The 121,069-nt window shown below is 39.9% G+C and overlaps 3 protein-coding genes across 5 annotated transcripts; all 3 read left to right on the forward strand.

The window, feature by feature from the left end:
* The first annotated feature begins 3,865 nt into the window (after nucleotides 1-3,865).
* Nucleotides 3,866-49,637, forward strand: DOP1B (DOP1 leucine zipper like protein B). 3 transcript variants are annotated; one of them, XM_048071409.2, is made up of 37 exons: nucleotides 3,866-3,965; nucleotides 6,130-6,304; nucleotides 12,436-12,617; nucleotides 12,694-12,864; nucleotides 14,852-15,041; nucleotides 15,867-15,965; nucleotides 16,702-16,825; nucleotides 17,323-17,423; nucleotides 17,882-17,996; nucleotides 20,437-20,557; nucleotides 20,993-21,112; nucleotides 21,742-21,847; nucleotides 22,336-22,527; nucleotides 23,366-24,056; nucleotides 25,530-25,801; nucleotides 26,597-26,749; nucleotides 27,777-27,877; nucleotides 28,527-28,717; nucleotides 30,408-32,022; nucleotides 32,638-32,749; nucleotides 33,353-33,538; nucleotides 34,269-34,394; nucleotides 35,821-35,955; nucleotides 36,551-36,606; nucleotides 37,439-37,543; nucleotides 37,630-37,696; nucleotides 39,032-39,173; nucleotides 39,573-39,655; nucleotides 39,881-39,990; nucleotides 41,743-41,889; nucleotides 42,306-42,367; nucleotides 43,326-43,454; nucleotides 43,927-44,063; nucleotides 44,406-44,461; nucleotides 44,953-45,102; nucleotides 45,573-45,702; nucleotides 46,384-49,637. In XM_048071409.2, the coding sequence occupies exons 2-37, from the start codon at nucleotides 6,167-6,169 to the stop codon at nucleotides 46,642-46,644; spliced, it is 6,876 nt and encodes a 2,291-aa protein (XP_047927366.2). In that variant the 5' UTR covers nucleotides 3,866-3,965; nucleotides 6,130-6,166; the 3' UTR covers nucleotides 46,645-49,637. The 3 variants fall into 3 exon arrangements, with proteins under 3 accessions (XP_047927366.2, XP_047927368.2, XP_047927367.2); XM_048071411.2 differs by having other exon boundaries at nucleotides 25,533-25,801; XM_048071410.2 differs by lacking the exon at nucleotides 3,866-3,965 and adding an exon at nucleotides 4,061-4,204.
* Nucleotides 49,638-52,443: 2,806 nt separating this feature from the next.
* Nucleotides 52,444-81,703, forward strand: MORC3 (MORC family CW-type zinc finger 3). Its single transcript, XM_066978611.1, has 17 exons — nucleotides 52,444-52,594; nucleotides 56,862-56,934; nucleotides 60,603-60,735; nucleotides 61,864-62,076; nucleotides 62,357-62,506; nucleotides 63,545-63,692; nucleotides 64,761-64,892; nucleotides 66,034-66,153; nucleotides 66,563-66,660; nucleotides 71,105-71,209; nucleotides 71,320-71,442; nucleotides 71,555-71,629; nucleotides 72,474-72,516; nucleotides 73,988-74,175; nucleotides 74,737-75,562; nucleotides 75,973-76,136; nucleotides 79,300-81,703. Exons 1-17 carry the CDS (start codon nucleotides 52,556-52,558, stop codon nucleotides 79,451-79,453), a joined length of 2,784 nt encoding a protein of 927 aa, XP_066834712.1. The 5' UTR covers nucleotides 52,444-52,555; the 3' UTR covers nucleotides 79,454-81,703.
* A 350-nt stretch (nucleotides 81,704-82,053) lies between these two features.
* Nucleotides 82,054-97,964, forward strand: CHAF1B (chromatin assembly factor 1 subunit B). Its single transcript, XM_013181394.3, has 13 exons — nucleotides 82,054-82,333; nucleotides 83,688-83,820; nucleotides 84,543-84,660; nucleotides 86,167-86,270; nucleotides 88,489-88,585; nucleotides 89,904-89,988; nucleotides 91,012-91,105; nucleotides 91,728-91,797; nucleotides 91,880-91,971; nucleotides 93,617-93,779; nucleotides 94,935-95,339; nucleotides 96,355-96,446; nucleotides 96,941-97,964. Exons 1-13 carry the CDS (start codon nucleotides 82,208-82,210, stop codon nucleotides 97,060-97,062), a joined length of 1,701 nt encoding a protein of 566 aa, XP_013036848.2. The 5' UTR covers nucleotides 82,054-82,207; the 3' UTR covers nucleotides 97,063-97,964.
* The last annotated feature ends 23,105 nt before the right edge of the window (nucleotides 97,965-121,069 follow it).

Raw genomic sequence — 121,069 nt, forward strand, 5'->3', positions numbered from 1 at the left:
TAGATGTTTCAAATTCTTACACTAAGCCCTTTCACAGTGCTTTTTCTTTGTTAGATCTACTTACCCTGTTTCTGGGTAAGGAAGAAAAGTGGAAGATGATGTAGTAGTCAATTTCAGAAATGCCATATTTTTCTGGTGAAATTGATAATAATACGGCTTCTCCCAAGGTGGACTGAAAGAAGTAACAGAGGACAGACCTTTCCACAACCTTTGGGTTGAGTGGTGCAGTACTCGAGGAAGGAGAAGCAGCTGTGCGGACTCAACCTCAGCGGTGGGAGGTGGAAACAGGTGTGTCATGGAAGTAATGAGGCAGAAAATACTGCTTGTTCACAGGAGTGAAGAGCAGCAGGAAGGCAGGAGACGCACAGCCCCCTGTGGTAATGGTGCGAGGGCCGTGTCCTGAGAACAGAGCTGGGACTGTGCAGGGCAGGCTTCCAGGGGAGGGCTGTTTGCCAAGAGCAGAAGGAGAGGACAGGCTGTACAACGTGCATGGCAGGCTGGGCCTTTGGACAGGGCTTGCATTGTTCAACCATCATTTCGTTTTTTTATTTCTTTTTTAGGCTGCTTCCCTGCTTCTCTCCCACGTCCATTATGTGTGAACTGTTTTGTTGCTTTCGGATTCTGGCACGCTTATTGAGTGTTTAAGGGTTAGGAAAAGGATAAAATAATGACCTGTTCTACTATATAAACCCTTTACATGTGATTTACTGTTTTTATTTTTACAGCACATCACTACCATTTTTACTCTGGAATTTACTAGCCGAAGAAAATGCCTGGCAATGCAGTAACTGGAGTGACATGGGACAATAGAGGAATTGGTTTCACAATTGTGAGAGCTCAGTGGGGGCATTTACTTGGCAATGCCATGGCTTGTGTAAGATGCAGTCAGGCAGCAGTAGCAAAATTGGGAATGGAAGCTCTACTTGCTTCCGTATCAACTGGATATAGACAGTGTGCAGGGCCCCTGGGACTGTCTGAAGGAGAAGTTACAGACATACAAGTATGCTGGTTAATAACGCAGCCGTCACTTTCAAAGGTTTGCTGTTCGGCAGAGCTTTGCTTTGGAAAGCCAGTGACCCTAAAGGTATGGGGGCAACCAGTTAGGGGTCTGGTCTGCTCTAAACCTTTATGACTCTGAAGTGGATTACAGCCAGATAATTTCTTTCTGGATCTTCTGTGACACTGATGACTGTAGTATGGGCCAGACTTCTGTATTCATTATGGTTCCAGTGCAGTGTGTTTGGTTTTTTAAAACTGCACTGCACACATGGCCAGAGAGTTTGACATCAGTTTACATAAAAATATAAAGAAATATACCTAGCTTAACAAGTTGTTTCCTTAAAATTCCAATTAAGTGTTTTCCTATATAAAAAATGAAGATGAAAAGAACTCTAAAATTTATGTCCACAGGTAATTTTAATTGAACCCAACACTTAGAGTAGTATGAATCAACATATAGGCAGCATCCTGACTTTGAATGCTGCAGAGTTCCTTTCAGACTGAAAACATGGGAAGAAAATTTAGATTGTATATGCCCTTCAGTATTACTTAAAACCTTTAAATGCAGAATATACTTGAAATGCCAGTCTAACATTAGTACAAAATGTTTGTGGCTTTTTGCCTCAAATAATGAAAAAAGCAAAGGGACAATAATGATGTATGAACCAAAGAGATTTATGTCAAGATCACATGAAGTTTAAAGTGAATGTTCATTAGATTGAAAGGCATCCCGGCCATCTCCAGAGATGATTACATCAGTAAATCTACTGCTTGATCCAGTTCCAAGGGTTAAGAGTTATTATGGTCATTTCTGCAATGGTGTATATAACAAATTGATTTATGGCCTTTCCCGATAAAAAGTCCCGAATAGTTAGTAAGATAGGCATACTTTGAATTTGCATAACCTCTGATAAAAAAAAAAAAAAGGCATTCAGAGTTATTTTTTAAATGATTTAAGCAACCAGCAGGTTTGTAAGCACCAGAGCTAAGGAGGTGGGATGGTCTAGAGTCTGGTTGGTTTTGGTGCATGCTCTGATCAGAACTCGCCACCAGGCTGAGCACTTCTGTGGCCTTATCAGGAGACTCGTGCCTGCCTGTAGCTTATCTGACACAGCCGCTATTCCCACAGCAGGAGCCTTGAAGGATCTCTCTCCTCTGCCTGCCCATTTCTTTTACATTCCAGAAGACCTCTGTCTTGTGGCAGAAATGGCAAATGGGTTCAAAAGTTGGGTGGAAATCTTAATGAAATTAATGTAGTTGCCTAGCCACACACAACTGGTACAGCCAAGTAAGACAAATTTGCAGGGGAAAAAAAACTTCTAAAATGATAGCAAACTTTCAGAAGCCGATTTTAAAATATCCTAAGTGACACGCTGTATTTTGGGACAGAAATGTCATGTGTTAAGAACATCATCAAAAATATGAGTTCTTTGCTCAGTCAGGCACATATTCAGAAGCACTGAATGTCATTTCTAAGAACTAAGCTACACTAAATTTGAAAGGTACAAAAACCTAAAATTGTGAGATTGAAGCTTAAATTGACGGCGTTGTCATTTAGAAAGACAAGCTATGTTGATGCCCACGGTACTGAATGTATCTACTGCCATCTATATCCAAGGAAAACCGTTGTATTCAAATGACCAACAAGTTAGTTTATTGTACTAGGAGGGAGCCTCAAATGAGTTTAGAACTTGCTTTTGCATACGCTCTACTACCACCCCATTTCTGATAATGTCCTTTGAAACTATGACAGATCCGTAATAATGCTGTAGATCACTGCAAAATGTTTTAGTGTTTTGTCAAGTCACACCTTTATCTGCATGACTTCATGCATACATACCAACTGTGGCACTGTCAGCAGATGCTGAAATGGATGGAATGTGCAATTGCCACATGAGCTGTATCAAAGCTTGCAAATAATTGCCAAGTTTTTACAGTGAAATAATGCATGGCCAGTAGTGCTTTTTGAAACCTGTTTTAGCTTTGGAGAGATGGCGATGTACACAACCGAGGATTAAAAGCACGCATGGAAGCTTTCCTGCCACTGCATCTTGCTTCCATTCTTCTAGCATGTGCACGAAGCAGTCTCATGAACTGCCCTTAGATGTTGCTTTTAATTGCTAGATGAACATGTCAAATTATACTACTAAAATCTAGGAAGGGGAAAGATAGGTGGTCTGAAGAAAACTTTAGTGTATTAACATAAAACTTACAGGAGATTATTGCTGAAACAATATCCATAATAATCTTAAAAGCCACAAATGCTATTCTATCTGGAATAACTGAGCAGGTGGGTGGATGTTCCTTGAATTTTTCAGCTACTTTAACTACCAGGATTACATTCTACCTAGACACACATACGCACGGAGGTTGAATAGCATATGCACACACATGTAAAACAGAGTATATAAATCCTTGTCTGGCAGGATCACGTGTTTTATTTTCCATGGATATTTTGGTAGTTTATTTTTTCACCGTGAGTACTAGAAGCCGAGCATATAGACTCTCTTGCGAGCCTTTTGAAAAGGCGGCGGGCAGAGGAACCAGATCTCTTCTCCCTCCCTCACACCACCAGCGGCCGCCATTTTGGGAGCGTCTGCCCCCCAGAGCGCTGGAAGAAGGGGATCCGCTGGGATGTACCATTCCCCTCACCGGGGGGGGGAAGGGGAGGAGATAACCCGCTGTAGCGCTCACCGACCCATGAAGCAGGCAGCCTTCCCTGGCGAATTAAAGGCAAGTAGCGACAAGCGCGGCCGCCGTTGGGCGAGGGCCACCCGGAGCCCTCCCACACCCATCTACCACCACATCCCCCCCGCGCTCTATTCAATGGTATCTCCCGCGCTGCCGAGGCGGGCGGGGCTGGGTGGTTCCCCCCGCGTTGCCATAGGGACTGCGTGGCCCCGCCCCCCGGCCGGCCGGGACACGTCGCGCCGGGACTGCGCCGCGGCCGGACCGCGGGACCCCAGGTAGCGGCGTGGCGGGAGCGGCTGGGGGGGGGACGGGGGGCACCTGGGGCGTCGCCCGGCGGCGGCCATTACGCGACGGGGGCCGTTGGCGGCCCGGCCTCGCGCGGTGTCGTTTTGCCAGCGGTGTCTGGGGAGACGCCACCTGTCACCGACCTGCTGCTTTAAAAAATAAATCTTCCATAAACGTCATCTGTTGGGCATTGAAATGGCTGGCTTTTCAAAGCTTGCTGGCGGCATAGGTGCGTGAGCATCGGCGTGTGTTCAGTCACTGAGCCCATCGCTGCTGCTGGGGATGGCAACCTGCCGCCGTGCAGCCCTTTTTTCAGAGCAAAGTGTCCAAATACACTCTTTTCCCCCCAGTTGAAGTCTTACTGTTACTATTTTTTTCTGTCTTGAGCAGTACCTTCTGTTTTACCCTCAGACTCTGTCTAGGCTTTTCTCAGTAGACCAGGTTTTAATGGTCTGAGAATGCTTAAGACACGACTATCACAGAATATTTAGAACATCTTTAAGTGCTGTTGATAACGGGATTGATTCCTCTTCAGTTAGTCGATCTGTGCCTTTATTTACCATTAAGAAATGGAGAAACTGGATGTGTTTTGTCAGCAAAGTGGCTGTGCGATTCTGAATGATCTCGACAAATACGTTATTTATGAAGGTGGAGGTACTCTTGGCTTGCACAGAGCTTCTGCAATGCTTCCTAGCTCCTGCTTGCTTTTAGGCAGTATGAACGCAGTCCAGTGGTTAAGGTACTTACAGGAGCAGAGGGAAATAGGTTTTGTTTGTTTTTGTAATCTCCCTGCTGCGAGAAGTACTGCATACATCCTGGTGAAAACAGAAGCTTTAAAAATCTACCGTGGTGGGGAAAGAAAAAAAAAGCAGCACATGGTCTTCATGGCATTGCCATAACTCACTCTCTCTATATTTTTTTTTTGTAGAGGTGATTTTAGGCTGCACAACATGAAGTGGTTGTATTAGCAATAACTGAACCCTACTATCAGGGGACTATCAAAGGCAAAACCTGCCTTTAAAATCATTTTCCGTTTTGGGGTGCATCAGCTGGCATTTTTCTGTTTCTGAGAGTTTGCTACCAAAATGTTATCTCAACGCAGTTATTGTCGTTTATTAAAGTTTAAGGACAATACAAAGTTGCTTGTTTTTTTTTGTGTTGTTGTTTTTTATGTTTGTTTGTTGTTTTTTTTAAGGATGTAGATTTACCTAGAGTTATTTTTGTGACCTAACAGTAGGAAAATGAATGAAGATATCTTTCAGAAACATAAAATGTTTTTACAGGACTTCATTTACTTTTCTGTCAGTGATATATCACGGGTGGACCAAGCCTGGCATTCTTAAACCTAAGCATTTGTTTAAGAGATTATTGTGATATTATCTGGCAGGAGAGCTGCTGTCATAGCTAACATAGGAGTACAGATATGATTTATAGTATGTAAAATGCAACCAGGCCCGTTTTCTTTTGTTGTAAACCAGGTTTTGTTTGCTTTATTTTTTTTTTACCTAAATGTATTTCAGAATATGAAGAAATCAGGCCTGTAAAACTCGTTTTTCACTCTGTAAAAGCATGTGAATACATTTCGGGGAACTATAGGAAGACCTGAACATATGGCTTGACAGTTCTGCACAACACCTTCAATTTTACATCGGCATCGGCTGCTGACAAGTAGAGATGCTGAGTTCTGAGGGATCCTTCTGCTATGAGCCAGGAGGCCCTTTAACAGGATTCCCCTGAAAATTCAATTCAGATATGAAATGTTTCACGTTCCACTGCTACAGTTAACCTTTCAAAATACCGCCTAAATAAATTCTGAAAGCTGTGTATGTCTCCCTAACCGCTTGTCAGCCTGTTTACAATGAGACTTTATACTTTTCTTTCCTTTGTTATTGTGTGACAGATCCACGTGCATGGAAGGAAAAAAAATATGTTTCATAAATAGAAAAATGTGACTGCAAAACCACAAAAACAGGCAGTGGAGAGTTGAAGTCATGCTTGTAAAATGACTTTCAGCTTCATGTTGCAACTTGATCAGATGACCGGTTCATTGCAATCTGTCAGTGTTTCTATTTATCTATTGTTATCTTATGATTGTTTTAGGTTTGACAGAACTTAAGTTTCCTTTTCCTCTTTGTAACTGTGTACATATTTTAGTTTACCAGGAAATTTCACCTTGATATGAGAACCGAAGATGGATCCAGAAGAGCAGGAGTTACTTGGCGATTATAGATACAGAAATTATTCTTCAGCAATTGAGAAAGCTTTGAGAAACTTCGAATCATCAAGTGAATGGGCAGATCTTATATCTTCCCTTGGCAAACTCAATAAGGTACAGTGTTACAGGAATCTTTTTTCGTTGGTTTATTGTCTTTGTATTGTTATTAAATTTTCTGTAACTTACAATACTTAGCAAAATTGAAAAGTCAGACAAGAAATACTTGTTCATAAAGGAAGGGGAAATGAAAGCCGCTAAATCAGAATCTTTTTTGTGAATATGAGAAATTCTGGTAAAACCAGCAGAGGTTTCTTTCAAATGGTGTTTGTTTCCTTTACACTGTTTAAGTCTAATTTAGATTTTGCATTAAAAAAAATCCTCAGGATGCTGGTTAAATTAGAGCGGTCTAGAGCAGCTAAGTAATACTTTATGTAGGACAAGAGCTTAAAGATTTTAGCGTAGCTTCTGGGTCAAAATTCATATTTAAAGATCACACTTAGTTGACCACATCCTTGTATTTGGGGAAATAACTGATTTGCTGGTGGTGGTGCATTTTGTATGACCATGGAAAATATGTCTGGATACAGGGAGAAAGAAAAAGACTTGTACAGGAAAACACCTAGGAAGTGTGTCTTCTCTTGCCTAAGAAATGAGGTGTTTGTGTCCCATTTGGTCTATTTTAACATAATGCTTGTCACTAGTGTACCTGGAGCAAGAGTAGTTGCATCATCAAGTAAACAGGGATGGGAGGAGACAACTTGCAGAATTCGTAAGGCAACATCTGTTGTTAGAATAGATGTCCCACATGATTTTGTTGTTGTTGCTAAACCTTAATTTTACAGTTTTCAAAGGGGAGGAGAGTCCAAATTGAAGGTTTTTTAAAGGGCAGCCAAGTTCTTTCCTCTTTGTGGAGAGAAGCTGGATTTGCTGTCAATAGGAGTAACACATTTCTGCCTTCACTGTTTCTCTCTGATTCCTGCTGAGGGCAATAAGGAGAGATAAAGGCCTTCAGAATGCTTCTCTGGAAAGGGAAAATCAGACTTCGAGTGAGAGACTACATACCTATGTCAAGAATTAGGCTTTGATCTTTTATCATGACTTAGGTAAATACACTGCAACTGATTAACGCTGATCTGAAACTCTTAGGCAGGTACAGAATTGCCAAAACACATAGCAGCACAGCAGAAACCAAGCAAAAAGGCTTTTAGCTGTTACATCAGTCCATCTGTTGTGGTATTTTGTGGACTTAATCGTCGTAGGAGCGTAAGAGTTGGGAGAGCGATCATCCCCAGTGTTCATCTGCTTCTGCCTGTTATCTGAAAATAGGGATGACAACAGATAAGTCAGGGGAATGTGCCACCAGAAGGAAGACTGTGAAATAAGATGTCAATAGCTATTCTCTTAAATTCTATGATTGCTTGATCTATTATACTCTAAAACATAAATGTTGTTGTTGAGTTCTGTTTGTGGCAGGGTTCTAACATAAAGAGCCTAATTTCATCTCCAGTCAGTTTCTTATAACACAAAGATGAATGAGCAGTGAGAGAGTGGGGAGTAGGAAGGAGACTATCATCATTTTAGTGATAAAAGTGTCTTTAAAAACATTTTTTAACGTTGCGCATGAACCTGGGTCTCAGTAACTGGAGAGCAGTGATGCCTATTGCTAAGCAAACATGAAAATGCTAAGAAAGGGGGAGAGAGTGAAGAGGAGTAAGTCGAGGAGTTCTGGAAAGACTTTCCATGCTTTTATAAGCATAAGCTTTATAAGGATCTTTGTATTGCTGACTTTAATTGTGGGTGTTTTTTGCTTATGTACTTGTAATATTTTCTGAAGCTTTTTCTCCTATAGGTAGGCTTCAACAGTACTTTGTACTATTGAGTCTCACAAGCTGACACCCACATCCCCACACTTATTGCCACAGAAGTTCAGTAGAATTACTCTTTCAATGCAAGGGCTGGAGGAATCAATGCGGTCTCTTCCTACTTAAAGATGAGGGTAAAGAACGGAGGGAGCAGATCCAGACGCTTTTGGCCATGACTAAAAAAGTGATCTTGGAGCTCCTGATGCTGTTACTTTCGGTGAACAGAGACAGCTGTGGTACTTCTTTCTATTACCTATTTAGCCTTGTCTACTAAGGTTAAACTAAAGGTTCTTTTTCGCAGCTTCTCTGTTGCTTCTCTTGACCAAAATTCTGTTTCATGGTGACTTTTAGAACCACAGAAGCAGAAGACAAACTGGTCAGCTTCAGTCTGAATGATCAGCCAGACCGGTCTGTTTAGAGCTCTCAAAAGACTGTGTTTTGCCATTTGAGAAAGATGAACCTTATCTAACTTTGTCTCCGCTATGGACAGCTTTACTCTGAATCACTGTCAGGCAGGGAGAGAAAGAAAGGTTTTTAGTTAGTTGTGACTCACCTCTTGCTCTTTAAAGTAGGCCAGATGAGTCCTGTCCTAAAACTGCCTGTGTTCCTCACTGACTCTATAGGGAGCCCGAGGTGAGTTACTACAGTTTTGCCCGTGTTTTTTAGCTGACCTAGACTTCTAAGGTTATATCAGGTGAATCTCCCCTGCAGCGTTTGAACAGAACTGCAGGTACCAAGTGTGAGCATGAATGAAGGTTGGAGAGAAACTACTTCTTTTAACAAAAGCTAGCATTGGTGAAAGTTGCTAGCTTACTTATGCTACGCTCCGAGTCTGTAGGGGAGAGGTTTTTGGTTTTAAATTTGTATAGCGTGTGTTATCCCACATCATGGTGATGAGTCCTATCTGTAGTTACACAAACGACTCCTTTAGTAGCTGCAGCCTAAGCTACTTCATGCTTCAAGAGTAGGGTTATCCTCTTCTCATTACTGTTCATGGATACAGCTTCAAACTATTTTTTTATTATTTTTGCAAATTTGCATATGTTCTGTGTTTGGAAAACACTGTTTTGTGGTTAAGGTTTTCAAATCTTCAGCACAGATTGCTGCATCCAGAATTGTCTTCGTGCTAAATGGGATTGTGCTGTTGTGGATTTTGCTGGCTTGTTCCAACGTTGTAACAGGCTACAACTGTATACAACTCTGCAAAGTCTCTTTGATAAAAGAAATTTCTAGTGTGGTTTTTTTTTTTTTTTTTTCCCCTAACCTAGAAATAGGTAGTGGTTCAACATATGCAGGCCTGCCTGTGAAATAGGCGCTTTTAATGTTTGGTTTTTTATATCCAAAATGCTTGTAGCTCTATTCCGAATCCAAACAGATTAGAGGGAAAGGGGGAAGAAACTACAAAAATCATTGCTGCTACCCAAGTGTTATTTCAGTAGTAACATTTAATGCTACAATATGTCTGTTCTTGAGGGGAGGGAAGAAAAGGATTCTTCTGAAAGGCAGAGCCTATGAGCACAGCCATTAATTACGCCATTTACTTCATATGAGAAGTGTGACTGCCGTGCCTTTATGACAGCCCTTGGCTGAGTTACAAACACGAGCACCACTTGCCTTCTGTTGAAGACAAGCCTTATGTCTTCAAGAAAGGAAGCTTTGCCTTGTAATAGCTTTATGAAACTTCACACCCAGTGCACAAACACAGTGTACAGGACTGGGGATACATCTTTTTTTTTTCTTCTTTTTGATATAATCCAGCTCCCAGTTTACAGTTTCCTCACTACAGTCTTTGAACTTCACACTGCTATTTTAATAGAAGCTGGAGCTCTGTTTAGATTTTGTTTTTCATACTTATTTGGAAAATGGATCAGTGGAAAATGGAGTCAGGCTCCCCTTTATCCCCTCCCAACCAATGTTGACTTAAACAAGAGTATCTCCTGGTTGAAGATAATCTTACAAATTGATGTACATGCTGCATTTTTCTGGAATTCTAGTGATGTTAATAAAAATATTTCCTTGATTTGCTTATTTATTTTATGTCTAGCTGAATTGATCAAACAGATCTCTAGTGGTTCTATAAAGCAGTTCAGGTTTTCTTAAAACAGTAAATGTGGAAATAAAAATACTCCTGTTTGTGTATGTGTGCCTGTGTTTGTTTAGTGCTTTAGGCCATGTGTATACGCTGTTATAAAGAGTAGATAGTCCTTTCTTTCTACCCTGTATATCTCATGTTCAAAGAAACTATAAGCATGCTTATGCATTAGAAAATCTTGTGTGTGCCTAATATATTCTCTGGTCAGCCATAAAGAAAAAGAACCTTGAAAAAGTTGCAATCTGGATATGCATGTGGACACAAGTCATTGTTTTGTATGTCTCATTTTAATCAGTAAGCCAGGAAAAAATCCTTATTTTAAAAGCCAGTGGGAGGTCAAATATTTCTTGGTTTTCTGGGATAGTTGGTTTCTCACTGATCTGTGAATACCAAGCCCTGTGATGATCTTACTATGTGTGGAGTGCTTGCTGGCAGTCCAGGCTTCTCCAGCCAACTCTTACTAGGAGTGCCAGTGACATTTAACGCTTCTGCTATCATAACTGCTAATGTGGAAGGCAGTTGGAGAAAAGGAGAAAAAGTGGGTGGGCTTCAGCCCATATGTAACTGAACACCGTCAAATTAAGCTCATGAGAAAGAATCAAAAGACTGGGTGAATGATACATGTCAGTTCCCAAGCCCATGCAGAGAGTTGTCCATCTGCTGTTTTCTGCCTAGATAATATTAAAATTTTACCTGATAGAATATTAAGATGGTATTTGTTCGATCTTAAGATTGAGGAGAAAATATTTACTGCTAGCATATTTTTTTGTAATGATCTTCTTCTATATATACAGAGGGTGTGGGCAAATATATACCAACCAATATAAACAGAATGTTTCAAAGTCCAGCTTTCAACCTGGTTTTGAAGTTGCTACAAGGCATATTAAAGATTTTCTTCTCTCTCTCAAATATGAGGATAATTCCACAAATATAACCTGTTCTAATTTCATGTGTGAAATTTTGCTGTATTTTTCAATTCTAGCTTTTAATACCTATTAAAATGCAGATCTCCTTGTGGGGAAGAAAGGAAATTAATTGACTCTGAATGGCATTTGTACTGTATGTATTTCAGAGTGATGTGACATTTCTTTCTGTTGTACTGTAGTTACAAACTCACAGCCTTTTTCTTCTTGAATGAAGTGTAGTTACTAGAAACTCTTCCCTAACAACTGGTTTCTCAGCATAGGCAGGGCAGCAAATGGGAGACAAAATGCAATGGTAGTGTAGTGGTTTCTAACTTTTCATGGCCATCTACTGCAAAGTCTTAAATGATACATTGCACACACTTTTAAATGTGATGGGTTCTGTCTCTTACTGCTGATATGAGTATTCAGGATTGAGCATTCAAATGAATGCTGTGGTCATTGCTGAACTAATTTTTTTTTGTAATTGAGCGAGCATGGTTTAGCTTATTTGTCTGTTGCTTTTTCAAAACCTTTTTTCAGGTATGGTAGATGAACATCGAGTGTAAAGCAGTTTCACAGAATAAAACTGTGGCTTACCCTTTGGGAGGGTTAAGAATTTGCCTAATCCTGAAAACATCCCAAATGTCAACCTGCAGTAAAACACTTGTTTGCGTTAGCAGATGGTGATCAAAGGCTGAAGTGGTATTTACTTGCAACCTCTTTATTTAATCATCTTTTTCTTAATTGCAGAAACATATTTAATTGCCCTGTTGAAATGCATGCATGGTTCAAGGAAAAGTGTAATCTTTCCAAAGAAAAGTGATACAGCTTGTTTTTCCAGAGACCTGGCCTGTCTGCAATACTTAGTTATTTCCTATCCTGAAGGTTTTTTTACTTATACATCCGTACAGAGGCTATAGTTACTGAAGCTTACCGAATATAGCCACACAGGATTATAAGTAACATCAAAGATGCTATTGTCCCATGTAATCATGCCTGCATTGGTGGGAGGGTTGTTTATTTCAGCTGTAAGTGGAATGTTAATTTATGAGGAAAGATGGTTATTTAATACTTATGTTATTGCCAGACTCCTCTTGTCACTTCCCCACTTCCACAGGAGATAGGATAAGGGAACACTGTCCCTGTCCCCTCATTTGACTTCCATTTCCAGTTTCTAGGGACAGCAAGACCAGACTTTTCTGGATTACTCATGACTAATTTCTATGAAAACTCAATTGCTGGTTAAGTGTAACAAACTGCATTTATGGGAGAAAACTCTTGAATATGTTATTTAGTTCTCAGTTTGCTAGTAGAAAACCTTTGAAATACAGTTATATATCATCTTTTATGTTAAAGCTATTAATTCTAATCTCCTCTCTTCCACAGGCTCTTCAGAGTAACCTGAAGTATTCTCTATTGCCAAGGCGTCTGATCATCAGTAAAAGATTATCTCAGTGTTTGCATCCAGCACTACCTAGTGGAGTACATTTAAAGGCACTAGAAACCTATGAAATAATCTTTAAAATAATTGGGACAAAATGGCTTGCCAAGGACTTATTCTTGTACAGGTAAGTTTCTCTTTAAAGGCTTATGCATTTCACAGCCTCTTTTAATTGACTAAATTTTTTTTTTTTTTTTAAATAGCTCTGGTTTGTTTCCTCTTCTGGCAAATGCAGCAATGTCAGTGAGGCCTGTTCTTCTTGGTTTATATGAGAAATATTTTCTTCCTCTCCAAAAGTCCCTTCTGCCTGGTCTTCAAGCCTTTGTAATTGGACTGCTGCCTGGACTGGAAGAAGGATCAGAAATTTATGACAGGTGAGAACTAACATTAATTTAAAAGTAATACACAGTGTTTTGCTTTCTTTGGAAATTCTCAAGAAATTTCTGTTGGCTATCTATGTAAAGAGGTTTGATAAAGGGCTTCTAAGTGTCAAAGAATGAGGAGTCCTTGAAAGATGCAATGAATAGCGTTAAAGTAGAAAACCCTTTCCCCTTCAATTTTCATCTCAGGAGGAGAAAAGGACAGAAGAGGAAAAGGAGGGTTAAAAATAGATATGTTGGGAGAAGAGAATGAAAAAGCATTTTTAAAACCTCTTCCAAACTGCTAAATAATTAACCTGACTCCCCAAACCACTGATTTGTGGGAAATTCTATTTGAATATTGTAACATGAGAGAGCAGCTGACTTGTATCTTCTTTTCAGTCTTTCTATACCAGATACTTACCTTCAGGTTCTGAAAACATAAGCAAGAGGCAACCCTTCCAGCATCTATTGAGTTAAAACGAATCTCATTCCCAGGTGCCCCTGGCAGTAATGACAATGACGTTTGGTATGATAAAGTCAGGATCAGGAAGTGTGCTGAGAAGAGCACCCATTTGTGTAATGGTTTTATTTCAGTCACAGGAACTGTTTTGTAAGATCTTATAAGAGCTCAGCCACTGTAGGTTTCATTCAAATGTTTCTTTGCTTACATAGTCACTAAACGTTGCATTTGTAATGTACTTCTTTCTGTGTTTCCAATCTGGATGTGTTGGCTGCTCTCTGCCCTTTTTGAATGGTAAACTACATACATTACGGTTGATAAAACAGTTCTACATCTAATGCCTCCTCTTAAAAACAATTGTTAAACTGAAGACTTGTATCAGTCACTGGAGCAGCTAAGAATAGATTGCATGTGTTCTCAGCTTGGTGAATAGCATTCAGTTGCCAACTCCAGATCTGTGGACATGTGTATACCTCTTATGCATCTGCTGTAGAAAGATAAATTTTAGTATGTGCTTTTTGTCAGGCAAGCTTATGAGACACAGTGATGATACATAGTTTTCCTCGTTCCAATAGCACTGGTTGTTGGGGACTTGGGAAGAAAGGGAATCTGCTGGAACTAAATTTTCTATTCATCTTGAGCCTTTAAAGGAGTTTCAGCTTATTTTGAAACTGACATTATGGACTAATACTAATACATCTCCCGCTGTTCCTAAAAGTGGCAGAAGTACTAGCTCAGGTTGTGCTTCAGCCTAGACACTTTCCTTCTAATGCTTAAACAGGCATGGAAAAGAAAAAATGGCTCCAAGGCTACATTTTAAGGAAATGGGTAAAGGTTTGAGATGTCTTTTTTTTTTTTTTCTTCTTTTTCTCTTCTGTGCCGGACTTCTCCCTTTTCACTTCTACATTGCTCATGTGAGATTTCGACACCAGAGTGCTGACACAGTTGCCAAAGCAGAGAATGTGCCTTTTAGTCATAGGACCTCCGACATGATTGCCATTAAACTAATTTCAGTGTACCAGTTCTGTGTGCAATAACTGACAGTGTGTCACTTTATCTAATGTTTTTATTCATTCAAGACTTAAAGGTTGAGCCCATTGATTTGTAAGTATGAATATATGGGATATCTTCCAATTTCCAGGCTGATAAAATTGGCTTTTTAAGTCTATCGTTAGCTTAAAGTATTTCAAATTCAGCATTACATATGTTAAATATTTTGCAATCAGAGCTACTGCTGTAATTTCTTCAGAGCTTAGTGTTTGCAGATGATCACTGTAGAAGTTTCCAAAGTACGCAGAGAAACTTTGTTTCAGTGAGTAGCACAGTGACAAAGTATGGAGGCTAGCATTTTCATTTGTTTTTCGTTCCTTCAATCAGATGCTGGACATCTTCATGGCAAAAGGGCAATATTGATAATACAAAGAGGATGAAAATAAAATGTTGTGACCTAGAATACTAGCTTTGTGTAGAATTGCCTTTTTATGGTATAAAACTGTACTAACAAATCTGTTACTCCATGTCAAATATATTTCTGTACAGAACAGATGCTTTGCTTGTGAAGCTCTCCTTATTAATGGGCAAAGAAGTTTTCTATGGAGCACTCTGGGGCAGTGTTCTGGTCAGCCCGTCCATCAGGCTTCCTGCTTCTCTTTTTGTTGTCAGTCATATCAACAGAGAGCTGTCTGGAAAACAGCAGAAGTACATGCTTGGCACCGATTATAAGCTTACAGTAAGTTCATCACGCTCCTTGTGGAACAGCCTTATCTACCATAATGCCAGCATGCTAGCATGTTGTTCCCTCTCTGTGTTATGTTAGAATGACACACTCTTAAGAGTCAGAGAAAAAAAGGCTGAAAGGTCTACACTTCAGAATTGCCTGATAAGATTTCTTCATGTGAACATTGTATCTGAAATGTACCAGAGAATCTCCAATACAGATTTTGTTTACCCTGCAGAATGCGAATCTTCTGAAGTTTCTGCACTTTTTGATAATCAGTACTATATAAGGCCTTAAAAGACTGATTCTGTTTCAAATCAGAAGTTAAACATGACAACATCTACTTGTTCTGAATTATACCTTAGGTATAATTCTGAATACTTATATGCAATTTATAAGCTGGATTTCACAAGTGTTTACAATCTAGAAGACAATTCTGAAATTTAGTATCTTTTTATTCAGTAAAATAGAAAACTTCAATAGGTAGTAATTTATATTAGTGATAGAATTACTGTAATGATACCTTAAGTAATTAATATCTGCATTTTGGAAGACTGGTAGCTAGTGATATCATATCGTGATATTCTGTATTGTTACAAAAACAAGTATTCTTTAAGTCTTAACAATATTTTGACAGCATTCCACAAAACATTTTTGGTTCTTTTTGGGGAATGGGAGATAAATGTGTAATTATCCTCTTATTTAAAATAATATTGTTCACATATTTAAAAAAAAAAAGTTTTTGCTTTCTTTTTCTTCTTGTGATTATTTGCAGTGATCGTGGGTTAAATATTATCATGAAGTAAAACACCGTTGTGCTTTCTTTTCCTTTTACAGATAAAGTCCTTGTGTGTATCAGTACTGGATTCAAATGTTCTTGTGCAAAGAAACACTCTGGAAGTGATTCTCTTCTTCTTCCCATTTTATACAGCTTTGGTAAGAAGACTATTTTAGTATTGAAATGTATGTATTTTGTGCAGGAAAGTATCTTGTTTGGAACCAATCCAGCCTCCACCTCTGTTATTACCAAATGTCTGAATTTTGTCTGACTTTCAAAACCAGTAAACAGATTTTGCAGTTTTTTCTTCCTCTGTCAATTTTAATAGGAGCAGAGAGACCTGTGTTACTCAGACCCCTTACAGCTAACTCAGTTTTACATCATCAGAATGCTTCAAATGAAGCTGTGCTTTGATGGTGAATGTTGTGATAACTGGAAGGTACTTGAAATATTCAGGCCTGAGAAGCTGCACAGAGAAAATATGAAGAGCATTTGGATTTGTCTGTACTAAACCAAGATACTTCTGTGAAAGGCTAGAAAAACAAATACTGCTTAAAACATTAGCTGTTCCCCATCATTTCCTAACTTACCTGGTACTATAGTCAGTATTTTGAAGGTACCAAGTAATTTTAAGTCTTAAGACATAACATAATGAAGTCTTCAGTATTTTTAGCTTAACTATGGCTCTGTGCTATAAATACAAAAATGATCACATGACTGTCAGATTCCCTTTCCTGAAATTTTTAGTATACAAAATACTGTGGTGTTGATGTTTTTTTCCAAAAACACTAGTATTACTAATTTAAAAAGCACCAACAACAACGACACCTCATTACAACTTTGACTTGTTTCAGTATTCATAAACAGCTAAGCTATCTTTGTTTTTCATCCTAGGACTGTGATGAAAGCGCTATTCTGCTGCGCAGGTCTGATTTAGTCCATATTCTGTCAGCAGCTACACAGACATTGCTGAGGAGAGACATGTCACTCAATAGAAGATTATACGCATGGTTGCTAGGTACTGCACAATATACTGCAATATTTAGTGTTCTGAATACCTAAGAAAACTGTTTGGGTGGTTAAAATGTAACATGCATTTTCAGCAGTTAATGAGCGATGATAAAATAAGATGTTGTTTAGCTTCCATTTATGAAGTACCTGTTTGCCAAATGAATGCTTGGTTTTATTGAACAGATTTTCTCTGGGACAAGAGTTGTAGCTGTGTAGTTGCTTGAAGGCTGCCCTTGATGACTCCATGTCTGGACCTGACTTTGGTTTTGATTTGAAGTTCAAAGTTCAGTATAGTACATCTGGATGCCCCAAACTCTGTTATGGGGGCTGTCCTTGGGCAGCACGTGAATTGCTTTCAAGCACAATGTTAAAATTACAAATGTTTTAAATGCAGTGTAGTTTCAGTACTTGTATAGACAATGTGGGTGTAGTGTTCTGTGGTGTGTGTAGTTCACTGTAATGCAGTGTTTCTCTGTACTTGTGATTCCTCTGTTTATCTTATAGGCTCTGATATTAAAGGGGGTACTTTTGCTCCAGACTCAACATCTTCTGAAGACCAGGCTATTTATTTTTTTGGAAAATACTCTAAAGATCTTTTAGTTGAGGTTGGTGGTCAGTCTATACAGATATTTTTCTGAGCTTTTTAAATTTCAGCACAAACTGTGTTTACAATTGTTAGCTGTGCCACTTGGTTTGTCCTTCAAAGCTTTCTATCTCTAAATATAGCATCCTCTTGGTGGTTACATTTTCATCTATCTGAATGCTTGCTGTGCTTTATTTGTCCCAATATTATATGTCCTTACAAATACAAATGGAATGTAATGAAACCAAAGGGTAGCATCTTTGATGAACTACCTGAATTATTTAAAAATGCTTCCCTGAGTAAGATCAGCTCTTGAGTGTTCATGATTAGAAGATGTCACTGGTTTGTCTACCCTATATGGAAAATTGAAAATCGATAGTAGTTGGTACTGTACAAAATCAAACTAAGGAAGACTTCAGCTCTTAATAAAATGGCAGTCTCTTTTCTACATATAACATTGTGATGTTTTCTTTTTCCTAGAGTTTGGCTGAAATTTTACATCAGAAATTCTCAGAGTCTGATGTAGAGGAACAGCATCAAGCCTATTTGAAACCTTTCCGCATTCTAATCAGTCTCCTTGATAAACCTGAAATAGGTAATGTTACTTGTCACGTCTGTCCTGACTGCTAAAAACTGTTATGACTTGGTGTTCATCAGCTTTGGAAGTAGGACTCTGGACAACACCCTGCAGAGTTCTTCCGAATTCTGAGTGTGTGCGCATTGTGCATTACTGTGCAGGGGGACTGTCTTCCTTGCCTTAGAACTGGTCCAGAACAGTGCTCTGGAGCAAGCACCCTTCAGGTTATCTCTGGCGTTTCTGCAGAGCGCTGCACTGTGTAGCCTGGATGTATCTTAACGAGAACTTTCTCCTGTGCCCACAACTGCAATCTGACGGTCCAGTCTAAAAGAACCCCTTCTGCCCTTATCTCAACATTCTGCTCCATTCATTCCTTGGAGCTTAATCTTTCAAGTTTGATCCATCAGGCATCTTTTATTTTTTTCCCCGTCTTATAAGGAGGCTTCTACTTGGAAAACTACCAGTACTGCTTTTTCCTGGACTTGTTTCCAGTGCTTGGCTGTGCTTGTGGGCCTTGCTGTAGACTTGCATCACTCTAGTGATGATGTTGTTTTTCCAGACACTGTAGGCTGCTACTTCATGGTGCTACTGCTGCCAAAATGGGCAGTGCCGTTTACCTGCAGCTGCTCCACCTGGAAATAACCTGTTATGGGTGTGGGAGGTGGGGGTGTCTTTGCTGTGGGAGGTACGGTCTGAGACATCGTGACTGAGCTGTGAAGCATTTCCTCCTCTTCCCTGACTGTCACGTGTCGGTGCTGTTGTGTACAAGAAGCTCCCTAAGGGTGAGGCCCTGCTAGCCTGCCCTTTAAAGGGCAACTTCTCTTTTCTGTGTCAAAAAATAAAATCTTAAAAGGACTGGACAGATTTTAGGGTTTCATAGGATTTTGTAAGAACCTTATACAGATAAATCTTTGCAATTACATTATGTGAATCTGATACGTACAAGCGGATAGTTTTTAGAAGCCAACAGTCTTAATGCCTGACAGTATCCCTCAGTATTGTAGGTGTTATCCTACTGGGGATAGATGTTACCATTCACTACGCCTGTAGTCTGTATCATGAATAAAACTCATGTACTGAGCCTAAACTCTTGAGTGGCAGTTGGTTTTACAGGCTTCTGTGTCTGGAAGATTAATCTTTTTCATGGGTCGGGAAAGCACATTTCATAGTAAAGTGTTATCAGAGCATTGCCAGGGAAAATCAGAATTCTGTGTTACTTACCTAACAAATGAACACTACCTTAATAGAAGCAATTGTTAGTTTGTTTATAAGACAGTGGTACCAATATCTCCTTCAGCTGTTACATTTTTTAAAGAACATCTAAAAAGCAGTTGTGATTAAAACATGTTATAGAAAGCATTTTTATTTCCTGAGAAAAATATTGAAGGAAGGACAGTTGCCTAAGGTTGTTAGATTAGTCGAGTAATTTGTATCCTAATTTAGAAAGTAAACGACAGACAGTATCCTATTATATGTTTTACTTTGCTGACAGTGTTAAACTGAACCACAAATATGGATTATTTTGCTGAACTACATTATACAGCATTATTCTTTCTGTTTTGATCAGCACACAAATGATAACTTCCTGAACCTTAAGCCAGTGTGACTTTCACTTCCTTTTGAAATCGGTTTAGCAACAGAACTTTATTTTTTAAAGGTAGCAATAGAAAATATAACAAGAATCTTCAACCTTTTCTGCTACTCTTAGTGTTGTAACTTTTTTTTTGCTGTAGAAACACTCATTGGAATGGTTTAGATATATATACATTTTTTTTTTAATTCTGTTTTTTGGGGTTTTGTACGTTTATTGTTTATATACAATTTCAGATAAAACAAAGAAGTACTGACCATGAAAATCAGGTGTGGTTGACAGTACACATCTAACTTGAACTTCCTCAATTACATAACTTTTTTTTTTCAGATTTTGTTCCTCAAAATTTAATCAAGGCTACTAGGATAAATGTGTATTGGGAAATCTGCTATTTTCTCATAGATACAGGCATGGTGATTATTCTTGGTATGTGAATTGCAGGTTTATAGTGTGATTATGCCCACTTACAAATGACTGCAGTGTAGGTGTCTTACTGAACTGTTTCAAGTGTAATGCGGCATCAGCACTATTTCTTCCCAGATATTACTTTAAAAGTTCCTAAAAATGAAACAGAGTAGTATTAACTGAAGTTTAGAAACAAAAACCCCTACCAACAATAAAAAACTAAGTAGTTAAGTTCATTTTAACTGAGATGTTTCAAAAACTCTGACATTTTAAAAAGCCACATAAACATTTTCCTCATACTTCAGAAATCTTGTTGTTTTTTGTTGTTAATGTTTTGGTTTGGTTTGTTTTTTTTTTTTTTTGATCTAGTAACCTCTAATTTAAGTTTAAATAAACTTTTAACTAAACTGCCTGGCAATCACTTTGGTACAATTACAGGATACTTTTTTCCTTCAATTGTAGGGCCACAGGTTGTTGGGGATCTGTTCCTTGAAGTTATTAGAGCATTTTATTCCTACTGCAAAGATGCACTTGGTTCTGATCTCAAACTCAGCTACAATCAAAGTGGCAACATACTTGCAAGGTACAACTACAAGTTTGCAATTATGAACTGAAATCATATCATATATACTAAGCCAACTTTCTTTAAATAAGTTAATATTAGTAATATTAAGTTAATATTTTTGTATAAAAGACCAGATTTCCTATGACTTTCCAAGCGTTTTACACACACGCATGATTCCTCTTTGATTAGCACAGAAAAAAATGAAGTACACTGCATGTCATTGGTGTTGATGAAATAAGGTTTAATTTCTTTCATCTTGGAGAAAGATACTCAAAATTTAGCCATTCCAGTATGATATAGTTCTTGATTTAAAGCAATCACTTTTTTGTAGCTTGCAGAGGAAGGAGGAAAAAAGTTTTTAGAATGCATCAGCTACTATATAACATGCATGCTCTTAAAATCCTCACTGACATCTTTTCTTTTTCTTTTTTTACATTTTCTTCTTTTACACAGTGCAATCAAAGAGAACAAAAATGCTTCGGAGATTGTCAAAACAGTCAATTTACTGATCACATCCTTAAGCACGGATTTCCTTTGGGATTACATGACCAAATGTTTTGAAGATTGTTTCAGGTGTTTGTTATCAAACAATAGTGCTCCCTCTCCATCCCCCAAAAATGCTGCTTAACAGATATCTATATAAGATCATAAAGAAAGTTTATCAAAACATTTAAAATTTTGGTAGGGCCTTAATATATGTTAGCATGCAAAATAAATATCTGTCTCATTCTAAAAGAATTCAGAAGTTCAATCAAGTAATCAATTGCATGAAAAAATAACCTGGAAGAAAATAACAACAAAAGAAATGATGTTTAAAAATGGCAGCTGAGGGTGGGAAAGGCTTAAGAGGGGAGGTGGACAGGGAAGATAGTTTCTTTGTCTTCATTGGAAGAACAAGTGTTTTTGAGGAAAAATATTGTTTTGTTGCTTTTTAATTGTAAGACAGGAAGTTATACTTAAATTAGTAAGATAGTCTATAGAGATTTGATCTGAAAATTAGAAGCACTTTAGCATCTCACATAAAAGCTGCAGTTTAGGTGGTTTTAACAGAATGTTTTACGCTGCTGTATTAGAAGTCCCGTCTTACTTTGCCTTAGAAGGCCTAGCTCAGTATTTTGTACTTATTTTGCTGAAGCTATTTTACTCTAACAAGAATTTTGACATGAAAAGAGTTTACAAAATGAAGTTTCTCTCCATGCCAGAAACAAATCTGCAAAGATGAGATATCCTCTTGAAAATGTTAGCACTCCTCCTACAATTTCAGAGCTCTGTACACTACTGGTGTTTCTTCTTGACGTGATTCCTTTGGTAAGGCAACCTTGCAGTTAACTACTTAAACATCTTTAGATGCTTAAAAACAAATAATTTGTATTATGACTACATAAAATGGAAATAAGCAAATGAGCAGGCATGTGTGTATGTATGACACATCCTGCAAAGTATAGTTGCACGTGCTTTTATATGGCTATCCTTGCTATTGCCTAGCAAAAGCAAAGTTTTCCTTTTCAAATATGGTGATTCTACGAAAGGAATGAAAATGTGTATTTTTTTTTTTTTGTTCTTGGGTAAATCATTTGCTAGGACTTTATTGTCTCTTAGTAGCTTACTGACTATCCTAAAACATTTGGGGAATGATTTGGTTTTTATCATATAGAATAAAAGAAGAAAGAATAGAACTGAATCAAATTTTTAGTTTAACTATTCATGAACTGATGTTATTAATGATTAACTAGTGCTGCTATACAGCTGAATAATAATATTTGGTAACTGTTTTAAATAATTCTTATTTATTTTAGGAACTCTACTCTGAAGTGCAGACTCAATATCTTCCCCAGATGCTCAGTTATATGGTGCAATCTCTCTTGGAAAACGTGGAAGTATTAGGTTTACCTGAACTCACTCATGCCTTAAGGACCTGTTTTAAGGTGCTTAGCAAAGTACAAATGCCCCCTTCCTATTTGGACATTGAGACAGGCAGTGGAAATGGGGTAGGTATTTCTCCAGTACTTACAGATATTTACAGTTAATAGTGACAAACCTTATTTTTAAATGTTAATTCTCTAAACTTAAATGTCAGTGATAAATGCAGCAATAAAGATTTTCAAAACTTACCTCCTTTTGCCCCTTTAAGAGCTATTCAGTGTCCTATATTGGGCATCCATTTCTGACTTGTTTGAATTATTTGTGAGGATGAAGGAGTCTTGTCTGAAACTAGGGCTATAATCCTACCTCTTGAGAAGAATGTGATCTTAACAGTTTGAAAAGGCACACAGCGTCATGCAGTTCTTAAAGATAAGAGTTGCCAGGTCAAGCCCAGCATTACAGCTGGTTGGGTCCGTAAGGCTTTAAATTGATAATTTGGTTTAACACAATGTGGTATTATTAGGGTGCAGGAGACCATGACAGTGAACGAGGAATAGATGGCATGAAGCAGTCACACAAGCGCAGCCTGGCAAAGTTTTGCAGTAGAACAAATAAATGCATCTGGCTGGAAATAATCAGATACAAGTAATACTGTTCCAGTGATTAATTGTTTTTAAGGAAACATTTCCATTTGCCAAGTATCTGTAGACACGGATCTGTTGATGTTTAATGAGTCAAGGATTGTGAGGACTACATAAACATTTGTTATGTTTTAAATGCTATTGAATTGGACTGCTTATCAATAACTGATTTTATGAAAGTAATCTGCATCAAGAAATTGCAGTTGCTGTTTTTTTTCTCTTCCATTGGTGTTTCCCAATGTCCCACTGCTTACCACAGTTCCACATACTTCAAAATGATCTATGTAGTGCCACATTAACCACGTTACTGTTTCTATTTTAGAGCCCAGTGAAGAAGGACAGTGGGGATGTAAACTTGGAGACCAAGTCTGTGCTTCAGGAGGAGGATGAGACTCCATTCCCTCCCCTGAAGTCAGAAGACAGTGGCATTGGTCTAAGCACGTCTTCCCCAGAGCTCTCTCAGCACTTAGGGGTGCCAACTGTGACCCTTGAGAGAGATGATGTCTGGAAAAAAGGGGGGAGCATGCAGAAGACTTTGCACTGCATCCAAGAGCTGGTTGCCAAGTTTGCCAGTAAATACATTTTTGGGGTGCAGTTTCAAGAAGCAAGTAATGAAAGCATCTCAGCAATGAGTCTGGAGGGAAAAGAGAAAAAAGAAAATGGCTACAGATTACCTGAAAGTGCTAGCAAGAAGAAGAGTGCATGGGAAGCAAAGCAAATGACTGTACCTCAGTTTAAACAAATACTTTCAGACTTGTTCTCAGTTCGAGGATCACCGTTCAAGAACAAGAGTTCCCATCTTCTTTCTTCTGAACGCAACTCTGGTAATAAAAAAGAAAAGGAAGAAGAGTGGGACTTAGAACAAGTGATGCTTGTCTTGGGACCCCTTAGAGGTGACTGCAAGGAAGCTTTCGCTGCAGCTTGTCACCTGTTGTTGGATTGTACCACATTCCCAGTCTACCTTTCAGAGGAGGAGATGGAACAGCTGTATCTCTCTTTGTTTCAGATTCCTGGTAAGAAAAGATTCCTTTGCTGGATGACTTGTGCATTTGAGAACACAAATAACAGTGTGAGCTCACTTACTTGCAAAAGTTGTGACCAGTAGTAATGCCTTCTGACCGGGCTGAATGCAAGTTGCTTGTGAATTTGAGAGTTACCACATCAGTGTGTGTTTTGTGTCTTGGAGCTGAGGGGACAGTTTTTCTCAAGCTTTTTAAATGCATATTCTTTGGAAAGCTTTCACTACCAAACTTGCAGCTGAAGGGCTGAAAAGGTCTTGTGGCCTGGAGAGTTTGTGGCAGGGTTCAGGAGTTTCAACACCCGCGCCTCCCCCCCCCCCCCCCCCCCCCAAAAAAAAAAAAAAAAAAAAAACACAAAAAGAAGTGTAAGAAGTGTTAAAAGCAGGCAGAGTAGATGGAAAACTGGAGCTCCAAACCATAACAGAAGCAGAACAGCCCTTTCCCTTACTCTCAAAGTTCAAAGGAATTTGATTCAAGCTAATGTATAAGAATAGTCTTGTATAATTGGAGGGCCTGTTTGTGCTGGGAGTTTTCATTAGTTTTAGCAGCAGCAGTTACTGGCCTGAAGGCTTGTTGACAAGATGGGCTTGTAGTGAATGGAGAGATAGGAAACTGGAACTTTGGATTCTCTACCTCACTACAAATTTCTGCTGTCTTCCTTGTCAAAGTAGTGATATGCTAATCATCTGCATGGGTGAGCTGCCTGCTTGACATGGACACTTCTGCATATTTTCAGTGCCTTCCACGTGGTCAGCAATGTACTTAGAAGATTTGCTTTCATAATTATGTTTCTTTGGAATATTGTAGTAGGATTATCAATTATTTTCGAAGTAATTTTCAGCTGCACAGCCTGGAGAATAGAGTAAGATTTAAAGGCAAAAGGAGAGAACCTGTAATAACGAAGGTCTGGGTTGAATGCAATACAGGACAGGTGTCCATTTTTTGTGGTGGTAAAACAGTTAAAGTATTTGGCTTTGTATCCAGAGGTAGGAGTTCATACTTGAGACTGTCTCCAGTCAAGTCCTAATAAAACTTTATCTGATTATTCACTTAGGAGAGGCAAAAGTGGCTTGACTTGCTGTTAGCCGTATCAGTTCCTTGTGTGCTTTATGGTTGCTGAAATGTTAAGCCTCAATGCTACTCCAAAGAGCATCCTTGGATCAGCAGGCTTCTGTTGTTAGTTTTGAAAATGACAGCTGAAAAAACAGAAGCTGTAAAACTGTTTGGGAGTAAACAAATTAGAAAGCAGAAATCCATTGGTTAGTGGGTCACAGAGGTCCTGTAAGAGCTTTCTGCTGGAAGAAGCAGGGGAAAAAGTATAGTTTGCTTTGAAGCGAGCTCTTTGCAGTCGGATTTGAGCGGTCGTCTTTGTCTCTGGGTCCTGTGAGCTTGATTGAAGAATTCTTGGAAATATGACCATGAGCTTTAGAGTATTCAAACTTTTTTTTTTCTTGCTTATCTTCTGAGGAGGTTGTGATGCCAGCTTCCCTCTGTGGCTGAAGTCCTTAATGACAGTATGCTGCTGTGTGAATGACTGCTATGTCCAGAATGTGTCCATCTTCACGCTGCTGGAGGTGATCAACCATTCCCAGTCACTGGCACTTGTGATAGAAGACAGAATGAAGCGATACAAAGTCTCTGGGCACAACCCCTTCCTTGGAAAGCTGCAGATGGTCACACTTCCTCCCATTGCTCCTGGAGTTCTGAAGATCATCTCAGAGAAAACAGATTTCTACCAGGTATCAATATTCTTTTTCTTTTTCCCTGCCCATACGCACTCTACATCCAGGGATGGGGTGGGGAAGGAAACATGAATAGGAATGTTTGGGGCACTATATTCATGTTACAATGACACTGCTGGTTTTTTGTTTTGTTTTGTTTTTGCTTCCATAAGCATTTTAAAGCAACTTTATTCTTATTCATTTACTTCACAATAGGTTGTTCAAAAGTGACAGGTTATTTTTGAATTGCTTTTTGGTTTCTGTGCCCAGATTCTGTGGGGTGGAGGCAGCTGATTTCTGACTTGAAGTGCTAGGTTTTCTTAGCCTAAACACTATGCTCTGGAGAGCTTTGATACCACTCAGAGAAGTTTTCAGATAAGAGGCAATATTAGTAGGTAAATGATAAGAAGAATATGTCCCCCTCCTTGTTTTTAGTATATCAAAGATGCTCTCCTTATCCTGACCTTTTATTGATATGAGGGTTGGTTCCAGGCTCTTACTGTTAATTACTGTGCTTACAGCTGCTGTGTCTGACACATGTATAATCTGTAATGTTTTGACCCAGAAAATAGAAGCAGAAGTGCTTTCCTCAACTTGTGGTGCATGTCCCTTTTGAATTACCTATCCTGTAATACCAGGTTAGGAATGTTGCATTCCTTTAGGTTCGAGTGTGTGACCTGAATTCTTGCTCTTTGCCAAACTAAGATTTGGAAATCCCTTTCAGTAATGGAGTACTTTTATGCAATAGAAAGCTTTTAAGTCAGTGAAGAAATGTTGTTGTTAATATTATTTATTATTGTTACTATACTCTAGAGAGTAGCCTGTGTGCTCTGGAATCAGCTGAACAAAGAGACCCGGGAACATCATATTGCCTGTGTGGAACTGTTCTACAGGCTGCATTGCTTGGCACCATCAGCAAATATCTGCGAAGACATTATATGCCATGCGCTTTTGGATCATGATAAGGTAGGTTCTGTACTCACTGTGAAGATATCATCATCACTTGAGATAGAGTTGTTCCAATGCTTCCTAGACTATATCTGGTCCCTTCCATCCCAGCTCTTCGCTTCCATGGTCCCTCTGTCTCTCAGGAGTCCAACAGACTCCCTGTCCACTCCACTGCGATTCCCTGGGGCTGATTCATCATGAGACTACTGCTAAATTTAAACCCCAGATGCAAGCTGTATCAGTCAATGCTGGAGCATTTTTTGTTTTGGCCCAAATAACGTAGCATCTAAAAGCTTGCATTTTTTGTCATTATTTCCAAAATGCCCCAGCCCCATGACTAAGTCTCAAATCGTTTTTTCTTGTGTTGATTTTTTCTAAACTTCATATTTGAACCAAACATTATTTTTAACGTGTAGGTGTATGCCAGCATAATGTTGACCCTTTAGTATTTAGTTCTTATATTAAGTAAGCTGTGTTTAAACTAAGCCAGTTCTTAATTACTTTACTCATCTAGTTTAACGACAAAACAGTTCTTTAATAACCTAGAGTTCATTTGTGAGCAGTGTCTTGCACAACAAAACTTACAACAACGTTCTTCAGTGTTGTTTTCATACTTTCTCACTTGCAATTTTGAAACTTAAGTTTGGACATCTTTTTAAAACCTTTTAAACAAAATTGCCAGTTCTAAACACTAACTGATATAGCAATGCATTCTTATTTGTCATCTAACTTTCAAACCTCCCTAACACCAAACATAGTCTAAATGTTTACACAATAGAGTCCTGAAATACATTTTTGGTGTATTGGCATATGTTTTTTTTCTTCTGCAAGCACTGTGGCTGTTAAGTTTTGGTTGTGCATTTGTGGGTATATGGCATTTTATTTAAGCCTATTGCAAAATGAACAAGTGCTCTCAAACTACCTGAGAAGGATTAGTGTTTGTCTACACAACATATTGTTTTGCTAGAAGTTGAAAAATCACTAAAACTTTACTCGGAGATAAATGCTGTGAAAAGTAACATATCTGTTTTATTTCCTTGCAAAGGGGACAAGGCTGGAAGCACTGTTCAGATTTTCTGTCATGTGGCATCTGACCAGAGAGATCCAAGGCAGCAGAGTAACTTCTCACAATCGGTCCTTCGATAGGTATTTTCCACTTTCACTGGTTTGGACTTATGCTTTGTTCTGTTCTTTTTTCTGGGCTGGAAAAAACGTTTGCTATAGAGACATGCAAGCAAAAGGAAGATCTTCACTTGCACTATTACTTGTGCTCAATATGCATGGTGCACTGAAGACTGCTTTTACATTCTTGTATGAAGGAAGTTTTTGTAAAAATAGAAAGAGCTTCATATATGAAGAGTAACTTCAGGCAGACAAGTTCCTGCTTGGCAGACACTTTTCTTTTGGAGTGGGTTAGACTTTTTCCAAACAAAATAGAACCAACGCAAAGAAAAAAGTCTTATTTTGGTTTTGAGTGACTTCATATTTATGAGATCATAACTTTTATACAAAAATGGAGACAAAAGTACTAAAAGTCTTTCTCAATATATATGTGAAAGAACTTTAAAGCATGCTTTTCTTCTACAGTGTGAAAATATGTATGGCCTTGCTTCTACAATTGCATGTGAAGTAGCAGAAAAAATGTGCATGATCAAGCTGTTGGTAGCAGAGATGAGCTATTGGCTGATGCTTGCTTGAACATGCGCTAAGTCCATTCCCTGCCACTACTTTGTTGTTTGCGTTAATTTTTTTAGGGATTTCAATTGTTCTTATTCGTTCTGGTTTCTCTGTTCAGGTCTCTGTTTGTGGTACTGGACAGTCTCAATTGTTCAGATGGCGCAATTGGTGCTGCAGCACAGGGCTGGCTGATCCGTGCTCTCTCACTTAATGATGTTGCACGGATTCTTGAACCAGTCCTGCTGCTGCTGCTTCATCCAAAGACACAACGCACGTCCATCCACTACATCAAACAGAAAAATTCAGCAGGTAACACTGTTCTTGGGCTGAAACTGTAAGTGTTGGCGTAGCATTACATACTCCTGAACACCTACTGAAGGGGGTCTCTGAACTGCGATGGCATCCTATTTACAGTGGGTTGTCTGGCCTCAGTTCTGTAGATTCCTCCTCATCCAAGTACCTTTGGGGATGCCTAACGCAGAGTTCATGAGTAAGTCATGCTAGTTCAAGGCCTAATGACAATTTCTGTTACAGTGGCCGCACCTCCACTGTTGGTTTGGATTGCTTCTTGCTTTGCTCTGGGATCTTGTCCCACACTTCTCGTTGCCATTCCCAGATGACCCACACTGCATGTGTATTCACTGTTCACAGGATCCCTTCTCAAGCAAAACTAAGTCTGCAACCAAATGGAATTCAGGAGCAATTTGGTGACTGTGTCAGTCCAGGAACTGTTCCAGTAGGCAGGATGGACAGGCAAATCTTACTTTCTGCCCAGTCTTACCCTAGCAGACCGTGCACCCTCATACCAACTTTCTTTATTCAGAATATGTCTCTTGTTAGTGATTCCCCTAGCATCATGCTAAAATAATCAGACAGGTTGTGAAGCACACCTTGCTGTTTTGGGTGCACACACACAACCCTAATTCTGCCAACTTCTGAAGATTAAACTGTCTTTGCCCAAAGATCATCCATGTTGATTCAAGAGGAGAGCTCACCCCTTGTGGCATACAGCTTGAGGTATCCCATAGCTAGAATGCAGAGAGAGGGATTTGCAGTTGAGGATCACCTCCAGCCACCCAAATTTAGGGATATGGCAGGGAGTCTTTACCTTGAGTAACAAAATTTGACGGTTAGGAAATGTTCATCTTAAGATCTATGATGAGAACTGTTATGAACCACATATGATCACGTGGCAAATGTGGAACAGACAACTAGCATTACAGAAACCTCTGGGGAGTAGCTGGGGAACACTGAGATGTAAGTACAGACTCAGGGATTGCTCCAAGCATGGAGTCCTATGAAGGCTGGCAGTCTATTCAACTGTGGGATTGCTGGGAGCAGTATGGGTATGAGATGTCCTGCATTATATGGCCCAAGAAGTCAAGGTTCTTTCCTGGAGCAGATCAGGAAGATAGCATAGAAGTGTCCAGTATTTTCTTTGAAATGAAACTTCTGTGTCATCTGTCTCTTTCATTACTGTTAACCTAGCTGTCTGCTTGCATAATTGTTTTTCTGTCTTGATTGGTAAGTAATTAGATGGCAGACACTTATAGCATCCAAAAGGACCTGTTTAACAGATGCTATACAAACACAGAGCTAATATATTCCTTCCTTGTTCCACAGCATGTAAACAAGGAAAATATTAGCTCTTAAAAAAAATAATAACAATAACTTCAGTTCTTAACCTTCTAATTTCCTTAATCTCAACAAACATTATATGCTCAGAAAGCATGAAGATTATCGCATCTAGAGAATCATAGCATAAGAGAAACAATACATGCTTAGGGTTTTGATCCTCTTCTCTTGCACTTAGAGTAGGTTAGTACTGCTCTACCACTTTAAAAAAAACATTACCTCAAAAAAATATATTTATTTTTTCTCATTTTTGCAATTAATAGACTATTTTTAATCTTTTTTTTTCTTACAATGATTTATTCCATATAGGGGATGTTTGTATAATGCCCATTGTATACTCTTCTTGATTTTTTTTTTTTCCCAGAGGATATACATCTTTGGCTTCACAAGAAAAAGGCCTCGTTGAAAGAATCTGGTGTCTCTGAGAGCAATTCTGAGGAAAACCTTCCATTGAGCCAGTTTACCACCGTGGATAGAGAAGCAATTTGGGCAGAAGTGGAAAAAGATCCAGAGAAGCCAGAGTTAAAAACTGAACAGTTTGAAAGTGATGCCTCTTGCAATCCAGTAACTTCACATGAGGTAGACGGTGACCAAGATAATAGTGAGCACACAGAATCAGCAGACACCAGCACAGGCCATGACAGTGAAAATACATCTTCTTTTTCTCCTTCTCTGGAGCTGCAGGAAGTGAGCAATGAGGACAATGACAGTGCTGCAGCTGATGGCAAAGAGACCACAAACCATGCAGGTTCCTTCCATGCATCCCTTCCTGAAAGCTCCAAGTCTAGTGTAGCGCTAAATCTTGTGCGTGCTGACTCCGAGAGGACTCAAGCATCTGAATCTCTGTCAAGTGATGAAGAGCTGGACTTGGAGCTCCAGGAAATTACCAGCTCTAAGTTGCTCAAGCAGCAGAAGGAAAAACAAGAGATGATTGAGGCTCTGTTCAAACATATGCTGTTATATTTGCAACCTTATGATTCCAAGAGGGTATTATATGCTTTTTCTGTTCTGGAGGCAGTGCTTAAAACAAACCCTAAAGAATTTATTGAAGCTGTAGCTAGTACTAGCATGGATACCAGTTCCACCGCACATTTGAATCTTATTTACAATCTCTTAGCTCGCCATCAGGAGGCTCTTGTAGGACAGAGTTTTTATGGCAAACTTCAAACTCAGTCCCCAACCATGTGTCCCCATTCTCTTCTAATAGAATTGCTCACTTACCTCTGTCTCAGTTTTCTGCGCTCATATTATCCGTGCTACTTGAAGGTTACACACAGAGATCTGCTTGGCAACAGAGACGTTCAGGTAAAAAGCGTGGAAGTCTTGATTAGAATGATGACCCAGCTGGCTACCATGGCAAAGGCAGCAGAGAGTAAGAATGTAGAGTTCATACGCAACTTGCTTGGAAGATGCAAAATTCAGGAGTTTGTTCTTCTTTCTTTGTCTGCATCTATGTACACAAGTCAGAAGCGGTACGAACTGCTTATGGCAGATGGAGTTCATAATGTTCCTGAAGAAGATCTTTTTGAAGAGAGCCTAATCAATTTTGGACATGATCAAATATGGAGCGAACACCCTCTCCAGATTGAGTTGCTAAAGCTTTTGCAGGTACTGATTATCTTGGAGCACCATCTTGGACAGACTCATGAGGAGCAGGAGAATCAGCCAGACCTCTCCAAGGAATGGCAGCAAGCTCTTAATTTCCAGCAGGCTATCGGTGCAATGCAGTATGTCTATCCGCACCCAATAACTTCACAGGGATTATTCGTCTCTGCTGTTGTTAGAGGTTTGCAACCAGAGTATGGCTATGGGATGCATCCCACTTGGGTAGGCTTAGTCACATCTTCCCTGCCCTATTTTGGAAAGTCTTTAGGCTGGACTGTGGCACCATTTGTTGTACAGATATGTAAAAACCTGGATGAGCTTGTCAAACAATATGAAAATGAAGCTGTGAAGACATCCACGAAAACATCTGCAAGGTAAGAGTCCGCAGTGTGGGATTTATTATGCTGAAACTTGTTTTTAAGTTCCCCTTACTACAGAGTAGTGCATAGTAACTTACTCATTTAGCGCTGTAGCTCCCAGAGTTTGATTCTCAAACCCTGCTGCATATGCAGGCATCTGTCCCCTGAGCCCAGATGAGGTGGATGCAGTACTGTTGCAGTAGGACTCAATGCAGTTGGATGAAGAGAGGAAAGGGGACCAGCAGCAAGAATGACCGGCAGCTGTGATGCTGCTTGCCATCCAAGTACAAAGAAGTGTCCAGTTCTGACAAGACTCAGGATGTTGGAGGACTAACTGGGGATAGAGACCCTGCAGAAGAAAAATACAGTGATACTGTTGAGAACAGTCAGTAAGTGAAAGGAGTATGGAAAAATAATTGAACATTAAAGATTTATGGTGAGGTGGAGAATTCTATTCTTAAAGATCTAGACAAGGAATTGGGGTTGTCCAAGCACAGTTTGTGTATCATTTGTTCTGATATTCCAGTATTCCTTAACTATTGAGTAGAAATAGATCTCTGTTGGAATTTTTACTCATGGAAATACTGCTTGGCCTGCTAAGCTCTTTTATTTTTATTTTTTCCTCCAAAGCTTAACCACTAAAAGAGAGAATGTTACGCCTGATTACCCACTAACCCTTCTGGAAGGTTTGACAACTATTGGTCACTTCTGCCTTCTGGATCACCCTAATCAAACTAAAAAGGTAACTGCTTAATGCCTACCACTTGCTTGACATCTTGGCACCCGTTTATCAAAGCATGCATCGCTTTTTACTCAGAGGTGACTATAAGTCATAAAGGGGAGCTTGAACAAGAAAGATAGCCTTAAAGAAGCCTGATAATACATCAAGGAAGTGAACTAAGTAAAAGTGTTAAGGGAGGGGGGACTGAACTTAGTTTCTTTTTATTTGAAGAAAGGAAAGTTAGTTTTAAGTAAATTGTTCATGATTATCATAGTCACACAAATACTAGTGGTGTGCAGCTTGTCTATAGTTGCTTTGTCATTAACACAATGTTCTGGTTTTGTTTGAGTTGATAACATGCTTTCTGATGTATTCCCTACATTTTTGTTCTCATAACGTCTGGCATAAGAGCAATGGCATCTTAACAATTTTCAAGACAGATGGATTCTCTGTGTCCCAAAATGGTCAACAGCAAACTCAGTAGACTTTAACAGCAGCAGTATAATTCAGAAATAGAACAGCTGAATTAAAGTTGTCATTACAAAAGTCTCCTAATTACAGAACGAGAGCACTCCGTGGTGCATAATATGATATATTTTAATATTCATATTTTTGCTTTCCCAGTCGTCATTAGCTGAGCCCGCAAACCTGAGAAATGCTAGGAACGCCATTTTGGAAGAATTGCCTCGTATTATTAATACCATGTCCCTTCTTTGGAGCATTATAAAGAGGGAAGACTCTCAGAAAAGACCAACTGACTTCTTTGGAACAACTAAAGGCTCTTCCTCAGCATACTTTAAAGCAACCAAAGTAGGAGTTCTTTTAAACTGCTGCATATCTCATCATCCCTGTTGTCTCCTTCCCCCTCCCCAGTGTATTTTATGTAGAGTTCATAGGAATAGCGTTGTCAGTTCCAGAATGATACTGGGGCATAAAGAATTTTTGAAGAACTCTTATGAGCTCCTGACTTGCACAGTATCTACAGTATCTTCCTATAAAAGTAGATGTTTACATATTCCTTATGCCTATTCCGGTCCCTTACCTGACCTTTTTATTTATTTATGTATATATATATATATATATATAAATGTGTGTGTGTGTGTATATATATATATATATGTTTGCTTTTTTTTCTATGAGTTTCTGTTACTAATTGCTGTAGAGCTAAACAATTGTCTGCACCTTCTGCAGGCAGTAGAGCATGTACTTGAGGGAATAAAAATACTAGGCTTTTCCCTTTTTCTGTAGATATTGGTAAACTACAGTAGTGAAAAGTACGTGTAGGAGAAAAAACAACACAATAAATTTTTATATTTTGCAGTCTGTTTCCTAACATACGTGCTTCCCTTCTCCAAGAAGGATACAAGTAACTCATAAGCAAATTAGCAAAACTGGCCTGACTGCCAAATATACAAAGAGATTCTTTTGTTACTGTGTATTTTCTGAACATCTTTGGAAAAGGAAGAATATTTTAAAGACTGTGAGTTAGCCTTTACCTTCTGAAGTTAAAAGGAATATTTTCTTTTTCCCCCCTCTATAGACATTAAGAACTAAAATACTGGACTTCATGAATCCATTGACAGCACAACTTGGAATCCAGTTGATGGCAGCAATTGCAGCAGTGTGGAATAGCAAGAAACCTCATAGGAATCAAAGTAAAATGAAGGTGAAACTAAAGAGAAAGAACCCTTAGGTTTGCAATGTAGAGGCAAACATTGCATTCATGCAATCATAACTCTGGACTTTAAACTCTGGACTTGTTTATAGGTTGTTTGATGGTTGTTTTTTCGGTGGTGGTGGGTTTTTTTTGGTTTTGTTTGTTTGTTTTTACAAGCGACAAAGGCAAATCTAGAATGCTTTTGTCTGTATGTAATTCCACAGAACATCAGGGCTACAATTAAACCTAAGTAAATAATCAGATAAAAATGACAATCTAGCAGTTTGTCTGACAGTAATAACCATTTTTTATTCAGTACTGGGTTGTAATTTTAGGATTACAACTTGCCAATTTTACTTTAAATATCTTGGATCAGCTCCATTTCCAGAGAAAGTTTAGAGATGTAATATTCTCTGTAACTAGGCATGTGTTCTGAACAGAAGATCTTTCTTTTCTGCTTCTGTTTGGGCATGCTGAAATTCATACAATCATAGAATCATCTAGGTTGAAAAAGACCTTCAAGATCATTGAGTCCAACCATCAACCTGACCTACCAAGTCATTAAACCACGTCTCCCTTAGAGCCACGTCCACCCATCTCTTAAATACCTCTAGGGATGGGGAATCCACCACTTCCATGGGCAGCCTGCTCCATTGTTGACCACCATTTCAGGGAAGAAATTCTTCCTAATATCCAGTCTAAGCCTCCCCTGGTGCAACTTGAGTCTATTTCCTCATGTCCTATGACTTGTCACCTGAGAAAAAAGACTGACACCTTCTTTGCTGCAACCTTCTTTCAAGTAGCTGTAGAGAGCAATGAAGTCTCCCCTAAGCCTACTCTTCTCCAAACTAACCCCAGTTCCCTCAGTTGCTCCTAATAAGTCTTTATAGTCCCTTCACCAGTCTAGTCCTTCACCAGCTTTCTTGCTCTTCTCTGCACACGCTTGAGCACCTCAATATCCTTCCTTTAGTGAGGGCCCCAAACTGACCACAGGACTCGAGGTGCGGTCTCACTGGTGCTGCGTATGAGGGGATGATTGCTTCCCTGGTCCTGCTGGCCACGCAATTTCTGATACAGGTCAGGATGCTGTTGGCTTTCTTGGCCACCTGAGCACACTGCTGGCTCACATTCAGCTGGCTGTCAACCAGCACCCCCAGGTCCTTTTCTGCCGGGCAACTTCCCAGCCACTCTTTGCCGAGCCTATACCACTGCATCAGGTTGTTAAGACCCAGTTGCAGGACCCAGCATTTAACTGTCTTCATAAAGGTATTGGGAGAAATCTGTGGGGAATTTTTGCATGGTTGATTTAACTTCTATCATTTAAGTTTTGTTTAAGTAACGATATTTGAGTTGTTACACGGAAAGCTGCTTTTCAGGTTTGTGGTTTGCATGGTACAGTGATCTGACAGATGTGTTTTTTGTTTTGTTTCATCAGATTCTTCCAGTGGCTAGTGCATCGCAGCTTATTCTTGTGGACTTAATATGTGCACTTAACACGTTGAAAATTGATACCATATTACATCTAGTCAAAGAAGTAGTCAAGAAACCATCACAAATCAAGGGTGAAGAGGTAACCAGGAAGATAATTTTGTTTTCTTAATACATTGGAATAGACCTAGAACAACATATGTTAGATGTTGTTAGAAGGAAAGTTACTTTTTAAGTGTGAAGTTTTCTTTTGTTCCTGTTATGTTTTCCAGAATGTGGGTTTCTGTAATCAATCAGTGTAAGTAGATTCTTTAGAATATTTTTGCTAGAGAAGTTGCTGGTAATGAAAAGGTGGAGGGTCCTCTTGATATTAGAGATGATGACTCAGTGACATGTTTCTATTCCTTTACCCTTATCTGAACAGTTAGAAGTACTTTATGCTGACTCTATTTTCCATTTGGCTTTCAAGGAAGCCAGTACTGCTGTGATGCATGCCATAATGGGAGCTTCTACAGCTCTGAAAAACTGCAATGGATATTAGAAGTAATGTGACTACTTTTAAACAGGGGTGCTCTATTAAAGCTCAGAATTCCCTTGTACTGTTGTATAGATAGTTGTATCATGGCTGGTCACCTGCTGGAGTACCAGTGGCTTCTTAGAAGTGTTGTGTTTTCCAGCAGCTTGGGCTTTCTGTTCTTCTGAGAGCAAATAACTGCATTTTTGCTTTTATTTTTCAGAAATCCTCTCTTGTAGATATTCCAATGCTGCAGTTCAGTTATGCTTTCATTCAAAGGTAATTTAGTCATATAAGATCATTTTCTGTTTTACTCAAAGTGTTAGGATAACAGCTAGCATTGCTATTTTCGCTTTACTTTGATCTTCGTGTCACAATGTCACAGAACACCTTTGCGTAGGAAATGGTTGTTGCCACTTCATTGTTAAGTGACAGATAGACAAAATAACTGGGCTATGACATTTTTTTCCATTGATCTGTTGATAATGCCAGTCCAGAAGTCTCATTTCATACTACTAGAGCAATATACTTCAGACATCTAATTAGCAAGACACTTGTGTGTGTTCTTATGACCTTTTGCCTTATTTGGTCTGTGTTTCCAGAGGAATCAATAGAGAACTTCTGCATTTTCCTTCCTTTTCAGAAAGGCACAATAAAATTGCTATGGCTGCAGTCTGTGCTGGACATTTAGTGGGTCAGACAGCTGATTGAAAATATTCCTTTAATCAAACTTTTCCTCATATACTTGCCTTTTCTCATATGGATTTATTAGACCGTACAATATACTGTATGCAATAAGCAATGGAGATGAAGTAAGCTGGCAGGCAGTGGAGTTAGATAAACTTTATGCTTTTTCTTTCCCCTGGAAAACCACCACTTTTACAGTGCTGGCATACTGCATGTGCTGCTAGCATTTACTGATGCTAGCACACACATACAGCATGTGGCACCAGATACTTAGACCATACTGCTGGATCAGTTAGGAAGGTGCAGGATCTGAAGGGCTGATATCGATGGAAGCTTTTGGGCCACCAAGTTACACATGTATGTTGTTTTTTGCCTTAACTCTTAACTTCTGACTTGGGTGTGTTTGGTGTTCTTTTTTTGGTAGACTGCCTGTCTCAGCCTTGCAGGAGAACTTCCAGTCCTTATTAGGACTTCTGAAGGAGTCTGTGCAGTTGAACTTGGCTCCTCCTGGACACTTTCTGCTTCTCAGGTACTGCATAAGAGAGAAGAAGGCTTATGGATGTTTCAAGTAGACCTATCCAACTGCTAACTCAGATTGAATTGATTTTCCCACAGTACTCTGAATGACTTTGTGACCAGGACACCTACGCTAGAAAACAAAAAAGACCAAAAAGACTTGCAGGTACAGTCTATACGTGTATAACTTTTTCTTCTAGTTCATACATCTGGCACTGTTTAAGTAAAAGTGGAGGTGGCCTGATGTGTACTTTGTGTCTGAGTTCACCTGTCTTTCTAGAATGTTTGAATGTGCATTCACATGTTATAACTTACACCTGGTAAATATGGGAGACATGATGCGTGGGATGTCTCTAACAAAATGTCAAAAATGCATGAAAACACAGTGGCAACTGTGGACTGTTCAAAGCTGTTTTTCCTGGATGATTATACGATTTTTCTCAGAGTTCAAATCATAACACAAATCTGATGGTCATGAGTTCATGTCACATGGGTAAGTATTGAAATCTCAAAACTATGTAGGAAAATTAGTAGCATAATTTATCCTTGAAGCTCATAGCTGGATTTGGCAACGTAAATGACTATCGGCTCGTGTTTATTTAAAGAAGGGGTGGAGCAGAGCAGGATTCTCTTCCTCTACCAACTGTGGTTTCACTAGAACAATTTAAGCACTACACATCTAGGTGCAGTTTTGGCTCTGAGCCAACCAAACGCTTCTTGTGAGGTTAGACAATGTTATGGCTATGGTACTTCTGTGTGCCAACACTTTTGTGAGTCTCCACTTCTGCTTCAGAGACTGGCCAGCGAAATGGCAGTCGTTATAAAACAGACTGTTTTGCCATCTTATCTTTTAGCTTCTTCACATGACCTCTGCTTTAATTTGGGTACTTGGGATTTGGCTTCCCTAGAGTGACCAGCTTTTCATTTCACTTGGAATAAAATGTGCTAAAACGTGACTATGAATATAGTTTGATGGGCTGTCTGTCTTACCGCTAACATAAAGAATTGAATATGGACAGATGAATTTCCGTAAAACAGAACTCATCCTCACTTAATGCTCTCCAAATATGGAAGGAAGAAAAAGGAACTAGGAGGTTTCAAAACAATACAGGCATCTGTATGCCATTTATGAGGGGCTGAATAATTCAGATATGTCTGTGATGGATGACATCTAATGCAGAAAGTGTGTCAGGACTGATGCTGAACAGATACTGTATTAGTGGTAATGACTCGCATGGAAAATCATTACCAAAACTTCCATGCTAGTCTAACTTGATTTTTTTTCCTGCTTCCCATTTTCATGCCTTGCTTTATTTGAAGTGAGCAGTAGCTTATCTTGAGCACAGATAAGTAAATAGATCAGAGAAGTATTTATGTTTCTAAGATATAAAAGCACCTACTTTTGATCTTCCTAACAAGTTCTATGTAAAAAAGGACTTCACTGGATTGCCCAAGTAACAGTAGGCTTCATCTGATGATGTATTGTCTGGTTATTTTACAGGAGGTGACCCAAAAGATTTTGGAGGCTGTAGGGACTGTTGCTGGTTCTTCTCTGGAACAGACTAGTTGGCTGAGTCGGAACTTGGAGGTGAAAGCTCAGCCTCAGATTTTACCAGATGAGTTCAACGTTGAAGATATGAATGGTAATGTGATTTCATCTGACTTTCCATTGCTTTCTCTCTTCTGCTTAAGTCAGTAAAGAGTACAACGTGTCAGTGTGCTGTTTGTGTGAGAAGGAAGTAATACAGATGGAAGTAAAAATATTCATTGCCCTACACTAACAGTGCCAACTTAAGTGGGTTTACTAAATATCTACATACTGTATGTAACACAGAGGAGAAGTTATCACAGGTGCATGCAATACATGGGACAGAACAGCACGAGGCATGAAGTATGTCATTGTGGCAAGATGCCCAGGAGCATTTCATTGTAATACCAGCATGCAAGAAACAGTTCTGTTTGGGAAGAAAATTAGCAAACAGCAAAATTTAACCATGTCATGTCTGAAGTCAAAACTAAACGATTGATTTTGCCTCTCGTAGATACTTCAGTGGCACCATCGTCAATGGTTTCTGCCTCTGCTCCTTCAATATACAGCGTCCAAGCTCTTTCACTCCTTGCAGAAGTAAGTAGGATCCAGTGTTCCAGTTGCTGTTCTCATCCATGGTTATTTATTGATATTATTGAGCAGAGGAATACATTAGGTTTTTCTGATAAACTAAATTGGAGCTTAAATATTTAACGAGGCATCCCATGAGCGCACACATCCTATCTTGAAAAACAGCATGTTTCTCCCCTTTGTGAGAAATACCTACTATAGGTTTAATGAGACATTCTTTTCATTTTTAAGGTTCTTGCTTCTCTTTTGGACATGGTTTACCGGAGTGATGAGAAGGAGAAAGCTGTGCCATTGATTTCCCGTCTGCTATATTATGTATTTCCTTACCTACGCAACCACAGGTGACTTCTCTCTCAGCACGTCTGATTTTTATTAGGTCTGATTTTGACCACACTGTAAGACTTTTGGTTTTCCTTCTTCTCAGGAGTGCCTAATAGTGAAGGGGAACTGTAAAGTTGGAGATCTGAAGTACAAAGTCTCATACAAATAATTTTCTAATTTGGTCATCAGCTGTAAGGAACAGACAAACATGTTCTCCCCTTCTTTACCTTCCCGTACCATGATCTTTTGATCTAGAAAATTGTCTGTAGTCTCCCAAGTGAAGGTTTCCCCAACAAAGGGAAACTTCCTTTATGAGCCATAGTCCTGTAAAACTGCGCTCAGAGACTGCTGTCCTGAATGACACCCCAGAAGAACTTCAATCTCTGCTCACTGTGGAAAATCTAGGGAATGAGGCACAGTCAGTTAAAATAAACCTCTGAGACTACTTTTCACCACCCTCTTTCTGCTGTTGACACACACGTGCCTCCCAAAGGGAAGAGCACAGGTAATGAGCATGACTACTAGGTAGATTTTGCAACCATTACTTTGCAAAGCTGCTCAGATGTAGAATCAGTGAGCCTGTCAGCTATTCTTAAGTTCTCTGTGCCTTAGTTTTCTGATGATCTTGTAGTTACAGCACAAGGGATAATGGCTTTAAACTAAAAGAGGGTAGGTTTAGATTAGATGTAAGGAGAAAATTCTTTACCATGAGGGTGGTGAGGCACTGGCACAGGTTGCCCAGAGAAGCTGTGGATGCCCCATCCCTGGAGGTGTTCAAGGCCAGGTTGGATGGGGCTTTGGGCAACCTGGTCTGGTGGGAGGTGTCCCTGCCCATGGCAAGGGTGGTTAGAACCGGATGGTCTTTCGGGTCCCTTCCAACCCAAACCATTCTGTGGTTCTACAATTTGAATGATGAGCCATCCTCCACAACAGGGTAATACAAAACTTCCCTTTTGGGAGCATATCTTGTATATCCAGTAAGCGTACACTCTGCCCCACCAAACTCATGCAGCAATAGCAGACATTGCTGGGTTTTGCATTAAGTTATGCTTCTGTGCTTTTAGAATGATTTTCTTGACCATTCTCTTTGCTGTAATGGACAAACAGAATTCAGGGTAATGATGACTATGTTTACATTAGCAATTTTGAGCAGTAGTTTAGTTTTGAAGTAAATGCTGTGATTTGTCTCCATTTGGAGGACCTTGACTGCATCCCTTCTCAACTAAAAGTCGTATTCCTGTTAGTCTGAGTGCCACCTCTCCAGCCTGAAACCTGAGTTCCGCCATGGTCAGAGCAGCTGCTGTAGCCAGGATTCCCAGGAAGCTGTTCGGTGTCTGTGTCCTCAGCAGAACGAAGGTGCCAGAGGACAAGCATCAGTTCATGGAGGGTCTCTTCTCCATCCTCTTACCAGTTTATGCTTGGGCCCAGCACTCCTTCACTGCTATGCCTTGCCGAGCCTGTTGACCAGTTTGGAAATTTTCTTTTGGGGAAGTTTTGAACCACACCTGTAGTGGAGACAGGCAGTGCTGTGAAATGTCTAGTCCAAAAACATCTCCCTAAAAAAAGGTACACTGGAAATGTGAGGAGCTTCTGCACAAACTGCTTTGATCAACAGATCTCCTACTGCTATGAGTTATGAGATAATGTAGACATAGCCTACCTGTTACTGAGATAATTTGGTTAAAAATTCTGGGGAACCCAGTTAATTTTCTGAGTACATAAATTTAACTTTTTAAAGATTGATATTTATTATTATTGTTTTCTTCCCCCAGTACCTACAACATTCCTAGTTTTCGTGCTGGTTCTCAGTTGCTCGGCTCATTGAGTGGATACGCCTATACCAAGCGAGCCTGGAAAAAAGAAGTTCTCGAGCTGTATATGGATCCAGCTTTTTTCCAAATGGACACTTCATGCAATCAGTAAGACGTGAGACTGCAGCGCTCCAAGATTCTATTCTATGATTTGCAAAGAAAGGTTTAAAGGAGAATGGGCTAATATTGGAAGTTCTCTTTAGTGCATTCTTACAGAATCTAATAACGTTAAAAATGGGGCTCAACAACTTATTATGCTAAATGGGTTATAAACACTTAAATTTTCTTTATGGTGCAGAAGAATAAATGTGTCTCATGCTGATAACTCCCCTTAGTGATTTGAGAACTGCACATAATAGAGCTGAAGGACCTATAATGTAGTATGTGTTAAAATACGTAAGATTCTGCATTCTGAATACGCTTTGGAAACTCTTTCCCAGTATGAAATATTTTACAAAATCTTTTGAGGTGAATCTACACCAAAGCTTTCTCTGGTTGTCTAATTCCTTCTATATCTTATCCAGTTGGAGATCCATTATTGATCATCTTCTGACACACGAGAAAACTATGTTTAAAGATCTGATGAGTAAGTACTAGCTACTGCTGACTTATTTCTACATTACTTTGAATTGTATTTGCTTTTCAGCTATTAGTTGTATTTTTAATAATGTATTGATAAAATGCAGAGAATGCTGCATCTGCATAATTGATCGTTACCAACTTTATTCTCTGCTAAAAACTAAATTGAACAAGTTTTCTAAATTGACTCTGTATTTTGGTAATGTTTAAAACATGCCAAACAATATTTAAAAGTATTTTTGTTCAATAAACATTAATATTGGACTCCTGCAAGCACATTTGACGGTAATTTTAAGTTCTTGAAGTGTGACTGTAGCAACTGTTGCCTGTTACAAAGCAAGGAGACTTGGGCTAACTCTGCATGCATCTGTGTACTGCATAGAGCTGCAGGAATGTGGTGCACCTGTGCAGAAAACCTTTGAGCAACATGCTTTGATCTCTAATTCAGGCTTGAGGACAGTGCAGAAGAACAAGTCCTTGGGGAAGAGGCAGGTTTGGACCCCTTGAATTTGCCTGGAGCTTTGAAAGAAGCAGAAGCTTTTGTCCCTTTTTCAGACCTTTCTTAAAAGAGAGTAGTTGAAGGGTTACAATACAGAACTGTCAATTCTTTAATGCACTTTTTAAACAATATATATTTTTTATCTTACCATCTCAGTTTTTGCTCAGTAAGTCTTGAGAGCACTCCTCTATGGATTTAAGAGGCTGAAAAGAGAAGGAGATTCATGCATGTTAGGACTGAGACGGCCTGAAAATACTGGGCAGCCTCATTTGAGCTGCAGTGTTTGCTTCATGTAATTTTCCCACTAGTATGAGTAGATCTGGATCAACACCAATACATTATTCCAATCCATAGACCTAAAGAGAGTTTATATTTTTAAAATATCTCAGGACATTGAAATTATTTTAATCCCAAATCACAATAAGTCTTTATATGGTAGATAAGAAGTAATTCTTGTATGTTCTAGATATGCAGAGCAGCGCCTTAAAACTCTACCCAAGTTTTGAGCAAAAAGCAATGTTGTTAAAGCGGCAAGCTTTCGCTGTCTTCAGTGGAGAAACTGATCAGTATCATCTGTATCTTCCTTTAATACAAGGTAAAATTTGTGGTCTTTTCATCTGCCTTTTTTATTCAGCTGTGATACATACATAAATTGTGTTAGAAAGGAATGTCATACTTCCATTTTTTAAAAAGAGTTCTTAAAATTTATGATACTATGAATCTCTGAATTCTACCAAAAACAATCTCATTAAGAGAGAGACAGGAATCTGCATAACCAAAGCCTTTGGCCTAGAAATATAAATGGAAACAGGATTATTTTGTGGCATTCTACCAGCCACTCTTAGGTTATTGTTCCCCTCAAATGTCAGTTTTGACATAATTTTGTCCAATATAAAAACCCCTATGTTTTCAGACTTCTTCTGAATGACATACTTGTTAATAGAGTGCAAGGGACTGAACCTGAAAGCAAAAATTTTATCCTGTCACCTTCTATATTTTTGATTTCCTGAAACAACACGTGTTCAAGAAAATAATACTTTTCTTCACTTTTTGAATGTTTATTTCAGAGCGACTGTCTGAGAACCTCCGGGTTGGACAGACTTCTCTAGTTGCCGCACAGATGTTTCTCTTCTTCAGAGTTCTTTTGTTAAGGATTTCTCCTCAGCATCTAACCTCATTATGGCCAATTATGGTGACTGAATTGGTAAGGAATAAGTAGTAACTTGCAACTAGTTTGTCTTTGTTGTTTGCATTTTGTCTTTTTCTTCTCAGATATACCCATTGTTTGAAAAAGGAAGTGTTTTCAGAGATCTACATTAGTTTGATAATTTGGGAAAATAATTAACATTGTCTTTAGGAAATACCTTTTTGACTGATGTTGCTGTTGTTGCTTATGTAGTGTCTTGCATGACTTAATAACTTGTTTCAAGTCATGAAAGTAAACCAAGAGCTTGCTATTTCTTATTTTACTTACACTACTATATTTTTTAACGGTTGAGTTGTATGAACATTTCGGCATCCCCATAAATTATTTATTTATTTAAAGATTCAGACATTTCTACAACTGGAAGAAGATTTAACTGAGGAAGATGAACCATCAAAGTAAGAATTACCATTTCTCTGATGAAAGCTTGTGAAACTTGTGAAAGCTGTTAGCAATTGTGCTTGCTCTGTATCTACTTTTTTTAAATTTTTCCTCAGGGATAGAAAAGAGACAGCAGGACGTTTTGTAATTGCAGTCATGTATTTCTGGCACTGGTGAATCAGTTTAGGATTTTTTTTTCAGCAGCTAAAATAGTTCTAGATGCAAAAAATGGTACTTAATAGTTGCATACAAAAATAGAAGAGATGCAAAGTAAGCATTCTGGATATTTAACATTTTGACATTTTCTTCTGAATATTTTAGATACCAGTTTTCTGCTTACACCCTCTTCTTATATTAATCCCAGTGTTAATACAGACAAAAAAATAAGGCTTTTATTGCACACAGATACAGGTGCACATTTGTGTAAACGTAGATGTTTTCCTTTGGCTTAATGAAAAATGTTGGATTCGTGTTTTAATTGTGCATTTCTCAATTGTAACTAACACAGAAGCAACAGCAAAATAAGCAAACAGAAAGTCTCAGGTGATGGCAGTGGATCTGACATCCAGCAGAATGAGCTGTCCTTGTACTTATCAGCTTGTAAGTTTTTGGACACAGCACTTTCATTTCCACCCGACAGGATGCATTTGTTTCAAATGTAAGTCTTCTAATTGCTTAAGTGTTCTCCAAGTCATATCTGTTCTTGTCATTTAAAGTAATTTCAGATATATTTTTTTCTAGAGTTAATTTTTCCATTTGTTCTGTTTACAAGTGCAAACATTGATGCAAGGATAAAAGTAATTTGGGGTATTTAGAAAAACACTTTGGTCTTGTCAGTGTAAGAGGATTTTTACTTCATTTGAAGATTCCCTCACACAGAAAAATGTAGAGAAGGGAAAAACAGAGATTGCTCTTCGTTTTCCCTTTGCATATACGTGGGGATTTTTTGGAGCTGGTTGCATTTAAGTACTGACAGTAACTTCCTTGTTCATTAAGTTTGGCTCTGGTGATAGCACAACATTATACGTATGACAGCTCTGTGAACGAACCAGTGCTCTGCTAAACTACATGTGATTCAAATGGAATTTTTCTACCTGTCTTCTTATCAATGTATTCGATTTGTTTCAGGTACAAATGGGCATTTGTCCCAGAGGTGGACACAGAGTCATCTGATGTGACTTCTCATTTTGTAGAAAATCATCAAGAATGCAGACCACATATAATCAGAATCATGGATCTGCTAAAGAAGAAATATGGGGTAAAGAAAAAATGCTTTATTTGAGTCCCTTTTTTTTTCTTTTGAAGCTGTTAACTTTTCTAAATAAGTGGTAAGCTTATAAGTTAGGCAAGAGGTTTTTAGATATTATAATAATATTCCTGGGGCTTTTAAAAATGCATCTGCTTGCTTTCATAAATAGTTCCTGAAGATGTCAGATTTCTTTTGAGTGTGGAGTGGCAATTTTCCTTGTTGTTCCCTTAAATCTGCCCACAGGTTTAAACAATTTGTCTCAGACAGACAGGACTGGTATTTATGAAAACAGCATGCTGTTCTTTGGCAAAAATAAAAATGCTTACCAAAATAGCATTTTAAATTACCATTAAGGTTTAGGAGTGATACTTACAGAAAAAAGGAATAGGGGCATTACTTGGTATTTATGAGTTAACTCTATATTCTGCAGCTGTTTGATATGTGTTTCTAAAGGCTAGTCTAGATTGGCAGGATTCTGAAAGTGTAAGACTTTCATTTAATGGCAGCTCAAACCTGAATGTAAAAATAACTCAGTGTAGCATCTATACAGTTTATATAGTGATAGAGCTGCAGGCTGTGGATCTCTCAGTATAAAAACAAGTGTATAGTACAGGCTTCAAATAAGCCATATTTAGTAGAACATTGTGTCAGTACAGAAATGTTGGTAAACCTTGGTTTGCATGCTTACAGGAAACAAACAACACTAACGAGGGAATTTCCAAGAGGCACAGATTTCCTCTTTTGAACTTCCGCACTATATCAAGCATCACCCAGCTTATGCCCTTCTTCAAGACTCTGTGTTGTGCATTTACAACAAACGGGAGTGAATCCCAGCATTCACGTACTTCTGCATCTCTCTCTGTGGACTACGTTGGCAGTAATGGCATAAAGATCTTGCAACAGCTTGAAGAGAGCGTTGAATGTGACTTCCTTGAAAACATGGAAAGTTAAGCTGCATGTCAGATGCTTCACTTGTGGTGGATAAATAGCAAAAAAGATATATATATATATATATATATATACACTGCAATTCTTCTCTTTTTTTCGCCAGTTTTGAAACTACATTTGGGGTTTCTTCCTGCTTTTCTGCAGTGTACTTCTTTCCAGTTGGTGTTAAAAAGCAGGATTCTTCAGTTTCTGGGGAGACGGGAAGGAGGAAGTGCAGTGTAGTAGTAATTTACCATTGTTACTGTATTCTTTTACTTGTTTTCAATGTGAAGGATTAAAAAGATATTGTAAATAATGGAAGAATATTTTTGAGTTGGTGAAGGTAGCAACTCTACCGTTTTATCCAGCAACTTCTCAAGTAAGTACTTTAAACTACTTTTGGAACTGTGTTCTGAAAGTAAATTTGAGGAAAAAAAATAATATTGCATGTCAGTGTACAATCAGTTTGCAGAAGAGCCATTTCATGATGTTAAAGCCCCCTTCTGTTACTCCTTTCTTTAACTTGTCCCAATGCTTACCAACTTCTAAACAAATAATTTAAATTTCAAACAGATGTATTTTATAAGTCTTTGCATTGTGCAAATAACTGCAAACTTATCATGTTTGTAATTTCAGCTTTGTATTATAATAGCATTCTTCAGGATTAGTGATTCCTAAATAAAAAGCAAACACATGCATAAAAGGCAAACCTATGCAGTAACATTTTATAATTTGCACTACTTTGAGGGCTTTTGATTTTAATTTGTTTATTAAGAATATTCTAATTCAGTTTTTAAGTGAAAGAACTTTTGTTCTTTCAGCGCTTAAGATCACTTTGCAACTTGTGAAATGCAGTTAAATGAAGATAATACTGTAAAAATATAAATTGCTGTAGCCTGACAGCCTAATTAAAGTGAAAAGAAAATTCATTTTTTAAAGGACACTTTTTATACAAACAGATGTATTTGGCTGTTCCTAGGTGTTAACAGAGGTCGGGAGGTCATTCTCAGTGCCATGACTACAGTAATGTTCCATGTGCAGCTTCTTCTGGTGCTGCACTGCTTCCACCATCCAGGACGGGGAAGAGAGTGATTAGTTCTGCCACCAAACAGTGAGGAGGTGGACTCCACTGAATTTTTGTATTTAGTGGGTTTTCTGATTGAATTTGCAATGCTGATTTGTCTGAGAGGGAAGTTTGTCATAGTTTTTGTGGTGAAAAGCTTTGTCTGCTCTTTTATTTAAACACCTTTGTTTCTAGAGAAATGGGTTTGTTAGATATGCCTGCAGACTGGTACGTGCTTCTTGTGTTATTTGGAACACCACAACTGAGGTAAATGTACTTGGTATTGGACTTCATCATTATTGTTTTCTTTTTTTTCTAATTAAAAAAAAAAATGGAACATGCTAAATGAATGGTTTAATGTCATTGGGTCATGAGGTCAGGGATTTTTGCAAAACTCACACAAGAAAGACAATGTTATTCTGCAGTGTTTTTTACCTATGGATGTATGAGTCCATCTTTGGATTATAAACTAAAACTATGAAATGCTGAAAAACATGCTTTGCTGTGATAATACTGTAATACTGTATGAAGGTAACATTATAACAGGCTTATGCTAAACTTAGTTTCTGTGAATTTTTACAGTAAGGAAAGTAACAGACGAGTGTAATATTGTGTAGTCACTAGACTAGGAATGTGAATTACTTGTATTCATGTAATTTATTAACAATCTACTGCTGTTGGAATAAGCACAAGTGCAAAAAAAATTTTTTTAAATAAAAGTTTTGTTCGTTACTTTCATAAATACAGTGATTTTTTAAAAAAGAATATTGCTGATACTCAGGATGACTTGGTAGTTTTACTTGCAGCTTTCTATTGGTTGCATTCCATACTTAGGGACTTCTTTTAAAATTATGATGATCTGCTGTTAAAAATCTAAGACAACTTTTTGCCACTGAACCTTTTGCTTTGTGTTCTCCTATACGCTATAAACCTGTGTCTTCACTTAGTTTCCTCACTAACTAAAGGTGGTGAAGCAGTAACTTAGACGGAGGGTTTTGTCATCCTTCCCTTTGAAAGGGAATGTCCCATTCTGGCTGCATGTACTTGGGACATGCAGGGGATCAAACATCAGTTACTCCTCTGTCCCGCCACCCAGGCAGTGGTGGTGAGCATTAAAACTAGAATCTGTGACCTAGGAGCATAGAGCTCTCTGACTTCTAAGATGATGTTACCTTCTACGAAAATACCACCTGCTTCTTCTCTCGTGCCTTCTGTGCGCACTTTTGCCTTTGTTCTGTGGTTCTGCAGATTGCTGCTTTAAATGGCCTCAGATATTTGGCTTGCAGAAGCATTCTACTGAAGCAGAGTCTAATTCATCAGAGGAAAAAGTCTTTTAAACTTAGTAAATAAGCAGATCTTGTGTCATAAAAGGGATATGGACAAGGAGGAAAGGGCTCTAACTAAAACAGTCCTACTTGGGTGGCAGAAGCTTGCAGCTAAATAGGTCTAAAGGTATCTCTAATACTTTAACTTTATTCCTTTTCTATATGGGACTGACTGTGGCCATTTTAATTTTTACACTACTGCTGTTAAATCCACAGGAAGGAGGAGGTTGTACTACTCTAAAACTGGTACTACCAAAGCCGTCTGGGTTAACCGTGGACACATCTGAAAAACTTTAGCCTCAAACTCAGTACCAAGAGTTGGAGAGGAAATGCCTCTTCTGTGTTGTGTAGTTTTTGCTTGTTTTCAGAATAACTAAGCTTAGCTTTCCCTCTTGGATACTTCAGCTTTGGGATAGCATAGCAACAGTGCATGATACGTAGAGGGAAAAGTATTTAAATATTCACAAGAGTTTCCTTTTCCTGAAGGGAAGAAAAATACAGTTGGTGCAACCAAGATAACTGCCAAAGAATAGCAGAACTTTAAATACGGAGCATTGAATAATGGTTGTGTGTTCTGTACTACATTTGAATGTAATTCTTCTAATAATATTAAATGTTATTTTGAAATACCTCTTCAAATGCAGTTCTCATTTTTAGACTACCTTTACTGCTCACAGACCATCTCTATTTTTTCTCTGACCCTGTAAAAGCTCTCAAATTTGCACTCAGTGCATGATGGCTTAGTCTGGATCCCTGCAGTAGTGTCTCTGGGCTGGCCCATGCACATCCCCACAGGGAAGGACTGCACCACCACCTCCCCAGTCTTCTCATCACAAGCCCCTCCAAAGTCCCCATCATTCACATTCCTGATCTTTCCACCCAGTCCTGTGCTGCTGGGACAAGTTTCCAGGATTTCTGCACCCTGAAGAAGCAAGTGGAGCTAGCTGATGAAGGAAGTTGCTGCTGCAGCATCAGAGGATCGCTGACCAAGCGGCTGACAGGCACTGGCCGCCTGTTTGGAGGAAGTGCCTCTCCCCAGGGAGTTAGGGGCTGCTGCTGCACAGTGCCTTCATTCTCTGTGCACCAGAGATTTCGGAGTTTCAGGCTCTATGCTTTCGTATATTCAGGTTAAATACCCTGAAGGTACTGCCTCTTCATTTGGAAGCAAGAGAACTCTTCTGTACAACTGAGCTTGAGAAGGCCTAAGGCTAGAGAAGCATGGTTTCAATGACTTTGATGTATAAGCTGCTTTTCACATTTCACCCTTTCTCCTGAGTCTTTGCACGTCTTTTGTAAGGTAGAGCAATGTATCTTGCACCTGAAAAGCTGCTAATGTTTGGTTATACTGGGTATTTAGAAAATCATTGCAGTATGTTGCATGTTTGCTGAGAAATGCTGTAGTGTAGGCTAATTTAGTAATACTGAGGCACTGAATGCCTCCTAAGTACCTGTTTAATCAAATAAAAATCAGCAGGGCTGGCCATTTAGGTTTGGCAGTAACAACACACCTCCATCTTTTGCAATTACTATCCCAGGGCAGCTTACCCACTTATTAAATGATGGCTGTCTCCTGATGCTCCGTTTCCAAAAATTCAGCAGGAGCTAATGGCAGCCGTGACTGCCCAGCAGACCAGGTCTCTCGGTTCCACTCCTGCAAACAGAGCAAAGGAGTGGCAGGAGCAGGCTGATGGAGAAAAATGGTTGTTCGAAACTGATGGCACTTCCAGGTAGAGGAGCCTGAGGTATGTTTTCCATGATAACTCCCAGAGCAGGGGCCTTCACTGCAACCCCAGGGCTGCCAGTAACTCCTTTATGTTTATGGGAAGGCTTGCTAGGCCCCACCTCAAAAATAAATAAATCATGAATTACAGGCTTTTGTTGAAGAAAGCAGGGGAAAGCATTTCAAAGTCTGTTGAAGGCTTTTCCTCAGCAAAGGGTGAGTGGCCTGTCAGGTTTTAGTCACCAGGAATTACTGTATCTCAGGCTTTTATTTTGAACCTTTTCTCCTGTGATGCGTACCCATATCTGTGGGTGGGTGTTTGTTTTTCTCTGCAACCAAAATAATAGCTCCTTTCTAACAGCAGAAATTTGAGATCATAGAATGAAAACCTGGGTAGATGTCAAAAGGAGCTGTAGAGCAACACACAGCTTGATTACAATAGCCACCAGGGAGCTTCCCAGCTATAAATGCATGTAAAACTATTGGCTATTTAAAGTTCTCCAGGAAGAAAATTAATAGTCTGGACTCAAGGTAAGTAGCCCTGCACTGCTCAAAATACCTGCAAATAGCTGAAATAGAGTAACTTTGATGAAACACTTGAGGAATTTTCTGTGGGTAAATACTACGTGAAGTATGAATTCTGGCCTCTAGTCCTCTTGCATTTTGCAGATGTTACCTGTATGCAACTTGATAGAATACAGGTGGTGCTAAACCTTCAATCAGGGAGGCTCGTGCTGAGTGTACTCCTTTACGCAGTCTTTCTTAATTGTCTGACTTGCTTCATAAATAAAGGCACTGGAATTTGACCTCAGTGCTGTTTTTGACAAACACAGGCCAGACCCAGTTGGAAAAGGGGGAAGGGAACTGTGCAATCTTGGTTATGCAAGTGTATCTGACAGACCAGCTGCGGTGAGCAAGGGCAATGAAAGCCATCTGATCAAACTTTTGGTTCTTATCTTGCATTCTGGGGCTTGCAGCTGAGCTTGTTCTGCTGGACAAAAGCAAACAGTTGCAGGTAGCAGGACACGGCATTCGCCATTATGCATTACTCCATCTCAATTATGCATTTAAAGGGTGTGCTCACCAGCTAACCAGAATTACACTTCTGATCAGATCAGAACAGCTGCGATCCAATGCTACAGCTGCAGGAGAGAGCGTGGAGCAGCAGCCTGGCAGCCTCTGCTGCTATGAACTCTGCACTTGCAGCCTTTACCTTGGGGTTTTATAGGACTCGTTCCTCCCCAGGCTGTGTCAGGTAAGCAGGAGCCCAGCAAACCACAACAAGGAGAGGCAACACCTGGGTTACTTCACCTATGGGGGGGGTTCTGACAGATAAGGAAGCTCGAGGCAGCACCTTTCTTTTACAATAATTGACAGCTTTATTAATTACGTTTTGCTGACTCGGTGAGGTCTTTAGATCATGTGGGCGCGTGTTTCTTAACTAGCAGGGCCAGAAAAGGCTCACGAAGTTAGCTATTTTACTCGGAGGAAAAAGGGGGGCAGTGTCAGCCCCCAGCCTCAGAAACGGGCATTTAACACAGGCAGGGGCGGCTGGGGCTGGTTTGGAAACCAGGGCACGAAACGTTTGGGGCAGCTCTGCCCAAAAACAGGGAGAAGAAAAAAAAAAAAAGAGAATAAAAAAGAAAAAAAAAAAAGCGAAGACGCCCCCGTCCCGCCCTGTGCCTCAGGCGGGGCGCGGGGCGGGGCCCAACGGCCGCCCCGCCCCTGCCCGGGAGCCGTTCGGCTCGGCCGAGCCGGAAGTGCGCGCGCTGGGCGCTCCCCGCCGCCCCCTCCTCGCCCGGCCCGGCGCTCGCTGCGGCCCCCAAGATGGCGGCGAAGACGCAGGGCGGCATCCGCCTGAGCGCGGTGAGCGGCGGGCGGGCGGCACCGGGCCGCCTCCGAGCGGCCCTGCAGGGCCCGGGGGGGCTCCGAGGGGAGCCGGGGAGCACCGGGGGAGGGCGGCGGGGGAGGAGGGGAGGAGGGGAGGAGGGGAATGGGAGCGGGGAGGCCGAAAGAAGGGAGCCCCCTCCGGGTTGTCGCGCTTGGCTGGGGCCAGGAGATGGCGGCGGGGGCCGGGGCCGTGTGTGGGGTTGGGGCGAGGCCCCGCGCTCGACTCCTTAGCGCCTTGGGAGTGAAACGGGGTGTTTGTGGCTTTCGGCGTGTGTGTTGTGAGTTACCCTCCGAATCGTAGATACCGCTAGCTCAGAGCCTTGCCATCCAATTTGGGGTGGAATCGTACGCTAAGGAACTCCTCAAACGTCAGGAAAATCAGACGTTGGTGTCTTCCTAGCGCTCCTTGAGTTGCCTTAAGTGCCGTGGCTGCAGAGGTTATCTGGAAATGTCACCTGCCTGAAGCTCAGGAACGGCACTTTCGTTTTGGCCCTCTAATTGTCGCGAGTGTTTTTGAACTCCGCAGCTTGTCTGAGATGTTTTGTTAGGGAAGGGGTCACCTAGCTTTTCAGCTTTTCCTGCTTTGGAAAAATAAAAAAAAATTAGGTGTCCCCTTGTTTTAATGGTTTTCTTAAGGGGGGGGAAGCACACCAGCATTAATACCTGTTCTTGCAAAAACTACACGATACAGGCCAGGCTGCAGTTTAAAACTGATCTTACTTTAGCAAACTTTAGAGATGAGAAGTCTCTGCTAGAATTGGTGCAATAGATAACTTTCAGAGTTATATTTAGGGTGCTGTTTGCTTTTCTTTTTTTTTTTTCCATCAATAGTCATGACTTTAAACGTGCATTCAGTGCATTTTCAGTGAAAGCTGTGATTTCTCCTTAGATTTTCAGTAAAGAAATGAAGCAGCTGATACCCTTTCCGGTTTGCTTATTTTTAACAGAGCCTTTTATACAGTTGGGCACTGTCTTCCAGCACAGAATGACACAAAACTGACGGTCACAATCTCTTCTGTCAGCAGCTGTGCTTTAGAAATACGTTGGGTTTCACCAAAATATTTCCATTGGTTTCAGAAGCGTGCATGAACTGCGCAGGTAGAGCGAGCAGGCCTGGCAGCTCGTTCCCACCCTGGCATTTTTCTCTTGCTGTTGCTCTGGTAACGTTTTTTTTTCTCAGTTGCGCGATGAGACAGATCAGGAAGTGATCCAGATTAAAAATAAGATTTAAAAAATTAGTTTTATTTTGGAGTGATGCCATGATGTGGTTCGCTATGTTATCATGCAACTGTGCTAGCATAACTGGCAGGGAGGAGGAAGGCGTGTAACAGGAAAGAAAGAAGCAACCAGGTGGAAGAAAAGTAGGAGGAAGAGAAGGGTAGTGGGGCTGTTCCCCCTAAAGTTGCAAAGTACTTATAAAATACAAGGCTGTTTGTTCAGTAGTTACGTTATTTGTGCGTGACTTATACTCTTTAAGAGATGGAATAGTTCCATTTTTCTTGGGACACTAAAATTCCCAAAGCTGCCTGTCGTTTTCAAAGGTAAGCTGCCTTGTTCTTTAATATTTGCTCATCGTAATGTACATGAACTGTACACGCAGTTTGAAGGAGGTGGAGGTTTAGCTCTGCGTTCTGAAGGGATTTTGCTGCGCTTGCTTTCAGGATAAAAAATGAAGCAGCTAACCAAAACCCACTTGCTAACAAAATCTATTGGGCCCAGCATTCAGCGCAGCTGGATCACCTCAGCTGCAGTCATACTAAAATAGCCCAAAGTGAGCGTTCACCTGGGGAGTAACTTTCTTACTGTATTCGTTGGAAAGGCAATTATTCATAACGCTAATTAAAGTAGCGATTTGATGAAATGAAGTGTTGGGGACAAAATGGGCTCCAGTGATTCTTGCCGAGCTCTCCCTCAGTTGTGGTGGCAGCCAGCTGGATGTGCTCTGAAGCAAGCTAGGGAGCTAATGGCCTTACAGCGCTTGTCTCCATTTTTTTAAAGCTGTTTTTGTTGCGTATCGGTGTTCCGCAGCCCTGCATCAGCAAATGGTGCTGTCTGCTGGGAGGCAGATGTTCCCACTAACCACCCTGGGGGATGCTCGCCTTTTGCTGGTGGAGCTTTAGATCCAAGAACCAGTTTCTGATGGTTCCCATGGCCACATCCGTATCTTCTAGTTTCCCGTAACTGTTCACATTCCCGCCATTGCATATCACGTTTCAGCCTTTTTCAAAACCTTACCAAATGAAATAGTGTCCCAGGAGACCGGCATATGTTTGTTTATAAGAGATGGGGTTTCCTTACGATGCTATTCTTCTCAATGTCAGTTGCTAGTACGCAGCAGTGAAATGCAGGATGGAGAAGCGCTGCATTACTCAGGCACTGCGTGAAGAGATGTTCTTGCTGTGCCCACATACGCTTTGCTTTGTGGAAAAAAGGACATTTGGCTGTGAGGGTCAGTTTTAGTGGTGCCGAGGCTCTTTCTTTCATCAGTGTTACTTGACCAGGGGAGGGCCACAACTTTGAATTCACACCTTTCGAAACTACAGTCAGGACTTTTTTCCAAGTCCATATTGCTGAGGTTACAGTGCCAGCAGTTACTGCGGGGGTCCCAGTCTACCTTCTGCGTGACAGGAGTCTCTCGCTGGCTAGCAGCAAAGAAATATTTTAGCAGCGGGCTGAGCAGATGCTAAATATTTGAATGTGTACCTGTGTGGGGGTGGTTTTGTTTGATTTTTTTTTTTGTTTGTTTTGCGTTAGTATCATGTTTCGACAAGGAGGGATTTAGGGTTGGGGGGGGGAATCCAGTTGTTCCTGGTGTATTTTGATTATCATCATCATCTTAGAAAGCAAAGGAGCAAATGCTGCCAGCACTGTGAAAGGTTGAAGTGAAGAGAACAGCACAGATCTTTAGATCTGCTGACCCATGATATGGTACAGAACGAAACTGAAAGGTCTGTTTGAGCACGTGCAATGGTATACGTGAGGCTCCCAGTGCTTGGCTTGATGCCATCTTCGTGTTAGATTCTGAATTACTTGTAAGCATCTGTTACGAACTTCAAAGGAGCACAGTGACTGGGGCTGGTTCAATTTACCGGAGTTTATAAAAGTGGGATTTTAAAACACAGATGGCAGTGAAGAATGTAGAGCCCACTCGTACTTGCATTCTAGCTCGGTGGAGAAATACAGGGGTTAAGCTGCGGTCTGAAAGTGTGCTCTGCGCTCCTTGTGACCTTTGAATCAAGGTGAGATTTCTTGGCAATTTATGTTGATCTGAACCAGGGCTGCTGCTGCGTTCCCACCATGGCACTTGGCTCGCTGCTATGGAACTTGCTCTTAGCATTATTCTTCTCGCCGATAAGCGAACTTGGAGACGTGAAGTTGTTGCTTGCTTTTATTTAGACCTTACTAATTACATGAAAGTGATCATCAGTGTAGTAGTTCTGTAAAATGTAATAAGTGAGGATATGGATGCACTTTATATATAAAAACAGAAAATATTTTAAAATATGGATTATATTTTCTGATGCAGCTGCACTGTACAAGGGTTATTTCCAGTGTTATGTATTCATAGGTACTGCTTTTTATGAATATGACTGTGCCAGTAAGGCTTAAGCATATATATGCACCAGGTTTGTGTTAAAGGCCTTGTAAAAGTATAATTACAGATATTCTAAGTGGTAATGCAAATACAGCTATCACTTTCAGCAGTTATACTTCCCCCAAACATTGCATCAACAAATCCTGAAGTTATATGGATATCTACTTCTGGTTTTCATGTTCTTTTGATCTAGGTGACTGTGTACAAACCCAGGCTCTCATGAATTACTTGAGAATACTTTTGTCACTGACATCTGTAAGATGTGTCCAATGAGCGTGTATATTTATTTTGCATGTTGTCGTCTAATCCAAGTAGTGGCTGCATTCCTGTGGTTGCATCTGATCATAAGTGAGGCTAAAATGTCTGAGCTTGAATTGCCAACAGTATAAACTGCTATGCTGAGAAAGTCTGATGGGTCCCACTAACAGGTGATTCTGATCAACATAGGCAAAAGGAGCAATGAGATAGCAAGTCACTGAGGGTATTTGGTGCTGTTCCCTTTCCCAGATCCATACTTGTGCTTTAAGGTTTACATTTTTAATACGTGAGCGCTTGTGTTTCTGTTGCTAGTTTTGGACTAAGGCTTTGATGTTTTTTGTAACTCGTTGGAGAACACAAACTAATGACATTGTTTCTGTTTTATTTCAGCTTTGTCCAAAGTTCTTGCATACCAACTCCACCAGTCACACCTGGCCTTTCAGTGCAGTTGCAGAACTTATAGGTATGTGGATCACTAGTTGCCTGAGTACTTGATTGTAATACTTCTTTTTCTTGTTGTAAAACTTTTTTTTTTCCTTCAGGTAAGGAAACCCTGTTGTTATCATTCAGAATCTTATCAAAATCTTGTCTGGGTACAGTCAGACAGATTGACTTCATTCTTTCTTGACAGCATGTGTACTACCTGACATCTGTTGCGGGGGCCTTTTAGGACTTGGTATTTTCTTCTTACTGAGTTTATTGAAACTTGCCAAATGCAGAGGACAGTGGGGCCAAGAGAATCCTTTCTTTTCTAGTCCACCGAATGCAGGCCTATTGCTCTTTGCTGTTCCCAGGCCCAAGCAGCAGTAAGATTGAGCACAAATTCCAAGGATGTGCCTGCGCACTTACGTCCTGTACAGACACTGCTGGCGACAGGCAGATTAGCACAGACCGAAGGATGATAGCTCTGCAAGAACCCACGTAAACACAAAATGTGAACTGACCAAATGGCCTTATTCTGTTCCTGTTTGATGGTTAACCACGTTTAAATTTTTAGTGGCACATGCGCGTTATTCTTGGTCACTTAGCTCTCATATTTACCCACATTTCTGGGTATTTTGCCAGGACCTGGAGTCCTTCCAGTTACTGTGTCCAGACCCTGGGCTTTTTACCAGTCTCTGGTTTAGACCTTGGATCTCTGCAGTTTCTGGTATCTTCCAACTTTTTGACTTGTCCCTCTTCAGGTTTGCTAGCAGAACAAATGCGTACAGGCACACATTCAGATTAGAGAGCACACTCATGTAGGAAATAGAAATAAAGTTAAGTAAGAATGTACAACAGAGTGGCAAAGGTTCCAACCACAGAAGTGTACTGAACAGCTTTCATGCAGTCAGCCTGTGTTATTCCCACTCTTCCCTCGCCTCCGTTATCCTGTGCATTTTTTCCATCCATTTGGACCTTTCCCTTTCCTTCACTTCAGTGCTTCCTGAAAATATCCAACAGCAATTTCTGCACGTTGACACAGTATTCCTCAAACATCCTTATTTTATTCTTTTGGATTACAAAATTTCTGGCTGAACATCTTCAGGGTTATACTTGAGTGGTTCCTTTGAATGGTTGGTCCATCGATGTCCTAAGAATCCTGGTTTTTGTAATGGTCTCTGTCTGCTGTTTGTAGGGGTTTGAGTGTGTTTGATATATTAACTCCTGTTTATCGTCTTGCTTTTTATTTTGAATAGCCGCTAACTGGATATTCTCAGAGTTGCATGTTTCCTGAGTTGGGGAATGATTAGCTTACTTTCTCTAACTAGTTCCTTGAAATAAAGGCGTGGTATGGAAAAGACTTGCTCGGCTTATCAAGCAGTTTGCTTTTGCCAAAGGGAGCAGCTCTTCTGGTCACATTCTTTAGCTTCCTATGCTCTAGCTTTGTCAGTTCTTAAGCCAGAAGAAAAGTAACCTAACAAAAGAAAGAAAATTTTCTGCTAGATAAAGGGAGAGTTGTCACAAGGAAACAAGAACCACATGACTATGGAAAGAACTAGCTGTTTTGGTGGTAAGTCATGACTGACATGTTAAGTCATTTAATCTGTTTTATGCCATGCCATACCTGGCTGGAATTAACAGATTTGTGCTGTGCAAGGCTTGTGAGCTTGCCTTCTTCCTTCCTTTGCCTCTTTTGTCATTTGTTTTGCTTTAACAAAGGTTCAGAAGCATAGTAGCAACATGCTGGGTGTAAAGGCTTCTAGTTAGTTGATTTTGTAATCTGTCTTTCTCATGCTATGTGAGGCTATACTGTAAGCCAAATATCAAACAGTAATAATAGGGCTACTTTATAGAGGCCTGAGTTTTAGTTTAACCTAATGGTCTATAGGCTAAAATAAGCTTTTTAAGCTCCCGTCTGTCAACTTTTTCCTGGTTATATTGCTGGCCTCTCCTGACAGTCCTTAGCTTAAATTAAAGTGAACTCTTTGTGATACTTGCATCAAAGAGGTTAAATAGAGAGAGATGGTGAGCTAACAAATCATACAGCTTGCACTAAGTATGGTATTGAATACTTTCAGACTAATTGTACTTGAAATGTTCTCTTCTGTTGATGCTGAAATGCTTTTATGATTTTTTTTCGCTGTGGATGGAGTTTGCAGTTTATGCTCATAGAAAGCTGTCAAGCTGTAATTCCTTTTACAGCCTGCAGTGTTGGCTTGAGCTGTTGGGTTTTGCCCCTCAGGTGAACCTGCAAAACAGGCAGTGAGGCAGGGGCACTGCTTCCTACTGTGCCATCACATCCCAGCTCCCCCAACCTCCAAATTCCATGAGTAGCACAGAGGTGGCGGGAAGAGAAGCCAAACTGTTTCTAGTGCAGATGAGATTTAAACCAGCTTTGCATCCAAGAAATGCCTGCGGTACCATGATTTCGGTTGCACTTGCAGTAGAAATGCTGCAGGCTCTTTCAAATCCAGTGAGTAGGAAGGTCAGGGTATAGCATTTTATAATTCTCTTCTGTGAAAGTCATACCTTCTTAGATCTGAAAAACTTGCGGTAGCAAGATACATATATTTGTGACTGTCAACTCTGCTGATAAAGAATCTATATGGTAGTAGAGCAGCAATAATTTTTTTCACCTAATTTCCTGCACCTGTGGAGTCAAAGTTTTAGGTTTCACAGAACTATCTGAGATGTGGGGGGAACGGGGGGTGGCTTCAAGTTTTTGTTTGCCTTTTTTAATGTCTCAAAGTTGATTATCTGAAGTTGTGATAGTATTTCAAATCTTATTTCCCAATTAAAAAGCCCACTGCAGGTAAGATATTTTTGCTGCCAGGTATATTAATGATGAGCCATTGTCTGCATTGTGCGCAATAACCTCAATACCTGGAAGTCAGTCAGAGGAGATGTTTGGGTGGCTGAGAGAAAAGTGAATGTTGCAACAGCTGCTTGGGAAACAGGAAACGAAACTAGAAAACTTGTCTGGGTTTTGTTTTCAATTTCAACCACTCATTTCATTCTGTTTCAACCACTCGTCTCAGACTAAGTTTTTAGCTGTATAGTACTGTCGTCTGGAATAGCTGGAAAACTTTGTCTTGTTTTCAGGCATGGTTTGCTGGCTTTTGATGCAGCTGTTTCATTGCAATGTTTTGATCTAGTGTTGTCAACTATAAAGAGGTTAATACTTTAGGAGACAATTTTTAGGACGTTTACTTATTTAAAAGCTTCTAATAAAAAAAATACTTCTGTGTAAAGCTTGGCTAATATTCAGTGACTTTTCTGAGAAATCCATCTCTATGCCAGCACATAACTTCTGCAACTATGACGTATCTAACCGCGGAGCTGAAGAGTTGCTGCAGTTTTAGAGCTCTGTTAGGATCTGCACAAATGCAGAACTGAGAGCCCATGATGCCATATTCACCAAATACAAGTTTGTGTGGGCACAGCATCATAATAAAGTTAGGGACAGCAGTTCCTTATCACTGTTTGTCAGTGTTGCAAGACTAGCATTTGGTGGATTTTTTTGGGGGGAATACCTACCAGATACAGCACTGTTGCATGCCACGTAAGCATTTAAATAACTTTGGAAGAGTTGCTACCTGACATCTTCACTGGAATTAAGCACTTTGTGTGAACCTATTTTAAAGTGTTAAATTCGTTTGTTTTTTCAGTATTCTGTTCTTGTTTGCTTTTTTTTTTTGCAATCTTCAGATAATGCTTATGATCCAGATGTGAGCGCTAAGCAGATATGGATAGACAAAACAGTGATAAATGACAATATATGCTTGACATTCACTGATAATGGAAATGGTATGAACACAGAGAAGCTGCACAAAATGCTAAGGTAGATAACCTCTTTTGCAATTTGTTTTCTTGTAAAGATTCCAATTTCTAGTCCTGTTTTTGCTCAGTTCATTCTTCTCTATCACATGTAATCTACTAAGCTTGTTTTTAAATTTAGCACTTCTGAAGGTGAGTGATTATCCAAATGAGGTTCTAGAAGAGACAGATGCTAGTATAGCTTTCATACAGCTTTGGAGATGTATTTTATCTCCTAATTTCCTTTTATCCTTTCTGTAAACATGCCCACTTAACTTTCTGTGCAGGTGTTGTGCCAGGTAAACTGTAGTGCCCTTCAGTGGAGCTAAGGAGAATCATTTTCCCCTTCAAGCTTGCTTTAGACTAAATTAGTGAACAAGAGAGAAAGGAATATTCAATTCAAACCCTTTGGAGTATAGAAAATAGAAGGTATTCTGGAAAAGTTAAGGGAGTAGGAGTTAAATTGGTGTGGATTGTCATTTTACCTTTTAATATTCTAAAGGGTTGAACTGTTCTTTCTGCAGTTCCTGTTTCTACAGTTAGCAAAGAGGTTGCTGTTGGAGCTTTTTTAGTATAAAATATATTCTTCTGCCTCCAGATAAATCTCTGGGTTTAAACTTGAGGAAGTTTGAATTCAAATTATTTCCTTTTTCTATAAGATACCATAATTAATAGCTTACTTGTGAAATCCCATGCTCCATACATAGTTACGCATTTTACTGCATTCTACTTTAAATGTAATGAGAAGTTACCAATGGAAAATTTTGTAGATCACATTTTTAAGCAAGTGGAGGAAGAAAAGAAAAACATAACCCAAAGGGGCTTTTCTCACAACTTATTGTGAAGCCATGGGGTAACTATTAGAAACCTGTGTGAATGCAGATAATTCCAGGCATATGATATTTCTTCTCGATACTTAAAAGGTGAATGTACGTTTCTCTGAATTCTTGCACTGTGATTTTAGTAATTTTATATAGGTTGTATTTCTGTGGATTTACATTAGCTGTTCGTTGTTTAATTGCATGGCAGTACCTGATCTCTAAAACAAGAGATGAACTCAATGTCTAAGTTAATGTTAATTTTGAATGCATCTTCCAGGTTTTCAAGTGCTGTGGGGCTTTTTACACTCTTCCAATGTGTTTTTACATTTCAGCTTTGGCTTCAGTGAGAAATCTGTTATGAATGGCCGTGTTCCGGTGGGACTGTATGGAAATGGGTTTAAATCGGGGTCCATGCGCCTGGGAAAAGATGCAATAGTCTTCACCAAGAATGGAGAAACCATGAGTGTTGGCCTGTTATCTCAGACTTTCCTTGAGGTCACAAAAGCAGAGCATGTCATGGTTCCTATAGTGACATTCAACAACCAACATATCCTTTCGACAATTTCTGAGCAAAAAGTTGTGTGTATATGCAAAACTTGGGTGATGACATCATTGAAGGAAATCTCCTTATCTTTACAGATAACCTTCTACCCATCTTACAATTTATTTAGACTAATGTGTTAAAATCTTTACAATTGTAGGAGATCTGAGATGTGGAATGAAAGCCTGTGAGAAGTAGAGGATTCCGTTGCCAAAGTTTGCTCATCTTTTGAAAGTTTTTTTTTTTCTTTTTAATTCAAAGTTATTCTCATTAACGTAATGCTTACGACAGATAAGTGATCCAACAGAATCCAAAAACAGCCTGAAGGCTATCTTAACACATTCTTTATTTCCTACTGAGGAGAAGTTACTGGCAGAACTAGATGCTATCATGGGGAAGAAAGGAACGAGAATTATAATTTGGAATCTTAGAAGGTAAGATGAAGTCCAGTCTCTTATCTCTCATTTCGTTTGTTATTTATTCTTAGCATGCAAATATACAAGGGTTGTTTTTTTTGTAGAGTAACTCCAAAAGACTGGAGAGTCAGCTGCGGTTGGGAAAACTAGACTCAAACTCATATCTGAAGGGTGATAGTGTTGCATGAGAACTGTTGCTAATCTCTAGTAGCAAAGGAGGAAGGAGAATGTAAAGGACTTCATATTTCCCTTTGATAAAATACTGTTGATTTTGCCAGAAGAAAAAATGAAATAGATGAATTATAAATGTGTTACCTCAAACTGATATGGCAAGACCTGGACCTTCCTTCACTTTTTTGTATTATCTTTTGTTCAAGAAATAAAGTCAGCTAACTATGCAGGGTAGTTTTCATGCTCTGAATTTGAGAGTCTTCATTGGAAGTTGTGGAAGAGAACAGTTGAGGAATTTTTTTTCTTGTTGTTTCTAATGTGCTGCAACTAAATCTACTTTCAAAAACCCAACAGAGCTGTTTCAATATTAATACTTTATTGCTGGAGTATTTTTTGCGAACTATGATATTATCAGTGTTATGCAAAACGTCTGTCAGTTGCAACTAAATAAAAGAAACCATCTATTGAGCACTGCAATAAGAAATCTCAATGAAGTATTATTGAGTTAGAAAGTTGTAGCGTGTCACTTCTGCAGCAATAAAAACCTTAGGAACGCAATTTTCAGTGTTAAAAAATCTTTCATTTAGAAGGAATGCATGCATTTTGGCTCATCCATTATTTACAGTTTATACTGTCTGTTTTTATTAATGAAGTGTAACCTATTTAGAATACAATTAGAACTTAAGAAAGTTTCATTTGTTGTCACTTCTCTCATATTCCTGGGGTTTCAAAAAGGAGCTGGTGAATTTGTGAATTTTAGCAAGTCTGTGAAGAAAAACACTAAAGGAATTCTGTTTCTTTCATCTTTGTGATATCCTCTGGGTTCACCTCAATATCTTTTTTTTTTCCTTTTCATAATTAGTATATTTTTATCTTATTTCTTAGAGATAAAAATGAAAAAACGGAGTTTGACTTCGACAAGGATAAATATGATATCAGGATTCCAGAAGACTTAGATGAAACAGGGAAAAGAGGATATAAAAAACAAGAGAGGCTAGACCAGATTGTTCCAGAAAGCGACTACTCACTACGAGTATGTATGCCTTTTTTCATTTATTTCTTTTGTGGAAACTGAAAGATGTGTGCTTTTGTTTTAACATTATATACCATGCTTCAGAGTTGGTGATTGGAAACAATAAGAAAGACAAATGTCAGAATATAAATGTTAAGGCAACATATTGACACTATTTGAAAAACATGAAATGTGTTTGTGGACTTGTGTAAACACTTGCCGTTTTTTCAGAAGAAGATTACTGTTTTTTATGAAGCCTCAAATAAATTTTTGCTAGTTTTCAGCTGGTGAAGCGTCCATTCTGGGTTTCAAAAGACATCAAGGAACTGGGAAGCAGTTCCATTAGAAGACCATGTCTGCAGGCTAATTATTACAGCCACTGTTTACGCTATTGTTCCGATAGTCTTTGAAGGTGATTTTTTTTTTGTAAGAAAGTGCACCTGGAATTTCTAGGTGTTCTGGGTACTTCTTCTGAATAATATTCAGTAGTATTGTTCCAGTTGAAATGCAACATTCAATTATTCCAAGGCTCATTGAAGTCATTAATCCACTTCAAATACTGAAGGTGTAAATATGGTGAATGAAAGGCAGACTAAAATTCATGGATTGACACACCTATGAGACAGCTGTGTAGTTTGATAAGGCAGTCATTTGGAACAAAGTTAACAATTGCTTTTTTTCTTTTTAAGCTTGTAATAGAATCTTAAAGATCTCAGTAGGGAATAAGAATATGGGCTTGTGCATTTGAGCATGATTGAGAGCTCTTAATGATAAAAGTGCATCTTCAGACACCTGATTAACTTGTCATGTTCATAAAAGTTCTCCTTCAATTGCTATTCATGTGATTTGTATTTTATGCACCCTTGCATTTCCTGGGTTTTGTGGATTCAAGTGTGTGCATGTGGGGGGACTTGACACAAATGAGATCATAACATTTTAATTAAAACCTGGGATTGTCTTTCCAACATAATGTGTATTGTAAAGTATTCATATCTTGATGGCTTTTGATTGGTGTGGGTTTTTTGGGGGGGATAGAGAAAGTCTTCTTGTTGTCTTTTTGAGTAACAGGAATTACTGTGTGTTTTGCAGGCTTACTGCAGTATTTTGTATCTGAAGCCAAGAATGCAGATCATTCTGCGAGGACAAAAAGTAAAAACACAGCTGGTTTCCAAAAGCCTTGCTTTCATTGAACGTGATATATATAGGCCAAAATTTTTGAATGTATCCTTTGGTAATTCACAGTGGGATTGAGTGCACCCTCAGCAAGTTTGCAGATGACACCAAGCTGAGTGGTGTGGTTGATACCAAAGAAGGAAGGGATGGAAGGGATGCCACCCAAAGGGACCTGGACAGGCTGTAGAAGTGGGCCCGCATGAACCTAATGAGGTTCAACAAGTCCAAGTGCAAGGTGCTGCACCTGGGTCAGGGCACTCCCAGGCATGAGTACAGTCTGGGAGAAGAACTCATTGGGAGCAGCCCTGCAGAGAAGGACTTGGGGGTTCTGGTGGATGAAAGGCTCAGCATGAGCCAGCAGTGTGTGCTTGCAGCCCAGAAGGGCAACTGCGTCCTGGGCTGCATCAACAGAGGGGTGGCCAGCAGGTCAAGAGGGGTGATTTTCCCCCTCTACTCTGCCCTTGTGAGGCCCCACTTGGAGTGCTGCCTCCAGGTCCGGGGCCCCCAGCACAAGAAGGATCTTGACCTGTTAGAGTGAGTCTAGAGGAGGGCTACAAAGATGCTCAGAGGGCTGGAGCACCTCTCCTGTGAAGACAGACTGAGAGAGCTGGGGGATGTTCAGCCTGGAGAAGGCTCTGGGGACATATCATTACTGCCTTTCAATACTTAAAGGGGTCTTATAAAAAAGATGGAGAAGGACACTTTACTTGGGTAGATAATGATAGAACAAGGGGGAGTGGTCTTAAACCGAAAGAGGACACTTAGACTAGACGTTAGGAGGAAATTCTTTACTGTGAGGGTGGTGAGGCGCTGGCACAGGTTGCCCAGAGAAGCTGTGGATGCCCCATCCCTGGAGGTGTTCAAGGCCGGGTTGGATGAGGCCCTGGGCAACCTGATTCAGTGGGTGGTGTCCATGCCCATGGCAGGGGGGGTGGAGTTAGATGATCTTTAAGTTCCCTTCCAACCCAAGCCACTATATGATATAATGATATAATACATACTTTGTACGTAAGCTGTCTCAATTCTGCTGGGAATGTTGCAGCTTTTTGTTTTGTTTTGTTTTTAATTGTCTCAATATATTTAAAAATAAAAAGAAGTTCCAGGACCCAGTTTAGAATAAGCACTCAAAGTAAATACAGTTTTGTGTTACATGACATTAACCAGACTTTTCCTTAATATCTGGTAAAAGGCTAAAACTGTAAGAATTACTTTTGGATTTAACTGCAGAAACAAAGATCATTATGGAATAATGATGTACCATAAAAACAGACTCATCAAAGCTTATGAAAGAGTTGGCTGTCAGCTAAAGGTAGGAATTTAAGCTGAAAAATATTTTAACATCATTAGAAATAATTCTCACTCAAATGCTGATTTTTTTAAGAGTACAGATAGAAACTAGTATATTGATGTAACTTTTTAAATTTTAATATAATTTTTTAATTAAATAATAAAAATTTTAATTTTTTACTTTGCACGGCCATTAAAAATTGCATTAAATTGTATGCAGTTGTTTTTAGCCAGGGGAGGTGTTTTGTCAAGAGGGTTGGGGGGGGGGGGGGGGGGGGTGGAGGGTGGTGGTTTCTTGGAGACAGGTGATAAGCAGAAAGTTTTTTACTTGTTGTGTATATAAGTTTTGATTACCTTTGACAAAGTCTTATGGTTTTAGCATGGAATTTGGTATGTTTTTTTTTCTCCTGATAGATCTTAATCTCTTTCAGGCAAATAACATGGGTGTTGGTGTAGTTGGAATTATTGAGTGCAACTTCCTAAAACCAACTCATAACAAACAAGATTTTGATTACACAAATGAATACAGGTAACTATGTATTTTATATAAACTTTTTATTGAATACTGTCATTCAGTGTGAGGTGCTTGACCATAAAAGGTTTCTTAACCTTCTTAATAAGAATAAATGATTATGTTCCACCATTAAACTGCATGACTGTTCCAAACGGTAGGGGTAGGGTGTTTACATCTATGCTGGTCATGCTGCATTCATTGTGCAGTCAGTGAAATCAAGGGTATGTATGATACATGCCATTTTAAAGTGCGTGCCTTTAAAGTGTGCCTTCAAAAGTGGTTGGATGCAACTCTGCCCTTTGCTGGTTGTAGGATGAGCCCAGAATCACTAGCTTCAGGCTACTTGTGTAGTAGATGACTAAAACTGTGAGGTATGAATCCCATATTATTAACTCTTTATGACGATTTCTTAGACAGTTCTCTGGACATTTTTCAGCTGTTCTTTTCAATTTCTTTCCTAAGCGTGGATTTGAATGTCCTGAGGTCCTTGTCTACCTGACAGAGAGAGCATTTAAAATAGAAGATACCCCAAAGGCAGCTGTGATCTGGAATGTAGCTTCATTCCTGTTGTTATTTCTGGCTCAGGGTTGCCACTTCTCACATCTGCACCCATCCCATCAGTCAGCATCTAGTGTGGTATTTCTTACAGTTGCTCTGTGAACCTGATTGGAAATCTAGTTTGATTTGAAAGAAAAAATAAAAATCAGAAATGTTTTTAATCCAGGCGAATTTCCTAGCGTGTTTACACTGCTTTGCTGTGACTTGGTTGTTCTGGCATTATGGAAGGTATGGAGGGAAGGAAGGGGGATGGAGGGGGCGAGTTATTGAAGCAGAAAAGCTGTCCAGGGAAAATGTTCTAGATGCAAACCTTGTGAGTTTTTCTACTCTAATTTCTTTCCTTTCGTGATGACAAAGCTATTTTCTGTTTTCTGTGCTGCTTTGTATTAGGGGATATGAGGAGCAACCACCTCCTCCAGCAGCCCTGTCCCAGGCCTCCCTCCTGCCCAGCCTGGGGACCTAGGCTCTCTGCACAAGCTGCCACTCTCCCATTGGCGGGCTGAACTGGTAGGGAAGCTGAGCACGTATCCCAGAGATACAGACAGACAAAACGCTGACGTGGCTGGTTACACACACTTCTACAGGCAAGATGCTGCCTTCAATAGCACCTGCATACAGGACTCACGAAAAACATGTACATAGACAGCCAAGTACCCTCCTGTCTCCTCAACTTGTAGAGATTGAAGGTCCCTAGTGAGGGCACGCCCATGACACTTTATATTCACAAGCAGACACAAATTCACAGATCCCTTGAGCATTTTCACAGCCCCTCTGACCAAATCCCAGGCCGCCTTATCCACCCTACATGCCTACTGCTTGCTAGCTGGTCTAGCGCAGCGCTCACTGGCAAACAGGCAGCATTTGCATGCTTGTCCCACAGACACACCATGTTCACAAGTGCCCCTGAATGTACCAGCATAGACCCTTGCTCACTTGATACCCTGGCCTGGATCTCGGGCTTCCTACTCACTGCCAAATCCAGCTTGAAGTTTGCTGGTGAATACACATGCATATCCCCATGCACACCAAGTCTGAGGAAGGTACAGACATTTACCTCCCTCCACACACCCCCAACAGCTGGCACCAGGCGCTTGGGCTGTGACCTGCAGTCCTGCTCCAGCATCTGGCACGGAGCCCCACACTCTCACTGGTTCCACACTAGCTGCTTTTTTTGACAGATGCTGTTCCCGCCCCAGTAACTGGACATTGAAGACCCCAACACTCACTCCAGTAACTAACTCTGCAGGCCAGGGGTGACCACACACCCAGTCTGACTTCAGTAGCTGGCACCAGATCCATTCACAGTGGTGCCCCCTGTGCTGGCATTTTGTTCCCGAAGTCTGTAGGACCCTCCTGTGACCCAAGGAACTGTGGCCCCTCCAACTACTGAGGACCCTCGCTTACTCCAGCAGCCAACACTGCAGGCTGAGGTGCCCACACCCCAAGTCTTATTCCAGCAGCTGGCACCAATTTCCACTTGCATGTGTAGATCTCACCAGCATCTGGCATTTAGTCCTTGTAGGGCACATACACGATGCAGACAGAATGCAACAAAGAGATAGTTAAGATTTAATAAGGGGATAGGAAATACTTTAAGCATCAGGCGCAGGGATCTGTCAGCCAAGCATGCTGATAGTCCCTGTTTTATGCGCAATCTGCACTCTTTTTATACCTCTTTCTGTTTAACTCCCCCATTTTTGCTCCCTCTTCCCCTGCACGTTGCCTCATCAGTTGGCATAGTTCCACTGACCTCCCTCCAACTACCTGGGCCTTCAGGTTTGCATCCTTATCGGTTTCTTGATAAGCCTGTCAATTAGTGTGATTGTCCAGGTTTGTTTCTGGTTGTTTCTGTTAATACTAGTTGGTCGGGTTTTATGGTTCTCTGTGTTTATCTTCTTCCTTTTCCTCATCCTCCCAACTGAAAAAATAAACATTCTCACACTCCACAGGTCTTTAACAATTAGTGTGACTGACCAGGTTTGTTCTTATCACTGCCTCCCTTATCATGTGTCAGTCAGGTCTGTCTCTGTACTTGTTTATGGCTCCTTTGACCAGACCAGACATGCTTAAAGGAGCAGATTTCCCTTCTACCTATCCTAACGCTTGGTTTTAATGTGGACTTAATTTGGGGGTATTGGCTTGCAAACATAGGTGGGGGTGGACTTTTTGGTAGGAGAAGTCATTAGCTTTTTCAAGCTGTATGTTTTGCCCTTCAGCCAGTTGTTGGTGTTCCTCTGACAAGGACAGCTTAACTGTCCATGGAGCTTTTCCCGATTTGCTGATTTATATGCAGCTCTGCTTAGAAAGGTAACCCAGAAACCTCATCAGAGTGCTGTCACAAACTAAGCTGTTAATTGTAGTTCAGACTTCCCCTGCTATAGCTCCTGGTCATTCCTGCTGTTGAAACAGCAGCTTTTAGTGGAGAAGGAGCAAGCCTGATAGTTGGGAAGATGACTGTTGCAGCCACTACAGTTAATCTGCCTATATTTTTAAGTAGTACTCACAGCACGGTTTGCACTCTTCTTTGCAGTGATACTGCCAGCTTTAAGCAGTCCCTGTGTCTGCCACTATTATACTAAAAGAGCTATTAATGAGAACACATGTTAAAGCAGACTAGGGAATCATTCTAACAATAACATAGCTCTTGTGCTCATTTTTAAGTACAACTGTTCCCTGAACCATTTCCTTTGTGGTTGCACTAACAGTTCCTTTGGCAGAGGATATGCCACAGGATAGTCATTTGTGTTAACCAAATTTTACACTACATTCCCACAGGCTGGCACAGTGAGCATTGAACGTTTTACTTGTTTTTTGTTGGCTTTTTTTTTTGTACTTGTAGTATGGATATAGAGGTACTTAAAGATCTTTGTGTAAAGGTCTTTCTACAAAGATTGCTGGTACAGGTTTTCAGAAGCAGCCCAGAACAGAAATGAAAAACTGATGCTGTAATTCCACGATCAATGTAAGCTGACTTGTCTCTCTCCCCTCACCAAAAGAGACACGATTCAGTCTTAGCATTGCTGCTCATTTCTGCCCTTGTGCTACTTCCTTTTTCTGGCACCAGAATTCATGACTTGGGTTTGGAGGTTATCCAGATGGAAACTTTCTAGGCCAGACTAGGTCACTGCCTAGACATTTGTGTTAGTTCAAAGCATGAGGTTGTGTAGGTATTGGAATAAGATGGGAGGGGAGGGACTGGCTCACAGGCTCTGGTTTTCCAGTCACTTAACTCTGACATAAATCAGCATGCTGATAATAGGCGGTCTTACCCTTACCTCACCTGTGGGACTTGTTCCTCTTCTACGCCACTCCTTGCTGTGTGCCAGCTCTAACAGTTGTGCCACTGCATGGTAAGTCCTGATCAGGAAACTAATCCAGCTAAAAATGAATATAGGGGAAAACTGGCCTGCTTCTTTTAGCAGCATATAGAGTATATACTACACTAATGTGAATATATGTTTACAGTCTCAGTGTAGTATTGCTGTAGGTCAGTTTAGAGTGGTCATGAACCTATAGAGACACACAGCCAGATACCCGCCTCAGTACCGGGTTGACAGAGGCAGCTTTGTACCATGATTCTTCTAGGATTGAAGCTTAGCTGATGATTTGGCTTCAGGGTTTGCACTGTACATGCACAGTGCTTCTGAATCAAGGACTCTCTGTTTCAGTTTAAAACTGTCTTTGTGTCCCAAGTAAAATTTCTTGTGATTTCCTAGCTGACAAACATGGCTTCACACAATTCTGAACTTCTAGGGTTTGCTAAAAGCAAAAAGCTCACTGTTGCGCAAATGGAAATATTCATGTGCTTATATGCTTATTATTTCAGCGTAGTTTTAAAAATGTTATTTCTGTTCTAAAATTTTATTATTTAAGGTGTTTTTTAAAAAACTTTTGGTTTTAGACTCACAATAGCGGCTCTAGGAGAAAAGCTTAATGATTACTGGAATGAAATGAAAGCAAAGAAAAATGAAGAATATCCATTAGCTTTGCCAGTTGAGGAGATCCAGTGAGTATCACTTTTTATTTAAAACAACTTTATATACTATTATTACTACATTATGCTCAATCATGAAAATAACCTTTTATTGTGAAAGTTCTGTTTTTTTTTCATTACAGAAAGCAGCCTGATCAGACATGGGTACAATGTGATGCATGTCTGAAGTGGCGGAAGCTTCCAGATGGAATAGAGCACTTGCCAGAAAAGTGGTACTGCTCACTGAACCCTGATCCACAATTCCGGTAAAATTTGATTTAGATAAATACCAAACTATTGCTTTTACCTTTTATTATATCACCTAATGTAAGTATGTATGTTAAGCTCTTTTTGTTGGCCTTTTTTCTCTTAACTCAGGGATTGTAATGTGCCAGAAGAACCAGAAGATGATGACTTAATACATCCCACATATGAGAAAACTTATAAGAAAAAGTGAGTACTAGAGAATTTCTTGTGTGTCCACGCTAGAAAAATAATGTGAAAGCTAAACACTGTTTTCTTTCACCTATGATATGATTGCAACCCTTCTGGGAATATATCCATCAGAAGATAGCGCCCTACAATCAAGACCTGATCATAGTAATGACTAGCTGAATAGCATTTCTCTTTTCTCCAGTGTTAGCATGTTGACAGGACCTTCAAATTTCTCTCTTTGACTAATGCTTGCTTTCCATCTTAAGTAAAAAATAGAAAAGTCATAGCAGAAGAGGTCCCTCTCATTTAATAACTAGTGAGGTGAATAGTGCAAGAAGCTGGTGTTCACTACAGTTCTCAGAGGGGTGGCGTTCCATAGTAGTAAGCAGTATGAGGATAGTTTGGGATGTTAGAGAGAAACAGTCCCTTTTATCTGTTAGGAGCCCTTGTCTAGGTAAACTGTTTTCAAGGCCCACGTTGAAGCAGCTGACTACCTCAATGCATTTATTTAAGAATGAGAGGATTCTTAGCTAAGGTATATGGAAAAAAAAAAAAAAAAAGACTTGAGCATTTTAATGAATTTCTGGTTTGCATTCTAGAAGGCTTTTTGTAATTGTTTTAAACATTTTTTTAAAATCTTGATCTGAGGGAGAACTTGTTTGAAGTTAAGCTAAATTTAAACTACAATAGTTTCTAAGTTCATGCAGAAAATTTTCATTCAGTAAAGTAGAATGTGTTTGTTAGAAATGTACCTAGCCAAATAAGGTGTATTGTGTTTAGTCTTAGATGTAAGTTGATTTGGTTTCACAATGAATTAACACTTTGAATCTAAGCTTTTTATTTTTTCCTTGCTCCTGTGCAGAGACAGGGAAAAACTGAAGAAACGGCTGGACTACTGCCACCAGGTAACTCTCCTGAAGTCAATAGGAAACTGACGCTGGTAATGGAGTTATCCTTGCTGGCAACAATACTCTGCAGTTTGATCCAGTAGGCCAGGCTTTGATTTAGGTTGCCTTAACTCGTGGTCAGATGATTGGATCAACAGCCTGTTTTGTTTTGTTGGTTGTATAGGCTATATTCACTCTTAGTAAACCAAAAATCCCCCATCTTTGCTGTCCAATGATAGCAAATACAGCATTGAGTTCTATGCAGTACTGAACAAAGGGTTTGAAGGGGTCAAAGCTGCCTCACGAAATAGTACTAGAAAAGATGTCAGTCATGGATAGCTATTTTTATGACATGATATCTGATTGTTGAAAATGGATTTGTTGTAGAGGGAAATGTGATGAGATAAAAACAAAGGTTTTATTGAAAAAAATGTTGGGGGGGCTGGGGTAAGTGTAGAATTTGTAGTAGCTGTATTTTTGAAAGCTTGTGTTGCAAGGAGGAACTCATATTCAAATGGAATGCAGATGCAAATCAAAATGATTTAGTAATGGGAGTGTGCAGATAGGAAATTTGATTCTGAATTATAAAGTGAGATTTAGGTTGTTCTCTAACTGTTAACCTCAGATCACTCAATTTCTGGAGAAGAGATTTTGCATGTGTTATTTTAATCCATCTACTTCATTGTATTCATTTTCCTGCAGTTAATTTTATCCAAGTAGAAAAGTAATTTCTAAAAGTAAAATGGTTTGTTCATTTTGGACAAACTGAATTAATTATGAGCAACTTAACAGAAACATCTATCCCATATTTTGTGTATGATGGTCAGACTTCAGACCCAGCTACAAAGCTGCTTGGAAAAATCTCTTCCCCAGGATTCTACATCGTACTTTAAAATAGCTATTTCTATTTCTGTTCTTCTATAGAAAGACTTGTAAGATCAGAAAGATTTATTGTCAGAAAGCAGCTGTGCACGGGGAGGACTGTGCAGCTGGAGTCCTCTGAGAAATCCAGCAGAAATTTGTAGTTAAGATATAAAAAAAAAAAAAACCTTGCTGCTTTCTAATATTTCTATGTTTAAGACATGCACTAAAAAGTAAAATTAAAACCAGCATTGGAGAGACACAAAGGAAACAGTAGTTGATACAGATCAGTAGAGTTTAGTTGTGGGTTTTTTTGTTTGTTTGTTCTTTGCGTATGTGATTATTAAGCTGAGAAAACTGAGGTTTTAAAAAAAAAATTTTTTTTTTAAAAAGAAAACTGAGGAGTCTAGTCCACCTTTCTTATTGCAAACTACTGAGCCAGGGTCAAGGAGATTGCTATATGGAGATACATATTGCAATATATATATTGCTTCTGTATCCTTGCAGTACACAGAAGAAATGTCTGTCATAATTCTAAGTGTTTTCAGATAGTTAATAGAACTACTTAAACCTATTCTGAAGAATCTACTAATATCTCTTTCTATTCTTAACTAACATTATCTTATAGATCAATAATGAAATGTTTTTAAAAACACCTGTTTCCTCAAGTAAAGACTTTAAAACGTTCTCAGCTGTGAGTGGAAAGGAAGCTGTTCCAAGAGCACTTTTACCAGAAACATCAAATGCTTCTGTCAAAAGACCTCTGCTAGTTTCAAACAGATCAGTATCTTCACCTCATTCTGATTCTGACAACAGGTTAGTGAACCTATACAAAAAAGATTCCTATTTATCCCTAATAATTTTTTTAATGAAAGTGATGGTGTTGGGTACAGACCCATCTTCGGGTCATAGCTGCCAAAGTTTGTATGTCACTTCTGGTACTATAGGAAGAACCGTGTTAATTAAAGATACCTAGAAACCTTGTGAAGAAGAAAAAGGAAAGCAGCAAAAAAACACTGTACTGGCAAGGAAAATTGCTTAGTGATTTGTCTCTCTTTAGGAAAAGGCTGTATTGCGTTAAGCTCACTCTACAGTATGTTTTACTTAACCTCTGTTACAGGTCTTCTCTATCCCTAAATGTTGAGTCTGTCTCAAAATAATGTATGAAAGTAATAACCTAGTGTGAATATCAGCCATTGTTTTTACAGGAAAGGTATTTATTGTGACTACTGACTTAAGATGTGCTGCAGGGAGACATCTCTTTCTCTGAGTAGCAGTTTTGAATTGTGCTTATCGAAACACTAAACATAGTTTAAAACAAATGACTTTTGCAGTATTTGAACAATACAATAATTGATTTAATATTTTCTTCCTCAGTCTGAAACGGAAGACACCTGGCTGTGTCACACCTGTGTCTTTAAAAACACCTCGATTAAGTGAAAGAACATTCAGCAACCATGATGATGACGATGATGTCATTATTTTAGAGGAGAGCAGCACTCCAAAGCCTTCAGCAGATTCTGATGTTCCAGTGGTAAAAACTGAATGTATTAATGTGGACCAGGAGGAGAAGCAGATAGAAAACAGTGATGTCGGAGAACCTTGCAGCGCGACTGCTTCAGATTCAAAAAGCGAACAGTTGACCTCTGCAACACAGACGGATGTCACAAATTTAGTGGTTAAAAAGGAAGAGATGGAAGATGAGACTGAAATTCCAATTCCCAGTGCAGAAGTGGAAATTAAGCAGCACAATGCGAATAATCTTTCTGAGACATCTGCAGATCTTGGAAATGAACTGAGAAATCAGCTGCAATTAGTAAACAAAGAAAAAGAAATGTACCAAAACAAATGTGAGGTATTAACCAAGCAAGTAGAAACACTGGAACAGAGGATACTAGAAATGAATAATAAGTATGTGAAAAAAGAAATGTGCCATCAGTCAACTGAGACAATTTCTTCATTTGCAGAAGAAAACATTCATGAAAGAAGTTTGGCAGAAGTAAGCGTGCTGTATGAACAGGCCTTAGAAGAAATAGCAAAACTAAAAGAACAATGCAGTACTCTGCAGAACTTAAAGACTGAATGCAGCAAGTGTGCTGACGGTGAAAGTAAGAGTGAGGTCGACGAAATTGCTGTGCAGCTGGATGATGTTTTCAGGCAACTGGACAAATGCAGCATTGAGAGAGACAGTTACAAAAATGAGGTATGTTTGTTAAAACGGTGATATGCTTCAAAATGACAATTAAAGACATAAATTTCTGTCTTCCTGAAGGGATGTTTCATAGCAGTTCTAGTACCTAACATGTTGTTTAGTTAAATCCAGTCTATTAACTAATCAAGCCACCTAAAAGGGGCTAACTTAGGCTAGAATCTTATGGTTTTTTTGCTTCCGTTGATAGAAAAAAGCAAACCTGAGAGTCTGACAAAGTAGGTTTAGAGTGCAGTGTGTTCAGCTGGCTGCTCAAAAGCAGTTTGTCTAATTTGCCATATCATGACATTTCCCTGAAAAGTTAATTAAAAGCAGTCAACAAATAGTTTGTTTTGGTTATATTTATTTTAACCACCACAAATTGATGTGATGTATAAAGTTGTTTATTTTGATTTACTTGCCAGATTGAAATGCTACAAGTGGAAAAAAATAAAATTGCCTGTCAATGTGAAGAACTCAAAGGAGAAATCGCACAGTTAAAAGCTTCAATTCCGCAAGCGGTAGCACGAGCAAATGATTCTACAACCAGTAATGTAGAAGAGACTGTAAATTTTTCTGATGGAGAAAGGTATCAATTTTGTTCTTTTTAGACTATACCAAACAAGATTTTGGCTGGCTGATTGTATCTGAAAGACCTTGATTGAAGGTCATGTCTGATAATCATATAATAAAACTTGGTGCTTGGAATTCTTTTCTACTGCCTTTTGTGACTCCCAGCTCAGTAACATTCATGCTTCATGTCTTCATCAGGTATTTTTTTTTAATGATCTAGGTATTTGTTTGAGCAGCATTGACCATTGCACAATATAATTCCCTACTGACACTTCTTTAAATATTGAAAATGTTGTAAGATAATTTCTAGACACAATTTACAGAAGAAGGGGAGGGAGAAAGAAGGCAAGAAAGAGGGTGATTTTTAGCATGTGCTGTATAGATGAACTTCGCTTTTGCATGCTATTTTTCTTTCTTGAATCAGCTGTACCCTGCTGGAAAGAGTTTGTTTTCAGTTTTGGAACTGATTTGTTCTCCCATATAGCAACTTGCTGCAGAGCAGTCCTGTGGAACTAGGTCATGTCCAGGGTATATCTTCGCATTAAACAAGAGTTTATGCTTTCAAGTTGAGATTTTGCTGCTCTCCGTTAGTAGAAATAAACACACAAAAGAAGCACATGTACAAGGTGGAAGGAAGGATGATTAGTCCAGCAGGAATATAGACACACTGCCTGAGCATGTCAGATGGAATTGAAAGCCAGAGCTCAGCTGGAGTTAAAACTAGTAAGGTCTGTGAAGGACAAGCAAGAAGGGCTTCCGTAAGCACAGCAGCAGCAACAGGAAAACAGAAAACTATGGGCCTGCTGTTCTGTGGGGCAGAGGCCTTGTGGACAAAAGATGTGAGGTACCTGAGACACATTACTGAGGTACTCAGTACCTCCTTTACCTTCGTTTTCACTGGTGAGGTCTGTCCTCTGGCCCCCAAGGTCCATGAGCCTAATTGTTAATTGAAGCATTGCCTGGAATAAAAGGTGACTAAATTATGGGACCACTTCAGCAAATTCAACATACGCAACCAAGTCTGTGGAACCAGGTGACAGGCATCAGTGGGAGCTGATCAACTGATGGAGTTGGCCTTGTGATGACATCTCCAGAAGTTTGTGGCAGTCAATTAAGCTTCCCGATGCCTGGAAAAAGGCAGTTGTCATACCCGTATTCAGGACAGGCAAGTAAGAGGATCTGAACTACAGACTGGTCAGTGTAACCTCAGTCCCCAGGAAGACCGTGGTGCAAATCTGCCTGGATGCCACATGCAGCCTCACAATAATCAAGGTGATTAGAAACAGCCAGCGTGGATTGACTGAGGGCAAACAGTGCCTCTCCAGTCTGATTACCTCTTACAATGAGATGACTGGCTCTATAGATAAGGGGAAAATGGGCCTTCAATTTAGGAAAGCTTTCCATGTAGGCTGCCATAATTTTATAACCAAAATTTGTGAGTTATGATTTGGATAGGTAGGCTAGGAGGTGGGTTGTAAAATTAGCCAGTCTGATAAGTTTGGGGATCAATATCAAGGCCAATTGTTGTTAATGCCTTCGTTAATGTCCTAGATGACAGCAAAATGAATTTGGTAGATTCTCAGTGACACCAGATCGGAGGGGGACCACTGATACGCTGGAAGGTAGGGATGTTGTTGAGGGACCTCAACAAGTTGGAGAAATGGGCTGCAAGATGCCTCACAGAAATTCAACAGAGCAGCAGTGACGTTTTTCAGATGCACGGGGAACAACCCATGCAGTTGAACAAGCTGGAGGCTCCTCCTGGGCCGGTGGTGGGGATTAGAAGTTTGAATGTGAGTCAACAGTGCGCTCTTGTGGTGGGAGGGCCCGGTGCCTGCTGGGCTCTGTTGGCAAGAGTTCAGCCAGCAGCTTGAGGGAAGTGATTCTTGCTCTCTGCTGGGCACTGTGAGACCAGACAGGGAGTGTTTGCGGCTCCCTGGTGTATGAAAGACACCGGCCCCTGGAGGGCCACCAAGGTGATTAGGGGCTTGGAGCGTCTGATGCACGGGGGGATGCTGAGGGAAATAGCCTTAGGAAGAAAAAGCTGCCTTGAGATCTGGTATCTCAGTGCTTTCTTCTGCAGCTGGATGTGGGTGTAGAAAAGATGGAAGTCTGGCTTCTGGCGAGCACAGTGATGGGATGAGAGGCAAAAGAAACAAGCTGCAAGAAAAGATTCTGTTTAAACTTTTTTTTCTTATATCCACAGTGAGGGCAGTCAAACTCTGGAAAAGGGATCCAGGGAATCTGTGGAATCTCCATCTGTGGAGATTTTCCAAACACAAGAAGGTCCAAAGCAACTTGATTTGAGTTAGCCCTTCTTTCAATACGTGTTGAAGGGAGTGGAGGGAAGGGACTGGATGACCTCTAGAGACCCCTTTCAGTCCAAGTTTTTCTGGGGTTCAATTTCCCCTTCACCTGCCAGCATTTCATTTTCTGCTTACTGCATCTGACTGGAAGAATTAGCGAATACATGCATTGCTTGTGGTGGAAGTTACAAGTACTATTGGGATTTGATGGCACTGTGGAGACTGGCTACTGGAGATAATAAAGGAAATGATGGTAGAAGGAAATGCTCAAGAGAAGGAATGAACGATATGGAAGCAATTTGGGCAGGAGGACGATAGAGCAGTTGAACCATGAAAGAAAGCAAAAAGAGGAGGAACAGTATTTTCCTTGTACTGTAACTCCTACCTTAATTCCTCTTTATAATTTCAAGCCTTTGGACAAGCTACTCTTTCTTGCCTTTTTTTTCTTGTCTTTTTCTCTTCTTTTGTTCCCATTGGTGGTAGTAGTTTGTGATTCTAGATGTATAAAAATTGTGTTTTTTTTAATACTGTTTTGAGAAATAAAGAGGTATTTTGGGGTAGAGGATTGTGCAAGTGCTTATTTGCTAACTTAAATGGAAGTATTAAACTTCTTTTCAGAAGGGCAGAATTCTTAGTATTCCTTTGAAGCTAAGGAAATGTACACCTTCAAAATTAAAAACTCAAGAATCAGCTTTGAAAAATCAGTAGATCTTGAAATTATCTTGTTGCAGTTTCAGTTTCCTTTTGGTTTACGGAAGTCATGCACAGAGCCTTTGCATTATTGAACCTTAGTCCAGCTTTATTAATTAAAGTTGTGTGTATTTTAACATGAAACTTATCTATATCTAAACATATCAAATTATTTCTTCACAGCCTGAAACTACGCTCCCTTCGAGTGAATGTTGGACAACTTTTGGCTACGATCATGCCTGATCTAGACTTGCAGCAAGTAAATTACGATATTGATGTGGTAGATGAAATTTTAGGACAAGTTGTAGAACAAATGCATGAAATCAGTAGTACTTAATATCTTAAGATTTTAGCAGTCTCGTATTTGTTCTTCCATTATAACCTTTGTATAGGCTCAAAAGTGTAAATACTGCTTCTTCACTTTATATATTTGACATAGTTTGATTGATAAGTGTATATACTCTATGCGTTTAGATGTTCCCACGGATACAGTGGGGGTTATCTTAACTTCCTCGTAAAGGAACACTGTCAATATTGACCAACCCCAATGTACTTAATTAAGGATTTTGCTTTTAAAATGTATTTGTAATTAAATTTGCAAATATTTTTATGATTAGGAATCTTAATACTTTTCTACAGAAGTTTTGGTTGACTTTTGGTCTTATATAAGCGTTGATACTTGCAATTTTTTCCTCTTCTGAAATCGAAGTAGTAGAATATATTAAAAATGCAAAAAGAGCCTTCCTTGATTTCCTTCTAAGAACAAACCTCGGTGATGTTATTGTAAGCTACAGTATTTTCATTACTATCAAAAATGTTGTATGTTGCATTAATGTTCTAGAAATGTGACTAATAGATCACAAATATTGCCAATATGGGCAAAAATCTTTTTTACTACCAAAAGAGGAAAAAATTCCTTAAGGGTCTCATCCTTAAAGTGGGTGATCTTTGGCTCCCTTTTGGATTTTTTTGGTGCCACTTACGAACATTGTGTACATAATCTTCCAGCATAAACAAAGCCATGGGATATTTCAGCCTTTTCAGTCTTGGAGACCACATACCTATGTGTGTCCTGCCCTTGCTACTTGATTGTTGTTTCCTAGGGTTTGTTTCTCTGTTTGAGTGCAGTGGGAGGGATGTTCAGTTCTACCATCTGTAGTTCCTATCTGAACATCTATAGGTCCCATCTGAATGCAACAGTGCTGGTTCCCAAGTCCAGTACGTACCAGTACACAGGTTCGAGTGGTTGGTTTTCAACTTGCAGCTCTTGCCCACTTCTTTCCAAGTCAGAGGTATCTGACAGAATGGGAAACGTTCTGGTGGCCCACTGGAGAGAACGTATCAAAAGCTAGGGTTGGACTCCTGGAGGATCTCAGCTGTAACATCACCTCTTGAGACTTGGAAGGTGTTTTTTCAGGGCAGCCCAGTGCTGAAAAGGATTGACATACAGGTTCTGTGATGTATACAAATGCTTGTATATGTTATCTTGGGGGGTGGGGGGGAACTGCTGTAGCATTAAACATGTATTCTGCCCTAGAGTCTTTCAGGCTGGCATGTGAGGGTGCTGAGACTCATTTCCAGAACTTACTTTCCTATCAGTGTGCCATGCTGTGTATAAATGGGTCAGACTACTAAATCCTTGATTATCTGGTTGAAATAGAAATAACTTCGAAAAGGAGGCATGTCTTATCTGTGGTGTTAAACTACACAGTAAGCTAAAGCTGAAAGTGTTCAAATACAATTTTTTATGCTGTCTTCAAGTTTAGACATCCTTTAGAGTCACACTTTTTTTTTTCTAACCTCCTTAAATGTTTCACAGCAACTATTAAGCCACTAGTTCTATGCTTTAATGCTCACGCAGAAACTTCCTGGAAGAAATGGTGCTGAGACAAAACATTATTACAGTGGTGACAGTATTCTCCTCAGCCTGTTGCATGCTTTTCTTTTCAAGTCGTCATGAACGAGAAGAGGTGGCAAAGACAGCACATCTACCTTCTACGTCTGGTATTATTCATCATCCAAAAAGTGATCAAGAAAAATGGTTCTTGCTTTAAAATAAAAATCATGAAACTGCATCCAGTGTTTTCATACCTAGGAATTGTACTTTTTGTCAAGCCAATGATTTTGGCTTTTGCACTGCTAACTGTCCTGATTAAAAAGGAACATGATCCAAGTAAGTTGTAGCTCAATTTCTTGTAAGGGATAGCATTTCAATTTGGAGATGCTATCTGTTCTTGTATGCCAATAAGGATAACGTGATTCTGTTGTACTTTATAATGGCTAAATTGAATGTTTGATTTTTGAAGAGGTGGCTGTAATATAACTTTGTATGACTTTTAAAAAGTTTATATTTTCCATTTATTGGTGTGTAGTTTTCCATTTCTTTATTTATTACATTTCATCGGATCCCGTAGTTGAGTTTATTGTAGGTGACTCTCAAAATATAGCATATGTCTATATTAAAAATTGAAAATTTACAATGTACATTTACACTTTGAACAGTGGACTAATGGAAATGGTTTTTATTTACCTGTTAAAATGTATTTTTTGTAAAAAATTAAAAAATCAAATAAAAAAAAAAAGAAAATAAATTTGAGTTTGCTAGATCAAAACCTGTGCCCCAAGAGGATGTTCTTGTTTATAAATAACTGCTCTGCAGCACGGCTGGCATAGCTGCCTTATTTCAAGCAGAAAGCTCGTCAGAAAGCGGGGCGACCCTGGGTGGGAGGAGAAGGCTTAGGCAGTACCCTTTATTTAGGTGTCCTTTTCTTGAAAACATAGCCAAAATAAAATGCCCAACGTTTCGGGCTCTGTTATCGCTGCCCGCCGTCATGGCGCCGCCCCGCCGGGGGGCGCTGCCCCACCTCAGGCGTTGCCCTCCGGGGGGGGGGTCCGACTGCGCAGGCGCCGCGGCGGCGGCAGGGGCGGGGCGAGCGGGAGCGGGAAACGCGCTCGCGGGCGGGAGCGGGGCCAGGCCGCGCGGCGCCGCAGGTAGGGGCGGGGGGCGCGCGGCGGCCGTTAGCGGCCGTTGGCGGCGGTTGGGCCGTGAGGCGAGCGGAGCGGCGCCTCGCTGCGTTCTCTTCAAGCAGCCATGAAGGTGATCACGTGCGAAATAGCGTGGCATAACAAGGAGCCCGTGTACAGCTTGGACTTCCAGCGCGGAGCCGACGGGAAGATCAACCGGCTGGCCTCGGCCGGCGTCGACACGGCCGTCCGCGTGAGTAGCGCCCCGGGTCGGTGTCGGCAGGCGTTGGGAGTCCCGTCCTCAGCCTCCTGAGGGTCGCCCCTGACAGTATCAGGTGGCTGAGGAGCGTAAGCCCCAAGAGACGTGTCTGTGAGATGCACCACTGCAAAACCAAGCAGTTGCTTTCTGTCATAAAAATTCCTGATACATATTGTTCCTGTTAGTCAGTCAGTAATCGCAGTTTTTTTTCTCTTAAAAGTAAGGCCTGATTGGAAAGCTTTGGGAAAACGAATGCACTGAGAGAGCGACGTTCTTTTTAAATGCATCTTAGTCATCTCCTTAAATAAAGTTAATGGGCTAGTGAGGCACCGTTTTCTTTTTGCCTCCCCTTTTTTTTTTGGAACTAAAACTGAAACAGAGTAGGTTCCCATCCTGCTGGGCTGTTCGTTTCCCTGTATGTCCCTTCAGTATCCAGGCATGGTGGTTTGCCATTTAAAAAAAAAAAAAAGAAGGAAAAAATTGGCTTGCTTGCTAAAAACTCTAGTGCTACCCCTTCAATTTTCCTCAAACTTATCTTGCCATAAAGAAGGATTGCAACCAGGAGCCTCCCTGTGCTCCTTGGTAACAAACTCCCACACAAAGACTTCACGCAGGTTTTCTGCTATGTGAGTATGCATCCATCTATCAGTCTTGGATAATTTTACCTTTTAAATACCTTTTGAGTCTGCTTATGTTTTGTCAGTCTTCACACATCTGATGTATTTGAAAAATATTGTAATGAGGTCTCACTACATGTGCAATAAGCAGGAAGAGAGAAATAAGAAGGTTTTCTTTTTCATATTGTTATTGCTGCATTTTCTTAATGGAGAAATATTCTGGTTTACCAGAGGATCTGAGATGCAAAGATCAGACCTGTCCTTTCAATCTGGACTGTCTGGATTGCATCCACACGTTTTTTTTTTCCTGTAGAGATAAGGGTGTTTGGGTGTTGTGTTTTTTTTTTTTTTTTGGATTGTTACTATTTGTGGTTGTTGGAGTTATTGTAAACCCATAATATTAAAATCGCTATCTACAGACGTGTCAAATTCACTTGAAGGTGGAGGTTGCTGATGAAAGATAAGAGAATGATGTCATGTGTTTGGTGGTTGTTTTTTAAATTTATGGGAAATATTTGGTAATGCATTTCATCAGACTAAAATAATTCTGCGATATAATTACAGTTGTAGTTTGTAGAGAGAAAAATGTTGTGCTATTGCAGCTTGAGCTGTCAGAGTTTCAGATAATAAGTTCAGAATGACTGCCCAAGGAGTAAATTGTGAATTCTTGTAGTGATGACCACAGCTTACATCTTGTTTCTGAAAACTACCTGTAATGCTTTTGTAAGTAGATATGGAAAGTGGAAAAAGGACCGGATGGAAAAGCTATTGTGGAATTCTTGTCCAACCTCGCCCGCCATACCAAAGCAGTAAATGTTGTGCGCTTCTCTCCCAGCGGTGAGATCCTAGCATCTGGTGGAGATGGTGAGTGATAATGCCTAAAGAAGCTAACATAAAGAAGTTGTTTGTGCATCTGGTGAGTGGAGGGGAGAAAATGAACATGGGGGTTTATTCATACCTGTCTCTCGCACTTCTAGCTATGGACTGCTGTGTGCCCTCTGATTGTACATGGCAAATACTTGCCATGCAGTTCTTAAATAACTTCTCACTGTCTGTGTGTCTGAGAGGATGTATTCCAGATATAAAATAATTGCTGTCTGTGTTTCAGAGGCAGGGAGACTGAGTGTATTGCCTAGCGTCATACTGAGACGCTGTGGCAGAATCTGTAAATTTAGCCCTGTCCCTCCAGGGCCGTGTGGGTTCTTCAGTCGCAGCAGGGACAGCGTTAGGTGGGGGGGTGCTCTGTGAGACAGAGCTGAGTGTTACCTACCTTAATGGAAGATTTTCAAAAGCCTGAAGTGCAGAACCATAGCCGGCTCTAATCAAAAGTAAATTGGAAATCAAGCACTTAACTCTAATTTTAACTCCTGGGAGTCTCTCTATTCTTTTTATTAGCATTAAATAAAAAATACTTAGATTAAAATCAGTAGCTCACACTGGAGGGTAAAGCAGTCTCTTCTTCCTCATCACAAATTAAGGCTTGTTTTTCATGTGTCATACGTGAGATAACTGTAATGTTAAACTAAATGTAATATATTAACAAAACAATGAGTGGAAAAGAAGGCTTCATAGTATTTCTTCTCCAGATGCTGTTATTTTGTTGTGGAAGCTGAATGATAGCAAAGAACTGGAACCACTAGCTTTTCAGGATGAAGATGAAGCACAGCTCAACAAGGAAAACTGGACAGTTGTTAAAACTTTAAGGTAGCTCAATATTTTTTAGCTCGCTTTCTGTTCTGGGTTTTTGATTCTGCAGTGGCTTTTGTCATATAGTACAGTCTTCTGCTCAGTGTATTTAGAACTTCAGTATTCTCTAAGATTTGCTTACTCCAATGTTCATCCTTTTATCATCTTTTATTTTTTCTTTTGATACAGTGCCAACCTGCATCCTCTTAGTTAAGGCATTTACGTGACTTAATTTACGTGACATAACTGATGTGCTCTGAAACTGGTTCATGAGATTTGCAGGCACTTAAACTTTAACACGTGTGTGTGTGTGTATATACATATTTAAAGAAAATGTGAAGTTTTATTTATTAGCTTTATAGTGGAAATTTTGATCATTATTAAAGCAAAAAAATGTCAGTAGTTGAAATGGTTCATTGAAGTTTGCCGGACAGTAGATGTGAAGCTAGGCCAGTCTTTTACAACTGGTTCTTTTTAATAGTTTCAAACTATACAGTGATTAATACAATATACACACTGTGTCTGGTAAGTCTAGGTCAGTATTAGCTGACAGTGACTAAGGCATTAAACCAGTGCTGGCAGTTGGAATATGTTCTGTTCTCACTCAGCAGAAGATTGAAAGAAATAAGTGGTTCTGCAGTACTTCAAATGAGCAGTATTTATACCTGCTCCATTTTCTGTGTAGTACCTGTTAAAAGTTTAGGTCTCCATCTATACTGATAAAATTATTAAGGATTTACACTGTTTTACAAAAAAAGAGCTATGCTGTACATAACTGTTAGATTCCTTGCAACTGTTGAGGTTTATGTACAAAGTTTCAAACGTGCTAGTGAAATTGCATGAAGTACTGGCAGGATCCTTAGGAGCATCAAGCTCTTAAAGCAAACAAACAAAGCCAAACCCCCTTCCCTAAATTTAGCATTGCAAATATTAATTATTAAAGCTATGACACTGTATCGCAAATCTTTAAACTACAGGCAATACATATTGGTTTTGGTGAAGTCCTTCTAGGTGGTTCTGAATATCTTACAAAGTTTGTTCAGTTGCATCTAAATCAACCTTAATTTTCTGTGTTTCATGTGGTTCTGCTGAGCGTGCATGTTTGTTTACTGCTTTTATAAAACCCATAAATATGCAGTAAAGTTGTCTTGAATTCTGTCACTTCTTGACTTCTTTGGTGTAGTGTTCTGTTTGTACGCATCCTAGAACTATTCATTTGTAGCTCTTTAGATATAAATTCAAAAGCAATTTCAAATGCAAGGTTTTTTATTGTCTGTGGAAAAAAAGGAATGTTGAAAAGGCAGGCTTATTTTGAGTAGAAGTAGGATGTGCTTTTAAGAACGTTCTACCACCTCCTGAATATGGAAGTTTTTTAGAAGCTGAAAATCATGCTGTTCATTTTACTTCCATGATTTTTTAATTTGGATCTCTGATTTTCTTTTTAACCTGAAATTGTGCAAAACTGTTAACATTTACATGTATCTGTTCACCTTAATAATTGGTATCTTCTCTTCCGGCTTCTAGAGGCCACCTAGAAGACGTGTACGATATTTGTTGGACTTCTGATGGAAATTACATGGCATCTGCTTCTGTAGATAACACAGCAATAATGTGGGATGTCAATAAAGGTAAATGCTTTTTCTTATTTGTGGCTCCAGTACTGATGGAAGCGTCTTAAATATTTTCTGTTTGTGAGAGAGCAGTCCACTTACTTGCTAAACTTCTGGAATTGTGAGGCAGATAGCCCAGCACATAAGGATACCCTCAGGCCAGCAAAGCGTACTAAGTCATCTCTTCATATCTTCACTGAGAAAGTGACAAGCTCTATACAAGTGTCTTGTGTATTACTCATTCACCTCCCCCCACCCCAACAAACACATAAAAGTTGACTGGTATCAAGTAACTAACTACCTCGGTCAAATCCAGAAAGAGCATGTAGGATGTAGGCTGTTTCTTTTTGCAAGATGTGACACTTTTTCAGGCTCTGTTCAGCAAAAAACTTTTGTTCATTTTCATCCCACTGCCATGGGATTGCTCATATTCTCCAAGCCCAACTGTAGAAGTTCTGTTGGACCAACCCAGAATACTTAGCACTCTGCAGTGTCCAGCCATGTATGTATGGTTGGTAGTAACCAATTAGGTTTGGTTGCTTGAGAGTGGTTTGGTGTTTTCTTATTAGCAGTGCAATCATTACTTTAAATTCTAATCTAATGTGGAAATACTTGACTTTCACTAGAGTTAAACTTTAATCTTGCATTTCTTATACTTAGTATCTAATTTAAAAAAAAAATAGCATCCAGGTTAATTTCTCAGTGCATGCACCCATGAAAGTATAAATGTTCTGCTGCTGACGTTTTTTCATGTTCTTGGTTTGGATGCTTAATATCTCTCCCATCCTCCTAACTGTGTTCACATACACTCCTTTACCGTAAATACAAGAACGTTCAACTAAGTGTGTATGTGCTTAGAGCTTAAGTATGTGCAGGCAGATAGTGATGAAATGTCCTGCATTTTGGACTGCTTGTAACAACTTTAAATGGACATATCTATTCAAATTTTTACTAAAAAAAGCTGGATGTCCTTTTATGTTACTTACATAGTATATGTGTAATGTCTTCCATTCTTGCTGCTTTCTTTTAGCATTAAATTATTGCTGCAGAGGAGTTTTGTGTCTTCTAAGTGGAGACACAACTAATAAGTTGGAAGTAAGAAGCCATTAATGGAAAATGTAGGCTTTGTGGTTGAAGTTGGAGGTACATGAAAGTAAAGAGCTTCAAGGAGAGCTTCTTATAATATCCAGGCTAAAAGCTTGCATGGTTTAAAAAACAACAAAAAATGGCAGGAAGAAAATTAATAATAAAAATCCATAGGGCTGTTTAGTACAAAGACCAGATCAATGGCTTTAGAAATCCTACAGGCACAAACTGTTGGCAACTCTCAGGGCATCCTGGAGAAATACCATTACGTGCTTGCTTGCTTCTTAGGCTCTTAGGCATGTGTTGTTGGTCACTGTCTGAGAACAAGGTGGGCAGAAGGACTTCGGGAATTACGCAGCATGGCCTCGACTCTTTGTGTAATCTTTTCAAAGAGCTGTTCCTTTGAAACAAAGCGACACTATGATACTAGAAGAAAGTCTGTCACTGGTATTTAAAACATAGTATTTCATGACAATTTTCTGTAAATTTACCTCATCACAATGCTTTAGATTTGTGACATTCATGTTAGGTCAGAGAGTTCAAGCCTTTAAAAGATGTTCATGATACAGTGAGCTGTGGAAGAGCATGAGTTAGCACTGCTGTAGAGGTATTTCTGAAAGCTGTGTGTGTGGAAGCCATCAGTCAGCATTCATGCAGTATATTTGTTCAGTGCCTGCTCAGCAGAGTAGGTGAGTTTCCACAGCTCCAGAGAGCAGCGCCTGGCTATCTAGCCCCAGCTGACAGTTGTGTTTTAGTGCTGGAATTTCTGGCTTTGTATTCAGCCAAAGTCAGTTAATTGTTGAGGAGTACTCTAGACTTCCATGGTTATTTTTTTTTCTAAATCAGAAAGGTTTTGAAATATACTCATCTTGCACATTTGATGCCTGAACCAAGCTGCTTGTCTGCGTTAGTTTGTAGGGAACAAGCCTTAAATTAGCGTGTACCAATTGGCTGAACTTATGTCTAGAATCTGTTGTATGTCTAGAATATTTCTGTTTCCAACATTCATGTCAGGTACCATCAAGATAAATTTGTTTAAAAAATTACTAGTTTGTATTTTAAAACGTCTTGCCTTGTTTTATTTCTGAAATGAAGAAATGTTTTTAAAACACATTTGAATTCAGAATTTGGAAACTGTTTGTAATTTCAGGGCAGAAGGTTTCAATATTAAATGAACACAAGAGTTATGTCCAAGGAATAACCTGGGATCCTCTAGGCCAGTACATTGCAACTCTGAGTTGTGATAGGTGAGCTGATGGTCTAAGTGTTTTGCCTTAGTGTTCTTTCTTACTTGAGGATGAATTGAAAGCATGTGTATGAGATAAATGTGACTTTTATCTATGTTCAGACTGTTGTGTAAGAAGGTTGATGTGAAAGCAACATGATAATTCAGTAAACTTTTTGCTTGTGGTAAATGATTCCTGAGGTCTGAGTGTCTTTTCTAAATCGCAAGTAAGCTTATATAACGTTTTTTTAGAAAATTGTCTTCAGGAAATAAGCTTTCATGATATTAGTCGTTAGAGATACCAGATACATCTGAAGAGATTGCTGCATTCTCTGGTTGTCAGTGAGCTAATAAGTCCATCCTTGTCAATGCATTTTAGAGAAAGGTATAAGCAGGTTAAGAAATCAGTTAAAAATACTTTTTTTCACTGATATATTTCTTTTGCCCTCTTGCTCCCTCCATCCCAAGCAGTTTTGTAAGTGATGTCATTGGGAAAGCAAACACACACTTCATAAACTTGGCCTTTGTCAGAACTTTGCAGTTCAGCTTAAGCTGTCTAGGGCATGTGTGCTGCTCAGGAGGGGTCGCAGCTGGCTAATAAATGTGTGTCATTTGGCACCAGTTGCAAGGAAAATTACTGTAGTAGTGGAAAAGTAGTTTTGATTTAAGATTCGCAATAGGCTCAGAAAAATGATGAGTTAATGGCTGCTAGGTCATTATGAGCCTCTGTTTTCTGATAATCAGTTATGTGAAATTTGTGTGCTTCTATTAAAACGAACAGCAGTGAAACACAAACCAACATAACCCAGTGAAGGCTTCAGTGGGTGTCTGAGCTGGCAGAAAGGACGGGGTGGTGGGACCAGCAGTTGGATTTGCTTTGGCTACCTGCTGTTTACTGAGATGAAGTCAGTGGAGCTCAAACCTTCTCTGTGGAGTTATACTCTGGTTTTCATGTCTTCCAAAGGAAACTGAATTAAAGCCTAGAAATGTAACTAATTGTCTTTGAGGAGAGTTCCTATTCCACAGGAACTTATTAGCTACTACAGCGCAGGTAGGAATGGCGCGGCTGTTCACTGTCCATTAATTCCCTTTTTCCTCTATGAATATATATGCTCGTACCTTACAAACCTCATTGAGTCAAATAGTTGTCAGTGATTAACTGCTTGCTTAGCCATAAAGACGTGTCCTCCCCGGCGTTGTCTCATGAACAGAGCTATAATTATTGTGTGATTGTCATTTATTTTTGGCAGTCCTGACTGAAAAGTGAGGTGTTGTAATGCTATGTGAAACTTGAGGTGAAGGGAAGCTGGCTACAGCTAACTGTGCTCTCCACCATGTAGGGTCCTGCGAGTATACAACACACAAACCAGGCGTGTAGCATTCAACGTTACCAAGATGCCATCTGGGTCGGGAGCTGAAGGAGAGGTGTGTTGTTCTGCTGCTGATGGTACTGGAGAATGTGCTGGGTGCTATTCTGTATGAGTTAGTCTGTTCTCCGAAACTAAAGGGACAGATATTTTCCATTCAAATAATCCACATATCAAATACTTTCGTCTGCATCTAACTTTAACGTTTTATGAGTAGAGACCTCTTCAGGTTTCCTCTGTCATTGTAGAAGTGACTAACAAAGAACATTGCCTGCTGCTGCTGATCTCTTGAAAGTTCAGCTGAGTAAAGTAGTAACACAGCGTCTTTGGCTGTAAATGTTAAAAATGACGTGGAAAAAATAGTATGTGTGACGAATTTTTAATAGATTTAAAACACGTCTGTCAGAGTGTAGCTGTACATTTATGAATGGATATGACATAGCATTAATCTTTTAAATTCAACAGCCTGAAATTTACAAAAAGGGGGGGCTGATTTTTAAGAAAAATGGGATTAGAATTTCCTAAATTTTCACTATTTTTAAAGAGAAAAACCAAAGAACTTTTTTTTCCCCAAAATAATTCAGAGTAAAATAACACTTCTAAGCCAGCTATAACCTTTTTAATTCTTTTTATTCCTTTTTATTTTTTTTTGTGAAATATTTGTAACAGTTTTATAGAGACTAAAGAACAGGCCTGAGAGAAGTCTCTTTGCCATTACAGAAGCTTTCTTTAAACCTCTACTCCTAGAGTTAAAACTAAATGCCTAACGAACAGGTTTTTACACTGACTGTTACATAATGTTGTTCTCCAGGTTATTACTACTTTGTGATTACTGGTCTAATGTGACCGCTCTTAAGAGTGTTTTGATTAGCTGATGAGGAATCAGGGTTATTTTTCTTAGCTGTGAAGAATTTATTGCAAAGGGGGAAAATGAGTTTGAAGGAATTATGGTTTTTAAAATATTTATCTTTTATTTTAAAAGCTCTGTGAGGTTGGACTGTACAACTAGATGACTTTTCGCGCTTGTATTCCAACTGACATATTCATGGCACTTCTTGCAATCATATTTTCAATGTTACAGGCTAGGAGCTATCGGATGTTTCATGATGACAGCATGAAGTCATTTTTCCGCAGACTCAGTTTTACTCCTGATGGCTCCTTATTACTCACTCCAGGTATGTAAGAACATGTAGTGTTTATTATACTTTACTTTGAATGTGCATTAGGATTGCTTTCAAACTGCTAGGGGATGCTTATTTATTTGAATTGTGCCATTCCTCCTTAATCATCTTCCCGTTGAAGGAAATAGTGACTCCACAATACTCGTTCATTAGCAATCCAGAACCTCAACCTTCTCTGGTGATAAAAGTTATATTTGTGGCATTTTTCTTAACTGAAACGTACACTGCAACAATACAGCTCTGTTTAAATAGAAATGAAGAATAATGAGTGGTTTATTTTGACTGTCAGGTCTCTCATCATTTTTATCCTTTTTAAAAAACATTCTGCAGTCATAGTAGAAATAACATTGCAAGGAGGGGATCAGTTTGCCCATATAAGCACTGCTTTTATAGATGTCTGGCATCATTAAAAAGAAGCTTTGAGCGGGAAGTATATAAGGGAAACACAAACAGCATTAAATAAATATTTGGGATGCCTTTTAAAGTTGTATTTAGGTTGCACAGCTCTTGCCCAACTGACAAGTCTAATTCCTGAGAAGTAAAATGTTTATAGGCAGAAAGTGTGTACTCAGTACCTTTTTGACTTGATGAGTAATGTTTCTACCTGTTTTTGCAGCTGGCTGTGTTGAATCAGGAGAAAATGTAACAAACACCACATATGTTTTCTCCAGAAACAATCTTAAAAGGTAGAGTTTAATAAGATCAAAATATCATTTTATTAAAAAAAAATCAAGTGCTGTTTTCTGAAATACTTATTCTTCATAAAAGGCCTATGGGTCATCTGCCCTGTCCTGGAAAGGCAACTCTTGCTGTTCGCTGCTGCCCAGTCTACTTTGAGTTGAGACGAGCACTTAATAAAGGTACTGTAAATCCGTCGGGGATTATGATTTTTACAGCAAACATGTGAAAAGGCTAGTGTGGCTGTTTATTTGCAGGCCATATGATTTTATTCCCTAGCCTTTTAACATTCCTTAAGATAGTGTTGTACCACATCTTAGAAACTGTTTCCTGATTCTAAGACCCTGAATTCACCTCAAGTACCTTGTGAATAGCTTTTGATATAGCGAATTAACTTCTTAATTAACTTCTTGGCCATGTCGGCTACAGAAATACTGTTTAGTATTTAACTTTTAATCATTTTCTGTGAATAAAAGTAAATAACTTGGCTTAGCACTAAAGGAGCAACCCAGTGAAATATTTTTAGACCCAACTACCCACATCACAGAAACGCCACAGAGTTGGTGTAGTCTGCAACAACCATTGATGTTTATTCAAGGAAGCCAAACTTGAAGCAATGCTGGTGTTACTGGCCAGAACGGCAGTTCTGAGGAGGGGAAGAACGGTATGAAGTTGCATGAGAACTTACCTGGAGATTGAAATACAGCCTTATCGCGAGCCCTGTGGGGCCAGGAGTGTTTATATTTTAACAAGACCACTCTTATTCTGGTGAAAAAGCAGAGCTTTACTCATCTCAAGGAGTGCAATAAAACCTCTTTCTTTAGAGAGTCAATTTGTAGTATTCCTTGGAGGATTTAGAAAGTACCTGTTCTTGTGTTCTGTATTTCCATCATAATCTTTAGATCTATTGTAGTTCTGTGGTGCAAGGTAAGGAGACGAGTGTCTGCAGTCAGTCTCCGTAGCTCTCCGAAATGCACTGGTTAGTTTCTGCTGTACAGTCCCTGAAAAGTGAGAATCTGTGGTAGTCCACAAATCTGTAAGCGTAAGCACCTTACATTAACATTATGGTAATGTCTTGTTTTTTTCAGTGCATTGTTTCCACAATCGTGGAAGTGAACAGGAGGTCTGTATACTAGGGATTTCTGAAAATAGCTAGCTAGCGCACAGCTTCTGGTCAAGTCTGAATAACCTGTCTTTACAAAGAACTAATGTTGGAAGCCAAAGATTAGCTAGGAGCTGAATCCAAGATACCACGCATGGAGCTAAATACATTATTTTGAATGAGTCATTCAGAATGCCCCATCCCTGGCAGTGTTCAGGGCCAGGCTGGATGGGGCTTTGGGCAACCTGCTCTGGTGGGAGGTGTCCCTGCCCATGGCGGGGGGGGTGGAACCAGGTGGTCTTTAAGGTCCCATTGAACCCAAACCATTCTATGATTCTGTGAATATAATGTGGTGGTATAAATTTATGGTGACTTTAAATTAAAGTATTTCCTAAGGTTTGTTTGTTTTGACTTCAGTATTAAAGTGCATATAAATACGTTGAAGAATTTAAACTGGAAAATGTGACAGACAAAACAAAATATTAACAACTTGGATGAACTAAACTTCTGCTGATTTCTCTCTCAAGACAATGGGGGGCAATCTGTAGGCAATAGAAATGTTAGTGCTTGACATCAAGCTTTGTTTTATAGAAGTGCCATCTTCTCAGCCGTTATCTTGATGAATAATTAAATCTTTGTTTGGGTTCATGACTAACTAGTGTGTTTACTACCCTGCAATGAATACAAGAGAGAATTCTCAGTGTTTTCATTTCTTTGCATTCTAGATGAAATTAGTCAGAAATCATCTCCTGGTCTGTTGAATTTGCCCTATCGATTGGTGTTCGCTGTTGCCTCAGAAGATTCTGTGCTTTTTTATGACACTGAGCAGTCTTTCCCCTTTGGCTATGTTTCTAACATACATTATCACACCCTCAGTGACATTTCATGGTATGTAATGGTTAGATTCTTAAAAGTTGTTGTGATGGGAGGGGGAGAGGAGAGGTTGTCCTTTTTATACAGTGAGGCTCTGCACAACTTCCTGTGTCTTGCTTTATTTTTGTGTTTCATTTATGACATGTCTTTGGTCACTGTCATTGTGATATCCAAACAAGTCATCTCGTTTGCCCTGTAAACTGAAGAATTACAGTTCTTTGGTTGGGAAACAAGGTGCAAGCAGCCAAAGGACAAGTAGATAGCATTGTACAGACAAATAGAAAATTTGTACAAATCCTAATGTACTTGGGTGCCTTTGAAAAGTACTCATTGTCCAGGCAGTGTTACTGGTAATAACGATGTTATTCAGAGGTTTCAAAAGTCACCTCTGCGTTCAGGTATCAGTATCCTGGCCAAATTAAGCTTTATCTGTGTAGTTCTGCTTGATGGTTCTTCGTGTATGGGACTAAGTAGTTTATCTGGCCTGATGCAGGAAGTCTGAACTGGAGCTGAAAATTGAAGCTGAGACTTGCAATCAGGATAATCCCTCTGCTGGACTAGGCTTGTTACGCCTTTCTAGCCAGTATTCCTAAGCTGAGGACAACGTGGAAGCCTCTATCAGAAGTTATAACTGATGCTCAGAAACTGAAAATCATTGTGTGTCAGGAGGAGGGGAGCAGAAGAGAATAGGAAAGCATATGTTTTTTATCAGTGATTGATTTACTTGGTGAAATAAGTACCATGGGCCTGCCCATATGAGCACCGCAGTGATTTCGAGCACAGGGATCTCTACCTAGCACGGGGACCATAGCTAAAGAGCTTAAGCTGCTCAGCTGGTCTAAATGGGCAGACTTCAGCAATATTTCAGAAACTGTGCCTGAAGGGGTTTTGTACCTGCAATTGATCTGTGCCTGCTGAGGTGAATGCAGGTGCTAGCAGCAGCATAATACCACTGATCACAGACAAGGCCAGAGAGATTAAATCAGATGTGAAGGCCAGACTTGAAGATCATTTGAATTGCATGTCTTTCGCTTGAATGCAGTTTTATTTAGATGTATGCATGTACTCGGGGGAAGGGAAGAGGAACAGATGTGTGTCACAGATGGGGGGATTGGGAGTTGAAGAAAAAAGTTTTAACATTTGCTCCTAATGGAAAAAAAATCCAAACAGGTCCAGTGATGGAGCCTTTCTTGCAATTTCTTCCACGGATGGATACTGTTCATTTGTTACCTTTGAGAAGGATGAACTGGGAATACCACTGAAGGAGAAGCCTCAGATAAATGTCAAGGCTCCTGGTACAACAGAGAAGAAAGTGAAGAAGAGTCAGTGTCACAAAGCCATTTCCCCAGGCTCTAGGCTGACAGAGGGGACTCCTCCCAGCACTCCCACACTCCAACCTAAGACACTCGCAGGTGCCGGTAAGGACTTGCCTTCCACACCTGCTGGCGTAAAAAATGTTCCAGTCTCATCTTCAGACGAGAGGAAAATGAGCCAGCCAGCCAGCCAGAGTACTAAAGTAAACCAGCCCAGGAGGATTACTCTCAACACTTTACAAGCATGGAGCAAGACGCCAAGGTGAGATTTATATTGCCATTTGCAGTCATAAATCCGAAGGCCAAGACAAGCTGTGCTTGTGCTGCATTTAAAAGTTTGAGGTTTAGATATAAATTCCTAGCCTTGTGTCTTGGTGGTAGCTGTCTTGACATGGAACGTCTTGTTCCAGCTGTACTGCAGCTAAAAGGTCAAAATGTCTCAAATCCGAAACGTACAGTTCTTGCCTTTCTATCTAAAACATGAAGAAGTAGCAAAGTTAAGCTGACCGTTACACCTTGTCCGTCTCATCTGTATGGGAACTAACAAGAGAAAAGGTTTAGTTAAAAGTTACTGTTGTCCAGAGGGCAGGGTGACAGCACAAATTAATCTTCCTGGGTTTTTGAGAGAGAAGCTATATTTTATCATACTAGCTAATTATGCTATGAGTGTTATCTTGTAGTAATATGCGTGGTGCTGCCAGTGGTAATTTTTATAGTCCAGTTAATCTTATGTCACTCTTATGCTTATTTTTAAGTGCTATCCGGAAGACGTTTAGCAGAAGAAAATACAAAATCTGATGAGTGTGATGTAAAGAAAGGACTTCTTTTTTTCCTCCACTAGAATTGTTAGTGGACTTTATAGGGCAAAATAATTCCCTAGAGTTTTAACAGTCTTAAAGTGTTAACGTGGACAAGACTAGCAGAGGAATGGTAAGCTGTTGTAGCCAAACTAAAAGCCTTAACAGGTGTGAAGAAACAGGCTAAAATCCTTACCTTTGCAGACAGTCTTAACTTGAAAATATTTCACCAAAACAATATCTTCTGAAGGCCTGTTTCACATAACATGCAAAAGTACTTTCTAGTGAAAAAGATGAATGGCTGTATTTAAAGTACTTCTAAAAATGCCCTGCTCAGCATATAATAATAATAAAAAAAAATCGCACATAGTAACATACATCTAAACAACATTAAATTTAAAGGATTCTATGTATAGTATATGTTCAAATAAAGTGGATGTGGAAGCTTTAAGTACTTGAACTATTTCTGCTCTTTTAAAGGAGAATAAACTTGATATCACTGAAGCCAGATGCACCAACCTTGGCATGTACAGATACAGTTCCTTTACCTCCTTCCTCAGAACAGGAACATGGTAAGCTTTTGTGGCTATTAGTATCCAGAAAAGATTTTTGCCAATCATTTTTTTTTCCATCATGGGCTTCTCTTATAAGCTATAAAACTCAAATCATGCACAAACCTAAAACTAGTTGTAGATTTTAAAGCTTCTTCATTGTCTGTGTGTGTTTGAAAGGTTCTTACGACAGTATGAAGTGTGGTGTTCTCACTATGGTTGTCTCAGGTAGCTGCTTGTATATCACTACAGTTTAATAGTAATGGGAACATTAGCTGACAGTTGAAACACTAGAGAGTAAACTTGCTTGGACGTGATGTCCTCCAGGTCACACAGGTAGGTTTTAAGGAGACTTTCTGCCCTTGTACTTTGAGCATGTAATTGTTTCAGATGCTGGTCTATCTCAAACCACTTTCTTTCATGAGTGCTTAATTGTTAGCGAATTCAGCAAGCCAATTCACTTCCTTAATCTGACTTCACTGAGCTTAAATGACTTTCATATCTGCCTGTTTCAGAGAGGCCACTACCGTCTGATGACAGTCTTCAAAATCCCCCAGCATCTAAACGTCCTAGAACAGAGGAAATGCCCCTTTCTACATCTGCTGAAGATCAAATCAGCTGCAAAACAAACAAATAACAGCTAATCTTTTAGTAGACCCTTCAGTTTGAAGATGATGCAGCCATATCTGAGAGCACATTTCTTTTTGCAAATGTTAAATCCTCAATTCCTGATTAAAGTACCATATGCACATTTGACATAGTGCTGTGAAGAAAGAAACTGGCAGTAGAAGACACAGGTTTCAGGAATAAAATTTCTACTGGCAGTAGATGACACAGGTTTCGGGCTTTGCAGAAGAGGAAATAGTTGTGAAGTGACTTCTAAGTGTAGTTCTACTTCTTGAAGACAACATTATTTAAGAAATGCAGCAGCTAAAGGAAATCATGAAAATCTGGTTATTGAAAAGCTGTACAGTAACCTAAGAGTTTCCATAAGAAGTCCTTAAGCTGACATTTATAAAGTATTATGTCTTCCAGCAACCTGTCTGGCGAATGAGTAGAATTTCTAAGGAATTAAATAAGTTCATAATGATTGGATGTGTCTTAAGAAAAAAAAAAACAGACAAAAAAACCCTGAAACTTTCATTCAGGCAGCTTGGCTTATACATTGTAGCAATGTGCAAAATAATTAATTCTCTACAGTACATGTGGAATGGAAGCAGATGTTCACATGCTCTGAATGCAGCAGCATGCAGTATGACTGAAACAAATCAGAACCTAGAACTGCAAGAAACAAGAAAGCGAAAGGAAGAAACCCTCTGAAGACCTGTTGAAAGCATTAAACAGTGGAAGAAAGTTTGCAGTTATTCAGCGCGTATATTTACGAAAAGGCAGACATGAGATTTTCCTGAGGCAGCAGGATTTGAGTGTATACATTAAAATTACATGAAAAGATTTCCCCTTTTCTTTTTTCCAAATCTAACTCATTTGTCCAATAAAATATAATATAAATCCAGTGTATAATAAACTTTTTAAAGTTCATTTATTTAATACTTGCTTTATTATTAAACAAAGACCTGCAAATTGAAAATGAGACCCAAATCTTCGAAAACCACTACACTCACTTTTCTCTGGTGTGCAGACTAAGACTCCAGAAGTAGAATGAATGCTCAGCCACAGTATTCTGAGCTTATCTACTTCATTACTTTTGTTTAATATCAGGTACTTATTTTTAAGAAGATAATACTTAAAATGTGAATGGTTGTTCTAGTTTATGATAACATGTAGAAATTTTTGAATATAATTTTCTCTTGTGATTTAGCCCACACATATCGTGAAGTTCTGAAATACATGAGAAGGGAAAGCTGCAATTGATACTAAAGCTCTTTGACTTTCATTCTTCCCTGGATTTGGTTGATTTTAAGCTGTGTAAATAGTGCTTATTTTCTGACAGTTTCTTAGAAATTGGACAAATACATGAGAGAAGCAGAAATAGAAATGTTTCACAAGTGATTCACAAAAATGTCACAAGGAGGAAATACTAACAAACACCTGTTCCAGAAAGAGAGCTTGAAACAAATTGTGTGTAATCATATGTGTAAATCATATTTCAATGGAAATTAATTACAAAAATTTGTAGAGAAGTCTGAATTGATGTCTAAAGCAGATATTTGTAGCTAACACAAAATAACATGACCAGCAACGGATGTTTTCTTCACCATGAGCTGTAAGAAAGCTGGCATTTCATCTTTCTGTGGGACGGTGACCCGCTTAATACTGCAGTAGTTCATTCTGTTGCACTGCAAAGGATTCATTGAATTCAAAATTACACTTTGAAATAGTAATTTTAAAATTATCCTAATTGTTTTTTTTGGTTGTTTTTTTTTTTTACTTTTTTTTACACAAAGTGCATTTCATCATAAACTGTTCTTTCTGTTGAAAGCTAGTTGGTTAGATATATTATTTTAGTGTTAATGGCATACCTGGCCTTTGTGGTCTTCAGGTGCAATTAATTACCAGAGGATTCATCTTTATTTCATACCACACCCATTCAGGTGATATCCATATTTGTTTATATGGTTGCTTAGCTTATTTTCCCTCTGCTTTAAAACTTAATTGGAATGATAAATGTATTGTGGCTTGCACTGCTTTCTTTTAGGAGATTATTTCCACATTATCATCTCTTTCATAATGCTCTACTTGGTATTTTTTCTTCCCTAATAGGACTTTTTTCATTAGTTCCAGCTGTCTCTTGTCACGAGGATTTCTTATTTCTCTTTTCTTTTTATTCTGTTAGTTACATGCTGCTTAGTTAAATTTATATGTAGCTAGTTATTTAACCTGTGGTGATAACACACCAATGATTTAGTCGTTGCAGAGCAGCACTTGCACAGAGCCAAGGACTTACCTGCTTCTCATGCTGCCCTGCCAGCAAGGAGGCTGGGGGTGCACCAGGAGCTGGGGGGGGGACACAGCCAGGACAGCTGGCCCAGACTGACCAAAGCAAAGTCCTGTACCACAGGTGTGAGGCTCAGTAATAAAACTGGGAGAAAGAAGGGGGGGGGGGGGAGCATTCAGAGTGATGGCCTTTGTCTTCCCAAGAAACTGTTAACATGTGATGGGCCCCGCTTTCCTGGAGGTGGCTGAATGCCTGTCTGCCAATGGGAAGTACCGAATGAATTCCATCTTGCTTTGTTTTCTTGTGCAGCTTTTGCTTTACCTAGTAAACTGTCTTTATCTCAACCCATGAGTTCTTGTTCTGTTACCTCTCTGATTCTCTCCCCCATCCCACCTGGGGAGAATGAGCGAATGGCTCTGTAGTGCTGAGCTGCCTGCTGGGGCTAAACCACAACATCATGTTCATAAGAAGTAGGTTATGGTTCTTTTCTCAGTCATGCGTTAGACTGTTCCAAGACAGAACACGCCCTGTGCTATTTCAGTTCTTTCTTGACTGTCTGGCGTGTTGATGTATTGCGTAGCTGTCTTTTAAACACAGTCTTTTGTTCAGATCTGACTTGTGTTATTTTTTTTTCATGCTTCAAATGGACCCTGAATTCATATTCCAGCAGTGAACATGGCATAGGTCTTCTAGGTGACATTTTGCTCAGTGTATTTTGTGAGAATCTTATCTACTCTAAGGACATTTACCCTTCTTGTACTATCTTGATGAGGTTGCATCAAGATAAAGGAAAAAATGACCTGTCAGTATCTCCTTTCAATCTTGCAGCAGTAAGAAGGAGCTAAACACATAAAAAGTCTCTCCTGCAAGAGGCACCAAATCGCTTTTGAACCCTGGGAACTGCAGAACTCTTCACTGGGTGTCCAAACCCTGCATCCAGTCAAAGTATTTTTTTTTTTTACCTGTGTATGTCAATATCCCACAGACAAATTCCCTGAAAGACCAAATAAACAGGGTTTTGATCTCAGTTTACGTTTTCTGAGGTGAAAGTAGCATGGTATTCTGTACCTGTTGGACCACGATGATATGTGGATTACTGAACCTAAGTTTCTTTTTCCAGTCCCACAGATGATGGCTGTGGCTCAGAGTGAGACAATAAGGACAAAGACCCTTGATAGTGTCAGGCCCATGACAACGCTCACCTCAGTGGTGCTGAGTGCAAGGACAAGAGGCAGTGGGCACAAACGGGAGCACAGGAGGTTCTGTCTGAACATCAGGCAGCACTTTGTGCTGTGAGAGTGACAGAGCACTGGCACAGGTTGCCCAGAGAGGTTGTGGAGTCTCCCTCTGTGGAGGTCATCAAAAGTAGTCTGAGCACGATCTTGGACAATCTGCACAGTGTGAAACTACCACACCCTGTTTGAGCAGTGGTTGTACCTGATGACCTCCAGAGGTCCCTTCCAACCTCAGCCATTCTGTAATTCAGTGAATACAGCCATTTCAGGTTAAATGAGCAAGTGATTTAACAATTAAGATTGATAAGCTAATTACCAGCTGTGGAAGTTCACTGAGATACATGATTTTCATGAAACATTTCTCAGAATTCATCCTAAGAATTACTTGAATTTTGCACAGATGCATAATGAAAGTACCCGTAATGAAAAACATAATGAAAGGTGGGGAGTGAACACATCCACTACAGCTGTCACACAAATAAAGTCTTCTGCATTGACTGATGGTGTGAATATGTATGTGAACTGTATATATCAGAGTTCAAGTTGGAGGCAAGTGTAACTTTCCCTTTCTCAGATGATTTTCCTGCACGTAAAACTGACATCATCTGCCTGGACTTGCAGCTGACATCATCTACTTGAACTTGTGCAAAGCATTTGACGCTGTCCCCCATGAGATCCTCGTCTCTAAATTGGAGAGACACGGATTTGACAGACGGACCACTCAGTGGGTAAGGAATTGTCTGGATGGTTGCACTCAAAGAGTTGTGGTCAACAGCTCTGTGTCCGGGTGGAGACCAGTGGTGAGTGGTGTTCCTCAGGGGTCAGTGCTGGGACCAGCACTGTTTAACATCTTTGTTGGTGACATGGACACTGGGATCGAGTGCACCCTCAGCAAGTTTGCCGATGACACCAGTCTGAGTGGTGCAGTTGACACGCTGGAGAGAAGGGATGCCATCCAGAGGGACCTGGGCAGGCTGAGAGGTGGGCCTCATGAGGTTTAACAAGGCCGAGTGCAAGGTCCTGCACCTGGGCTGGGGCGCTCCCAAGCACAAACACAGGCTGGGTGGAGAATGGATTGAGAGCAGCCCTGAGGAGAAGGACCTTGGGGTGTTGGTTGGCGAGAAGCCCAACATGAGCTGGCAATGTGTGCTGGCAGCCCAGAAAGCCAAGCACATCCTGGCTGCATCAAAAGCAGCATGGCCAGCAGGCCGAGGGAGGTGATTGTCCCCCTGCTCTCCGCTCTCATGAGACCCCACCTGGAGCACTGTGCTCAGCTCTGGGGCCCCCAGCACAAGAAGGACACGGACCTATTAGAATAAGTCCAGCGGAAGGCCGTGAGGATGATCAGAGGGCTGGAGCACCTCTCCTGTGAAGACAGGCTGAGGGAGCTGGGGTTGTTCAGCCTGGAGAAGAGAAAGAAGGCTCTGGGGAGACCTCAGAGCAGCCTTCCAGTACCTAAAGGAAAGCTGGGGAGGGACTCTGCTGGGGAGTGCAGTGATAGGATAAGGAGTAACGGTTTTAAACTAAAAGAGGGTAGCTTTAGATTAGATACAAGGAAGAAATTCTTCCCTGTGAGGGCAGTGAGGCACTGGCACAGGCTGCCCAGAGAAGCTGTGGATGTCCCATCCCTGGAGGTGTTCAAGGCCAGGCTGGATGGGGCCTTGAGCAACCTGCTCTGGTGGGAGGTATTCCTGCCCATGGCAGGGGGTTGGAACCGGATGGTCTTTAAGGTGCCTTCCAACCCAAACCGTTCTGTGATTCTGTGATTCTATGATTCTATGTGCTTTACTTATGTCTTGATAATAGATCTCTTAAAAGGCCATCTTTATGTCCTAATTCTGCATACCTTTTTATTTTAAGTGTGTTTCTGTTTGTATGTGTAATCATTTACCTGTGTCAGAAAAAAAAAATATATGTGCCTTTGTTCAATTTGTTGGTGAATTTGTACTCAGTTGTACAAAGTTCAGTGAATGGTTCAAAAAGCCTAGGTGGCAGAAACACAAAGCATGAGACTTCTGTGTAAAGAGAAATCTCGGAGTGACCACTGGATGTCACTGTTCTAACAGGATTCTTCCTCCTGAGTCAGGAAAAACGCTACTGGGAGCAGGGAAGAGAAAGAAAAGTTTTCTTTTTAATAACAAGTTGTAATTGACTCTATATAACAAATGTACATTATCACCAAATAAATTGGTTTTATTGTTTTGACAAGCTTCCTTCTAGGAAGATGGACTTTTTTTTTTTTATTTATGGTATTTTCTAATCGTTTGAGGAAAGTAAGTCTGTACCACGATACCCTTTCTCTGTTGGGAGATATGAATTAATAAACCTGAAATGCCACATGCAGCCCTGAACTTTCCAAGAAAGTCTTAAGCATCATTTCTTTTGAAAAGATCTTTGCAGAGGGAATGGAAAGGATCTGGAATGTGTATGAACCATCTGGTTAGTACACACTCCAGCTTCAGCCAGTTTGGGATTATCTTGCCAAGAGATCCCAAGTTGTGATAGACATAGCGCTATGTGTTTGCATGCCCCACCCATTAGTCAAAAAACAATCATACATATCTGATTATTTTTTAATATATATATATATGGTGGTATAACAGCACCAGCTTATCTGTTCTAATCCATTTAAAAACATTGCACTGCCATCTTATTGGCATCCAGCCCAATAAAAGGAAATGAAGAAGATGAGGGCCGTCACACAAAGCCACTGGCATCTAGGAGAGAGTGACCATGGGTGTAAGGGCAGTATGCAAGCAATCCCCACACATGAAATATGTTCTGACTGCAAGAGCAAAATGACAACTCCTTACTTATTTGCCATTTTGTATTCCTGCCTGGAAACATACTTTTTGCTGCTTCCACCATGTGTCAGGGTAGTGCTGCCCTGTCAATGAGATGTCTTTTTCATCACTGAGTTACTAGCAGTTAAAATCATGAGGAGTGCTTACTTCTCAACAATAGCATATGTAAACTTACCACCTTAAAAACCAAATACTTCTGTGAGCCACTGAACTAGTGAGGCCTTGTTTCATATAGGCATATAGCTAATTGCACTAGTGTTTTCAAATAGATTTGCAACATTTTAGATGGGGATGGATTCACAGCTGTCTTGCTCCTGGAAAGACATTCTGGTGTGTAATAATGGTTAATTTTTAGACTGCTAGACATCATGCTGTCTGTGCTATTGAAGTTTTATTTTTCCTCTATCCAGTCCAAAATAGAAATCATGGTTAGGCAGACATGAGACAATGCTCCTACCTAGTGGTACCCCTTTGCTGTGCAAGAAATTGGAAAGGGCCATAATTGTTGAGGAGAAGAGGGGGTAGAAATGGAGGTGGCTAGGAAAGGAAAAGTCACAGGTGTGGATTATGTTTTTTGAGCTGGGATGTAGAGATATATTTGAGAGTTGGTAACCGAAGCAGAAGAAAATAGCATTTGGAAAAAGAGAAATAAATGGGAAGCTGAGAGTGCAGAAAGCCTTATCAGTGGGAGGTGGCAGTGAGAGAGTTCGGTGTCACTTGGGAGTTCCCGTACAGAACTCTCAGCTCTGCAATGATCCTTCTTACTCAGGAAACACCTCGTTTTCTAAGATGGGCTACAGTTGTATTATTGCTTTCTTTCCTCTGGAACACGAAGGCTCTTCTCTTGCCACTAACCTCTCAGTTTTGTGGTTTCCTACCAGCAGGTGACAGCACTCAGGGAATTAGCTGCTTATCAAACTGAGCAGAAACACAACTCTGCTCCAGAAAGCAGTTTTTTTCTTAAAGACATTTCTCATCATCTTTATATCTTTATATTGACTTTTCTAAAAAGTGATTATTTTTGGTTCCTTTCCACCTGATGAACAAGAAATTTTGCGAATAGGCTTCAGCAGGAAATGGTTCTTTGAGGAGGAAAATACCACAGGCTGACTTCAATCAAAAGGTCTCCTCAGCGGTGCCAGCTGTGAAACAGAGCACAGCCTCTCCTACTCCACTCATCAGCAGTGTCTCAGGCAGATCTGAAGGCTTTTCCAGCAGGAGCTGACACTGCAGGCTTTCCAATCAATTGACCTTTGATTAGTCGGTGTCCTGGGCTGAGGTGACAGATAGCCCCAAGCTGCAGCAGCATGAAAGGCTGGCTGCACAGAGGTTCAGCAGAACCTCTGGATTAGAGAGCAACTGGTCAGAGGTCCTGACAGTCTTAATGGGAAGGCTGTTGTGAATTTTGGTGTTGAGGGAAGTCTATCAGGCAAAGAGCATTCGAGATGCAAGACAGTACATCGTTAACCTGGTATTTTTGTCCCTTCCCCACCTCATTCCAGACAGGAGCAGGAGAACTGGAGATCAGTCAGCCCTTCGTTGGCAGCACTTACACTGCCAATAAGCTCCGAAGCAAAATCCCCGCATTTGGTACAAATTATCATTCTCTCTGACGAGCCCAGAGCCCCATACAGCAGGTCTGTTCTTCTTCATGCGTGGGGTTTTGGGGCGCTGCCATTTTCTCAATGCCGTTTCCTTAGGGAGCTGGCAGAGCGGCCTGCTGCAGAGAATCAGCCTGTGGGTGCCAAGGTTCCCCTGACCTGGCAGCTCAGGCCTGCTCCAAGTGGCCTTTGCTTAGCCGCTGCTCCTTCTGTCCTTCTTCCAAAGGAAGCATGAGAGAAGGAACAAGTCCTTGCTTCTCTGCTGTGGTCTAATAACCTTGCGGCGATCCGCCCAGCCCTCCTCCCTTCCACCGGCACGGCCTTACCCGGCCTGCCTTTCTGACTGAGTGCCGTGCTGCCTGGGCCGCAGGTGCTCAAACACCAGCAGCATAGCTGGAATTTGCAAGCAGGGAGCAGCTAAGCTGTTCCCCTGCCAGTTCCCTTTCATGTGCGCCAAAGCAGCGTATGGTGCTGTTTTTCTTGAGCCTGACAGCCACTTTCATCCAAGCGATATTGCTGAGAATCCGGCTGCTTATTCCCTCAACTGAAAAACACCAAAAAAGCCATGGCCCTGAGGCCTCTTGGCCTGCAACCTGAGAGGGTTTGCCTCTGAGAGCATGAATAATTAAAAAGGTTCACAAATTTCTTTCTGTCTGGAAACTGCTCATAAATCTGGGCTTGTCCAGGGACTGTGAAAACCTGATCCTGGTGCTCTTGAAAGGAGAAGAACCTGTTTTTGTCTTTTAACAGGAGCCATTGGTATCTTTTCTGTATGGACTGATGGGTGTTTGTCCTAACTCCCCAAACTTTCGGTATTTGGAGTCTCTTTGTGCCCTCCAATTATTTAAAATCGGCTGTCTGCAGGGCTGTTGGATTCGTTCGATGCTTCAAGAACATATACGCACATATGTGCACTCTTGCATATATTGGTGTCCTTTTTTAATATTTTCCATTAAAAATATTTTTCTTGCTATGAGTTACATTAACCAGAAAAACTTAATTTTGAAGGGCCTTACTTCTCTGACATTCCTGTGATGTGATTCGTAGGCGCAACAATGATGATTATAAATAATGTCAGGTTTTGTCTAGGTATAAAATTCTCCCGTGTACTTAAGCGGCAAAAACAAATAAACAAGCCACGCTGGCGTATTTATTTGAAATAAGTTGAAATAAGGCATTCTTAAACTTTGTTTGCTAAGGGAAATGGGCCAGATTGAAATGGAAATGGATATCTGCATAATCTTAGCTTAATTGAACGGGTTTAAAATCATACTTTGGACTAAACGAATGCTGCCTCCTACATACTGGAAGCTGGAGGAGTCTCATGGACATTTTTATTTTGCCTTTTTCTGGCACCAGTGAGGTTGCACCAGCTGGATATACTTACAAATGGTGGGGTGGGAAAGAAGGTATGGATTTAGTCTGCAAGCAGAAAAGAGATAATATGTTGGCTGTGTGCTCCAGCATTTTAAACTCCTGTTTTGACGCTGTGAAAAAGCTGCATCTCTGCTGTATGATAATTTACTGCATGAAGGCAATGTCTGGAACCAGCAACAAGCTAAATCAGAGTTTCTTGCATGCATAGGTAGTAATAACACAGAACAGTCTTGCTGCAATATTTTGCCTATGTGCAAGTATGTGTAAGTTAGAGCAGACAGTACAGTAACAAAGATGAATTATTGGTCATTGCAATGTGTCTTGTAGAACAGTGAACACTCTATACTGAGAAAATTGTATGTACATAGATTGTTTGTACTCCAAAACAATTGGAGTACACCTTGCAAATGCCTGTTATGTAATAGTTGCTAGAGTAAGTGCTGGTAGTAAATAAACTGTTGTTTCTATTTCATTCATCAGAATCCCAGAAATAGAGAGGCAGTTTTCAAAATGGCTTGTAAGTTTGCAATAACTTTGTAATACAGTCAAGTGTATTAATGCTTCCCTTCTTCCTTTCTTTCTCTTTCTCTTCCTTCCTTCCTTCCTTTCCTTTCTTTTTTCTTTCCTTTCCTTTTTCTTTCCTTTCCTTTTTCTTTCCTTTTTTCCTTTCCTTTCCTTTCCTTTCCTTTCCTTTTCCTTTCCTTTCCTTTCCTTTCCTTTCCTTTTCCTTTCCTTTCCTTTCCTTTCCTTTCCTTTCCTTTCCTTTCCTTTTCCTTTCCTTTCCTTTCCTTTCCTTTCCTTTCCTTTCCTTTTTTCCTTTCCTTTCCTTTCCTTTCCTTTCCTTTCCTTTCCTTTCCTTTCCTTTCCTTTCCTTTCCTTTCCTTTCCTTTCCTTTCCTTTCCTTTTCCTTTTCCTTTCCTTTCCTTTCCTTTCCTTTCCTTTCCTTTCCTTTCCTTTCCTTTCCTTTCCTTTTCCTTTCCTTTCCTTTCCTTTCCTTTTCCTTTCCCTTCCCTTTCCTTTCCTTTCCTTTCCTTTCCTTTCCTTTCCTTTCCTTTCCTTTCCTTTCCTTTCCTTTCCTTTCCTTTTCCTTTCCTTTCCTTTCCTTTTTTCCTTTCCTTTTCCTTTCCTTTCCTTTCCTTTCCTTTCCTTTCCTTTCCTTTCCTTTTCCTTTCCTTTCCTTTCCTTTCCTTTCCTTTCCTTTTTCCTTTCCTTTTCCTTTTCCTTTCCTTTCCCTTTCCTTTTCCTTTCCTTTCCTTTCCTTTCCTTTCCTTTCCTTTCCTTTCCTTTCCTTTCCTTTCCTTCTTTCCTTTCCTTTCCTTTCCTTTCCTTTCCTTTCCTTTCCTTTCCTTTCCTTTCCTTTCCTTTCCTTTCCTTTCCTTTCCTTTCCTTTCCCTTTCCTTCCTTCCTTCCCTTCCTTCCCTTCCTTCCCTTCCCTTCCCTTCCTTCCCTTCCCTTCCCTTCCTTCCCTTCCTTCCCTTCCCTTCCTTCCTTCCCTTCCCTTCCTTCCTTCCTTCCTTCCTTCCTTCCCTTCCCTTCCCTTCCCTTCCTTCCTTCCCTTCCCTTCCCTTCCTTCCTTCCTTCCCTTCCTTCCCTTCCCTTCCTTCCCTTCCTTCCTTCCCTTCCCTTCCCTTCCTTCCCTTCCTTCCTTCCTTCCCTTCCTTCCTTCCTTCCCTTCCTTCCTTCCCTTCCTTCCTTCCTTCCTTCCTTCCTTCCTTCCTTCCTTCCTTCCCTTCCTTCCTTCCCTTCCCTTCCTTCCCTTCCCTTCCCTTCCTTCCCTTCCTTCCCTTCCCTTCCCTTCCTTCCCTTCCTTCCCTTCCTTCCCTTCCCTTCCCTTTTCCTTTTCCTTTTCCTTTTCCCTTCCCTTTTCCTTTTCCCTTCCCTTTTCCTTTTCCCTTCCCTTTTCCTTTTCCCTTCCCTTTTCCTTTTCCCTTCCCTTTTCCTTTTCCCTTCCCTTTTCCTTTTCCCTTCCTTTTCCTTTTCCCTTCCCTTTTCCTTTTCCCTTCCCTTTTCCTTTTCCTTCCCTTTTCCTTTTCCCTTCCTTTTCCTTTTCCCTTCCCTTTTCCTTTTCCTTTTCCCTTCCCTTCCCTTCCCTTCCCTTCCTTCCCTTCCCTTCCCTTCCTTCCCTTCCCTTCCCTTCCCTTCCCTTCCCTTCCCTTCCCTTCCCCTTTCCCTTCCCTTCCTTCCCTTCCCTTCCCTTCCCTTCCCTTCCCTTCCCTTCCCTTCCCTTCCCTTCCCTTCCCTTTTCCTTTTCCCTTCCCTTCCCTTCCCTTCCCTTCCCTTCCCTTTTCCCTTCCCTTCCCCCCTTCCCTTCCCTTCCCTTCCCTTCCCTTCCCTTCCCTTCCCTTCCCCCCTTCCCTTCTTCCCTTCCCTTTTTCCTCCCCTTCCCCTTCCCCTTCCCCTTCCCCTTCCCCTTCCCCTTCCCCTTCCCCTTCCCCTTCCCCTTCCCCTTCCCCTTCCCCTTCCCCTTCCCCTTTCTCTTTCCCTTTTTTTCTTTCTTTTTAATTGTAAATCTAAGTCATGTTTTTTATATTAATTCCTGCCAGAAGCTGAACTATCTTAGCACGTGACAGAGTGTGTCTTCATTTTTGGTAGTTGTAATATAAAGTATTTTATTTTTCTAACTAACTAGGCAAAATTGAACCCTTCTGATATAGGTTATGGAAATCTCTTCCATGTACATTTTTTAGTTGGTATAGATCAGTGTCTTGTGATAGTGCAGTAAGTGGAGAGATGGAGAGACAAACAGAGAGAGAGAGAATAAAATTGCTGAAAATAATGAATGTTCCTAACAGTCATAAGATTAAGTAATTTAGACGTTTGGACTATAAAACTTTACTTATAAGCCCTTGTGAATATGAAGGGCATCTAAAATGACTATTTGTCCTTCCCTATTGCTTTCTGCAGTAAAAGGTGATTTTCTATTATCTCTCTTCTGGGTGGTAACTCAAGATTAGTTTTGGAGTGAATTCTTAAATATGAGCTGCAAATCCATGAGAATAAGGGTCACAGTGGAAGAGGTAATATAACTTTATTTTACACACCTTCTTGCTACATAAATCACGACTGTAACAAAGAGATAATCATATTTTATAATAGTAACAAGCAACTTTAAATATTGCCTCTTAGTTTTAAGAGCAGAATTCAGAGGATGCAATCTGCTTTCTGATACTTAATAAATTCAGGATCATGCCTGAGCATTTACTTATAGTAGCCACATGATGGCAATATTGCTAATCTTTAACTTTATTCGTTTAACCACCTTGCTAGATCTTTTGATTTAGAATAAGGTATGTAATTCTACTAGAATACTGAAGTTCTCTGTCTTTTAGAGGAAATCTTTCATGATTTGACTTTGTTTGTGATACCTGATGTATATTTGGCCCATATTTATAATCCTGATTTGAGGGGGAAAAAAGAGAATGGTGATACCACTTGAGCTGTAACAACACGTAGTCCTAAATGTGCCTTACCATACAAGTGGTTGACTCTGAGGCTTTGGAAACATGCATTAGCTGTAAAAGTGGAAAATAACAAAAAGACAAAAGGAAGTATGAAAGTATGAAACTTGTTTTCTAGGTAACTGAGGGCTCAGAATTTCTTTAGTCCAATATTTCTAATAAGCCATGGTTCAAATACCTTTATGAACTGTGTCACAGACATGTTCTTGTTCTCTGCATTAAACAATGCACAAAGCTCGGTGCATGCCCCATCAATGACCCGGCCCAGGGCCCTGTGTAGCCCACTGCAGGATCAGGGTCCACGTTAGACCATCCACCAAATAACCACCAAACAAACATGCCTTTGGAAGCCCCAGCACAAATGAGAATAATGTGGGAAGGCTTATGACAGGCTTCAGAGGTGGATTGAGAAAAAAAGCAGGAGAAGACACCTGTGGCCAGGCAAAGAAAGGTTCTTCCATGACGAGAAAAATGCCCACAAGAACATAGCAGCACAAAGAGCTGGTAACTGAGCAAAGGGGGATAGAGAAAGTCGCAATGAAGGAGCAGTGGTGGCAGTGGGGTGAAAGCAGCAGGGATGTGTGAAGTGGAGGTAAACTTGGTTCTTCATGGAAAACCATGATACCGAAATCAAATCCCTTTATGAGGCATTCTGTGGGTTTCAGCTCAACGCAAGCAGGACTTTAACAGGCAGGAGCAGAAAATGCTACTTTTTTTTTTTTTTTCTCTTCCTTTTTTTCCCTTTTATGAGCTGCAGTGGAACCTGTAAAAGGATTGTCCCTAGTGAGAACCAAGTAATTTCTGAAAGGGTACAGCTATAAAACAGGAGACCAGGATCTGGCACCAATGCAGGAGCTCAGCCGAGTTTAAGCAAGATCTTTGGTAATGTCCTTAGATTCTTGATGTGATAAATATGGGCCAGTTTTGGTGGAGACTGGAGGAAAAATGTGTTCTTTTAGCCAAAGTAACTATCATCTTGACAAACATTTTGCTGGATTGTTATTTGAATGAATATTTAATGTAAAACATGCAACCTGCTCTAATAAGAGCACATTCATAATTTCTAGCACGCTAGTCCTGTCCAAAATTCACTTGGCTTTGCTCTGGGTAAGGGATACCTTAAGGAGGAAATGTTGGACTGCAGCTACACTTGGCTGAAGCACACAGTACAACATGAACAGCTGTAGAAGCCAGATTTACTGCAATAAGTGAGGCTGCTAAAAACCTGACATTACTTTGATATTTTTTTTTAATGAAAAAGTCCAATATAGAGTTTATGACTTTTCATACAGTTATTTATTTTAGGAATAAGAGATCTGCCAAACACAGCAGGTAGTTAATACCCAATTCAGACTGCATTGAAATAGGAAAGGAGCTATTGGCTACATCCTCTGGGATTCTGTGATTAAACTACAGGGAGCTGTAGGTGGCTTTTTCCACATGCATGCAGATGAAACGCAGGTTGGAGTCGGCTGCCATTGAATATCCTGAAGTTTAAATCCAATGTAGTAGATAATTCAGCTCATCCTCCACTGAAATATTCCTTTCCCTTGGATATGGAGGACAGGCCAGGTGTAGATGGCATCAAGATGGGATACAGCTTCGACCCCTGCTTCTGTCCCAGACACAGGGTGTGTTACTCAGTCTTGGAAATTTGTGTTGTGTTGCTCTGCTGCCACTGGTGTCCGAGGATTGCTGAGGACCAGCAAGCTGGTCACTTTTTTAAACCTCGATAGTGAAGTTGCCAACATTTGTCTAACTCTCCCCATTGCTCAGCACTCATCATGAAAAAGCAGGAACAGCAATCCTTGCATGCCTCCTGAGGATACTCTGAAGCTAAATCCATCAGTGCCTGTGAGACTGCCAGTGACACAGGCCACATAAATATCCCAGTAGGTACCACAGGACAAGATAATACTTTCTATATTCCAAACATCTCGTAGGATTTCCTGGGGGTAATGAGTTAAACGCTGACAGTGCAAGCCTTGTGCACAGATGTAGCAGGCATTGGGCGTTAACATAATGCCATAGGCATCTGGGCTCGGAGGCTAAACCTCTTGCTGGGTAGGACACTGGAGCTATTTGCTGCTGATGTGACAGTCCCTTCAGCTGGGCTTCTTAGGGGCTTATCTAATCTGAGATCATTGTTCAGTTCTTACCACAGGAGCTCATTATTTTGTTTCTGCTCTATCAGGCCCAAGCAGCAAGATTTTTTATTCCTCACCCATTCATTATAATAGTAGAATGGAACAGCTGTAATTGTCAGAGATGTGGGCTAAATGAGTTTGGCAAAGGTTTAGGTCTGTGGGTGCCCAGAATTGTTTCAAAGCCCACAAACAAATCTAGATGTGAGGGTGTGCTGACAGTAAATTTAAGACATATTAGCAAGAAGTTTAGGATATGTTCTGTATTTTGCAAACTTTTAAATAAAGAGAGAGAGCTATCTGTGGGGTTAAAACACTATGATTATTAGATCAGCCCTCTTTGATCTCTTGAACCATCAGAAGAGAGGATATTTGAAAACAGAATCTTTTTACCCTTTAGAAACTTCACATCTGCTTATCTGAAGGGTTTTGTTCCTAAAGAAAAGCTATGATAGCTCTGCTTCACTCTTCAGCCACTGAATTAAGTCTTCAGAGTGGTCACTGCCAATTTGCAGATGGCATTAATTTTACATCTACTGAATCACGCAGCAGAAATGGTTTAAAACACTAACTGCATCAATCTCCACTAGCCACCCACCAGCAGGACCAAACCCTCTGGCAAGGCCAGCCCTTCATAGATGTCTACCACATATTAATAGTTTAATGGCCACGATGACTTTCCTTCTCCTCTCTCAGTGGTTAACTGCATGGTTTACTAACGTGAAGGAAAAGGAGCTGGAGAAGTCAGCTGCAAATCTCCCCTAGAAGGAAAGCGTAGCGCTGTTTTCCAAAGTGGAAAGGACAAGTGGGAAATTCTGTCAAAACGCAGTGCTGATTAATCCATAACTCTTTAATAATGTTTTCTGAGCAGGAGCACCCTTAGTGTCTGACCTGAAACGTTGCTTCTTTCAAACTTCTTTTAACCCAGCTGACGCTGTGAAAAGTACATTGGCTGTTGATGACAGGAAAAGGAAAGTTACCCCGTTAGTGAATAATGTGAAAGTAGAATAAGTGCTTTGCTGGCAAGGAATAAAATGTTAATGCACAAAAGCTAATAAATCCATAAGTTTTTGCCTTTAAGGAGTTTATTATCTAGTTCCTGATGCAATAACAATAATGAACCATTACATGGGAAGACCAACAAATCATTTAGGGAATGGAAGAATCAAGATAGAGAATGACAGTGGAGCTTCATAGTATATTTTTTCATAGAATTGTCTGTTATTTGGCAATGTTTTAAAATGCAGTACCAACTATGGAAGTCAATCAACCACACTTTCATTTAGGCCATACATTTTTGAATTTCACACTTTGATATCTGAGTGTTAAGCATAAATAAAGTAACAAATATAAGTATTAACCTTGGATCAGCTTGCATAACTTTTCCTTTCAAGATGATTTTTTTTTTTTTTTTAAATTGCCACTACACCATGAGAAATCTTTTATTCCTGGAGATTCCTGGGGTGATAGATATTTCTTCTCTTCGAGTTTGCAGGAAGTTTTTCTGTGACTTTCCATAGATTGGTATATTTGGATGGAGTGTGTAAGTCCCCCATGTGACTGATGTCTGATTGCTACGGATGGATCAAAAATAATAATAATCAATATGTGAAATGGGTTTTCAGCCAGTATATTAAAAAGCTCTACAACAGGACAGATCTCTTTTAAATGAGTGGTAATACCTCTCCAGCATGCCAAATCAGTGAAAGTATATGTAGAGGAGCTAGAGAAATCAGAAGGGAACCAATTACAAAACTGACTTTTAAAATCTGTTTTCTTGTGCTTGTCCTTGGTGACCTGTCTTTGGCATTTCCTTTGCATTACTTGATTATAAGTTTGGATGGTAAAATTAGCAGTTTTCTTTTTGTGTTCATGAAGTGTGAGCTTTTCTAACGGCCATTATTAACCTGTTTTGACCTTTGAAGCAACAAGACATTCAGAAATCACGTGCAAAGCCCCCCATTTCTCATGTAATGTGTCAGCTTGTTTTTATGTCTGCTGTGTAACTTCTGAGATGAAGTATCAGACTAAAAGCCAAAAGGCTCCTAATTTCTTTGGGATTCTGGGAGATGATGAGTTTAAACCATGGGAGAAACCTGAGGTGTCATTGCTGGAGCCCAGACACTGGTAGTTGTGAGGCATATTCCCGTGTGATACAGGATCAGCATCTCAGCGATGTGCCAAGACCCCAAAGGAGGGCCCATACCTTCTTTTCGTGAAGCACTCTTGGCTGTGGTGAGGCAAAGACTGGTAATATTCCTTTCACAAACGCATATTTGGTGTAAGAACTTGGAATTTACCTCATGCAAGTTTGAGAAAAGGAAAGCCACTTGAGATTATGTTCCAGCAACTTTTTGGTCTCTTCTGTCTTTCTGTACTCAGGTTCTTCATAGTTGAGTTCAGCCATGCTGGCTAAGTAAATGGCTGTTTGAATTTTTCTTTTACCTTTTGTTCTTGTGTGGTCTCATTTCTCTTTTATTTACTAGATGAAGCCAAATCCTCATCAAAACTATGGCAAGGTCTTTGACCAGTAACCTGCTAAGTAACTCCCAACTTCCCTCCCTGAAATTTTCTTTGTTGAACTTCTTACTGTGCAAATGTATGCTGTTTTTATGGCAAGTCCCATCCCTGCTCAGTAAGCATTTCAACTTACTTAGAGTACTTGGATGCAAATGTCATGTCAACTAGTTAACAGAGGCTACAAGAAATTATCTGAGCTGCTCTGCTTACGTTAAGACTAGAGGACTGAAAAGCATGTATTTTGGTATGATGTTATATCTTTCTAAAGGATGTTTAGAATGATGTGTTTGACTAGTTCTTTCAGTTTTTTGTTTTATTTTCCCAGTTTTGAGCAATTCAAAAAGATTTAATTGCATTCTATTCATTCTATTTCTCTCCCTTTTCACTGACATATTAGAGATCTCTTTTTTTTTTTTTTTTTCTCCCCATTTTATTTGCAGATGTATATTGGTAGCACTCAATAACTAGTAGTACTAATTGAGGTGGGGGGCTCTCCACTTCTGTGGATTTTATTATTTCAGCTATTTTGGAACACAATTTTAAAGTTAAATTACCTATTCTATATTGATGACTGTATTGATGCTTTGAGTGCTCCTGTCTAGTTGTCCAGACACTATCCATTCTCTAAGAAAAGCTAAGACCTTTTCTGCCTTATTTAAAAAGATTTTTGATAGTGTTTCAAGTTTTGTACTGAAAACTTTCACTGTCAGATAAAAAAAAATGGATAAAAGGACTCTTCTGGTTTATTTAACCCAACTCCCTTTGTCCAAGGAAGTGACATCCCTTTATATCTTTCATTAAGTGACCACACTCTACTTTTATATCTGTTTGGTTGCTTGCCTCCAGTAGCCTTATGAAAAGACTAGTCCAGATATTCATTCCCTGACAGAAGGAAACATTTTAATTTTAAACAGTATTTCTCTTTGGATGGTTTGTTCTTCTCAAAATGTTCTCTTTCTATGTTCTTATAAGGAAAGCCTCACCTAACATTATTTCTAGATCTTCCATTATAATAAATAAATAAATACTTGTTTTGTTTGTGCAAATAATTAAGAATGATAGAGCCATTCAAAAACTGAGAAGAAAAAACCAAACAAACACAAACTTAAGTCCATAATCTTCCAACAGAAACCCAATAAAATATAACAGCTGTGATTTTGTACCAAATCACTTTTATGCTGGCTGTGATATGGAGGGACAAGGTTGCTGTAGAAGATTTTGAAGATTTTACAACCTTGATACACAATGACCCATTTTATCTCCTTTCATACATGAAGGATTTGTGAGAAAATACAGCAAAAAGATTAAATCCAACCTACCGATGCCCAGAAAGTCTGCTTTTATAAACACACATTAAAAAAATTAAATAATAATAATCAAATAAACAGGAATATGCATTACAAAGCCTAGTGCATCAAATCACGGACAGTTACTTTGAGGCGAATGCAGTGCTCCATACATGCATTGCCAGAAACATATGGAGCTTTTGTTTTTCATTTAAAATGATTTCTTTCAAGACCCCAGGAAACCCAAACAACAGGCAGACTGTCTTTAACCCATTGCTGTGGTACGTACTGAGGAGATTACCATGGCTTTGGTGGCAGTCACCCCACTGCAGTGAACTGAGGCCCTTCAGGAGCACACTGCAGCTTATAGGTGCAATGGTGAAGATGGCATTCACTCTGGAAGAGTTTTTTTCTTTTCTGTCCTGCACTGTGCTGGTGCTTAGTGTAGAACAAAGTGCTTTTAGAAGCGGACGGCATTTACAGTGCCACTCCTAATTTCAGGAGGATCTCACCAGGTGCACGTGTGTACTTATTATGGTAACAACCGATGGTAGTTTAAATTGTGTGTTACTGGTGATAGTGTTTCTAGCATCTGGCCCATCGTCATCAGTGACCATGTTCCTTGAGTTACGAATTTTGTCTTTACACTTATATTGAAGTAGCTGCATAAGATAACTTTAAAAACTCAAATATGCTCAAAACAAGCATGGGTGAAGAAAAGCTGGTGCAGCATCTGGGTTTGCATTGACTACATCTAAACATCTAAAGGGGCCTGTCTTTAGTTACCTGGAACATGAAAATAGTTTGTAATCCATACTCGTAACATATTAATTTCATAAACTGGTATATAAGAGTACATAGTACAAAGATAAAGGTGACTAATTTAAGGACATTTTATGAAGCAACCACAGGCATAATACAGCTTTATTTATTTATTTATATAAATGAAAAATGCTTGGTTATTGGCAGATAAAACAAGAATAAAAAGCAGATGCACACAAAGGATTAATACATTAGGCAGTTAACACCCAGAACAACTGGGTGTAAAAAGCAAAAATTAATAGCTTTGGTGTTTTCTGTTTGCCTGTGGCCAAAACTCTGTTGGGCAAAATGTTGCAGAATTAGGCCCTGAATGCATGCAAGATCCCCAGGCTAGCTGAGCAAGGACATCACAGTTGAAATATACAAATAAATAAATAAATAAATAGTACTGTTCTTGCCTTCTTACCAATGCTACACAAGTTAGTTCTCATAAAATTTCTTGTAGAAAGAGAAATACGGGAAAGAGCTAGCTGTAATAAGTAAATCTATTACCTAGTGTAGAGTTCAGGTAACGTTTCATTCAAAGACAATAGTAATGAATCATAGAGCACTTCTAGGTGGCCTCTGTAAGCATTGTTACCATCTGACAGATTTCATGCACTAATAATTGTATGTCTTTGTAAGGGTACCAGAATTTTTTAGCCCTCTTAAAGTAAAATCTCAGGCTGAAGCCTACAGCTTTCTTTCCCCCTGCCTGTCCTGGGTGGTTTCAGTTTTCTTTGCTATAATTGCCATCATGTGTAACAACCCTCAGCAAGTCTAAAACTAGAAGCACACTCTAAAGCCAAGTAACCTGGAGAGGCTGGAGCAGAGGAAACGGGGAACAAGAAGGAGGCCTGTCATGGCTAGAAAAAGAAAAACTGAAGAAATCAATGAAAAAAAAAAAACAGAGCAAGTAACCCTTTCTGCGGTATTGGACTGAGCTTATTTTCATATTGTCTTTTTAACACACTCCTGCTGTAATTCTGTTAGATAGGGCCCCAGGCATGGCTCTGCAGAGGTACAGAGATGAGGTGGGGGTTACAGACACGCTGCTGAGGGTGATGTTTTCCCTAAAGCCAGCCGTGTGCTGCTTGCCTGCAGAAAGACGTCATCTGCTTGGCTGCATCCTGGAGGGGTCAGGGGCACAGGTCCCACCAGGCAGACTGCACTGTCACTGATGGCAGAGCCGTAATCTCAAAGGAGACAAAGCACCCAAAATCTGTGGGATTGTTTCTCCTCCCCCAAGTATCAGGGACACATTTCAGTAGCAACACCCACCGCTCGCACTACCAAAATTAGAAAGAAGCAGAAAACACAATGCGGCCTTAGTCTGCCCCCCGTGGTCAGATGCGGGTCCGATTCCCAAGACACGCATCAGGTTTTGGGGCTGGAAATCCGGGACTCGCAGCAGTGCTGTAGCCTCCAAGTGTTTCTCTGACTTCTTTGTTCCACCTAACCTTTAGCCAGGAGGTGGGAAGGCGGCCAGGGACATACAGCCCAGCCATAAAGGGGGTACCACACTCCAGAGGGCCCCCCTCGAGGTTCTTTTCCTTTACTTTTCTCATACCTGCATTTTTCTTCCTCCGGTATTTAGTTTCAGGTCTAGATGCAAACGCCCCGAGAGCCTCTGTCTGCAGCTAGGCCCTTCGGTGGTCACAGGTGATTTCTTTGTTTCAGCTCACAACCTGTGTGCTGGGGGAAATGCACACACTTCTTGCACAGGCTGGAGATCTTAGGTGTTTAATAGCTACTTCCCTTCTGCGGGCGTGCTGCCATCCCTCTCTTCCCCAACTTTCTCCTAATTAATTAACATTTTTTAACGTTAATATTATGTATTATGGAAGCAACTGTAAGTCTGTGATCTCCAGCTGTTTGCCAGCTTCCTTTAGAGGTCGCTTCTGCCACATTACCCTCAGCCAACCAGTGAATAAACATTGTTCTTCCGAGGATGTAGCTGGCAGAAGACATTTGCTTCCACCCTTTTTTTTTTTTTTTTTCAGTTTCCATGGACAAGCACTACTCATCAGCACCCCAGCTACAAAATCCACCTTGCTTTCAAAATACCGAACACATTAGACATTCTTTGCACGGGCAATTGAGTTCTAGCTCTGTTTTCCAAGGCTTATTAGTACTTCTTGACTTTTGCTCTTCTGTATTTTCCATGTAACAAGCGCTTAGCCCTTTAAAATTTGAACAAATAAAACAAATAGGCAGCTCACTGCAAAGTGAAAGTGCAGGATTACTCTGTCAGCTTGCCCTTTTCTCACACTGCAGGCCTGAGAGCGATTAAATGAAGCTGACATGCATTAGCAAGGCAGCCTAATTGAGCATGAATTGCAAGGGAAGTAGCAATAACCCAAGCCAGTATGGATTCGAGAGCAACCCCATTAGGGAGTGTTGATCAATATCACTGATTATGACATTTTAAAAATAAAATTGATTGTCCTTGACTCAAGTGGAAGGGAGACTCATTCATACATGCCACTGGATACAACTGCTCTGCTCGGTACAAAACACTTTGTGAAATGGCCATGGCAAGTCCCACCTTGCTGTCTTTCTTACAGGGGCAAAGCTCCCTTGACTTTGATTTTCTTTGCTCTGGAGGCCTTTTAGTTAAAAGCTCTATAATAGACTTGGAAGTATTGACAATAATAATAAGCTTATGGGTGAAATTCTGACCTCTGTAAAGTCAATGCAGCCAGAATTTCACCATTTTATATATCCACACACACATATAAAGTGTATACATATGCTCTTAACAGATCAAATCTGCACATTGATTCACTCTTTTTATTCACTCTACTTTGGAGCAGTTTGCTTACCAAAGATATTTTAGGTGCAAGCTAATAAAATGAATGGATCTTCCTCGTGCTTAAAGCAGAAAATAAAATTAACAACATTTTCCCCCAGGAGGCCTTCATCTAAGAAAAAATGAGGGAAGTCAGTATATATCTTCCTGTCTTCTTTGCGGAGCATTTTCAGATTCTGGGGTTGATGGAAAACTGCCTTACAAAACTGGCAGGTTTCTCAGCGAAGGGAACACCTAATCTAGCTCTGCTGCCTGGGTAAGGGGGAGCAGTAGGGAAAGTGGGATAATGTAACTTCAAGGGAGATCTGATTTATGTTTTTTTCAGGATCAAGCCTCACTGGGTTCAGTCGTATCTTCTGATGTCAGGGCAGAAGAACAGGAAAGGATAGGAATTAACCTGGGAATCAGCCTGACCAGGTACCCATGTAGCAGTGAGAATAAGGAAATGTAGAACACATGGGTAAGCTGTATAAATAATTTCTTAAGAAAACAGGTAAAAAAGAAAAAAAATCTCTTATGCTGCATACCTAAATAAGGCATGCAGGAAAAGATAATATATTTTAGTAGATCACCTAGGGAGGGGAATATATTAAGCTTTCAGCTCTTCTTTAAGCAGCTCCTGGGCCTCTTGAAATACTTTACCCTTGCCTATCTTTCATACATATTTCTCCACAAACCATCTTGTTGGATATAGAGCAAAGTAAACAGCAAAACAGCAGTAGGTATTTACAGGTGGACGCAGAATTTCCATCAATCTTAATGCACTGACTTGAAAGACCTTAATTAACAGCTAATTGTGGAAATGGTCTGATGAGTTCTGTCTTAGATAAGCAGAACTTCTAGTTACTGATTGTAGTTCATTTCCTCATCTTATTAGCTAACTCAGACACGTTTCTTCTGGAAATGAGTTAGTGCTTACTACAGTGTATCATTTACCTTACTCAATACTTGCACTAGGCATTGTGGAAAAACTGGAGCAAACATACCCGTTTGCAACCCAAAGAGCTTCTGTCTGCCCCCCAGCTCTGTCTGGTTTTGTGACAATGAGCAGCACAGCTGTCTCAGGCACCGGATCATGCATCCCTCCAACAACACAGTCTTTTGGCCCCCGCTGTGCAGAAGGACAGGCTTGGACATAACAGTTTCTTCAGGGCTTAATATCAATGTATTCCCGTACTTTGAACCAAAAAGTAAACTACTTTTTTTTTTTCTTCTTCTTCTTTTTTTTTCTCCACCCTTCCTTGCACTTCAGGAAGGCCTTGGTCTACCTCTGTGCCCACCCCCCGCCTAGGTTTCATGTCCTTAGACCAGTCTCTTCTCGCAGCCGGCTGGTCAGATCCCTTTCCTGCAGATGCAGTTAGGATACTGGTGGGATGCTATTTAGCAAGGGTGCTCATGGTTGTAATCCCTCAGGCTCAGTAGAAACAGACTAGCACATTTTTTTCCTTTGGACTATTGTCCAATTTCTAGCAGCAAGTAAAAGTTTTCCTCTCTTCAGTTCCTTTGATTTATGTTTAATGTTATGTGATGTGCTGAATCAGAGTTACACATTTGGCATATTTGGTGAGATAATATCAAGGCCTTCTATATTTTAGATGGCAAAATTCAGGGTGACTGGAGAACAGCTAGTACAACAGCCTGCAGGGAAGATGCCAAGGTGGGAAGCAGCAGTCTTGCCCTCATCCCATCCCCACGTGGGGGTCCTGGTTA

Source organism: Anser cygnoides, chromosome 1 (assembly GCF_040182565.1).
Source record: "Anser cygnoides isolate HZ-2024a breed goose chromosome 1, Taihu_goose_T2T_genome, whole genome shotgun sequence".
Taxonomy (NCBI): Eukaryota; Metazoa; Chordata; class Aves; order Anseriformes; family Anatidae; genus Anser; species Anser cygnoides.

Coding starts and splice junctions, on each gene's coding strand:
- DOP1B (XM_048071409.2), top strand. CDS start 6,167: ATGGATCCAGAAGAGCAGGAGTTACTTGGCGATTATAGATACAGAAAT. Junction 17,424..17,881: donor CTAAAGATCTTTTAGTTGAG/GTTGGTGGTCAG, acceptor TCTTTTTCCTAG/AGTTTGGCTGAAATTTTACA. Junction 24,057..25,529: donor CTCTTTGTTTCAGATTCCTG/GTAAGAAAAGAT, acceptor TTATCTTCTGAG/GAGGTTGTGATGCCAGCTTC.
- MORC3 (XM_066978611.1), top strand. CDS start 52,556: ATGGCGGCGAAGACGCAGGGCGGCATCCGCCTGAGCGCG. Junction 66,154..66,562: donor GAGTTGGCTGTCAGCTAAAG/GTAGGAATTTAA, acceptor AATCTCTTTCAG/GCAAATAACATGGGTGTTGG. Junction 66,661..71,104: donor GATTACACAAATGAATACAG/GTAACTATGTAT, acceptor TTTTGGTTTTAG/ACTCACAATAGCGGCTCTAG.
- CHAF1B (XM_013181394.3), top strand. CDS start 82,208: ATGAAGGTGATCACGTGCGAAATAGCGTGGCATAACAAGGAGCCCGTG. Junction 86,271..88,488: donor AATGTGGGATGTCAATAAAG/GTAAATGCTTTT, acceptor TTGTAATTTCAG/GGCAGAAGGTTTCAATATTA. Junction 95,340..96,354: donor GCATGGAGCAAGACGCCAAG/GTGAGATTTATA, acceptor GCTCTTTTAAAG/GAGAATAAACTTGATATCAC.